This window comes from Dasypus novemcinctus, chromosome 5 (genome assembly GCF_030445035.2).
Source record: "Dasypus novemcinctus isolate mDasNov1 chromosome 5, mDasNov1.1.hap2, whole genome shotgun sequence".
NCBI classification, from domain to species: Eukaryota; Metazoa; Chordata; class Mammalia; order Cingulata; family Dasypodidae; genus Dasypus; species Dasypus novemcinctus.
The window spans coordinates 39,753,907-39,898,085 of NC_080677.1; the positions used below are offsets into that span (position 1 = coordinate 39,753,907).

At 36.0% G+C, this 144,179-nt stretch overlaps 2 protein-coding genes across 6 annotated transcripts in view; both read left to right on the top strand.

Moving 5' to 3' along the window:
• Nucleotides 1-34,890: 34,890 nt before the first annotated feature.
• Nucleotides 34,891-110,463, top strand: TMEM196 (transmembrane protein 196). 5 transcript variants are annotated; one of them, XM_071215125.1, is made up of 6 exons: nucleotides 34,891-36,097; nucleotides 87,370-87,466; nucleotides 99,572-99,628; nucleotides 103,453-103,707; nucleotides 104,863-104,936; nucleotides 107,679-110,463. In XM_071215125.1, exons 1-6 carry the CDS (start codon nucleotides 36,063-36,065, stop codon nucleotides 107,683-107,685), a joined length of 525 nt encoding a protein of 174 aa, XP_071071226.1. In that variant the 5' UTR covers nucleotides 34,891-36,062; the 3' UTR covers nucleotides 107,686-110,463. The 5 variants fall into 5 exon arrangements, with proteins under 5 accessions (XP_071071226.1, XP_058152887.1, XP_058152889.1 ...); XM_058296904.1 differs by lacking the exons at nucleotides 34,891-36,097; nucleotides 87,370-87,466 and adding an exon at nucleotides 49,905-50,976; XM_058296901.1 differs by lacking the exons at nucleotides 34,891-36,097; nucleotides 87,370-87,466 and adding an exon at nucleotides 49,928-50,994.
• A 23,610-nt stretch (nucleotides 110,464-134,073) lies between these two features.
• Nucleotides 134,074-144,179, top strand: part of POLR1F (RNA polymerase I subunit F) — a 17,178-nt gene continuing 7,072 nt past the window's right edge. The window contains exons 1-2 of the mRNA XM_004463939.5: nucleotides 134,074-134,437; nucleotides 139,262-139,403. Coding sequence (XP_004463996.1) covers nucleotides 134,184-134,437; nucleotides 139,262-139,403 — 396 coding nt within the window. The 5' untranslated portion in view covers nucleotides 134,074-134,183. The remainder of the gene's footprint in view (nucleotides 134,438-139,261; nucleotides 139,404-144,179) is intronic.

Below are 144,179 nucleotides of genomic sequence, written 5' to 3' on the forward strand. Positions count from 1 at the left end.
TTGAAATCTTTTGCCCACTTTTAAATTAAATTGTATGTTTTCCCTTTGTTGAGTCTTTTAAGAGTTTTTTTTTTTTAATATTTTGGGTGCAAGTCCTTTATCAGATATATGATTTGCAAATATTTTAGTACCATATTGTAATACAGTTTTGTATATTTGTTCATTTTTCTAACATAAAAGAACAGTGTTTTACTTTCCAGTTTCCAGGTTGATAATAGTTTACAGCAGCCAAGAAAGTAGCAGCAGTGAGATCTCAATGAATGGGTGACAATAACTACATTGTGGAATTATATTTTTCCAAGGATGAGAAACGTAAAATAAGGCCTCAATGGTGGAGTTGCCCAGCTCTTTGTTGGTCTGTTTGAATTTTCTTCGATGTTATGAAGACACCAAGTGCCTAGAGGAGAGGAATTCTAGGTCAAGCAAAGTCAGTTATTGATGTAGGGGAAGGAAATGAGGATACACTGGGCTAGAGGAGGAAAGAGTCCTTGCTGCTAAGTTAGGGTCACAGTCTGTTCAGTTGATCCTGATAGCACATAGAGGAATCATTAGGATGTCATAATTGTTAAGATCATGGTTCAGGTCAGAATTTAAAATTTCATAGAGCTTTAAAGTCCATTTGTAAACCTTAACTAAATTTTAAACTTTTCGTATTCTCAAAAAACAAATGAGATAAGAACAATTCAGGGAGCCTTAAAACTGGTATGAAAAAAAATGTTTTCACAGGACAGATGACCTTCTTCACCATCTCTACTCCCTGCCTCCTCCAGAAAGAGCAATAACTCACCCCACACATATACATACACACACTCAGGGTGATAGGGTAAGTATATAATACAGTTTCAGGGTGTAAGATTCAGCAGTAACCTTGGAGGGGTGAGATTTACACTTCCTATCACTTTAAACTAAGGCAGTAATGTTTCTCCCTCCATTTCCTTAAAGCCTTTACATTTAGATGATCAGAAGTGAAATGGAATGCAAAGTATTTTTGTACACTATCTATTCAGACTTCCCTGTTCCTAAGAAGTTATGAGATGATAATTTCCATATCCTCACTGTCATATGTGAGAAAACAAGACTACCATTTTGGTGGATTGAATTATCTACATCAACAAAGACATGTTCTTCATCTTAATCTGCATTCTTATGGGTGTGAACTCATTTATAAATAGGACCCTCTGAAGATGCTTAACATCTGAAGATGTTAAGGTGTGGACCCATTTATGAATAGGATCTTCTAAGACCCTGTTCAGTTGTGGCTAAATTGAATTAAGGTAGGCTTTAATCCACATGACTAGAGGTCTTCCTTATTAAGAGAGGAAATTCACAGCCAGAGGAGTCAGAAGCCAGAAGTCAGTGGAAACCAGAAATGTAGGCATAAGGAGAAAGAGATAGCCATATGACAGGAAGCAAAGATGCAAGTCAAGGAACCCCAAGGATTTCAGCTAGCCAGCCCTAGATGCTACAGATTTGGGGAAGAAACCATGGCTTTGCTGATGCCTTAATTTGGGACCTCTGGTCTCTGAAATGGTGAATTTATTGATTCTTATTCTTTAAGCCAGCAAATTATATAGTATTTATCATATCAGCCTGTTAAACCAAGACAACCACTGTTAGAACTTTTGGGGAATCTGTAATGCCAGTTAGAAACCCAATAACTCTTATTTATTCCCTATTCCCTGACTTTCTCCTATCAAATGCCTAACAGCTCCATGACACTGGCCATCGTCCTTATTTAGAAACAGGTTTTCTGAACCTACAGCTGAAGCCACCTGGACACTTTCATTTGTGCTTTACATTTCTCTCTCTCTCTCTCTTTTTTTTGGGGGGGATGTTTTCTATTTTATGACAACTAAAAAAAAATGATTTCATGCATCTCTTCTATTCTTCTGATCATGATATATAATTTAATCATTTAAAAATGCAAAACAAACAAAAATAACTTATGAAAAATTATTGCCTTAATTAGAAATTGCTCCAGGGAACTCAACATTATGAAATGTGTCTAGAGAAATTAAAAAATCTGTCCATGTGAACAGCTACACTATCAAAGATTGAATTAGCAACCTAAAATTCTCATTAACATGCACAGGATGCAGCTGAATGAGCCAGATCTTGATGAGACGCATGGCTCCCATGAACTCAACAGTGATAACCACCTCATAGTGTGAATGTTTTGCCCAAGCCTCCAAGTCCAAATGAGAGAATCTTCTACAAACTCTCTTCTGAGATCTAGCTACTATCCCATTTAGGACGACTTCAATTTATAAACCAACTCTTCCTAAGTTAGATGTTAACCAATTTTCTTAGAACAGCAGAACTATAGTGCTGAATAGAAGGAAGGAAATGCAAATATGTGGAGTTCAGAAATGAATTCTCATGCTAACCAAGCAGGTCTCCAATACCCAGGAGAATATCAACCATCTCTACATCTGGATGTCATTAAATTTCATACTGTTGTTTATGCCAATGGAACCAAAGCTGAACTTGGACACTCAAGACGTAGCAGCCACCTGGGACAACATTACTGAAAATGTCAACTTTGAAAACTTAGTTCTCTAAGTTTATATCACTATCCTTTCAAATAAAAAAATAAACAAAAAACTAAGTGCCTGTGGCTACTGCTTAACTGCCAACTCTTTAGTTCTGTAGGAAGAGGTAAGTTTACCAGGAAAACCTTTAATAAATATAAAAGAAAATTTAATTGCTATCTAATTCATTTGATCAAAGTAGGCATGGAAAATTCTAGTTAAATAACATCTCCAATGGGAAGGGCAGAACCATTATCCTGGATGGATATTTTAAGTTACACAACACTTGCCTGAAGGGAAAAAAAGGATGCACCTAAATAAGAACTTACTTTTCAACCTCTCTCCCATAGTTTCTCTAGGATGGTAGTGTGAACCAGGGGAGAAGTAACAGAATCTTGAAGGGCAATGAGGATAGGCTGTTCAAAGAGTTAATTTGACATCAAACTGTTGTAATTTTGAACAGAAACAACTGTGCAGCCACTGTAGAAGACTTTTTGACTATTCCTCAGAACTAAGTATAAAACTACCATTTGACATGGCAATCCCACCACTAGGTATATTCCCAAAAGAACTGAATGGGTCTCAAGCAGATATTTGCACACTGATGTTAATTGCAGCATTATTCACAATTGCCAAAAGATGGAAGAAATCCAAGTGTCCATCAACTGATTAATGGATAAATAAAATGTGGTATATACCTATGATGGAATATCATTCAGCCATAAAAAAGGAATGAAGTCCTGATATATGTGACAAGATGGATGAATCTTGAAGACATGTTGAGAGAAGTAAGCCAGGCACAAACGGACAAATATTGTATGATCTCACTGATTTGAAATAATTAGAATAAGCAAACTCATAGAGTCAGTATCTAGAAAACTGTTTACCAGAGGACAGGGTAAGGTAGGGAATAAGAAGCTAAAGTTTAAAATGTACAGGATTCCTATTTGGAATGATGGAAATGTTTTGACAGTGGATTGCAGTAATGATTGCACTACATTATGAACATTATTAATAGCACTGAAATGTATATTTGAAAGTGATTAAAAGAAGAAGTGTTAGATTGTATATGTTAACAGAATAAAAATTTTTATCAAAAATCCATGGAACTACACTACACAACCAGTGAACTCTAAGTTAAATCATGGGTAGTAGTATAATTATAAAAATGTACTCTTATTAACTGTAACAAATGTTCCACATAAATGCAAGGTGTTAATAATAGGGTGGTATATGGGAATCCTATATTTTATACATGATTATTCTATAAACCCACAGCTTCTATAATTTGGAGAGAAAAAAACACTTAGAAATCTTCATCTGAGAAAGTCTAATGCAGCTGACAAGCAACAAAAGAAAATCCATCTCTTGAATTTGCCATCATTTATACCTTGAACTCATAATTTTATTCACTGTGCGCAGCCTTTGGATTTGGCCCCACAGCATATTATATGTTTACCAAATCATCTTTTAATGCCGTGGTTTATTGAGAACTTGAAAAGCCTGCAAAAGTGTGAACCCCTGGCCCCTAACCTGAGAAATTCAGGTTCATTTGGGTCTCTTGGATGACTCTAAGGCACTTTATGGGGAACCACACACTTTGTCAAGCATCCTATCAATAGATGGAAAATTGTCCCTATTAAAGAAAGCTAAACAAACACTCCAAAGTTTCTGAAGACATTTTCCAAAGAAAAATTGCAGACATGTTTTGGGTGATAACACCAGCATTCTAATAGTGCAAATTCTCCCTGGCTGACAGCCTTCTAAGGTAAAATTCACTTGAATGTATAAATTGGAATAGTCCTAAATTATAAACCATGTTCCTGAATCTAGTACATTGCCTGAAGGTACAAAAAAGGGGAAATAACTCTAATGATTTTGTCAGTTAAGCATTTTCATTAGCTGTTGAAAATTTTTGACACTCGTTATGATAAAACACTGAACATGTTTCTCTGACAGTCTCTAGAATGGCTAGCATGAGATTCTACTGGAGTCTAGAGGGATAAATAAATTTTTGAGAGTTAAATATTCTTGTTTCCCCTTGCCACCTGGGGATGATTTTCTCAACCCTGACTTGTCTTCTTACATAGGCATAAAAGTTGAATGCCTTTGAGTTAACTTAGCGTGAAAATAAAGGGTGGGAGAGCAGAGGTGGGAATGAACGATCACAGTATCTTAACTCTAAACTTGTATTCAGGCATTCCCCTCGATTTCAGGATTAAGAATAATATAGTGTATACTCTAAAATATAAATTAGATTTAGATAAAAGTAAATAAGACGCATAGAACAAACTGAAGCATTCTAAAAGAAATCACTACATTGTCAATATAACACATTCTAAGAATACCAAATAGTGAAATTTAAATTCTAAGAACAACAACTATTTGAAATTTTAAAAATTAAGTGTTACTATAGGCATATTCTGAATAGAATCAGATAATTACATATATTCCTTGGATTTGAGTTATGAATGACTTATAGAGTATTCACCCTACTGCAAGTAGGTAAGTAGGTTTAAAAATATGTTTATAAAATTGAAATTATAAAATTATATGTCTTTGAGTGTCATCTGTTTGATTCCCAAATAAAAATTCCTACCACAAATGTAAATAGGATTACTCAATTATCCATTCATTGGCTTACTGTAATGTCTCACAATCATTCAACTCAGTGTGTCCCAAACCAGCCATTCCTATGCCCCCAAACTCAGTGATCAAGCCATTGGCATAGGCATTATTGTTAATTCTTTCCTTTCATTCACATCAACAATTTCCAAAATCCATCGATTCTAACTTTTATACTTCCTGAACATCCATTTCCCCTTTCCGTTCTTAAAGTTACTCTCCTAGTCCATGCAACCATCCCCTCTACCCAAGATTTCTGCAGTATCCTCCTAAATGAGCTCTCTGCTTCCAGGGTTTTTCTCAAAATTATATCACAAACCCAGCAATCTCTCTAAAATGGAAATCTCATTCTGGCACTCCTGACCTTGAAACACTTTAATCACCTTTGGCTAGAGTCCAAGGCCTCCGGGACCCCAAGATCTTGACCCTACTTACTTCTCTAGCTTTCAGTCTCACCATCTCCTACTTTATTTTCTAGTATCAATCCATGCAGCACTTGTTTTACACTCAAAAGTGACCTGTTCTCTCTTGCCTTGTGAATTTGCATATACATTTCTCTCTCCTTGGAGCCAACAGCCAATGCAAGAAACTTCATTCCTTCATTTAACTACCTTTTTATTTAAAGCTTAGGCATAATTTCTTCTAAAGAAATTCCCTTTCTACATGTTTTAGCAACATGCCTTGCATCCATTGTCTTGTCTCTTCTCACACTCTTGTAACTGCTATAGACTTTGACCTCCAGGAGTACAAGGAACTGTATTCAGGGTGTGCCTTATAATACACCCAAGCACAGTACCACATGTATATAATGTGCTTAAAACAGCATTTTGAGTTGAATAGTTTATTGTGATATATCACTTTACAGGGTTTTTTTTTAGATTTATTTTATTTATTTCTCTTCTGTTCGCCCCGTTGTCTACGCTTTGTGTCCATTCACTGTGTGTTCTTCTGTGTCCACTTGCATTTTTGTCATGCAGGACTAGGAAACTGTTTTGTTTTTTTTTGTAGTTGCATCATTTTGCTGTGTCAGCTCTCCATGTACGTGGCACCACTCCTGGGAAGGCTGCACTTTTTTCACACAGAGTGGCTCTCCTTGCAGGGTGCGCTCCTTGTGTGTGGGGCTCCCCTATGCAGGGAACACACTGTGTGGCACGGCACTCCTTGCACATGGCAGCACTGCATGTGGGCCAGCTCACCACTGGGTCAGGAGGCCCTGGGGATCGAACCCTGGACCCTCCATATGGTAGGTGGGTGCTCTATCAGTTGAGCCACAACTGCTTCCCTCACTTTACAGTTTTAAGAAGCTGTTTCATCTCATATGATAACAGTACACTACCTTATCCACTTAATATGTTAAGAGCAACAAATATAATTTTGTCTGATATGAGACTTGAGATTACTAAATAAAAGCAAATATGTAATACTATTAAATACAAAGTGAGTTCTAGATTGAATATGCTATTTTTATAGTCCTTATAAATTTGCAGATAGACAAATCAAAGGTAAATATGCCCTTCAATTGCATTAGAGGAACAAAGAACCATTAGCCTGCTAAAAACACATAAGAATTATTATTTAAATATATCTGCAACATATTGAAATATCTTATTTATATCAGAAAATGTTTGTGAAAAAGGAAAAGCAGTACTGGAAATCTGAAAAATTGTAAAAAAAAAATGTAAAAGAACTTGCAATTTATAAAATCGTAAGCTATTTTTTACAATACTGAGTGTATTAGTCTGTCAAAGAGGCTCTGATGCAAAGTACCATAAATCTGTTGGCTTTTACACAGGATATTTATTTGGGGTAAAATTTTACAGTTACTCGGTCCTAAAAAGTCCAAATCAAGGTTGCTTTCTCACAAAGTCAGTTGTCCCATGTTGAAGCAAGATGGTGGCTGATCTCTGCCTAGTCTCTCCTTCCTGGGCTTTCTCTCTTTAGGCATAGGGCGTTCTATATCAGTTTCAGCTGTAACCTCTCAGGTGGATGGCTCATCTCTCTTCCCGTGCTCTAGGATCAAAACCGTTCTCTCCTCTTCCGTGTGTCTTCTTAAGTGAGTATTGTTTATATAGGCCTGAGCCATACCTTACTGATGTGGTCAAATCAACACCCTAATCTTAACAGGTAATTTAATCGAAGACATCTCAGGTGAATCTAATACAATTTAATACCACCTAGAGGAATAGATTAGCTTACAAAATGAATCCCTTTTTTGGGATTCATAAATAATCACAAACTGCCACACTGAGAAGGGTGTTATTCCCAATATTCTAAAAGAGGAAACCAAACTGCAGAGAACATAAGGGCATCAGCCAAAGAAATCAAAAGCTTGAAAATTTCTGAACAGCTGTTTACCTCTGGTGATACTTGCAAAGTCAAGATGCTTCTTCAATTTTCTATGACATAAAATTTGCAAACACTCTCCAAACAGACAGAGTCCACATTTATTTCATGTTCTGAGAGAAACAGGTGACCAAAAAGCTCTGGAAATTAAGTTAAAATGGCAATGGATACAGGATATACGATGAAACTTAGACAATTCCTTTCTTTTTAAAATTATCTGTTTATTTTACTGCATCCAGGCAATATGTCAGATATCGTGGGAGTGCAAAAATGAATTAGCTGTGATTCCCCCCCTCTATAAACTCACAGTCTCACAGAAAAGCTAAGAATGTTTAAATGTAATCTAATGAATGTAACAAATGTTATTAGAGTTGTAGAGATGAAGTGTTAGAAGAATTTAGAGCAGGTAGGATTACTTCTGCTTGCAGAAAGTCTTTGTGGGAAACGAGTCACAAGCAGAACTTGGTGTGTGGATGGATACAGACAGTGAAAGATTAGGAGTAAGTTACATTAGGCAAAAGCAACAAGTTGAGCAAAGGAATAGAAATCAAAGTGGGAAAGAGTGGGGTGTAGATAGGAAAGAAAAACAGTTCATTTGAGGTAGAGCATAGAATAGCTGAACAGCAATAGTAGAAAATGTTTGAAAATAAAGTTGGGGGCAGTCTTTAGAAGACCTTGAATAACATGGTAAATGTAGTTCCTTAATTCAGGAAGCACTGACACCAATTTGAGTCGTATAATTAATTTAATTAGAGGTGGAGTGGACATCACCATCCCAGAATCCTCAGGACTGGGGAATAAAATTGTGGACTAGAGTGGACTTACTGGTATTCTACTACAGACTTATGGGATTCTAGCAATGGAAGACATTGTATCAATGATATGGAGACAGTGGCCACTGTAGGTGCTGAAGTCAGGGAAAGGGAAAAAGAGGTGTAATATGGGGGCATTTTCAGGACTTAGAATTGACCTGAATGACATTGCAACAACAGATACAGGCCATTATATATCCTGCCATAACCTACAGAATTGAGTGGGAGAGAGTGTAAGCTGCAATGTAAACTATAATCCATACTCAGTGGTAAAGCTCCAAATGTGTCCATCACTTGCAATGAATGCACCCCACTAATGAAAGAAGTTGTCAATGTGGGGAAGAGTGGGAGGTGTGGGGAGTGGGGCATATGGGAACCCCTTATATTTTTTTATATAACCTTTTGTGTAATCTAAGTATCTTTAAAAAAAATAGAAAATATATTTTAAAAATAAATTAAAATATTTTAAATTAAAAAAGTGTTTATAAGAATATAGCAATCTCAATCTGCAGAAGGGTCTATATTTGGTTGAAAGATGTAGCAGTCCTCTACAGAGGGTCTCTAAACATTAAGGCTTCTCAAGTCCACAGAGGGAAGGGGATGGAATATTTGCTTGGCCTTTGTTCTCATTTTCTATTTCTCTTAGTTTACTAAAAAAGGAATGTATCACCTTCAATATATTTGACATTTCTTCTCCTATAAGAGGAATTTGTTTATATGCCCATGCCAAAATTCCTATCTTTCAAAAAATAAATTTCAACTATTAATAGCATTAAAATAAAATACAGGCATTGTGCTGAACCCAATAAAGCATATCATTTCATTACATCTCATAACAAGCCTTCATTTACAGCATAATTGTGCCAACTTACACATAATGAAACTGAGGATCAGTCAATCACCCTTTCATTGTATTATGGTTATTATAAGTTATGGAGACAAAATGTGAACACAGGCTACTTTGACTCCAAAATAAGTATGTTCTATTCACTGTAGCAGTGATTTAAAATACAGTAAATTCAACCTTTGGTCTTTCTGGCATTAAAAAATCTGTTGATGTTATTAGACTGGATTGCGCCTTCCAGTCAATTCTGTTGTGTTTGCACAATAAGAATAGTAAACAAAATTCCTCTGTTCCTCTTTATTACCTGCATATGACATGATTCTTTCCCACATTTATCAAGATGAATAGTTCCATACCTAGTACTTTGCATGAAATTTGTTGTTTCTAATATTGTTCCTAGAAGAAATAAATATTAAAATACTTAATAATTGGCCATGGCATGGTAGCAACCATATATATATGGTTTACACAAAGTAAAATATGTCTTTTGTGAGTATCCCAATGGAATTGACAAATAGCATTACTCGCCAAACAAATTTCTAATTACTACATCTTTCATCCTTTATGTACTGAATAATCATAACAAATCCTAACTCTTGAATGGTTCATTCAAGGGGTGGTGGAAAGAACTGGGACTTTGGAGAGATCTAGGTTTGATGCTCCCTGTTCATAAGAGTACATCCTCAGGCAATCACTTCTCCTTCAGAGTATATTTTCTTCTAGGGAAAAGGGATCACAACATTTACTCTTCAGAGGCTGAGGCTGACCCAAAGCAGGCTCTGGTCCTTGCTGCTGCCCTTTACTCCCTGTGGCCCCTGCATAGGTTGCTTGCTTTCTTCTGTCCAGCCTCCCTTTCTCTAATGGACCTTTCCAAAGAGAAAATGAACATACCATCAATATAGTTTGTCTTTGTGTTTCTTTTTAAATTAATCCTATTCTAATTCCTTAAGAGTTTCCTGTTCTACCTTTTCTTTCACCTTCACATTAGTTGTTGATTTTCTTCAGGTACCTTTCTAAAAACTGGAGAAAAATCTATCCAAAATGTCTTCAGGGGACAATTAAGACCCTTTTTCTTATAAACTTAAACCTGCTGTGGGATTCCATTTAAAGGCCTTTTTCTTATAATGCCCAGTGCTTAAAGGATGATTCCCCAAAAGATGTGTTCTGTGCTATGGTCATGGCTTGCTTTATACTTATTTATACCCATAAACTTCAGGTGATGTCTCCCAATTCTATCTATGTCTGTAGCAGGAATTCTTCTAGATCCATGCATTTATTTCCCATTATTGGTTGCCTCAGCTTAAATGTCTCAACAGCATTATTTCTCTTGCCCAGGCAAACATGTTTGTCCTCTCCTAGTCAATATTTCCAAAGCTGTATATTTCCTCCTTTCACCAAATCGTGCCCTTAGTATCCACCTATTTACCAAAATCAGAAAGCTAGTAATCACATAAGATTCTTCTCTCTCACCATCCCCACTTCAGGATAAAGACCTTCATTTACCTTTCATTAATTCATTCATTCATGCATGCATTCATGTGTTCAATGAGTATTTACTCAATGGCTATTATGTTCTGGATACCTTGAGTTAAATGGAACAGACCAGACAATTTCTTGCCCTCAAAGGGGAAAAGTGAGAAATCAAGGTGAATGGTTGGAATTTTGGATTCTCTTCTTAACTGAAATGATTTTTGTGAGACTCAAACAAGAAAAATACATAAAAATATTTTGTAGATTGTACAGTCCTCTATTCTGCCTTGTGTTATAGTTATTGTGTGTATGTCTGTCTTTTGTCACCAGGTTGTAAGTGAAGGGAACACATGTTATTCATTTTAGCAGAGTGTCTTTTACGTAGTCCATGATGAATAAATGTTTATTGAATTTAAAATGCGGGATGGAGTGAAGGCTGGGGCAAAAAATAACTGGCTATGATAATATAGTCTCTTCAGACATATACAAAAAATTCTACTTCAGAGCTTAAAAGAAAATTCTAAGTCATTATTTTTCCTGTTGCATTTTCAGCATCTAGGAATGGAGTGAAAAACTGTGTTTCACAGAGACAGAGTCAGGCCAGTGAGCTAAGGTCTGCTTTGTATCTCCATCTTATTTAGGTGGATTGGGAAAGAGTTAAATTACTCCTGCTCAAAACCAAAGCACTTGCCTTATTGGGTCATTTTGAATGCAAACTCTGACCTATAGTGTGTCTTGGCTTTCTTCTTTTGGTTATTAGAGAAACTGTAGATTTATAGAAAAGTCATGTAAAAATACAGAGTTCCCATCTACAACCCCATTATTAACACCTTGCATTAGTGTGGTACTTTTCTTGCAATTGATAAAAGAACATTTTTTAATTGGATTATTAACTATAGTCCATGATTTACTTTAGGGTTCACTGTTTATATTGTGTGTTCTTATGGATTTTTAAAAAATTAATCTAGGAACATATATGTAACCTAAAACTTCCCCTTTTAACCAAATTCAAATATATATTTCAATACTGTTACTATGTTCAAAATATTGAGCTACCATCACTACCATCCGTTACCAAACTTTTGCACCATCCTAATTAGAAACTTTATACAATATAAGCTTTAACTCCCCATTCCCTCCTCATCCCAGGCCCCGGTAGTTTATAATCTAGTTTTTGACTCTATGAATCTGCCTGTTATAATTATTTCATATCATTGAGGTCATGCAAAATTTCTCCTTTTGTGTCTGGCTTGTTTCACTCAAAATGATGCCTTTAAGGTTCATCCATATTGTTGCATGTAACAGAACTCCACTCCTTTTTACCGCTGAATAATATTACACATAGCTCATTTTGTTATCCATTCATCCGTTAATGGACACTTGGGCTGCTTCCAGCTTTTGGCAATTGTGGCAAATGTGGACAATGCCACTATCTGCAATGTGCAAGTATCTGTTCAAGTCCTTGCTTTCAATTCTTTGGGGTATATACCTAGATGGAGGTAGCCAAGTGATATAGTAATTCTATTGACTTTCTGAGAAACCACCAAACTGTCTTCCAAAGCAGCTGCTTCATTATACATTCCCACCAGCAGTGAATGGGTGAGTGTTCCTATTTCTCCACAGCCTCTCCAACACTTGTAATTTTTCCGTTTCCTTAAGAGTAGTAATTGTAGTGGGTATGAAGTGGTATCTCATTGTGGTATTGATTTGCATTTCCCTAATAGCTATACTGTTGAGCATTTTTTCATGTGCTTTCTGGCCATTTGTATATATTCTTCAGAGAAATGTCTATTCATGTTTTACACCTATTTCTTAATTGGATTGTTTGTCTTTTTGTTGTTGAGTTGTAGGATATTGTTTTATAGTCTGGATATATAATTGGATATGTGGTTTCCAAATATTTTTCCCATTGTATAGTTTGTTATTTTATTTTCATGATAAAATCCTTAAATGCATAAAATTTTTAATTTTTATGAAATTCATTTATCTGTTTTTTTGTTCTTATTGCTCATGCTTTCAGGGTAAAGTCTAAGAAAACATTGCCTAACACAAGGTCAAGAAGATGTTTCCCTATATTTTGTTCTAGGAGTTTTATGATCCTGGTTCTTCTATGTAGGTCTTTAATCCATTTTGAGTTAATTTCATATATGGTGTGAGATAGAGATCACCTTCATTCTTTTACAAACATACAGGTTTCCTAGGACCATTTGTTAAAGATACTTTTCTTTCCCAAATGAATGCACGTGGCCTCATTGTCAACAATCAGTTGGCCATAATGTGAGGATTGATTTCTAAACTATCAGTTCATTTCCATCAGTCTATGTGCCTGTGGTTATGCCAGTACCAAACTCTATTGATTACTCTGGCTTTGTAATAAGTTTTAAGATGAGGAAATGTGAGTCCTCCAACTTCCTTCTTCTTTTTCAAAGTGGCTTTGGCTATTTGGGTTCCCTCACCCTTCCATATAAACTTGATGACTGGTTTTTCCATTTCTGCAAAGAATGCTGTTGGAATGTTGATTGATTGCATTGAATCTGTAAATTGCTTTGGGTAGAATTGACATCTTAACAATATTTAGTCTTCCAATCCATGAACATGGAATGTCCTTCCTTTTATGTAGGTCTTCTTTGTTTACTTTTATCATTGTTTTGTAGTTTGCTGTGTATAAGTTTTTTAAATCCTTAGGTTATTCCTAGATATTTGATTTTATATTTGCTATTGTAAATGGATTTTTTTCTTGATTTCTTCTTCAGATTGTTTATTATCAGTGTATAGAAACACTGCTGATTTTTTGGGTATTGATCTACCCCACCGCTTTGCTGAATTCATTTTTTTAGTTCTAGGAGTTTTCTTGTGGATTTTTCAGGATTTTTTTCTTTTATATATATAGAGAGAGGACTATGTCATTTGCACATAGGGAAAGTTTTACTTATTCCTTTCCAGTTTGAATGCCTTTTTTTTTTTCTTGCCTGATTGTTCTGGCTAGAACTTCCAGTTCAATGTTGAATAACCATTATAACAATGGCATTCTTGTCTTATTCCCCATCTTCAAGGGGAAACTTTCAGTCTTTCCCTTTAAGTATAATGCCAGCAGAGTGTTTTTCATAAATGCCTTATATCATGTTGTGGAATTTTCCTTCTAATCCTAGTTGTCTAAATGTTTTTTATCAAGAAAGTGTCCTGGATTTTGCCAAATGCCTTTTCTGCAAAAATTAGAGATGTATGTGTGTTTTTCCCCTTCATTCTGTTAATATTACATTAATGATTTTCTTATGCTGAACAATCCTTGAAAACCTGGAATAAACCCCAAATGACATGTATAGTTCTTTTAAGGTGCTATTAGATTCAGTTTGCTCGTATTTTGTTGAGGATTTTTATATTTATGTTCATAAGAGGTTTTTGTCTGTAATTTTCTTTTCTTGTAGTATCCTTACCCAGACCTGGTATGAGGCTGATGTTGGCCTTATAGAAAGAGTAAGGGAGTGTTCCTTCCTCTTCAATTTTTTGGAAGAGTTGGGCAGGCTTGGTGTTAAATTCTTCTTTTAATATTTGTTAATATTTTCCTCTGATGTAATCTGGTTCTGGGCTTTTCTTTGTTGGGATGTTTTTATTCTTAATTCAATCTCTTTACTAGTTCTTGGTTGATTGAGATCTTCTCTTTCTTCTTGAATCAGTAGTTTATGTATTGCTAGGAATTTGTCCTTTTCATCTAGGTTATCTAATTTGTTGGCATACAGTTGGTTGTTTGTTTTATCATTCTTTATATGTCTGTAAGGTCAGTAATAAAGTCCCTCCTTTGATTTCTGATTTAAGTTATTTGTGCTCTATCTCTCTCTTTTTATTTTTCTTTGTCAATCTAGCTAACGGTTTGTCAATTTTACCCCAGCTTTCTTTTGCTTACTACTTGCAGGGCATCTTGTTTTTCCAACATTTCATTTTCAACGTGCTTATGCCTGTGAATTTAATATAATTCTCTTGTAAACAGTATAAAATTGTATCTTCTTTTGGTTTTATTGAATCACCATTACTTTTTAAACACTATTTTATTTATCTCTGCTCTAATCTTTTTTTTTTTCCTATTTTGTTCCTTCTGCTCACTTTGGATTTAGTTTCCTCTTTTTTCTTCTTTTTCCAGTTTTAAGGTTTAGTCTATGGTTGAGATCTTTCTTCTTTTATAATGTAAGTATTTAAAGCAATAAATTTCCCTTTCAGTACTGTCCTTGCTGCATCCCATAAGTTTTGGTGTTTGTGTTTTCATTTTCATTCACCTCAAGATATTTCCTAATTTCCCTTAATATTTATTCTTTGGCCTAACTGTTGTTTGAGAGTACATTTTGAAATTTCCACATATTTGTGAATTCCATTTCTCCCTCTGTTATTGATTTCGACCTTAATTTCATTGTGGTTAGAGAAAATACATTTTATTATTTCAATATTTTTTAATTTGTTGATACTTGCTCTCTGACCAAACATAGTCTATCCTTGAGAATAAACCATGTGCACTAGAGAAGAATCTGTATTGTTACTATTGGGTGAATTGTTATATGTATGTCTGTTAGATCTATTCATTTTAGAGTATCATTCAAGTCTTCTATTTCCTTTTTGATCTTCTTTCTAAATGCTCTGTCCATTATTGAAAGTGGTACACTAAAGTCTCCTAAATTAATGTAGACCCACTTATTTCTCCCTTCAAATCTGTCAATATTTGCTATATTTTGGAATTCTGCCATTATGTGGATATATATTTATAAATGTTATACGTTCTTGTTGACTTGAACCCTTTATCAGTATATCATGACATCCTTTGTCTCTTGTAACAATTTTTTACTTAAACTCTATTTTTTCTAATATTAGTATAAGTACCCCAGTTCTCTCTTGCTTACTACTTGCATGGCATCTTATTTTTCCAACATTTCACTTTCAACCTGCTTATACCTTTGAATTTAAAATGAGTCTCTTGTAAACAGCATATAATTGGATCATGTTTTTTAATCCATTCTGCCAATATCTAATTTTGATTGGAGATTTTTATCTGTTTACATTAAAATTAACTACTGCTAATGAAGGACTTTCTTCTGTCATTTTGCTATGTAATCCTTGTAAGTCTTATATTTTTTGACCCTCAATTCTTCCATTAATGCCTACTTTCATATTTATTTGTTTTTTTGTGTTGTACCATATTAAGTTCCTTTTTATTTCTTTCTGGATATATTTTTCATATATTTTCTTTGTAGTTACCATGTTAAACTCCTTCAGAGTTCAGCCCTTCTGTGAAGAAGTTCAGTCCAATATGAATGCAAAGAGCAGGGTCCTCCCTGCCTTTTTTGTGCCTGTGCCTTATCCTGGGCTTATGCTTGCTAGTGGCCTTAGGAGTTCACCTGTTTATAGGAATTTAAATGTCCCCTCTACTCCCGAGGAAACAGAACTTCTCCCTCTATCAGGAGCTACACCATAGAAAATAAAGCAGATAAGTCTTCGTGCCAGGTCAATTGTTTATTACACTACTTTCATTGCATCAAGTTTGCTGGGAGTGAGTTGGAGAGTTTTCCAAGTCAGTTTTTCACAGCCAGAAGTTCTGGGGCCCACAAAGGGAGCACTGGCTGCTCGATGCTTCACAGGTGAGGGGATGACAGAGGGGCCACAAGGGTGCCAGTAGCTTTCCTTATGGATCTTTGAAGCTGGGTGTGCTTGAAAATAATGTAATAATGTAGTTCCAATAAATGTAGTTCCCAGTAAATGGATTTCTTAAACTGTTTTCTGTGGTTTTGAGTCTCTGCCACTTTTGCCTGAGGTGGGTTAAAATAATGGCTCCAGTGATCTGAAGGAGGTAAATTCACCAAATGCAATGAATGTCTCATGATGATGGAGGAGGTTGCTGTTATGGGGTGAGGGGGTTGGGGAGTATGTGGGGACCTCATATTTTTTAAATGTAACATTAAAAAAATAAAGACAAAAAAAATTAAACACACACACACACACAAAGCAATGACAAGTGAACAGACCACATATACCCGGATCTTGGTATACTAGGTCTTTGTATCCGATCCTGGCACTGGCAAACTGCACCAGGGCCCAGGGTTGAGTATTCGACTGCTGCCTGCTGCAAGTCTGGGGTTGGGGATGGTAGCCAACTGCAGGGAGAGTGAAATTCACCAATATTTACTGCGATTTACCACTCTCTTCCTTCTGCTCTTCCCTGGATGCTTCATGGCGTTCTGCTTGATGCTGATGTTTCAAAATAGTTGATTCAGACTTTTAATTCAAACTTTCAATGTTTAATTGTTGTTCTGGTATAGGGGCTGAATCCTGGAGATTCCTGTTCTGCCATCGTCCCATAATCCCCTGGCTTTATTCTTAAGTCACCATAATTATGAAGTGGTGGAGAGCAAATCTTTGGACTCTACAGTCACCACAATAACAGTGTCCTGGGAACATGATTCCCTGGACAATGGAAAGAAGCTATTTTGTTATTGATTACAACAGAGTAGGTTTGGAGGGAATATGCCAAAGCATATGTCTTAAGCCTGATTTCAGGGAAGAATGTAATAAAAGAACCACTTCTCCATTGTTTACACCTGATAGGATATATTACTATCATTTTAAAATATAAAATACCAGCATAGACAAAGAGTTAAAATATTGCCAAGGGAAATTATAGTATCTGTGTTCCATTTCAGATCATTACTGATTTTATACTGCTCTCTAACCTGCTTACTGCTTTCTGTACTGTTATAAAAATAGCATGTTCAGTGTGTGCTCCTTCCTAAGGATACTGAGGGAGTTACAATGAGAGTGAAGGGAATAGAATGAATGATGAAATGTTTACCATGCAAATCTCAGCTCGACAAAGAATGCAATATTTCCCCTTCTGACTAATTTAGATTTAATGAGTGCTATTTTTAAAAGTATGCCTCCTTCTCTATTGATTTTGACTATGCTCAAGGGAGTCTGCCACAGACAGAAAACATTTGTATTGATATTTCTAAAATTAACTTACTCACTCATTTGGTGGACTATTTCTGATTCACCCATATCTGCTCTCTTAATGTTAAGTAATACTAGTGTGATTAAATATTTGGTAGACTATTTTTTTTTCTACTATACTCCAGACACTTTTTGATTGCTAATGGGGGAAGGATTAGTGCTCATTCATTTTCTTCCAAAGCCATAAGAATAGCTTAAGAAACATGTGGTTTAAAAGGCAGGTATATTTAGGTTGTAATTAATTGTCACAATTCCTCCCTGTGATAGACTCTTGCCTGTCCAACACCAATACCACTCCCCATTTCTGGTAACAGAATCCTTTGGAAAAACAACTTCTTTTGATTTTTATTCTGTATGATCCTAATGGAACTGACACAATCCCCTCACTCTATTGGTCAATCAGGGTAATAGTGATTGGTTCAGGATAGGCACAGGGTACCACTTGGGATAAAAAGTCCCACCTTGGACTTTCACTATTGGGAAAAGGCATCTCTTTCTCCTGATGTTGCTAAATTACTACAAAATAAGCCTGAATTTCCCAAGGCCATTTCATGAAGAGAGTCAATCTGAGGGAAAAAAGGTAATGCAAAATAACGTAGAACCCAAATATGGAGAGAGAGGCGTTTTCCAGAAGACAGTGGTGATTTCCTTGATCTACCTATGATTGGAGCTTGCAGCATCCCTGGGTGATAGAATGAGCCAAAAAACACTCTTTTTTTCCTTAAGCTAGTTTGGGATTATGTCACTTGCAACTATAAGGAAATTCCAGCTATTTCCTTTCTGTACAACCACCAGCTTCTAAAAGTTTTCTTTTCAGTCATACTAAAAGAGAAAAAGACCTCTTGCCAGAACCAAACTGGATCTGCACTTAATATGCAAGTGACAATTGAACCACAGATTTATTTAGATAGCTGATATCATTTTAGGATACAGTTACTGTTAGGGCCTTCTAGGTGGCAGATGCTCAATTGCTCAGCCTTTCTCTTATTTCTCTTATTTTGCATGTTTTCCAGAAATCTTGCTGGATATTTTCAACTATAATTTCTATTACTTGTATAATGTTCCTTTGGTCTACCACTTTATCACCTTATTGGACTCTGGTCGTTCACTTCTTTTATGCATACCACTCTACTGGGTCACTTCATCATTCTAGAAGCCCTTTTGGGAAGAATTCTTTTTACTATAGGTTTAGTTTGCTCCACATTTGGTTCCCAGGAATAAGTACATTTGACTTGAAATCATTGTTAGAAAAGCTTCTCATTCTCAGTGTGATCTGTCTCTCTCAGGTCAAGCAACCCCTATTCTTATTCTTTTTAAACTTCAGGGGGCACATTCTCCAAGTAATCCCATTAAAATATTACTGAGCTTGAAATGAATGAGAAGCCCTGCCTTTCCTTTTTCATGGAGAGGTTAGAAGCAAAAAGCTTTCCAAATTCTCTCCAAAGAAATTCTCCTGCTCTTTTTTTTAACCTACCTCTCCCCCAGTCTGGAAGTACAGTAATCCTCAATAAATATCAAATCAGTTTACAATATCATAGCATATGCTGGTTTTCAATTTATTAGCATATCCTAAATGATGTGTATGAGTACTTTGTCTCAGTCAGGAAAGGTTATATTATTTTGCAATAACAAGCAACCACAAATTTTAAGGGATAAAAAAAAAAGAGAAATTTGTTTCCCATTCACACATAATCTGCTGGGATTCTGAACAACCAACACTTCAGGGCAACTCTCCTACATGTGATTACTCAGCATTATGCCTCTATCTCATCATTTACTTCTGCAGTGGCTAAGGAAAAAAAAAAAAGTGATATAGAGGTTTGCACTAGCAATTAAATAGCCAAAACCCACTGGCCAGAACTGGTCATGTGGATTCATCCTAAAATAATTTTCTCACGTGCGGTATGTAAAAATTACCTATACAAAGAGAGGTCTTGCCTTTGCCATCAGCTACTGGGAAGTGATCTCTAGGCCCTTGGAATGTCAAGCCTGATAGTTACACTGGAGCATCTAACACTGTGACGTAGGGTGGGGCTAACCACCCCATACAGTCCATTTTCAGTAACACTGTACTGCTTCGTGTGTCATGCAGGTATATACAGTATTACTGAAAATAGACTTAGATTAGTTGTAAAGTCATATTGCAATCTCTAGGCAACCACTAACTATTTTTAAAGGAGAATAATTAACATGCTAAATGTGGAAAGAAAATGGAATCATATAGAGTGTTCAATCAACTTGCTATAACAAGCATGTATAGAATAATCCATCCAATAACAACAGAATACAGATTCTTCTAAGGCACACATGAAGCATTCTCTAACATTCTTGGCCATAAGACACACCTTAAGAAATATGAAAGAATAGAAATAATAAAAAAGTTTATTGTCAGACACAATGGAATGAAACTGTATATCAATAACTAAATGATAGAGAGGAAATTCCAAAATATTTGGAAATTAATACATTTCTGAACAACACATTGAAGTATATAACATGAAAATGCAATTTACCAAAATTTGTTGAATGTAGCAAAAGCATCAAAATTATAGCATTAAATGCATATATTAGAACAAAATGAAACATCCAAAATCATTAATATAAGTTTCCAACTTAGGTATCTAGGGGAAAAGAAGCAACTTAAATCTAAAGCAAGCAGAAGAAAAGAAACAATAAATATTAGAGCAGAAAATGAAACTGAAAACAAGAAAACAATAGAGAATATCAAAGAAATGAAAACCTGGTTCCTTGAAAAGATCAATAAATTGAGAAATCTCTAGCAATGTTAACCAGGAAGAAAAGAGAGAAGACACAAATTGTCAATATCAGAAATGAAATAGGAGTTACCACTGTTGCATCAACTGACAATAAAATAGTAACGAATGATAAGTATGAACAATTTTATGCTCACAGATTTGAAAACATAGAAGAAAATGAACAATTCCTTGACAGATAAAAAAACATCAAAAACCATACAAGAAGAAATAGATAATCTGAATAGGCCTATATCTTTAACATTAAAAATAACTGAATCAACAATTAACAATCTTCCAGCAAACAAAGCACCAGGCCCAGATGTTTTCAATGGTGAAAAACAACAAATTTGGAAGACTCACCCTACTCAACTTCAAGACTTGCTATAAAGGTGCAGTAATCAAGAAAGCATAGAGGCGGCAGAGTTGGCCCAGTGGTTAGGGCGTCGGTCTACCACATGGAAGGTCCCCAGTTCAAACCCCAAGCCTCCCTGACCCGTGTGCAGCTGGCCCATGCGCAGTGCTGATGTGCACAAGGAGTGCCTGCCACACAGGGGTGTCCCCACGTAGGGGAGCCCCATGCGCAAGGAGTGCGCCCCGTAAGGAGAGCCACCCAGCGTGAAAGAAAGTGCAGCCTGCCTAAGAACAGTGCCACCCACACGGAGAGCGACACAACAAGATGACGCAACTAAAAGAAACACAGATTCCTGTGCCGCTGACAACAACAGAAGTGGACAAAGAAGACACAGCAAATAGACACAGAGAATAGACAACTGGGGTGGGGTGGGATGGGGTGGGATGGGGTGGGATGGGGTGAAGGGGAGAGAAATAAATAAATAAAATCTTTAAAAAAAAAAAAGCAAGCATAGAACTGGTGAAAAGAATAGACTCATAGATCAATGGAACTTAAATAGACCCACACAAATATAGTTTACTGATTTTGACAACATAACAAAGGCAATTCAATGGAGAAAAGAGTCCACAAATGATGCTGGAACAATTGGATATCTACATGAAATAAAAGGAGAAAGAGAAAGAATCTAGAGTCTGACTTCACAAAAATTATACCTTCACAAAAATTAACTCTAAGTTGAGCATAGACCTAAATATAAAACTCACAACTATAAAACGTCTAGGACAAAACAAGATAAACTCTGGTTTGGCAATAAATTTTTAGATACAACACCAAAAGCATGATCCAAGAAACAAAATATTAATAAACTGAACTTTATTAAAATTAAATGCTTCTACTCTGCAAACAACAAAAACATGTATCAAGTAAAATGTGTTCCCAATTAGCTAAATTGGATTTTATATTTGGGAATGGGTTGAGGACACAATGGGAAACTGAAGCCATATGCATAAGAAAAGATAGTTTGTTGTTCATAGGTCACAGAGAGGGTGGGTATACTATAAGGGGTCCACAGGAAGCAGAATCAGCTCAGGTGACTAAGCCAGAAGGTGGGGAACACACAAAGCAAGAGGGATCCATGGGCCTGTACCTTTATTGTGGTCCAGGGATGAAAGTAAGTAGACTTCTGCTGGGAGTTAAAGATTGGTTAGGTTTTGTTTTGTTTTTGTTTGTTTCTTTTTTAGCATTTTTTCCCACATAGTTAAAACAAACACATGTGGAAAGGGAAAGGACGTAAGGATGCAAGGACCATGGGAATGGTTATCTTATCATTTGGGCCTAGCTTAGAATTTTGGGGAAAGTATGTGGGAGGTATGGGTGGTGGCCACAGTTATGGGTTTGTGCATTGGGGGAGTTTATGCCCCAGGGCCAAGGCCAAAGTAAGATGGATGCAGAGGCAGCACACACAAAATTTTAATAGACATAGCAAAGATCTAATAACCAAAATATGCAAAGAACACTTAAAAATCAACAATAGGAAAACAAACAACAAAATTTAAAAATTGCCAAGTGATTTGAACAGACAGCTCATCAAAAAGAATATACAGATGGCAAATAAATACATGAAAAGATGCTTAGCATCATTTGCCATAAGGGGATTGCAAATTAAATTAGCAATGAGAAGCTACCTCATACCTAAAGAACTGAAATCCAAAATACTGGCAATACCAGTTGAGGTGAGGAAGCAGAGAATCAAGAACTCTTATTCATTGCTGGTGGGAATGCAAAATGGTACCTATACATTGGAAGACTCTTTCATAAAAAGTTTAACAGTCTTACCATGCAATCCAGCAATAGCACTACTATGTGTTTTCCCAATTGGGCTGAAAACTTTATGTCTACATAACCTTCTGCACACAAGTGTTTATAGCAATTCTATTCATAATCACCTGTATTTGTCAGCCAAAGGGGTACTGATGCAAAGTACCAGAAATCTGTTGGCTTTTATAAAGGGTACTTATATGGGGTAAAAGCTTGCAGTTATAAGGCTCTAAAGAGTCCAACTCAAGGTTGCTTTCTTACCAAAGATAATTGCTAATCTCTGTAATGATTTAGCTTTCCCCTCTCTCAGCTACAGGCTGGCATAGGGCTCATTTCTTTCCAGGTCTTATCAGTTGCTCAGCAGCTCTGCTCTCTTTAGCTGCAAACTACCTGGTGAATGGCTTGTCTCTCCCAGAGGCCCAGGATCCAACGTAACAATACTGTCATCGCCTCTTCCATGTCTTCTTCTGTGTGTCTTCTTAAGCGAGGGTCCGTGTATATCAACCCACCACAGGGGCAGAGATTCAACCCTGAAACATGCCTTACTGACGTGGTTGAATCAAAGCCCTGACCTTTTATCAAGGAAACTTAAATGCTTTGAATTTAATACTGTCAAAAGATATCATACCCAGAGGAACATACCAGTGTACAAACATATTTTTCAGTTTTTGGGGGATTCATAAATTATATCAAACTGCCACATCACCGAAAACTGAAAGCAACCAAAATGCTCTTCAATAGAGGAATGTATAAATAAACATTCAGACGTCTATACAATGGAATATTATACAATGATAAAAAGAAATGGACTGAGATCCAAGATGGTGAAGTAGGGAACAGCAGTCTACAATCCTCCTCCAGAAACTGTGGGAAGCACTATACCTGTTAAATATATGTCCCAGAAAACTTAAATCTTTGTTCTGTTCATGTGCCAGTTGAGCCCTGAATCTCAGCAGAGTTACAGCCAACACCTACTCTCCAACTCATCAGACTTGCCCAGGACAACTAATAAATGGATGAGATGGACAATGCCCATCCCAAAAAACAGAGTGTCTACAACTGAAAGAAAGGCAGTTCCATCTATCTGCTCCCTGGGATCTAAACCCCACTCAATTAGAAGGAGAGAGGGCATCATCATCCCCAAATCTTCTGGAATGAGGAATAAACACACATAAGGAGGGGATGCCAACTATGGGCCAAAGTAGAATTATTGTTATTCTAGTAATGGAAGAACTATTATCATTGATAAAAAGACAGTGGTCACCATAGGTTGTGAGGGGAGGGAGAGGGAAGAATGGTGTAACATGGAACATTTTGGGGAGATGAAATGTTCTGCATGATTTTGCAATGATGGATTCAGGCCATTACACATTTTGTCAAAACCTATAAAATTTTGTGGTACAAAGTGTAAACCATAAAATAAGCTAAAGACCATGACTAGTAGTGATGCTTCCATATTTGCTCACCAGTTGTAACAAATATACCCCTCTAATGAAAGATGTTGTTAATAGGGGAGCTGTGAGAGTGGGATAAGGTGAGGTATTTTGGAATCCCCTATTTTTTTCTGTGTAACTCTTATGTAATCTAAATCTTCTTTTAGAAAAAAGAAATGAATTACTAAGCTATGAAAAGGCATGGATGAAGCTTAAATGCATATTGCTAGTGAAAGAAGCCAGTCTGAAAAGACTTCTGTTCCAATTATGAATACAGGCATTCCAGAAAAGAAAACAATATAGAGACAATAGAGAGGTCAGTAATAGCTAAGGACTCAGACATGGGGAAGGGCCAAATAGGTGAAACATGTTGGTTTTCATGCAGTAAAACTACCCTGTATGACACTGTGATAGTAGAAACATGACATTATGCATTTGTCAAAACCCATAGAACATTATATTATGTTGGTACAAAAGTATTGCTGCTTTGCATTGTTGAAATTTGCCATTTGATATTGGAATACATTCTTAAATGTGGTTATGTTTTACCTCACTTTAACGTGCATTTCTTGCTTTATGGTGTTTTTTTTTTGCTAGTGATTTATTACTTACTATTTATTTTATATATATTTTAGACTATGGAAATTATGTTAGACAAAAAGCAAATTTGAACAATTTTCTTATTTCAGTTCAAAATTGCTTGTAAAGCAGCAGAGACAACTCATAACATCAACAACGCATGTAGCAGCAGGAACTGCTAATGAACATACAGTGCAGTGGTGGTTCAAGAAGTTTAGCAAAGGAGATGAGAGCCTTGAAGATGAGGAGCGTAGTGGCCAGCCATAGGAAGTTGATAATGACTAATTGAAAGCAATCATCAGAGCTGATCCTCTTACAACTACAGGATAAATTGCCAAAGATCTCAACATCAACCATTCTATGGTTGTTCAGCATTTGAAGCAAATTGAAAAGGTGAAAAATCTCAATAAGTAGGTGTCTCATGACCTGACCAAAAACCAAAAATATCATCGTTTTGAAGTGTCCTCTTCTCTTATTTTATGCAACAACAACGAATCATTTCTCAATCAGATTGTGATGTGTGATGAAAAGTGGATTTTATACGAGAACTGGTGATGACCAGCTCAGTGGTCGGACCAAGAAGAAGCTCCAAAGCTCTTCCCAAAGCCAAACTTGCACCAAAAAAATGTCATGGTCACTGTTTGGTGGTCTGCTGCTGGATCCACTATAGCTTTCTGAATCTCGGTGAAACCATTACAGCTGAGAAGTGTGCTCAACAAATAGATGAGATGCACTGAAAACTGCAATGCCTGCAGCCAGCATCGGTAAACAAAAAGGACCCAATTCTTTTCCACGACATTGCCCGACTGCATGTCACATGACTAACGCTCCAAAAGTTGAACAAATTGGACTACAAATTTTTGCCTCATTCGCCATATTCACCTGACCTCCCTCACCAACCAATTACCACTTCTTCAAGCATCTCAACAACTTCTTACAGGGAAAATGCTTCCACAACCAGCAGGATACAGAAAATGCTTTCCAAGAGTTTGTCAAATCCCGAAGCACGAATTTTTATACTACAGGAATAAACAAACATTTCTCATTGGCAAAAATGTGTTGATTGTAGTGGTTCCTATTTTGATTAATAAAGATGTGTTTGAGTCTAGTTATAATGATTTAAAATTCGTGGTCTAAAACAGCAATTCCTTTTGCACCAACCTGACAGTACAGAGAGGGAACCCGAATATATGCAAATTTTTTCTAAAAATCATTTAGAACATTGGGAGATCCCAGAAAGGAATTTAGACTGTGACAGGTGAATCTAACTGTATTTTCAGCACATGAAACAACTTCACTGAACGGATTTGGGAGATTTCTCACCTAAGTAAATTTAGAAATTAGTGGATTTTGTATGACTGCAAAAAGAATTGCACATAAGCACTGCCCTCTTATTGATAACATTGCTTTCTATGAGGGTAATGGTTAACAATTTGAAAGAGTTCTGTACATATATAGTGGAATCAAACAATTAAGTAAATGAATGGAAGATGGTAGGAGCCAAGTTTTTTCACTGTTGTAGTGGGAATTTACTGATAAGCAAAGGAGAAGGCTAGAATCATCCGTGTGGTAATTGATTAGAGTTGGAGACATTAGCATGAACTCATGTTTTGCTTAATAGAGATATTGATGGTTACATATAGATATGCATATGCATATATATATATAAAAATATATATACAGGTTTTATATACACATGTTTTCTATATACACTTACGTATGCCCTTTTTCTGTTCAGTTGAGAGGGTCTAAAAGCAATGAAATTCAAGTAGCAACTATCACACCTAGCACCCAGAACTTGGGTTCTAATTCCATACCCCAATGATGGAGCCAAGGCTCCTTGGAAAAATGCCTGATTTCTAGGACTAGAGCAGGAGCCAACTGAAACATATCCCCATGACCAAAGCTAGAACAACTTGAGCAACACAATAAGTACAATGGTATTAGATTACAACCAAAAGTATAAACTAAATATCCATGCATACATGGTGATATAAACAAATGATGGATAAATAATTAACTAATAAAGAGAAGAGGCAAATATCTTGTGGAAAGGAATTTCAAATAATTACTGTAGCTACCCTGTAATCAAGGAGAGGGAGCATAATTCGCCATCCTTAAATTCGGGCTGTTCATAAAAACTTTCTTCCCCCAAATACGGTATAGAAGAGGCTGGGGGTGGGTCTGGAAAGAGTAAGTTTTCAGAGTAGAAATCTGACAAATACTACCTCAGCCAGATGATGAAAGTCAACATCAACAGTGATAGGTCATATTAACAGTATGTACCCTTAGTGTGATGTGATGTGATGTAAAGGGCATTGAATCTCTGTGGTTTCCTGCCCAAAACACATAATCCCGATATAATCATGAGAAAAACATCACACAAACCCAAATTAACATCTGCAAAATATAAAACAATACCACTTAAAGGCATCAAGACATCAAAAACAAAGAAAGTCTGAGGAAAGGTTAGATCCAAAGGAGGTTAAAGAGACATGATGATGAAACATAATGTGGGGTTCTGAATCATATCCTGGAACAGAAAAAGGACATTAGATAAAAACTAAGGAAATATGAATAAAATAGAGACTTTAGTTAATAACAATTTATTGGACAAAAATGTTTTTCAATGAATTAGAACAAACGTATGTCAATTACAAGATGTCAATAACAGGGTGGTATTTAGGAAAAACACAACTAATGGAAATAATAGAGGGGTATAAGAAGAAAGGAATTTTTCTTTTTGGGGTAATGAAAATGTTCTAAAATTGATTGTGTGGTGAAAAAATGCACAACTCTGATTATAGTGAAAGCCATTGACTGTATACTTTTGATGGATTGCATGGTGTTTGAATAAAATTGTTAAAAAAATAAAACATTAAATAAAAATAAAATAAAATAATGTACTGGTTCATTAAATGTAAGAAACATACCATAGGGATCTAAGGCATTAATAGTAGGGAAACTAGGCTTGGGTTATATGGGGAGTCTCTCTACCACCTTCCCAATTTTTCTGCAAATCTAATAGCAGCTAAAAATTAAAGCCTATTAAAAATAAACAAACAAACAAAAAGTATGATCTCTGGAATCAGACAACCAGGGTTTAAATCTTGACCATACAACTTACTAGCATTGTGTCCTAAGTTCCTTCATATCTCTGAACCTCAGTTTCTCTTATCTTAAAATGGATCCTCACAGAGTTGCTGTGGAGGATTTATTATAGTATTTGTTTAGTGTTTTGAACCTACCTAGCTCATAATAGTTATTCAAAAAATAGCAGAGGTAATGATAGTTATCATAGTTGAAAACTTAAACATTAATAATAATAATAATAATAATAATAATAATAATAAAAGATAGAGAGCCACTAGTAGAACCACTTTGGAAAACTGTTTGGTATTATCTACCAAAACTCAATATTTGCACAACCTATGCCTCAGAAATCCCATTTATATACATATATATATATATATATCCCAAACTGGAAATGCCAAATAATGATCAAAAGTAAAATGGGTAAATAAATTGTGATATAGTCACAATTATTGGAAGAGCATATAATATTAAGAATAAGAATGAAAATCTACAATTACGCATAAAAAGTATGGATGAATTTCACAAATGTAATATTAAGATAAAGTATCCAAATGTAAAGGAGAACATACTACATGTTTCTACTGATATAAAGTACGAAAACAAGTCAAAATCATGTATGTTGTTAGAAGCTGGTGCTCTGGTGACCCTCAGAGGCAGGGGGATAGAGAGAGGGCACATGGAAGCTTTTGAGGCACTTGATCCAGATGCTGGTTATATATAGGTGTTCAGTTTATAAAACTCCATCTAGCTGTAGATAAATGCATGCTTTTCTTTATATACAACATACTTCAAAAACGTCACATTAATAAAAATAGAGAGTCGCTATGGGATCATGTCAAGGACAATGCATTCAGGTAAGCTGTCAGTAACTAGCTTTAAGAGCCTGAGCTACCCAATTTCTGAACCTTAGTTCAGGATCTATAGCATGTGTATTAGTCAGCAAAAGGGGTGCTGATGCAAAATACCAGAAACTGGTTGGTTTTTATAAAAGGTATTTATTTGGGGTAGAAGCTTACAGATACCAGGCCATGAAGCATAAGTTACTTCCCTCACCAAAGTCTGTTGTCATGTGTTAGAGCAAGATGGCTGCCAACGTCTGCCAAGGTTCAGGCTTCCTGGGTTCCTCTGGCTTAGCTCCTCTGTTTTCTCCACAAGGTCAGCTGTAGATTATCAGGCGAACAGCTCTGTCTCTCTCCCTGGGGCTCCAGTTTAAGACTTCAGTAGCAAACCCCAACATCAAAACTCCAACATCAAAAACCCTCAACTCTGTCCTTTGCATTGCCTTTTATCTGTGAGTCCCCACCCCTTGGTATCCTAATGATGTGGCCCAATCAAAGCCCTAATCGTAACTTAATCATGCCGAGGTTCAGACCAGTTTACAAACATAATCTGTTATCTATTTTTGGAGTTCATAACTATGTCAAACTGCTACAGCATGTCACAGGGTTATTGTGAGATTAAATAAAATTAAAGTACGTGAAAGTCTTCAAAGAGCAATCACTGTTAACTACACTTAACTATGTAATGGTTTTCAGACCACTGAAATGTCAGTATCACCAGAGTAGAGAAATAAGTGGTATATTAATCATTTTCAATTGCTTTCACTATTCTTTGTCCAGAGAATGATTTTCTCCAGCCTGATCTCCCAGGGAATCCTGTATTTATGAACTCATGCCACATGGCATCACTGCCAAGTAGATATAAAGTGAAGTAAGGGAAAATAAACTTCACTTCCTCCTGGTGTCAAAGAATGCCAATGCTATTTTGGGCAGTGTGTCATGGTGAGAGGATTATCATCACTTTCAACATGACTGTGTTAAGATTGCACCTGCAAACCTTGTTTTTTGTGTTTTTTTTTTTTTTTAATTTTGGCAGCTCAGGAGCCTCCAGCAGTAGACAAAGTGGAGAGATGCCTAGGAAGTAGCATGAAGATAATCCATGAAGTTCTATACCTGTAAGAAAAAAAGAAAGAAAAAAAGGAGTGGGGTCAAAAAATGCATATGGTGTTGCTTTTTCAATGAGAACAGCTCGTAAATATTGGAAAGGTGCAAATTCTAAAATAAGAGGATAAATTATTATCAAGTATAAGAAGGTATATCTATGAAAAGTGAGAAGACGATTTTTAAAAAAACAATTTAGGTTAAACACCAGAAAAAAAAGTCTCCTGAAAGTAACAACTATTCAACTAGGGAATACCCATTTTAGGGAGGCAGTGAGAGCACCATTTCTTAAGACTGAAATTAAAAGCAGGCTAAGCAGCCAGAGGGTAAGTTGGGAGAAGGATACTTTGCTGATGAGATGATGGCTTGGTTTTCCTTAGGATCCAAAATACTGAAATTGGTATCATTTTAGAATATGCTAAAAGAGATCCCTAATGGCTTTTCTTGTTACCAATTGTTTGTCTCCGAGTGGGCGGGCAAGAAAAAGATCTGTTTTCTGGAAGATGTTAATGTGTCCCTGTAGAGTCATTAAAACTAATGTTATTTTTTTTAAATAACATTTAAAAAGCAGATTTTTCTGCTGTACTCCAGTTGATAAAATAGTGTCTGGCACATTGTGGACACACAATAAATATATTTGTATAAATGAATAAAAGATTGAACTTCGAAGAAATACACCTACATGAGTCTCATATTGAAATATAAGATATAGGAAATATTATGCTATGGAAAATCCAATATTCAGCACCAACTTGAATCTTAGCGCTTGTCAGGATATTTAAGTCCTGTAGGGTAAGTTCAGTTCTTATATAATTGAAAATTAATTCTTTTATCTTTTCCTGTTCTTTAAAGCTCCTTGCAAATCCATTGAGAGCAATACTATATTAGTTTTCCTATATAAAAATGAAATTACAAAAAATTTCAGATTTTACTAATCTCTAACTATCAATCTCTATAAAAATCATTGGCCATACAGTACAATAAACAGAATCACACAAGATAAAACAAGCAGGCTAAAACATTTCTTCTGGGATACTACTTTAGCTTGCAGAGGAAACCTGTTTTTTTGTTTGTTTTTTTTCAGGTTGTTCTTCTGTGTCATTCTGTAAGTGAATGTTACCTAATAAAAGTATGATATTCGGTGTAGCTTTGTGGTTGAGCACCTGCTTCCCATGTATGAGGTCCCAAGTTTAATCCCCAGTGCCTCCTAAAAAATAAATAAATAAAAATAATGAAGCAGATTTCACCATAAAACAATTTATACTTTAGGCAATAATTAAATTATCATGAAAACTCCATTTATTCACTCTCTTGCTCTCCTCTGGCTTATAAATTGTCTGTTACATAGCATTGGTATGAATTTATTCCTGAAACTCTATATTTAGCAAACACTATATTTATCCTGGATTACCAATAAAAGCCATTATTGGGGAGAAGGAGCTTCCCCCGATGCCCCAAGATTTGTAGAATAGGAGCTTAGGAGAAGATACACAATCCAAAAAGTTGGAAGGTGATTTTGTTCTTGGCTCCTTATGGTCCACCCTGAGAAGGTCCTTGTCTATATCAGCCCGTTTCAAATAATGATCCCTCAAGAGTTAAACGGTAAGGCCCTGAGACCTTCCCCTCTCAGCTCAGTCGCTGAGACCTTCTGACATTTCCATGGTTTCTTTACCAGCAACCACACATTACAGTTTCTACCTTCCAGGTCCTGCATAAGCATAAAACCCAGATCTGATCACTCTCCAGACGATTACCCCCATTGCCACTTTAATCTTGTATCACATCTTTCCCATCCTTTTTCAACCCTTCCAAGAGCCCCCCAGTGATTTGCCTCTACCAAGGCAAAGCCTCTTAGCTCTCTACTGGGCAAAGGGAGCCCAACTTGTTCTGAACTGGCTCCATGGTCTTAACTGTCCTTTCCTGAAGTACACTGCTTCCTGAGCTTCCAAGCCTTCTTGTCACATACAGAATATATTAGTAGATATAACACATTGGGGAAAATTGGAGGGAATTTGGGAACTTCTATATCAGACTTGAAATAAAATAAATCATTACATTTCCTTTATATGGTATGATTATTATTAAAAGTCATATAAAATGTGAGAGAGAATATTATATTTCAAATTTGTATAAAACTTCCATATACAATCTAACAAAAATTTTATAGGAAAATAAGTTTTATAAAGTTTTTCCCTGAAATGGATACGTAATTCCTCATCAAAATTTTGTTAGGATGATCTATTGATCTATTCAAAGTCTTAACAAAATGCTATCTCTGGATTCATAGTTGAAAATAATTTAAAATAATTCCTAGAAATCATTTTAAGTTTTAAAAATTCTAACAGCAATTCCTTTTCTGTAACTTACTCAGACATAATTTTGATATTTCTTACGGTAATGTGAATGCTTTTCAAATCGAACTAGATTTTTTTTTTCATATCAAGTGTTTCCCAATACTAATGCTCCCTAATTACAAAACTGTTGTCAGTGGGCTTGCGCGACACTAAACGGACACAATAGCCACAAAAAGGGAGAATTTTCCTATCAAATGTGAAGACAGGCTCAGTGCTACCACCTAAAGCTGCACCCTCCAGGATCCTCCACCTGCCCACCCCTCTTCCAGACTGTCTAGCCTTGAGATGTCTCAGGAACCTGGGATAAGCATTCTTCTACTGGTGCCTTCATTTGTACCTGACTTCTGAAGTAGCTATCCAAAAGACAGAGCACCTCCTTGGCTAAACTCAATACAGCATAACATATTAGCAAATACTGGATGATACTGCTGCTGCCGTCAGAGTCCATTAGTAGATATGCTGGAGGGGATGAAGGAGTGGAGGTGGGTCTTCATTCATCCTACCACCCACTCTACCAACCACCCTGAAGAGTGAGAAGACACAGTTAATGACAATGCAACTGTCCAGTCCAGTAAACCTATAGCTTTTATTTGTCATTGGCTATGTACAGGGCTTGGAAATAAGCACTGCCCCTTAAGTTATCAAGGAAATGCAGAAGCCATTTTATTCCTAGAATTGTGATAATTGAAGATGTAGAATGTGAAATAAAATACCAGTTGCATTCATGTCCCAATAGTCTGAGAAAGTGAACAGGACTTGAGGCGTTTCTTATTTACTCCCAGCTCTTGACTCATGCACAAAGAGGATGTAGTGTAAGTAGAGAAGAAAAACTTCCTTCAGAATTTGTGGAGACATGGTGCTTATTAAACCCCATGTCATATGATCTAATACAGTTATGGCATATAAGTGAGAGAATGAACTGCTTTTCCTTACAGGATTTCCATATTTCTTTATCATTCTCTGAGGGTAGAAGAATTAATTTTGTAAAAACTTAAACATTTCTGATAAAAAATAATTTTAAAGCTTTTGATTTACTACCCTAACTTCTTAAGCATGGCATATATAATTTAATATAGCTTTAATTTCCAAGAATTACCATTATTAACATATTTTAATTAAATTTTAATATAATGATGTCCTCTAGAGGTATTGAGATTCATAGGCATTTTCCACCCACATTAAATGACCTGAGACTACTGTGCTTTTTAGTTCCTGTTTCTGATTGTATGACTTTTTCTGATTAAAAATTAATGCAGATTGTTTTGTTTGCACATTGAAAAGTACAAAACAGTATAAAGAAGAAAACAAAAACCACCTAAAATCTAACTATCTAGAGCACTATTAAATGATTGTGTGTAATTCCTTACATTCTGCTTTATAGTCATACTTTCAAAGAAAATTAGAATCATGATATTTATGTGATTTTAAAGTATAGTTTTGAATTATACTTACAGCTAGACATGATTTTTAAAACATGGTTTCAATGACCATGAATTATTCTGTTGTTTAGATTTATCATGCTTTATTTCATCATTAGCCTTTAATTGGAAAATTAGCCTGATTTTGATTTTTTCCTAAAAATAATACTCATACAAATGTTCTTATTTGTAAATCCTTTAGGTCATTAATGAGTACTTCATTAGAGTAAATTTGCAAACGTTAAATTATTGAGTCAAAGGGTATAGGCATCTTTAATACTCTTGATAAATATTGCTAAATTTCTTTTTGTAAATATTGTGCCAATTTATATTTCCTACAGCATTTATGAGAATAACCACTTTATTTCATTTCTAAAACACTAATACTAATTTTAAAATAAATAATTGCCAATACAATTGCAGTGATACCCAATTGCATTTTTTGTTTACTGCTGAGTCTGAACATTTTTAATATCTTAACTAACCCACTTGCAATTTTTTCTTTGAGTTTAAAAAGTGTCTGTTGTTTACATTGTGAATTTTTCAATCAGTTTATTTTTTTTGTTTGAAATCACTATTTATAAGTGAAGAAGACACTCTTTGTCATAAATATTTACATTCCTTCCAGATTACCATTTGCCTTTTCATTTTGTTTCAGGCATTTCTATATATAATAATTCAAATTTTTAGTAAAATCCTTTCCTTTTCTTCTTTATGCTTTCAACATTACTTCTATAATTAGAAATGCCTTCACTACTCAGAGACCCAGTAAATTCTTTTATATTTTCTCCACTGTTTTCATGTGTTTCATTTATCTTGTTTCAACTCATTTTAATGTAATGTGAAGTAAAGATCTATCTTTTTGGGTTTTTTACCTTTTTACTTTCTTCCACTGATTTCTATTTTATTATTTTGAAGTAATCACATGTTGCAAAAAATTTTTAAAGAACATTTTTCTTTAATTATTTGAGAGTAAATTGTCAAACAATTCCCTATTACCCTTGACTATTTTAATTACTATTTCCAAAAAAACAAAACAAAACTCCTATGTAACTGGGATGTAGCCACCCTAACCAGGAAATTAATTTGGGCGACATTACTACTATCTAATCTACACTCATTCAAGTTTCACCAGTTGACCTGATAAGGACTTTTTTTTTTGGAGGTATGGGACCTTGTACTCAGAAAGCAGGCACGTGACCACTGACTTAGATCTTCCAAATGAGAGTTGGTTTTTGTTTGTTTGTGTTGTTTGTTTTTGTGTTTTTAGGAGATACGGGGGAACGAACCTCGGACCTTGTACATGGGAAACAGGTCTGCTCCTGAAGATTAGCACACACACACACACACAAATTCCAGTATATAAATATGGGTTGCACCCTGCTCATTGTCTGATACCCTGCACCCAGCCCCACTTCTGCACAGATGCCTCCTCAGCTACTTTGAACTATCACCTCACTTAGGCTGTTAGTTCCTTTGCCCTCCCTCCACCGAAGCAGCAATCTAATTGCTGGACTCCATCTGTGGTAAGCTTGATTATGTATCCCACATAGATGTTCTTAATCTTAATTTACATTCCTATGGGCATGTACCATTGTAAATAGGACTGTTTAAAGATATTATTATTTTTATTTTTTAGGCCAGTAAAAAGAATTTATTGAGAAGTGGGGGGAAAGAACAGAGCTTGCTGAGAAATAGAGAAGGACAGAAATATGTACCCAGATTTGATTTGGGCTCTCTAGGGAGAGAGCCGATATTATTTTTACTTAAGGTGTAACTCCACTGAATGAAGTGGGTCTTAATCAAGACTACTGGAGGCCTTATAAAGAACTGGGAAGTCGCTGAAGCTAGAAAGGAGAGGACATTGTGGGTACTGGTGATGATGGAGAGAGAGCAGCACAGGCACACTCTAAAGGTTTTATGACAAAATTGTCCAGGAAAAGAAAGAAAGGGAAAGGAAGAAAAAGGAAAGAAAAGTAGGGAAGGGAAGGGAAGAGGAAAAGAGAAAAAAGAAAAGAGGAAGGAAATCTTCCAATTTTGAGCCAAGTTTATAATTTTAGCCAAGTTTATGATTTTAATTTTGAGCCATCCTTATATGATACATTATCATGTAAAAATACAACTCTTGGCTATTCAGTTTAATCTATTTGTATTCTTAGGATGGTTCTACAATGCTGATATACTATAAGAAAATTATTAAGAATTGTCAATTCATAAGCTTTCTAAACAATAGTGTCTCCTGTTTTAGCCTAGAACTGTGAATGATTAACTTGTCCTTTGTCCTTCGGAATGTTGTAATGCTGCTGTGCAGACAACCCCCTCACCTAGTAACCAAAAAACAAATGTTTCAAAGGAACAAGTTACCAGACGTGGCATTTGCACGTCCTCTTTGGTATCTCCTGTAAAACTAAAAGCTGAAAACCTCATGTTCCTGTTCAGTGTACCATGAATAGAATAGAACAAAGATCCCTTGAGACACATAGCCTCTCTGGTGGAGGGCTGGCCACCTCTGCCTCCCCGCCCCGCATTGGATTCTATTACTTTCTATGAGGTCATTCCTCATGAGCTGCAAGACTCATTGGAGTTCTGAGGTTAAAAGGATGTTTCCCAAACTGCCAGTCGTAGTCTTACCCAGGAGGGGATGCTCTGCCTGGGACCGTTTTTCCAATCAGGAGTCTGATCGTCTGGAAAGGGGTTCCCCAGCCATATGAGAGATCAGATGATGAGTTTTCCCCTGTTTTGGTGAGTGATTGTATATATTTTTGTTCTTTCCTACTTCTTTAATTGATTACTTTCTTTTGTGATTGCTCCATTGTTATAATCATTTGATATAACCTGAAGCTCATTTGATTGAATAAAACTGCCTTTGCATAGCAGTTAGAGTTTCTGCCTCTTCCTTAGCGGAACAAATGCTATAATTATTTTAGTTGTATATTCATTTTTTATATGGCAAGAAAAGTAGATAATCCCCATTTCAAAGACTTTGCTGTTTTTTATTAAATTTTATCCAAGGATTTTTAAATAAAATTTTATTGAAGTATATCATTTATGTATGAACATACATAAACAGTAAGTGTATAGTAAAATTTTTGAATTTATAAAACAAACATGCATATTATCATGAAAGCTTCCCATACATCTCCCTACCACCAACACCTTGCATTGTGGTGAAACATTTGTTACAAACTATGAAAGAGTACTGTCAAAATATTAGTTCCTTTGAGGGCTAAAGAGGCCCATGAGTGCTATGGTCATGGCAGATGGGGTTTACTGCCATGTCAGATGGCCCTTCTTTGGAGCTGGTGTTTATGTGTGATGAATCTGGACTCAGATGGGACCTCTCTTCTTAAGACTTTCATGCTACTGTGCTGGAGTTGTAGTTGGTGTCGGGGTTTAAGATATATTTAGGGGATCTGAATCTCTGGACTGACAATGTGATGGCCAGGCCCTGAGCCTCAACAGACTCCAGCACCTACAATCTGATTTATTGGACTCACCGCACTCAGCTAAGATGGAGTTGAAGAAGGACAACCACCACAACATGGAGCCTAGAGTGCCTGCAACTGAAAGCGAGAGGATTGCATCCAGTATCCATGAGGAATCTGAGCTTCCTCTTGACATAGAGGTGCAATGGACACAACCAATCCAATGTCCACAGAGAAAAGGTGGCATTGGATTGGGAAAAGTGGACATGGTGGCTAATGGGTATGGGGAATGGCAGGAAGAGACAAGATGTGGAGGTGTCTTAGGGACTTGGAGCTGCCCTGGATGGTGCTTCAGGGGCAATCACCAGACATTGTAAATCCTCACAGGGCCCACTGGATGGAATGGGGGAGAGTATGGGCCATGATGTGGACCATTGACCATGAGGTGCAGAGGTGCCCAGAGACGTACTTACCAAATGCAATGGATGTGTCATGATGATGGGAATGAGTGTTGCTGGGGGGGGAGTGGTGGGGTGGGGGTGGTGGGGTTGAAGGGGTCCTCATATATATTTTTTTAATGTAATATTTTTACAAAATCAATTAAAAAAATAAAAAATAAAATAAAATAAAATAAAAATATTACTACTAACTATAACCCGTATCTTACATTTGGCATATTTTCACCAACTCATCCAATTATTAACACTCTATATTAATATTCTATATTTGTTATTTTTCAGGAGAAATATTCTCATATTTGTCCTGTTAACTGCAGTCCATCATCTCTCATTGGATTCCTTGTGTTATACAGTCCTATGCTTTGTACAGTCTATTCAAAGTGTACACCTAGTGGTTCTCACTTTCATCACAGGGTTTTGCTGTCATCTGTCAACTCTGGAACACTTTCATCACTCCAAAAGGAAAAATCCCATATCCACTTATAATCCCCTATTGTTGTCCCATAATATTGAAATAATATCTTCTTGCTATTGCTGCAAAATATTACAATATTGTTAAATATCATCCATAATTACATTAATTGTAATTTTCCCATACATTATCCAATAATTTTTGACTCTTTGTCCATTACATTTACCTAATTCCTGCTGATATATAACAATCACTTTTTATGGAATGTTTGCTAAATGCCAGATATATATGTTTGCAAAATACCTGGTATATATGTTTATCTAATATTCATATCAATTTTATACATTGGGTAATAATATTAGCTTCCTCAATTTATAAATAGGTTACACAAGACTTAGTCATAATCACAACTTATCCAAGCATATAGAAATAACAGGTTAAACACTGCTAGAGAAAGACAATTTTTTTTCATATTTGACCATATTAGCACTCTCTAAATAAAACAGTTGTTTTATGTGATTCTTTTTAGTTATTTAAGAACACAATTGCATACTTCTAAGTGTGTGAATATGTTCATCTTTATTTGTTATGCTCTTGGAAAACAAAATTCTATTATAGTGTATGATACAAAACAATAGTAAACAGGCTCACATTGAGGATTTGTGGGGGATTCTGCATGTATAATGAGTGTAACATGAAATTTTGTGCTAGCACTGGTGACTACTTCAGTGATATCCCAAGAGCCGTTTTAAAAATCACTCTAGTCTTCTAATGAATGCTTAATAAATACAAATTCATAATAAATAAATAACACTGCTTTTTAAAATCATTTATTTATTTATTTACACATTTTAAATTAAAGTTAATAGATCACAAAGAACATTACATTAAAAAACATAAAAACAAAGAAAACATTGAGTTCCCATATACCCCACTCCCCACTCCCCAACCCCATTTTTGTAAATTGTATTTTTTTGAAGATATATACATCAAACAAAAAAATGTTACATTAAAAAATTTAAGAGGTTCCCATATAACCCCCCCCACCTCACTCCCACCCCACCCCTCCCACACCAACAACCTCATCCATCATTGTGGCACACTCATTGCACTCAGTGAACACATTTTGGAGCACTTCTGTACCACATAGATAACACTGCTTTTTATGATACTGGGTGTTCAAATTGTTCCTGATGCTGCTGTCACCCATTTTCCTTATACTTCTAGCTTCTAATGAGATATAAAGGATCCAGGTAAGGAACAAGGTCTCCTTTATTTTCATCACAACTTTGATTTTAACTTAGCAAGACTTTCAATGCCCCACTGGTAAAGACAAAAAAACAATTAAACTAAAAAAACCTCAGAATCCTTCTCACTCTAAACCTCCATTCTTTAATTTGTTTTTCCTTCTGACAGTTAAAGATAAAAATATGTTACCATCTCAATTTTACTTGGCCAGGGAATATCTGAAAAACTGAGCTTGAAATTTTGAGACATGGGTTTGTTTATAACTTAAATGTTAAGTTCTGAAACTTACCGAAGTTGTTTTTAAGGAGATTTACTCCCCTCTTACAATGATTATGAGAGACCTGATAGAGAACAACAAATATTCATGAAACATTAGCTCACACTTCTACCAATTCTCATGGGAATGAATAGCAGAAGAAATTAATAGTATATCTTTACATCTTTACATACTGGATAGAAAACTGGAGACTTGGTCTTGAGTACTTTACTCCTCTTAGATTAAAATATATAGCATGTTCAGGAAAAAAATGAAGAAGGAAATGACGAGTTGGCTACATGTTCATATAGAAAAGGTTTGGATAGCCCTGGTTCTAATAGTACTGACTTGTATAATTTTGATCAAATCACTTCACCTTTTGAAGCCTTGTTTTCCTCAGCCATTAAGTATGATGGTTGGAGAGGATTATTTCTAACTATCTTCTACTATAATCCCATGAATTTGGGGGTTACATACAGTTTGCTTTCAACAAATACCTGAATTTTTTAAAGTGAATAGAATACAAACCACGAAGTCTTGGAAGAATCTGTTTGGAAAGATATTCTAATCTGATTACTGGTATTTTCACCTAAATTTTGAGAGGGGGAAAAGCATGTCCAGATAAAATCGGTTAATCTGAATGACAACTTGCATGACAGAGGCAAACATCAGTGAAAGAGTTGTGTTTTCTGCACTGTTTACCTGAACACCAATTTCTGGCATGAAACTAGCATTCAATAAATAGTAAGTGAATGTGAAAGTGAATGAATAAAGGAAGCAAGAAAAGGAATTATTATAATTAAATAATATATTATAATTAAATAGAAACAGTTGATATAGCTGCAATATACAAAGCCTTGGGAAAAATAACATCATATCTCCCATTTAATTTTTCACCCATTCTCTTTTCCTTTTATTTATTCATAAAATGAGTTTATAGTTTAGTGTTGTATTAAGCATCTAAAGAATAGAGGAAAGTAGCATTGACATAGTGAGACATACATGTGGTTGTCTAGAATATGTAAGATAGACGCCTGGCCAGAAACTTTCACTGCCAGATAGTGAAACTGGAAAGGAATCTTTCAAAGCCAAAATTCTGACAATTACACATCCCCTGTTTGAGAAAAAAATGAAAGGATAAAAACAAAACAGTCTTGTGCCTGTCCAGTAACTGCTTAATGTAAGCATATGTTTTGAGGGAATTACGGAAAGCTGAGATGCGGGGGATATACATGGAGGTAAACCGCTGAGTGGCTGGGATCTGGAAATACAGAGACAGGAAAGCAAGAGGCATAAATGAACAGAGAATTGTTAAACATGCCAAAGACAATAAAAATGACATCTTTAGACATGTTCATAACAGGAAGATCAAGGCCAGAATAGACCCACTGCAGGGGTCTTATGATATAATTCTGGAAGGAATAGCTAATGCATGGGATGACAGAAAGAGTATTCAGAAGTTCTCAATAGGAAAGAATAAAGGGTCAAACCTAACAAGATAAAATTAGATAGTGATATGTGAACAGAACTGCCCTTGGGTTGAAAAAAAAATCAACAGTACAAGTACAAGATTGGGGGGAAAGGCCAGTCCACAGGAGAAAGACTGGGGATTTTATTGATTGAAAACTAGTATAAATCAGTGGTTTAGAATGTGTTCAAAAATGACCACAATCATTATAAGGTACATTTATAGAAATATAGAACTACAGAGATAATGATCCTACACTGTTTGGTCCTTAACAGGACGCACCTGTTGTACTTCATTTTTAAGTGCTTTGATTTTAGAGAGTCAGGGACAAATTAAGACTCATCAATTACTAACAACCTGAGCAGTGAGGGATATGAAATTACTTTTTACAACTGACTTTTCATTTTTGGTAATGTAACCCAATAGCTTGCTCCCATCTATTTATTTCTCTTTGAAGTAAGTATGTGAAAAGGGGCTCAGGTAAGAATACATAATAAAAATGATTATAAAAAATCTTGGCACTCATTATTAAGCATTCAAGAGAGTATCAGAAATCAGAAGAGGTGTGGTGCTGACCCTATCCAGCTGCAAGAATTTGGGCAGAACACTTTATCTCATTGTGCTTTAAAAGTCAGTTGATTCTCTTCAAGGTAAAAAGGGAAGCTATTATTATCCCTGTTGTGTAGATTAGGGTAGTTGGTTGTTAGTACTGTTCAGAACTTCCAGGTTTTTCCTGATTTTTTTTCCTCTTGTTGTTCTATTAGTGATAGAAGGGTGTTAAAATGTCAAAATATAATTGTGGAATTCCTTTTTTTTTCCTCTTAATCCTATGATTTTTGCATCCTCTATTTTGAATTTCTGTTATTAGGACTTTCCATTGTTATGATTATGTATTTGTATAAATTATTTTTGCTTTGAAAAAAAGTACCACTAAACTGAGTGACTTATATAACGACAGTTATTATCTCTCATTTACTGGAGATCAGGAATCTAGGTACAGCTTAAGCGGGTCTGCTGCCTTAATGAATGTGTTGGCTGGGTCTAAAGTCATCTCAGGGTTTGACTGGAATAATATGTTTCCAAGCTCATTCATGTGGTTTTTGGCAGTATTTAGCTCTTCATCAGTTGTTGGACAGAAAGCCTCAATTCCTTGCTGGCTGTTAGTCAGAGGCCACTCTCAAATCCTTGTCTTGTGGACCTTTCCAACAGAGCAGCTTGCATTTTTTAAGCATGTAAGCAGAGAAGGCAATTCTGAGAGACAACCAGCAAAATGTCAGTCTTTTATTAACCTAATCGCAGAGGTGATGTCGTTTCATTTTTCTTTTTCTTTTTTTTTTTTGAGATACTTAGATTATACAAATGTGAAATTAAAAATATAGGGGATTCCCTATGCCCCACTCCCCACAACTCCCACATTTTCCCACATTAACAACATCCTTCATTAGTGAGGTATGTTAATTGCAATTGATGAACACATTTTGAAGCGTTTCCACTAAGCGTGGATTGAAGTTTATGTTATAGTTTACACCCTCTCCCATCCAATTGTATAGATTATGGCAAGATATAATATAGACTAAAGGAGACTTACTGGTATTCTACCATAAGCTTATTGTGATTTTAGCAATGGAAGAAATTATATCATTGATGTGAAGGTAGTGGCCACTGGAAGTTCTGAGGACAGGGAGAGGGAAAAATGTGTAATATGGGGGCATTTTAGGGACTTGGGAATTGTCCTGAATGACATTGCAACAAAAATGCAGGCCATTACATATTCCATCACTTTTGATATATCCTAACAGCAGTAAGTCATAATTAGGTCCAGTGCATACCAAAGGGAAAGTTATTACACAAGGATTTGAATACCAGGAAGTAGGGATCATTGGGAGACATGTTCAGAAGCTGACTACCATAATATTGATCAATTGACTATTTTTCACCTTTTTATTATGTTCCTCTTTATCTCTTGTAATAATTTTATTTTGAAATCTATTTTATCTTTTATAAATATAGCCCTGTTTGCAAGAAATATATTTTTCCTTCCCTTTCTTTTCTATGCATGTCTTGTACACAGCACGTGATTGGGTCTTTCTTCCCCTTTAATTCTCTCTGACAGTGTCTGTCCGTTAGTTGTAATGCTTAGTCCATTAGTGTTTAATACACTTAATGTAATTATTATTATTGTTAGGCATGGGTTTTCCATTATACTTTTTGTATTCCATTTGTCTATTCTGTCTTTTTGTTGTTGTTCCTGTGTTCCTCTTTCCCTGACTTTTATGTTAATTGCTGAATATTTTTTAACAATCCCACTTAAATTTTCCTGTTTACTTCTTAGCTATATTTCTACAGATTAATAATATGTTTTATATCATACTTTTAATTGCTAACTAGGAACTACAACATATCCTTAGCATTCTAAACTTCACTTGTAGTCAATTTTGTACTATTTTGCATAAATATAGAATGCTTGCAAGCATATGGATCCATATTTCCCATCTTTCTATTACTGTTATTATGCATGACATATCTATATATATTATAAACTTCCTAAAATGTGTTATGATTTTTGTTTCAAATACTTACATAGTTTACAAAGAAATTAAGAAAAAAATGCAAAAAAAAGGTTTTTCATAAACCTAGATATTGAAATTTATTGATAAATTATTGATATTTCTTCTTTTCTTGGAATCTTATTTTCCACATGGTATCATTTTACTTAGTCTGAAGAACTTTTAATTTCTTATAGCTCACACCAGTTGGAGAGAAATTTTCCTAGTCTTCTTTAACCTCAAAATGTCTGTATTTTGCATTCATTTGAGAAGGATATTTTAAGTGGATATAGAATTCTGGGTTATTTTGTTTTTCAGCTCTTAAAGTTGTTCAACCATATTCTTGTTTCTATGGTTTCTGATGATAAGACATCAATTCTCATGTATAGTATGTCATTTTCTGTTGTTGCTCTCAAGAGGTGCTCTCTAGCTTTTGTTTTCAACAATTTAACTTATGCTTTGTTGTGTCTTGTTGGGAGCTTCATGCTTCCTCTGCTTGGTGTTCAGTTAGCATCTTCAATTTTCAAATTTATTTCTTTCAACAGATTTGTAAAATTTTTCATTATGTTCTCAAATAATTTTTGTCCAATTTTCTTTCCTCTTCTTCCGGTATCCCAATTACAGTTATATTTGATGATTTGACATCATTTAACAGATGCTAATGACTGTCCATTGAAAAAATGTTTTTCTCTTATTACCTTGGTTAATCTATCTTAAAATTAAGTTAATACCTTCAAATTAACTTATTGTTTCTTCTGCCACGTCCATTCAGTTGTTCAGTCCTTCCAGTAATTGTTTCATTTCTAAAATTATAGTTTTCACTTCTATAGTTTCTGCTTGGGACATTTTTATTATTTTTATTCTCTGCTGGAATTTCCCATTTCTCTAATGAAGTAGGCATTCTTTGTTTTGCTTTATTGAGAATAGTTACATTTACTTCTGTAAATTTCTTGTCTGTTCAAGTTCTAGTATCTGATATTTTTTTATGGTCAAACGATTTTTTTTTTCTCTTGCGAAAATGCCTTATCCCTGGCAATTTGAGATTGTATCCAGATTATTGTGGGAAAATTAAGTTGTGAAGGTTCTGGATTCTTTTCTTTTTCTCCAAAAAGCATTATTTCCTTTGTTTTAGCTGTTAATTTTTGTTCTGGGCTTGGACTATAAACTCTGCTTCTTGCTTGTTAGAACTGGTCTCAGTTCATATCTTTGAGTCTGTTCCACACTTGTGAACTCTAGGGGCCAATAAAACATTGGAGATGCACTCTGTTGTTGTTGTTTTTTTTACTTCTTTGGAGTTCCTTACTTTCAACAGCATTGACAGTTTTCCAGCTCTACTCTTCCGGTTATCCAGGCCAGAAGATAGCAGGTTTCTCCCTACCACAACCAGATACAATATACAGTCTGCACTTAGACCCTGACAAACAACCCAGAAATGGGGACTTACTTGTACCACTCTCAATCTTGCCTTTTTTAAACCATCATGTACCCTTCACCAGAGTCTGCCTGTGTCTGTTTACTAATTCACATCCCTAAGTAGTTGGGTGGTTTTTTTTTGTTTGGGTTTTTGTTTTTGTTTGTTTGTTGTTGTTGTTTTGCTTTTATAGTTATGTTCTAATGGAGGTGTAACCGCAGAAGCTTAATCTGTCCTATCTACAAGAGGAGTTTCATCCTTTTTAGCTGGACCTTCTATAATCAGTGTATAATTTTTGTCTTGCTTGAGTTTTCAGCCTTACCATCACTGCCTTTTAATTAGAGTAGTTGCACCACTTAAATGTATTGCAATTATTGATATTGTTGGACTTAGGTCTACAATATTGCTATTTATTTTCTATTTGTCTCACCAGTTCTTTGATGCTTTTCTCCTCTTTTCTTTCCTTCTTTTAGATCAATATGGTAATAGTTAGCATTACATTTTATCTACATTTTTTGGTTTATTTGCTATGTTTCTTTTTATAATTATTGTTTAATCATGTCTCTAGCTTATTGTATAATATAACTATTTAAATTATCAATTAATTTCAGATCATATTATATCACTGTAAACATAATATTTACAGTATAGCAATATATACTTCTGTTTTGTTCCTCCTATTGAATATACTATTCTTGTTATATATTTTACTCTAAATGTTTTATTTTTTAAAAGATTTATTTATTTTTATTTATTTTTCTCCCCTTTTCCCCCTCCCCCCCATCCCAGTTGTCTGCTCTCTGTGTCCATTCATTGCGTGTTCTTCTGTGTCTGGTTGTATTCTTATCAGTGGCACTGGGAAACTGCATCTCTTTTTTGTTGCGTCATCTTCCTGCGTCAGCTCTCCGTGTGTGTGTGGTGCCACTCCTGCACTTTTTTCACAAGGGGCAGCTCTCCTTACAGAGAGCACTCCTTGTGCGTGGGGCTCCCCTATGAGGGGGACTCCCCTATGAGGGGGACTCCCCTGTGTGGCACGGCACTCCTTGCGTGCATCAGCCCTGCGAGTGGGCCAGCTCGTCACATGAGTCAGGAGGCCCTGGGTTTGAACCCTGGACCTCCCATGAGGTAGGTGGATGCTCTATCAGTCAATCAAATCCACTTCCCTGTAAATATGTTTTAAATCCAAAATATTTTTTTCAAGTCAATTTCCATGTAAATAAATTAAAACTGAGAAAAACTTTTTAAAAATGTTTACCTATATATTTACCTTCCTGATGCTCAGAATTCTTTTGTGTAGAACCAGATTTCCTTTCATTATCTTTTTTTTTAAGATTTATTTTTATCATTTATTTAATCCCTCCCCCACCTTTCCACTTGCTTGCTGTCTGTTCCTGTGTCCAGTCACTGCACATTCTTCTGTGTATGTTTGTCTCCCTTTATTGCAGCATCTTGCTGCTCCAGCTCTCCATGGGCATGGGCATCCCACATGGCAAACAGGAGCCCAAGTGACTGAGCTGCATTCACTCCCCCCTTTTGTTATTTGTTAATTCTGCTTGAATAATATTTCTTTTAACATTTCTTATGGTGAAGTTATTCTGGCAGTACATTCAGTTTTTGTTGATCTAAAAAGTCTGTTTCCCCTTCATTTTTCAAAAGGTGTTTTTTTGCTGGGTATAAAATTCTTAATTAACTTTTTTTATTTGCTTCTTGTTAAATTTCAGTACTTTAAAATTCCATTTACTTTTCGTCTGACTTGAATAATTATGGATGGAAAGTTTGAAAATCTCATCCTTGTTTATCTGTACATAATTTATCCTTTTCCCTCAGAATGCTCTGGTTTTAGTCCTTATCACTGTTTTTCAGCAGTTTAATCATGAGTTCCCTGGATGTGTTTCTCCTTCTTGTAGTTTTATTTATGTTAATCTTATTTGCAGTGTATTGAACTTCTTGTATCCCTGGGTTTGTAGTTTTCACCCAATTTGAAAAATATTTGGCCACTATACTTCAAATATTTCTCCAACATCTTTTCTAGAACTTCAGTTATATGCATGTCTCCTTGCTTTATATTGTCCTACAGGTTGTGAAGGCTCTGTTCGTATTTTTGTATATTCTTATACCTTAATCCATTAAATGACTATAATCAGAAACCCAAGATAATTGCATGGTTAACCTTTCTTATTTCTCTTCTCCCAGGGATCACACTTCTGTGCCGACTATTTTATATTATCTGAAAACTATTGTATATTTTATGTACACTGGGAGAGTAAGTCCAGTCCTAATTACTACATAATGACCTGGAGTGCAAGTGCTCACATTGTTTATTTAAAAGTAGAAATCACTATAAAGTATAGCCTTTCTTACAAATTTAAAGGTAATTTATTACCTAAAGATATTTTAAACATAATGGAAAAATGTACTAAATACAGTACTAAGTACTGCACTTCCTTAATTAATTTTCAAAAGTGCTAAACTTTGCTATTGGATAATAACTTCTAACTATATTATCACTAAAAGGCAAGAAAAGAAAAAAGAAAAGTTCAGGTTAAATAATCTCTGCTTATTAATCTCTAAATAAGAACAAAAACAAATCTCAAAATTTTGTTTCCTAATTTCTTTTTTATCAAAACCATTTCACCAAATCCTAAGTAAGTGTTTAGTTACAATCTTTTTCCAACCTCTGCCAATAGTATTAAAATATTAATTACACTTCTAACACTTCACAACTGTTAAATGCTATGTATTCATTTTGTAACTTTTCTTTTCCTTAATCTTCTAAAGTACATTGTCTATTCAGCCCAGTGTTTAGGGTTAAAATATGAATTTGCTTTATAATAAGTTGAAAACTTCAATTCAGATACCTAATTTAATCATTTAAAATTTATGGCCTTTTCAGTTACTAACCCTACATTAGTGAGGGCACTGACCATTTTGTCAACTCACTTCATTAATATTAAAATATGAGCTAATTGTTTAACAACTCATGTATTTTTCTTTATCTAGTTATAAAATTTTATATTTCTGTAGCTCTAATTTGGGTAAATGGGTATAAGAGTTAGAAATCTTGAACTGTTATTGGTAATACTTGGGACCTTAAGGAGAACAATTAGGAAGGTTTTGTTTTCTGATTAGCTAATCAGTTTAATAAGAATTATTCTGAAGGCTACACACACACTTATTATTTTTAAGTTGAGATTTTTGTACTACTACTTTTATTGAAAATATAGAAGTATTGAGCCATCTATCAACATATCTCATAGTTCTTTTGATGGAGTCACTGGTGTTCAGATTGAAGTTTTCTCCTGATTTATTATTTTATCCTATAATTGTTTTTCTAAGAAGTCATTCTGACCAATATAAGATACCAATTTGTTCTTGAGTCCCATGATAAAGAGGAAATTTTCAATATCTTTGGGTTTCCTTTGGGAGGATCTTTACCTCATTTAAAAGGGCATGCAACATATACTTTGTCTTGCAGAACAGGTGATGTTAAAATCTTTTGAAAATTCTAAAATCATTGATCCCCATGCTTTTAAAAACAACACAGTAATGTCTTCTGTGGAAGAAAATGTGATTTTCTTTCTTCTTCCACTGTCAAAACAAATAATTGATTTTTTTTTATACCTGTGTTTCAGTTTTAGTGTGACTCCTTGGTGGTTACTTTTAGGTAAAGATGAATATAATTTCCTCTATGTGCAGTTGATTTTCAAAAGTTTTGTATTTTTCACCAATGACACTGGATTAATCAAAATTAGTTGATTATATTCAGGCATGTAATTAGGTTTGGGGTATTTAAGTAAGCCCATTTCTAGCCATCAAAACTGGAGATGCAAATTCAACCATCATACATGATTTGCTCATTTCTTTCTTCCTGTGAAATTCATATATTGATAAAACCACTAGTATGTCCTCTATACAAATTAATTTCCCTTCCTATAAGTTACACTCCTTCTTACATGTTTGCATAAGTCAATTTATATAATTGGTTATTATTCCCTTCCTAAGGGGTAAGAAAAATTCGAAAAAGAAAAGGAGTGACTAAAACCAAACTAAAGGTTAAGCAACAGAGAGCCTTCATTATTCGTATATATAAGTTCTACAAGATTTTTTTAAATTTATTTGAGAAATTTTGACAACTGGCTATTTGATGGGCTGGATTTTCAAGAAGTGGAAAATGAATCTACTAATTATCATCCAACATAAATGCCTGAGTTAGTCTCCAAATATCACAATTACTGAAAATTCCTTAAGGCCTAGGAACTTGTAATTACTGTACCATGCTCCTTTTGCTTAAAGGGAAGAGAATTTAAATTAATATATATACATATACATACTATATATACAATATAAATGTCATAAAAAGGAAAATTGTAAGTGTATGGTTGAATGTAAACTCTGAAACAATATCTGACTCAAATTTTAAGAAAAATTAAGCTGGCACTTATGCTATAAGATTATATATCACTCAACTTTTATGATCTCCAGATTAGGGCTTTAAAACAGAAGCCTTTAATCAGAAAGGAGCCTGCAGGGCGCTATCCTGCCTGTGTTCAGAGGTGACGATGTCCTGGTGTTGTGGGACTTGTGTCCCAATTCAACCCTTCTATTTTCCTTGAATCTATCTCCACTGGGCAACCCAGTTTTTTAAACTGATGACCCACACCCCAACACCTCTTCCCACTTCCTAGATCTCCCTGATGGAATACCTTCCAATTTTCCCTGAGGTAAAACCAGGGAACTGAAAAAGGGGCCCAAAGTGCGATTTCCAGGTGACCGGAGTTGCTCATCCCTCAAAGACAGCAACCTCAAACTACCAAAGCCAGGCTTGCCCTCTGCCTTGATCTGGATGAAGGCAGACTGTCATGAGTAGTTGTGCAATGAGCCGCACTTATTATTATTAAATAATAAATATTAGTTTTTAAAATGCCCTTTCCAACGTAGTACTTAAATGCACACATCCCTTGAATTTGAGAATTTGTCCTGCCGGGACTGGCGGCGCGGAGCACCCCTGCGCTCCGAGGCAAGAGCGCGGTGCTGCGGGCTGGCTTGGGGGAGCGCGGCCGGCGGGGTGCCGCGGAAAACTGCCTCTTCTGCCTCGGGTGTGACCGCGGGGAGAGGGCGCGCCTTAGGAGCAGGCTGGGGTCTAGCCCTTCTAGGTAGAGCAGTTCCTTGAGGAAGGTCTCTCGGGGTCCTAATGAGTTTAGGAGCCTGGCCCTTCACTGCCCCCGCGCTCTCCGCATTTCTTTTCTCACGGCCTCATCCCGCACCCCGCGTTGCACGCAGAAGTAAGTTTTACACAAAAAAGAGCCCCGCGTTGACGTAGGCATCGCCTCCCTCCCACCTGGATAGTAGCCCAAAAGGGAGCGATGGAGGCGGTGCGGAGGTAGGGATCGCTGGGCTCCCTGTGCTCAGGGTCCCGGGGCGGGGCCCGTGAAGAGCCAGCCAAGAGTATTGGTTCTCGACCCACCAATACATCAGGCTTTCCCCTCCTCCAGCCTCCTCCTAAATCTCAATGAGGTCACTGCGATGAGAAAGAATCAGATCAAGAGAGAGGGGGAGGAAGAGGACGACGGCGAGGGAGAAGAAACCCAGACGGGAAGAGGCCAGCAGACAAGGTCGCCTTTTCTGGCGACACAGCAACTGCAAGGAGCGTGGTGCTGAATATCATCCGCCCGCCCTGCCTGGGGACCGGAGAGATTGGCAGAAGCACTTTGGGTTACCACGAAAACAAAGGAGAGGAGGCGAGAAGGGGACGGAGGAGACGTTCCGAACAGTTCCTTTTGTATCCCCGGGAAGCAAAACTCACCTCCTCAGCCGGGGAAGAGAAGGGAGCCTGCAAGGGTCTGCGAGGCTGTGCGGGTTGCCCTGCGGAGACCCGGGACGCGGCAGAACTCTGGACAGCGCCTCGGCAGCGCCTGGGCGCGCCTGGGCTGTGCCGGGTTGCTGGCGGGCTTGACAGCCCTGCTGCTGGTGTGGCCTCGCCGCCCTCGGCTCCGGCCCCCGGACCCAGGAAAATCCTCCGATTCCTGCGTGCGCTTGCCGAGCGTGGAACAGCTCTTTTGCCTCTGGCCCGGCCAGGGAAGAGTGTCTCCGGTTCCGGAAATCCAGTCGGTGTGGATAATGCTTCACTGGTGAAGAAAGAAAAGTTTTGGGGGTCTGATAGGGGGTGGAAGGAGGAGGGAGGATCGTGGAAGAAAGAAGGTGGATGGTTGGTTTCCCCATCTGATCTGGAAGGAATGATGACCGAGAAAAGATGTGCACCAGCGGCCAGATTATTGGGAGCCTCTTGGTGCTCTCTGTCCTGGAGATAGGGCTGGGGGTGTCCAGCGTGGCCGTGGGGGCGGTCAGCTTCAGCCTGGCCCTCCGAGAGCACAAGCCGCAGCTCGGAGACTCGTCCCCGGTATGGAGCGGGGTGTGTGTACGTTGAGCCATTTCACTCTCTCTTTACCTCTTTTCGGTGATGGTCAGTGTGCGTGCGTTAGTCACTACCTCCCTCGGGAAGAAAATCATAAACCTCCTCTGGCTTGCATGTACGTTGGTTTTGACAAGCTATGCCTCTTTGAGTTGTCCTTTTATTTATTAGGATTTTTCTTCCTTACCTGGGATTAAGACCAAACTAAGTGGCTTTGTTGAAACTTGGGGTGGGAATGAAAGAGTTCCCACTAGCTGATTCGGCAAAGGGTTACCAAGTCGTGCGGACCCACGGGGTCAGACCTGTCAAGGGCAAAGTTAATCTCTTGTCCCTTTTACAAGGGAAATCAAAACAAGAATGTTACATCATTTTGTGTACCAGGATTAAGGAAGTAAAGAGTTTTGTGTTTATCTCTGGGCAACAGTGCCCAAGGCACACTAAAGGCAATTCGGATATGACAAAAAGAGAAACGTGGTGTGAGTGTGTAAGAAATGTGTAGGTGCCTTTCATCTCTGATATTGGAGTCACAAAAACACTGCTTTTTATTGTTTCTTGCTAGTTTTCTGATACTTCACATCTGGAAACTCTTTTGTAAGTTCTAGACAATAAGTTACACACAACAAATAGTATGGTATATGACATTTTAATTAGAGGATAACGCAGCTTAAAGAGTATCTTCCTACTCAGAGAAAATGTCATAATTTTCTCTAGGTCAGATGGTAGCCACAACAAGCTTCTTGTTTATATACTTACGGTGAATTTTAAGAAAGCCTTAGAGACCCATTTCTTTCATCAAGTATCAATGAAATAACTCAGCATTCCTAGTATGGCCTTAATTGTGAGAAAACCACTTTTCCATCTTCTTCAAGTTATATAGCCACAGTATCCTTCTGAATCTACAGTATACTTCTGTAGCTTAATCCTACTTTTCAAGATAATTTAATAAAATATTTTTCTATGTCACTAATAATCCATAGGTGTAATTAACTACATGGTTTGATTACATGGGCTTTAAGGCACTGAAGGAAAATGATCATTCCAAAGGGATTTCATTAGTAGTAGTAGTATTTCATAAGCAAAAATAAGATTTAAAAACTTTTATTAGACAACTGTCAAAATGAAATCATGTCAACATTTATAGAAAGGGGGAGTAAATGGCATCTGTTGAGCCTCAAATACTCTTGGGCCACTGCCTTTCTGAAATTCAAGAAATTTAGTGAATGAAGTTATGTTGTTTTAAATAATATTAAAGCATCTAGTTTAACTTCAAGAATAAAAACAAGGGTTACATTAACTTAGTATCATGTAAGAAAAATAACTAAAGTATTTTTCTCTCTTCCCAATCTATTTAATATTATCTAGTTGAGTCAACGTATGTGTAAGTACAAAAATTAAAAATTTTTGGTTGGCTCAGTAAAGAGTAGATAAATCAATCATATCTACACAGTTTTTATCATAATAATTATTTTCACTTTTAGCTGATTGTTTAGAATAACCAAAATTCATCTAAGTTCCCTGCAATTAAAGTTGTAAATCATATTGTCTAATACAGTATAATCAAATAATATATCTGACTGAAAGAATGTACTTAAACGCTAGAATCCCTGAAACGGTCACTTTTTAAAACTCAAGTTAAAAATTCAAATTAGTAAAGAAATAAAATATCCATTTAGGATCACTGTGGTTATAAAACTATAGGCTGATTTTTTGGGGGTGGGGCTCATGTCATACAGTCTGAATCTCTTCTTAGTTCTTTCAATGATTAATTCATATAACTAATATTTATAAAGGGCTTTCCATGTGCAAGGCATCGTACTATTTACTACAGAAAATATAAAGAAGAACCATGCTTTACTCAAAAGGCTCTTGCCCATTGGAAAAAGCAAGATGAGTATAGAACTAACTTTATCAGTGGTGAAAAATTAGAGTGTGACCTTAGAGAAACACACAAGCAGATAAAGGGGAGAAAGGTTAGGGTGGTCAATGAAATATTCATGAAAGAAGTGCTATATCCATCTTGATCTTGAAAGTTTATTGACATTTGGCATTAACAACTCAGTGTTACTTAATGGCTTACATTGTGAGGTCTAGAGTCAGACTATCTGGGTACAAATCTCAGATCTATCACTTTCTAGATGGGTGATCAGCAAAGTTTCCTCATTTGTCAAATGGAAATAATGATAACAGTACTTGCTTCATATGGATGCTAGAAGTCTCAAACGATATAATGGTCCTGGTAAAGTGTGTGGCATATAGTAATTACAAAGTAAATATGAATAGCTGATACTGGGTGCACAGAATGACAGTGAAGCATGTGAGAAAGGAGTGCCTTTCAAGAAGAAGGCAGGGAGGTGGGACAGGACAGGTCATGTACCAAGAAGATTAGGCTCTTCTGTTTTCTGGGGCTTAGGTGTGTAACGGGGAGAATAGAGATAGAAAGAGTAGTTGAGGTCAGTTGTGGGAGGACATGTGCCAGTCTAAAGCAAGATATTTTTCTTTATATTTTCATACTAATAACAATAACAATTCTTACTTCCCAAAGACACTCCAGGAAATGCAGAGAGAAGAGAAAGAGAAAATTAATCCCTTTGGTAATTTATGAATTAAAAATCTGTATTATATATTAAAACCAGATGGGATTTTATAATAATTAACATGTCAGGAAAAAACAAGTCTATAATTTGAATGCATTTTGAGTGGTGTCATGAAGTTTTTTGCAACCCATTATTACATAATAATATCACTATAAGATTTCTGAATTGCATGTTAAAGTCAATGGAAATAAAAACTGTTCTATGAAGGTATTATTTCTTATTCATGGAACCTGAAATCATAAGCTTTTTATTTAGGAAAAATGCACTGGGATTTCAGGCAACTCTTTTGGTTATTTGGCCTCAAATATGCAAATAGAGGAAAAAAGATGGCTTAAAAATAAAGTAGAAACAAGATAAAGGCTTAAAAAGACAAGGATGGATGCTTACATAGGTTGTTTCCAGCCACTATTTCATAATTGAGCAAGTGATGGTTCTCATGATTAGTCTAAAAACTATGGCCATTGCAAAGGAAAAATCATTTAACTATAATTTAAGTAAAGAGAAAGTTATAAATACATTTATAACATTTTGGCGCTTGATTCTTTGTTATAGCAGATATATTCACTTACATTGGTGAGAAATATGAAAGCAAAAAAATCACAAGAATTAATAGATAACAAGGAATGAACCCTTGCATAAGTTATTTTGGGAGAGACAGTAACATGAAATATAATTGATGTATAAGGCAAGGAGCTAAAGATAAAGGACTGCCTCTCTAAGGTCTGTGATCTTAGGAAGTTACTTTCCTAAGCCTCCAATATATAATCTGTAAAAGGAATGAACTTGATTTAGCAGTGTATAGACTCATGGGTCCCAGAAAGTCTCAATTTTTGGTTCTAGATAGACTAGGAATCTGGAAATTCAGGTACTGGTGGCTAGAACATACGCTGAATTGCCTTTGAAATGTAACATGCTATAATTCTATTCATCCATATCTTATAATTTTTAAAATTTAACTTATTAAAACAATTTTCTAAGCAAAATTCTACACATGTAAACAAGATAATCTTTTAAAATATTTTTGAATTTCTATATCTAAATCATGGAGCTTGAGTGATTTTGTTGCTTATTTTTCTGCACCATCCTTGTTTTGTATATCATAACTTTAGCTGCTTAATAAATCTGATACTTTGAGTGAGTGAAATTTATAGCATAATCATAACATATATCTGTTCTGTGGACTCCTAATTCACCATGGCAACAACTTGACCAGTTGCAAGATTGTGCTGAAATTCATCTACAATAATTCCGATCCATACCATAGCAACACAGATGGGATACTGTATGTAATGAAAGCTGTGCCAAAGTATTATTTGTAATATTTAATCTATAAAATTTATTTAATCAAAAACAATAAAGTGCAATAAGCACCCTAAAGAGTTACTTCAAATGTACAGAACTTGAAGCTATTTTATCTGTGACCTGATAATATAACATTCATTTTTTCCTAAGGCCAAAACACATCATAATACAAAGGATTCATAACCTTTAGTATAAGATGAAAACAATGGCAGTATCCTCAGAAGAAATTACAAAAGAACATTTATACTATTTTAAATTAATGTTAATTATACAAGTAATTCATAAATAATTTCAAAAAGTAAAAAAAAATAGTCAAAACTGAAGTTCTCTTCCTTAACCACCATTATAAATTGAGTACAAGGTCATGGACATATCTCCAGTAATAAATAATATAGTTTTGGGCATATAGTCTAGTTTTGCATGAAGTTTCTGCATATAATGAAGCACACACATGACTCTCTAGATCCCAAGTAATGAAGCTCTTCCTTATGTAACTCACACTTTCATTTTCAAGTGACACTGGTTTCCTGGGGGAAGTGTAGTTACTATTCACAAAAACTTACCGTGCTACAAAATAGACATAAAAAGATGCCCATTTCTGTTGGTAACTGATAATGGTATGATGAAAGAAAAATGGTAAGTTCTGCTATTAGCATATGAGTTTTAGTCTAGATTTCATCCACACATAACTACAATGTGTTAAAATTTCTCTCTAGAGCCCATGACAAAGAGTGCTTTGGTATTTTAACCTTTATCCAAGAGTGTAACTGGGTCTTTGTCCTAGAAACATTAGGGATTCCTAACTGATGATGTTTGCATCTGTCAGCCACTTGTTGATAGTTGGGTTTGATACAAACATGATATAAATGAAGGAATCAAATTTCTTCACCTGGAAAGCTTTTGCTAAATATGTTCAAGTTGGCTCTCTGGATTGGCTTTTTTATTAGCCATATCTCCTAATATGTACTTCTAATATGCCCAAATAGATGCTCATTTTTTGTATATTCACTTAGCCCCTGACTAACCATCAATGTTACAGTAGATGGGAGGCATGGCTTAGCCATTTAACCTGAAAAAATGTCTATCTCAGCCTCAATAAAATCTAGAATAGGTTTTGGCACACACACACATATTCAGAGGAATGCCTCAAAAATTCTATATGCTCAAATGATGGTTGGACCTGAAATAGCCTCTCATATGTGAAGTATCACATCAGATTTCACTTCACTACTACATTTTCTATATATACATATCTTAATTATTCATTCAATGGATATTTTTATACCTAAATTACCAGAATGAGAGTTGGTTAAAATATTTGATTTAGTTGTCTTAGTTATCTAGTCAAATTACCAGGTGTCTGCTCTGCAGATAGACATTTCAACATACCAGATGGACAAAGCTGGGATAAGTAGGGAATAATATATAAAGGATCTATTCTAGCATACTCTAGGGAAGAGAGTGAGAGAGAAGGAGAGAGGAAAAAAGAGAGAAAGGAAACTGTGATTACTTTCTTCTGTGATAGACAAAGTTTTATGTTTAATGCAAAGTCATCTTTATTTACATCAGTCAAATTGAATGGCAATTGGGTTCATATATCACATTCAGTGTAACTGTAGCACTGGACAAGTTATTTTTCTTTGCTGAGTTGCAGGTTTCCTATTTCTAAAAGGAAAGAAATAACAGTATTGAGTTCATAACTGTTAGTGTTTGCCTTTCCTTTATTGTCCTCATGTTGCTCCTTGGCGGCCAGGATCTAGAAGCAGCCCTCTCTTTGTGATGCAGTACCTTTAATCAACATTAGTTTGGCTCATTCTTATTTGTTTGTTTCACATATAGTATATGTCTGATTAGCTTTTGATTTAATTCAGGTATATAAATTAGCAACTACATACATGTACCATAATATCTACACTAAAGACTCATAAATATTTAGCCCAGAAATGAATGAGGAATAGCTGCAGCCAAAAGACAACTCTCCCTTTGTTTTTCTTTTGGATTGGGAAAAGGACAGTAAAATGCTATCATAAAGATATTAGGTAAATTAGGCAATTAATTAAGCAAGACAAGCCAAATAGTAGAGATAACTACTATTTATGCCATAAAACCAAGTCCTCAAAGAACATATGAGTATATAAATAACTGTCAAAAGTCAAAATAAAAGTACAAATTAATACTTCTAAAAAGAAAATTAACATCTTTCAGACTTGGCTGGTTTTGCAGAGAAATACCCACGTAGCTTTCGAAGCGATGTTTATTACATGTTGTATAATTAACAGCTGAATCAATTAAATATTTAAATTTCAACAATGACTATTATAGCCTTAATTCATTTCCACGAATTTTAGTACCAGTCTTAAGAAGCCAGAGAAGCATTTCTAAATTCCATTAGTTCTTGATCTATGATTAATATTGGGAAAAATTATGTGGTTAAGGCCAGAAGAAAATAATTGTGGTCAAGTAGGTCACGTTAGGATCTATTTATTCTGTGGAAATAGTATTATATAATTTATTGATAGTTAATTATGGTCCAGGTTCTTTCATTGTTAAGAGCATAGTAGTTTACAGGATTTATGTAGGAAAAGGAACTTTGCATAAGGTCAAACTATTATTTAAACAGTTGAACCAATTTTTAAAGCCAGGAGTCTTATTTCAAAGTCTACACTTTTTTCTACTCCATTTATGGAACTTGAGAAAATTTCATGAGAAAGTCATTCATAGATGAATCCTGACCTCATCATTTTCTCCCACCTCTGAATGTATGAGTCAGGCAGGCGGCTAAGTTCCAAACATTCTTATCTATTTCCAGGAGGAGACACTGATTTAGCCAATCAATCATCACGTACACCCCCACATTCTCATAATAGTACAGCCGAAGATGTTGGGCCTAAGTTGTGTCTGCTCTCAAAGCTTAAACCTTAATCCTAAAACGTAAAACTAAATTATCCTTTTCAAATGATTGCTGAGTAATATAAGGACAAGTTAATGAGAAACAAGACAACAAATTTAAACAGAGTTCAAAATGATAGTTATCACGAAGAACCAGTGAGTATATATATACCTTAGATGGATTGTACAAGGCATGGGATTATGTAATACAGAGAACTATGTTGTGTACGATGGACAGTATAGGTATGAGAATGTACTTTCATGAACTGTAACAAATGCACTATATTAATACATGATGTTAACATGTAACAGGGTGGTTAATGGGAAAAGTACATCTAATATAAGCTAAGGACTATAATTAGTAGTAATATTTGGATGTTCTTTTATCTATTGTAATAAATGTTTTACCACAATGCAAGGTGGTTGTGGTAGGGTGGTGTATGGGAATCCTCTAAGATATGCACGATTGTTTTGTAAACTCACAATTTTCTAATAAAAAATGATAGCTATCAGTAAGGGACCCAGATAGTTGAGGTTACCTTTCTCAAGAAGGGGGATCTTAATCTGGGCCTTGAGATTGGCAGATTTCCCTCAGGCAGAGGAGAGAAGAGATTGTGCTAAGTAAAGCCATCAGCATGCATCATCATGGAGGGGCAATGAAATGGACTGTTTGGAGGAGGACTGTTTGAGGAGGCAGTTCTAGTGAGAGCAGAAACGTAAAAACTGGTGAATGAAGGTAACTTAAGCAAGATGGGCCCTGAAAGAATGGTGACACTAGTCTGTTCTTGATTCCCAAGAGGGCTTGTGGAGCTCTGCTGGGTAGAATTTGATGATCATGTGGCCAAGGCAGTTGGACCAGGCATTGTTGCTCAATGTCAGGGCAAAGCGCTAGCCCTATTTTCCCAAGGTGTGTATCATTGGTTGAGGGAAGTCTGAAGACTTGAGGCAAGTGTAAATCTACAATCACAAACCTAAACACAATTTTAAGTGACTGTCCTGTTGACGTGAATTTGTATTTTTGTAAGTTCATTTTATTCAATTATCATCGCAGCTGTCTGGTATATAAAAATGGCTTATTTATTTAATTGGAGGTGTCAACATGACTCAAAAAAAAATGAAAATAGGTTTTAGACTCATTAAAATCTGGGTTCAAATTCAAACTCTAGCATTTTATAGTTATTTAAATTTGGATGATTTGTATTAAGTCACTGAAAAATCAACTAACTCATCCACAAAAAAGCAATGTTACTATTTATTTCATGAAGTTGTTCTAAAAATTAAATGTAATATTTTTTGTAAAAAGCTTCAATAACCTTTCTGGTCCACATATGACTGCACGCTTTTGCCATTTTTCTGGAAAATCTATTTTCAGTGTGTGGTTTCTATTTGCTTATTATAGACATATTTTATTTTTATACATGTGAAGGGGAGCTTATTGTAAATCCATTGATGAAATTGAATTTTGGCTTTGTGTTTGCTAACATTTATGTTATATAACTTTTCTTAGAAAATATGTGTTCTTCCTATCCCATTTTGGATATCACTAGTAGTGCATTTTGATTTAGTGAGCATGTCCCAGGACCAAGGAATATTTTGTTTAGGTCAATGTTGGGAGAAAGAGGTGTAATTTTACCTCTACAAAATAAAGAGGTATGTTTAATTTTCTCATTATTTCCGGTTGGGTTGTTAGAATTCTTAGTTCTTTTCCCTTGTCTCCTGTCACTTGTTTTCCTAGATGGATTACTATGAAGAACTGAAATAATTTTGATAATTATGATGATATTAACAATAAGAGCAATGGTAGTTTATATATATAATATACTGCATTGCCTAAGAATTCCAACTGCCTTCATAATACCATTTATTCGCAGCAGAGGAGTTTCTTCACTTAAGGGACAATAACCTGATAGATTTTATTGATTTTCTTAAGATCAGAAAGTGAAATCATTAACAGGCTTGAAATAAAAAAACCTAAGCCACCTAAAGGAAGGTGTATATGTGTGTGTGTCTGTCTGTCTGTGGGTGTAGGGGAAATCAGTATTTATGAGGGGAAAGTTGTCAATTGTCTGATTGTCACAGATACACAATAGACACTACATTTAGACTGCTAGTGCCCTGATATTTGGGCAAGTTCACAATGCCGTCACCCTCTGTGCATCTGCATCTTATTTCCATAACTGGCTAACTTTCAGAAAGTGCCATGTGCATTGGATGGACACTCATTTATTGTTCTGGCAATTCTTTTGAAGAGCATAATTTCTGTCTTCTAGTCCCCAAGGGTTGCTGGCTATTTTCATCTCTATAAGGACCAGGCACAAATCAGACTAAAAGTTGGCATGCACCCATAGGAGTAGTTTTTATCTTTCTCCCACCAAATTCAACTTCTACATTTAAAACTCTTTTATAATTTTCATGTTATTCAAGTTGTGAGCATTATATTTCAATGTTATGCTAATATATTACTGTACCTAAGCTCATTTTATTTATGTGACATGAAAGAATCCCAAACATAAAAATACAAGCAAAAATCATGCAAATTGGGATAACTTACATTAAAAGTATATTGTTATATACAAACATGCTTATTAAATTGTTATTAAGAAATCTATCATACAGAGGTCTTATATAATGTATATCAAAAGTTTAGGCTACCATAAGAAATAGAGCATTGATACCATTGTCTATATATGTATGTTAGTTATTGATCACCTGCCCCTTTACTTACTTCCAGAGGATATCACTATCTTATATTTTTATATATATTTGAATTTTTAAAATGGATTTATTTATTGTATTTTTAAATGAAAAAAATAATAATTTGAACTCAGGAAATAAACTCTCCTGCTTATCTTATTGCTAACTATGAGATAGTTGTGTTTTTTTTTAAGGACTAACATGAATAATGACCTTATTTAAGATTTAGTTGGACAATTAACACTTAAATTTATTGCAAATCTAAAGTTCCTCCTACCTAAATTCATAAGTTTTGTTATCCTTTTGCTTGCCCATTTTAGAGCAGAAACAGCTCCTAACATCAAAAAGCTTTATTTACTTAGCACACTGAAAATATTCATCAGATTATTTTTTAAAAAAGAAAAATTAACACAGGCGTAACTAGAACAGAACACAATGCATAATGCATTTTTTTTAAAAAAACAAGAAAAATGGAATTAAGTGAACACTGAGAGGGAGACCTGAAGGAATAACATTCTGAGAATGTAGGCTGATTGTTTTGTGTCCTGAAAGATTTGGGCCCTGGGCCAGTGGAAAGTTTCTGGGATGTCTGGTCTTGAATTCATTTAGATTAGCATGCCAATCAGCTACGTGCTATGTCTGAAGGTTTCTTCTGAAATTCATCTGTGTATTATTTGTTTCCTTCATTTGCTTTACAGTGTGTTTGAAAAGGCTTCTCTCACTACCTGCAGTGCATTTGTCACTGTGGCATTTTTCTTTCCAACTCTCCGTTGAGTGCTTGAGTTTAATTTCGCTATTTGCCATGGCTACCTCTTATCCCTCACAGCCTTCTAAGATACCAAGATTGACCAAAGTTAATGGAAGACAGCGTATCACATCAGTGTATCTGTTATACATTTCATTCTCGGTATTTTTTTTTCTGCTCAATTTGTTATATTTGTGAGAGGTCATGACTCTATTAAGCAATTCGACCATTCACCCTTTTGCAGTTGACCTGGTTTTGAAATTTTCTGGAGTAGAAAGAGGACGGTATATTTTTCCTAAATCCTTTACTTCATTTCAGTGTTTTGTTCTAAGGTGGAAACATAAGAGATATTTCTGAGTTTAAGGGAATAAAGAACATAGCATAATTATAACAGCATGGTTTTCCAAACTAAGAATTGAAAGAAAGAAGTAAAGGAAAGTGGGAAAGTGACTTCTTTTAAAGATGGGCACTACACTAAAACATGCAGGAGAACTGGGAGAGGGGGAAAACAGAGACAATTGAGGAGCCCTGTAAACCTAATGAAGGCAGAAAAAATTCTGCAAATTGGGTTATAAGATTGCACAACTTAGCATCTGAGACTTCCAGGTGTTAGGCTTGTAGAGATGGGGCCAAATCAGTATTGAGATCGGTGGCAATGACAGTTGATGGGCCTGAGCTCCAGGTTTACCCTAGGTTGGGAGGAGTCAAGAAGAGGAGACAGTGTGGTATGGATGACAAGCTCTGCTGGAAGTCCAGAGGATCGGGTTCCTCTTCGGATTCTCATGATCCAGATGTTCACTTTCCTCATTTCTTTTTCTACACAATTTAGTCAACAAATATTGATTCCACAGCTATTATGTTTTCTTATCTGTGTTATCCAAAGGATAGAACAGTGAGCAAAACAACCATGGTCCCTAATTTGCTGAAGCTTTATTATTATTATTTTTTAAATATTACATTCAAAATATATGAGGTCCCATTCAACCCCACCGCCCCCACCCCCCACTCCCCCCACAGCAACACTCTCTCCCACCATCACGACACATCCACTGTACCTGGCAAGCACATCTCTGAGCATCACTGCACCCCATAGTCAACGGTCCACATCATAGCTTTATTTATTATCCACATCATAGCTAAAAGGAGTAGAGACATAAAACAAATAATTGCACAAGTCAGCAATTACATATTGCAATATATTTAAAAGGTTTATTATGAAAGACTATGACAAGAGAACTTTATTAAAATGGTAGCAATATTTTGGAAGCAACTGTCTCATGACAGTGAGAACAGGGATCTGACACTCCTAGCTTCCAGCTGAAGAGGTGAAAGAGCACCATGCCAAGCAGACAGAATAGTATGGGTAAAGACCCAGAGATAGAAAATGCTGGTGTGTTTGAGGAACTAAAAGAAGGCCGAGGTGATTGGAGTGTGGCAAGTGAGGAGGAGCAAGAGAGCACTGGGTGAGTAGAAAGGGAGGAAAGGGTAAAAATCACATAAGCCTTTATAGAAAACATGCAACCACATTTTGATTTCCCTTCATTATAATAGGTGCCAATGAAAGCTTTTAAGCCAGAAAGTGATAAGATTGTATTTACATTTAAGGATGTGCATTTCCAGAGTTGCAGCTTTAGAACTATATTAAAGTCAGAAAAGTTAAGGAATGACAAGTCTGTTAGGAGGCTAATAAGATGTATGATACAATGTTTACTTGGATGACAGCAGAGGTGGTAAAATAACAGAAGCAGAGATTTTTTTTGAAATAGAAAATTGACTAGACTTTGTGTTGCATTAGATGCCATTTTAGAGGGAAGTATCAAAGAGGACTGCCAGATTTTGGAACTGGTAGGAAAGAGTCCTCTCTAGATACTTAGAAAAAGAACAACTGTTTATGTGCCTGTGTGCATGTGTGTATGTATGTGTGTGCAAGAGAGATATAGTATCACAAGTCTCTATTTTTTAATTAAGTTAGATCTGGCTGTAAGATATGCAAATGGAGAGATGCTTGGCTATTAGATACGTGAGTCTGGAGTTTAGAAGAAAGAACTGTGCTAGAAATATAACTAAGAGTAGTCCATAAATAGAAGACATTTAAAGCCACATGACTAATTGAGACCACCTAGAGATAGAGTATAGAGTGAGAAGAGACCCAGCACAGAGCCTTTAGTTATTATAATATTCAAAGGCTGGATAGTGGATGAGGGACTAAGACAAAAGAGATTATTGAAAAGTAGTGGCCAGAGAATTATGTTGAAAACTGGGAGAATGTGGTGTCAGAAAAGTTAATAGGAAAATCTGCCTCATAACATGAGGTTTGTAACATGAAGGTTGAAACATGACAGTCATCATTTACCTTAGCAAGAGCTAAAATAAATCAATGGGACTATAAGCCAGGTTGAAGTGAGCTGAAGAGAGATTGGAAAGTAAGAATATGGAAATAACAAGTACAGAAGTGTGGTTATGAAGGGGAAATGGGACTGTGTACAGAGATAAAGCAAAAGATGGAAAAGGGTTTGCAATTAAGGGAGGTTTTTGCTTTTAAGGGTGAATGTGGAAAAAGTTTGCATGCTCATATGAATATTGGAGTAGAAGAAAAGTATGAAGATGGACAGAGAGAAAGTCTTTGAGAAGCTCAATGATGAATAGATCTAGAGCTGAGGTGGGTGGTTTTACACTGATGGATTTCATTTTGGTCTGTTTTATAAAAGGGAGAGAAGAATATGTGTGCAGATGCAGACAGTTTGCCACATTTAATGGTGAATGAGGAGAGGAGTCTCTTAGATGCTTCTGTGCTTTCTATTAGCTCAAAACCTGTCAAAAGCTGAAGGTGAAAAAGGGATAGGAATCTGGTTTGAGGAGCATTAAGAAAGTTGTTAAATATTTTCTCTTCCTACTAGTTGAGAATTAGAATTAAGTCACACAGTATAAGCTGGTTGGAGACTTAGAAACAATTCTTTCCAGCTTCATCATTTTACAGATGAGTAATCTGAAGCCCAGACTACTGGCACACTGGTTGGTTGCAGAACCAGAACAAGAGTCCAAATCCCTTAATTCTTATTCTAACATTCTTTCCATTGGTGCCTCAAAATATAAAGAATCCTGGAAATAAATGCTCAACCAAAAAGAATATGCAACTATCTGGCTACTGCCCCAAACTAAATAGGAAAGATCCCTAATTATTGGCACTGCTAAACTATAAGGAAACTATAATACATATTTTAACAGATTTCAGGGGTTTCCTTCCACTTGGAAATTTCAAGAAACAACTTTCCTCATAAATTTTGGCATGTTTGCTTTTCCAGAGCAACAGGGAAATGAAAACTAATTTTAATAGCTAATATTTTCAAACTCATAAGAGCTATTGATTTATATAGGTAAGTAAATGAAATGTCTTCAGGAAGGCTTTAAAAACAGATTCCAAAGCTCATTTACAAAGCTGGGTACATTCAGAAAGCTTACACAGGAAATGTCCAAGTCCTGCAGCTCTGAATATTTGCAATTTGAACGTTTTCATTTTTTATTCAAATATATACAAGTTAAAATTAATAATCAGATTCAGTACATGATTTGCCTAAAGTGGCTATGAACAAATATGTGTATATATGTTATGCCTTTATCCAACATTGCTTTTAAAAATTGTCCAAAAGAATATAAAATAAAACAAAAACACAAACAAAAAATTCTCTAAATATTTTATAAAGATAAATATCTTAAAAAGGGCCACATTATAAGAGGTACTCTTTTTTCTTATTTTTTCCTTGACTGTGGATAGCAAAATACACTTGTATGTGATAGGGTGAGCTGAGTTTACCAGTGTGAAATTAAATAAAAATATCGTTATGAAAGTTAAGCTATACTCGCAGACTTTAAACTCTAAGAATTTATAACTTAAAGGATTTTCACAAAGGAATACTCGGGTTTGGAGACAGAAGTATAAACGTAACCTATAATTTTGCTAATGTCTGCCCAGTTCTAGCAGTTATCATCAAACCTCTTAGGCCTTCAGACATTCAGAGTAGTCTTTTAGGTGGACATATGAGGAATTTGTGAAACATCAGGTTGAAAGTACCTGAACAAGCCAAGTCATCTGCTGCTGCATTAAAAAGTGCACGTTTGTGAAACATTCGGCAATGGGTCAGCAGGCAATAGGCAGGCAGGAAGCAATTTGCTTCTACAGCATTCAAACAACTGAAAGGAATAAATCTAGGAAAGCTTGTACCTGCTGGTGATAAGATTTTTGGGAGGAAAATTGGTTTTCCTTGACTTGTGGCCATTACTAGAACTAGGCATCATCTAGACTGGCATAGTTGAATACAGCAGCAACTAGCCACATGTAGTTATTAGATACTTTACATGTGGCTGGTCTGAATTAAGTTGTGCTCTAATTATAAAATACACGCTGGATTTCAAAGAATGAGTGTGGTAAAAAAAAAGTAACATAAAACACTTCAAAAATTTTATATAGATAACATGCAGAAACAATATTTTGAATAATTGAGTTAAATATATTACTAAAATTAATTTCACCGTTTTCTCTATTAATTTGGCTACTAGGAATTATACATTTATACATGTAACTTGCATTTGTGGCTTACATTAGGTTGCTGTTGGACAGCTTTTGTGTAGACTCTTTTTATCAAAAGAAATCATTGCTGGCTAGGGAACTCTTTGTGCTTTGTTTTCTTGAGATATAAACTATAGATGGGAAGGACTATAATAAATTGGAGTTATTGGTGAACTGGACAGACTGAACTGAAGGTACAGTGCAGCATTTCCCAAAAGGGGCATCTAAGTCACCTGCTCCTATGACACAGACCATTCAACCTTTACTTTCTTATGATGAAAACAAAATATTTGCGTGATTTTTTTATTGAAAAGATTCCAGCTATCATTAAGGAGCTGGGGGGCATTTTCTCAATTCTCCTACTAACCTGAAATTCATTTATTCACTCATTCATTCATCCATCAACTGTTCATATTCAATGACCTAGTCCTGAGTTAAAGCTAAAAGTTTAAAGATCGAAAAATAAAAATAGCACATGACTAGGAGGGGTTCAAATCTTTAGGAGTGACGGGTATATAATAAAGAATTGCAATAAAATATGATCAGTGTATCTGTGTTGTAATAGACAGGAATGCAATGATTTGCTAGGTTCAGACTGGGGTAGGTAGAGAAGTTGAAGATGACTTCACAAATAAAGTTTATCTTTACACTGGCTCTTGATATTTAAGAAGGGATTCCCACCTGGAGGAAAAAAATAGACTTTTCTCAACACCTGCCACATCCCATCGCCAAGGCTAAGTACTCTCACATGGGTTGTCTCTTCTATGCCAGGACTGTGTGATATTAGCATAAGTATCCTCATTCTCATAAAGGAAATACAGAATATTATTTCATTATAAATGGTATGTTCAGTGTCAGAGCTCTGTGATATATGGCATGATAGATACTAGAGAAATATCTGGCACACGCAGTAGTTACTGAAGAAATATCTGTTAAAAATAAGTGAGAAAAATAGGGCTTAGATTAGTGGTGATAAAGTGTCAAAGGAGGGAGGGGCTCACTAATGCCATCTGACCCAACTCTCTCCTTTTAAAGATGATACCCAGAAAATTCGGTTGACTTGCCTAATAAAAATAAATGGCCAGGGGAGATTGAATGGGAGCCTAGGAGTTCTGTTATGAAATGCAGAACTTTCTACTCAATAGTGCATGGCCGGAGCACACACTATTGGTTAACAACCTCTTAGCCCACGACTCCAGAAAACAATTCATAAGCTACACTCCGGTAAAATCACATCAGGGCCTATTCATAATTTACTGGAAGAGTTCACCTTGTTTATACGAAATTCCTTTCTGTTGTCAATGAGTTAGGGTTGTGATTATAATATTACTGACATTTGTATTTCATAATATCCCCAATTTTGAAATTCTGATGATTTTCCCTCTTTCTTTACTTTCCTAAATGTTTGTTCCTTTAACGGACTTACCAAGGTAGTTCTGGTAAGTCAAAGCCTTGAGATTTACAGGATCCTAGAGCTTCCCAATAAATCAACTGGCAAATAATTATTGGACTGGCTTTGAACAGAGCACTCTGAAGATGGAATTTGAAGCTATATGGTACTCTGGACTCTAGCACCAGTGGCATTACACCTCATGGGAGAAATCTACTTTCTAACAATAACAGATATTGAGAATTTGAATTCTTCAAAGTGCTTTATATGTGTCATTATTTACTCTTAACAGAAATTCTGTGAGGTGCATAGTCTTATTCTTTTTTTTTTAAGATTTATTTATTTATTCCCCCTTCCCTAGCCCCCCCCCCCCCACGTCCTCTGTGTCTATTTGCTGCGTCTTCTTTGTCCACTTCTGTTGTTGTGAGCGGCACAGGAATCTGTGTTTCTTTTTGCTGTGTCATTTTGTTATGTCAGCTCTCCATGTGTGTGGCACCATTCCTGGGCAGGCTGCACTTTCTTTCGCGCTGGGCGGCTCTCCTTACCGGGCGCACTCCTTGCGCGTGGGGCTCCCCTACATGGGGACTCCCCTGCGTAGCATGGCACTCCTTGCACGCATCAGCACTGCACATGGGCCAGCTCCACATGGGTCAAGGAGGCCCAGGGTTTGAACCACGGACCTCCCATGTGGTAGACGGACGCCCTAACCACTGGGCCAAGTCCACCGCCCCTTATTCTTTGAATTAAGGAGGAAACTGTGGCAAGATATTTAAGTTACTTTCTCAAAGTCACAGGGATGAAAAATGGTGGAGCCATGATTCAAACCAAACCACTTTGACTCCACACCTGTCACTCTTAATTATTAAGCTATACTGCCCTCTACTAAATTCAAATACATGTACCTTGAGACAGAATAAATAGCTGCAAAAGGATTCTATGCAAATCCATGGATGCACAAAGGTAGGTGAATAGAGAGATAGGTGACTTCATGGAGGATGTGCCTGACAGAATGAAAGAGAGAGGGCTTGATGGCAGGTGAGGAAGAGCAAGGTTGGTGGAGGCATGAAAAACCCATGGAGATCTCGAGCATGGCAAAGAGAATATTGTTCCAGAGCACAAAAGTTGCAGAAGGAAGAGAGCCTGGAGAGGCAGGCTTAGCCAACTATGAAGAACCAGTGTACTATATTGTGGAATTTGAATGATATACTTTTTAAGAATTAGAAAGACACTAAAAATAATTGAAAGGTTTTGAGGATGGTAGTGACATGAGTCAATTTATTTTAGGGATAGTCACCCAGGCGGAAGTGGGAAGACTTAAAGCAAGGAGCTTCACTGAAATCTTTCTTATTAAAATTAAGCATTAGAATGAAGTTAAAGAAAATTAAAAGGGCTTATGTGAAAAATATTATGGAGGCATACTCAGTGGGACCTAGTGAAAGTCAGGCTTTGAAAACTTAGTGTGGAAAGGATTGGAAACTAAGTCTGATTTTTGTATTGGGGTGGAAATGAATAGAGAGAGTACTTAACAGAGATCAGGAAAATAAAAATGGGAGTATATTTGGGAAACAATAAATAAATTAAGTTTGGATAGGTGTGCTGGTTTGATTCATTCATACATGAAATAGTTATGCTTCTATTCTATATCAGATATTGTACTATTAAATGCGGATACACAAAGAGCAAGATATGGTCCCTATCTAAAAGGTACAGTCTATGGAGGGGAGGCAAATATTAATAAATAATTGCACAAACAAATATTTAACTACAATGCTACAAAGAAAAGGTCAGGGTGCCATAGGACCTTAAAACAAGAACTCAGTCAAGAAAGTCAAGGAGACCTTCCATGAGGAAGTAGCATTTAGGCAGAAAGGTGAATCATGAATAGGAGTTAGCCAATCAAAGTAGAGGAATATTCAGGCAAAGGAAACATCATATGCAAAGGAAATGAACTTGATGAGTTCCAAGAAGTTAAGGGAGGGATCAGTGAAAGCTGAGACTGGATAAATAGGCCGATCATAAAACGATTTAAAGGCCATGTAAATACTTTGAACTTTGTCTTAAGGACAATAGTTTAACAATGGAAGGTTTTAAACAGGGAAGTAACAAGTTCAGAGAAGAATGGATTAGATGACCCCAAGTGTAGATATGGACAGAACGATTTGGAAGTTTTTTCTGTAACCCTAATGAGAAATGATAGTGGTTCAGAATCAAGTGGAAGCAATGGAGAGAAAGAAGCAGATGAATGTCAGATATATTTTGGAGGCAAAATGAACAGTACTCTGTGATTGATTGAATGTGATGCATGAGGGTGTGAAGGAGGTGTCAAGAATGAGTCCCACATGTCAAGGATATGATCAGTGTAGATAGTTGTACTATTTCTAGAAGTAAGAACTGTTGGAGGAGGAAAATATTTTCAGGGAGAAGATAACTGTGATTGGGACTTTCTTAGTGTGAAGTATTATTGTGAGGCAGCTCAGTGTCTCATTCTTCTAGTTGGCATCATTCTTAGTTTCCAGTTTGTGGTCCCCAAAAGTTCCAGTGTCATATTGTCACTATAACTGGAGCAGCAGAAAAGAGAATCTGCTTCCCTGATAGCGCAAACAAAATTTTGAAAATGTCTTCTCTTTTCCTCTGATCAGCATTACTTGTGTCATGTGGTTATCCCTGAAGAAATCACTATTACTAGAGTAATAGAAAATTCTACTTTGTTAAACCTCATTCATAGAACTGGGGGAGATGAGAAACTCATGACTGAAAGGGAAGGTTAGATGGTTTTCTTAGCAGAAAAATGAGGCATAATTGCCAGAACATACGTGAATAAATTCTGGACTGCAAAATAACAGTGACCTACCACCATAAATAGTAACTGATGTCAATGGAAGAGGAGAAGAGAAAAATGTATAGTTTGAAATATTGGAAGGGGATTCTTTGGAAAAGACAGCTGGAATTCTGTGTCGGAGTTCAGGTAAATATTAGTGCTCAATATGTAGTTGTGAGAAGCTTTGGGCAGAGAAGTAATAGTTAAAGCCCCAAAGAGCACACAGAGTGAGAAAAACAGAATAGAAACTTCAGAAATACCAGTTTATAGTTAGGAAAAAGGAATCCAGTAACGGGGGCTGAGAAGTGATGGGCATGAAGTTTAGAGGGCAGTAAGGAGAGCTCAGGGTCCTGGAATCCAAGGGGGGAGAGAGTTTCAATAATAAGAGATGGTCAATCCAATGTCATTAATAACCTTTGAAAGGGCTATTTCAGTAAAATTGTGGGAATATAAACAATATTTTTTTCAACAAACATTTGTTGAGAACTACTGTTTATTAAGCACTGTGACCACTGACCTTATACTTCTACTCCAACATTTTAATAGGAGGCTTCTGTGAGCCAGGGACCATATAAATATTCTGGATGGGAGTAGGGTGATAATGACTGTTATAGACATGAATGAAAAATAATCTCTTCATTAAAGAGCTTGAGGTCTAGTTATATAGATAGCAAGTATATAAATAACTATAAATATATGTCAAAATATAATAAGGTCCATTTAAAAAGCACATGAAGTACTACAAGAATTCAGGGAATAGATGGGATTACATCTGGCCAGAGGGAAATTGAGATTGACCCTGAAAAAGAATAGATAAGAAGAAGTAAACTTTCCAAGTATAGAAGTAAACTGAGTAAAGATGATAAATTAAGAAAGTGTGAGGTTTATTTAAATCCACTCTGACTGTAGGAGATGAGCAGGACATCAGTTGGAAGTCAGGGCGGGACTACCCATCTGGGCTTTGATGCCGGGTCAAAAAGTTTGCAGAGTAATGAAAAAAAACAAGGAGTGAGGTGCTAAAATTCATGCTTAGATAAGCTTAGAATGACACTAGAGACAGAAGGAAGGGGACTTCCCGGAAAGCATGTCAATACTCCAGATAAAGGCTAATGAGGGCCTGAATGAATTAAGAGATTCATTGTGAATATAAAATTAATTGCACACACAAAAAAGCTTGATTTGAAGGGAATGATATGGAAGAGGGAGAGAAAATACAAAAGTGCCTCTAAGTTTAGGCAGAATAATAGTAATGGTGATAGAAATAGGAAAATGAAGCAGGTTTGAGACTCATTTTTTTGAGTTTTTGGAGCTGACAATATCCCAGCTGGGTCTCTTTCATTGACTCCCATGCATCTCGCTGCTCACACTCTGAACTGCAGAGTAATTGTAGGCTGAGCAAAAAATAGACACAGTTTTCAAGAGGTCCAGTCTTCTGTGGTATGCTCTGGTGTCACTGGAGCATGGACCCATTTTGGTTATGACATTTTGCTTTGAAATATCACGTTCAGAGGAATTATTGTTAGCATTTTGGAGACTTCTCTTGCATAAAATAAAAATTAATACATTGAATAATAACTTTCTAGAAGTTAGTCCACTTACAAGATTTTAAGTCTTGCTAATTGAAGCTCAGCATATCAGGGCCAAAGGATGGAGGGAATAATGGGGCCCAAATCCCTGAGTAGGTATTGATGTGATGTGGGGCAACCCTTTCTTTTCCATGGAGGAAAGAACATGAGCATTCTGAGGCAAGCATACACATGATTTTGCCTAAGTCAAGATGCTATGAGGAAAAAAAATTAAAATATGTAATATGTCCTTTATAGTTCTCAGGAATTCAGACCCTGCTCTGAACACCTTCAGAGGCTAAAAAATTATGCAGTTTTAATGATAATTATTAATTCCTCCATTTATTGATGGTTTATTAATATTAGAAAGTATAACACACACATCATAAGCACTATCTCATTAATTCTTTTAATAACACTGTAAGATAGCTATTGGCATACTTGTAGTATATCCATTTTACAGAAGGGGAAGTTGAGATTCAGAGAGCTTAAGTATTAATAGCCACTTTAAGTCCCACTAGTATATGGCCCAGCCTAAATTTAAGCTCATCTCTGTCTGACTCCATTCATTATCTTTATTATTAATTCTTACGCTACACTCCATCTGTTTCCTTTAAGCACTAACTGTAAAAAAACAGTTATGCTTCTGTATCCCAGTTCATAGCGGTTAACACTCATGGATTAACCTTTTTCCCTGGGTGACAATTGTCCTGCAGCATAAATATGGCTCCTTTGGAGCTTCAGAGTACCTAAGAGCCGCATGTGAAAAGCCAGTGCAGATGCCTTTCTCCCACCTGCAAACTCCATCTGCCCTTTGACGCACAACCATCACGCTATTTATCTTGTTAGGGGAAAGAGATAAATCTGTCTTCCAATATTTCTGTTTTCTCTTCGTCTCATGACTTGACAGAAAAACAATGCCAGTCCACTTCCTCTTGGCTCTTCAGGAAAAGACAAAACAAAATAACCATGGAGTCCTTTTCTTCCAATCAGATACTCTCTCTGATTTTATCTCAGGATTCCAGGCAAAACTTTGAATTGCATTACATTTTAAACTTTCCCCTTAACTTGGTCCAAGTATTACAACAAGTATCACAGACACCTTTGGACACAAAACATGTTTCAAGGAAATGAGCTTTGAAGGATTTTCCCCTTTGAAACAAATATTTAAAAATATATAATACATGATTGTTCTTCTTTCAGAAATTCTGAAGCTATGTTTTTCAGTTTTCACTATACAAGTCTCACTTTATCTCCAAGCTGATGATATTTTTACTGAGTTCTGTGAAGTGTAAAACTGCCTGTAATGAAAGGAACCGGGCAATGGATGGTATTTGTTTACAGACTTCTAAATGTTGTAAACCTCCTATATTTTAAAATCTGTTGTCTTATTTGGGAGTAGAAAATGCCCTCTCCCAACATAACTACCACCCAACAGCAGCATTCCACCACTTGAAGATAGATACGTATATGTATAAAGAAGTTCTTCTGAGATAAAATACCTGAGGAAGGTAAATGTTCATTAAGAGCCACACATAATAGTGATTAGGGACTTGAACTTTCTGGAAATTTGCTAGAGAGAAAGCCTCAAGACCTAAAGAAGGTCTATTTCCTGATTTACTTTCCAGGCAATTCCAGTGCTGACACTTAGAGAAAGAGAAACAAAAAACAAAAAACAGAATACTCAGGAGAGAACGATCACGAAAATTGCTGAGGAACCAGGGAAGGTTTGGCCTAGAGAAGAAAAGATAGAAGAAAAGTTTAACGATACACTTGTTTTAAAATATGGACAATGCAATAAAGGTTTCAGACTGAATGAAAAAAAAAATCTTTTGATAATCTGAGTTACTGCCTCTGTCAGTGGAAGAGCTCCATCATAAACTGTACAAATTCTTGTCAAGCACGGAATTCAAGTAATATAGTGATGTTGTACAAGTCATGATTTCTGCTTCACTGAGACTGGAGTTTCCATTGCAGCAAGCTGAGCTTAGTCCCAGTAAGTAAAAGGTACAATGGGTAAGAAAAAGAAAGGGGAGAATAAATGGATAATGAATATGTTCTATCTCACCAAAAACCTTGATCTTCCCTTTCATATAAACCAGAATTCTAGAGGACAATTAGCACTTCTATGGATTATTTTCAATGGTTTCTTACATACATATAGAGCAAGAAGCATCCTCGTATGGATGCTAACTTTTTGCAAGTTAAAGGTTAAGGTTATATTTTAAATGGATTTACTTTGGGAATTCTGTGATTTAACTCAAATAAACCATTCATGTGATGTGAATTTAAGTACAATAGGGGAGATATTTTGGTTGACACTTTTCATATTATAGTTTATCTATTGGTATGCCCTACTCTGCTTTGAAGAAGGGATATCTCTGCTGGCATTCTCCTTCCTCCATCTAATTCATATGCATTAACCCCACAAAATGCCAAATCCATAAGCCAAAGTCCTATATTATGTATCAGTACAAATTTCTAGGAATATTAAATTACATATCCTATTATTTTATACAAGCTTACTGTAGAGAATTGGGATAATACAATATGGACAAATGAAATTAAAATCACTTATATTCCCAACACTCAGTGACAATCACTTTTTTCATTTTGACACACCTTCATTTTCTGTGTTTGAAAACAGTAATATTTGCAATAAAGGCAAAATGTGCATAAAGTTTTACATTCTGCTGCTTTGTTAAACTTAAAATAGTATTACAAACATTTCATCATGTTCTAACATATTCTAAAATATGCATGATTTTAAAGGCTAAATTTTAGTAATTCTTTAGTCCAGTCTTCTGCTTTTAGTCAGTTCCATATAACTATTTAAGGAAGCTAATCATCTAAACCTCCTTAAAAAGATACGCTTTAATTAATTTTTTAGTTGACCACTCCAACTTTCTACCTACCTATAAGTCTAAACAAAATCTATTCTTTATCACAATAAACTAATTTCTTCTTTTCTCTTCATTGGAGAGTTGAGCATCCTTGTCAGTATTCTCTTTTGCACTTGGAAACCAGTGCACACCTCTAAATCTGTAATGCTGAATGAGAGAAATGTTTCTATTGTCATTCTGTATGGTCTATCTCCTAAAGGAAAATCTAAGGACCTTAATTTAGGAGAGGCAGGAGGACATTGCCTAAGTGATATCAAGGACATATGTTGTTATTATTATTAATAATAAAATATATTCATGGGAGATGAGCCAATGGAAATAACTGTATTGCATGAAAAGGTTAATTAATTGAAGGGTAAAATCCTTTTAGAAAGTCATTCCCAGCTAGAGATAAAGTTGTAAATAGGGGGATAAACTTGCAGATCAATTGGTAGCTACTGCCACCAAGTGGTAGGAAAATACTTCTTCAGAGAATAAAATCCAAAGGCCCATAGAGAAAAATGCTACTTCATACCAAATTCACCTGTTAGTCCTGGATATATTTCACCCGATCCCACTGCATCATGACCACTCAAAATGATAGTCATTAAATAGCAAGTTCTTTTTGGTTTCTATTGCCACAGTACAAAAATATCCTCCTATCAAAGACAATATGTGGGGTGTATTTTAATCTCTATTCCAAGAGCTTTCTCTAAAATGGAAAGGAAAACAAAGCTTAACTGCAGCAAAGCCTGAAACAACTGGGAGTAAAATCATGACTAGAAGATCTTAGATGAGTTCAGCCTCTAGACTTAAGAGATGCCGATGTCTGAAACCAGTTCTGTCACTTGTTATGATAAGAAAAATTGTTCTGAGGATCAATTTTCTCAGATGAAATATGGGCATTAAATTAGGTAATGTATGAAAAGGTTTAGTACAGGGCCTGATATTTCACAAATGCTCAATAAATGTTAGCCCATTCTTTTTATTATCATGAATATTATGCTACATTTCCTTCCCCAGTCCTTAAGAGGTATTTCTTATTGTCACTGTGACTATTTTTAATATAATTCAACCCAACCCTAAAGAAATGCATGCTAAGAATCATTTCAAAAACAAACTTTGCCAACCATGATACGGATGTTCTACAGTTTTCTTAGCTCCAAAGAAAGGAGTACAGTCAGAAGATAGGAATAAAGAAATTCTCTAAGTTCTAAATCTACATCTGGCAGCGGTTCCATTTTGCTTCTAGGCAATCAAAGCCCTATTAGTTCCTCTCACTCACACAATGCTATAAAGAGTATGAATTAATTAATGTTCTTGGAACATGGCCTAAAATATAAAATCCGTATGTGGAGAACTATTATAATTGTATGCAAAAGAAACTGTAGAGAGTCATCTATTATTAACCTTAACTAAAGAGAAAGATAAAAATAGAGTGGCTACTTCTTCAGTTACAGTAAACTGTTATCTGGCATTCTCTATAAGTAGGCTCAAATCACAGTGAGACCTTACATTTATATATTGACTAGACTGATTTAGTGCTCACAGCAGTAAGTAGCTCAGGACACTGAAGACCTAAAATGCTTTCTGAATCATCAGATATTGATTACATAATGCCTCATGTGTATGTGACTGTACTTTAATTCTTTGAAAACCGGCCATCTAGCTATGTAGTAACTTACTATCAATCAGAATGGCAGTATATTTTGTAGGATCCCCCATCAACTACTTGCCAGAATTATACCAACACTAACCTGTGTATTCACTCCCCAACGATTTCCTATCAAAGGGATCTCATTTGCATTATGAGGAAGCCTAAGCTATTTGGTGGACAATTCTACTCCTTAACAAAATTTTCCTGGTACTGGTTGAAATCCCCCTTGCTGTAACTCCTGTTCTTTGTTCTTTGTTCTAGAATTTAGATTCAGAAACAATAGACAACATTTTAGACTACCCCCATTTCCCAAACAAGCCAAAGACCAGAATTTTGCTTAGTACAAGCTTCAACCTTTGAACATGCACTTCCTGTGGCACAAAACATACCTGTTCTGTTCAGCAGCCATGTGATCTGATAGACAGGTATTTTTGTGACCTCCGCACTTTAAAATAAGTAAGACAAATTCTCTCAGTTGTTTGATTTTAAAAATCTGGGTAGAAATTAGAATGAAATGCAGAATAATAACCATTCTCATTAAAATAACCACAGAACACTCCAAAGGATGATGTCAAGTGGGAGCAGATGACCACGGAAGTGGCCTCTGGCCCTTTGCCTTCTAAGGTTTGATTTCCTCTCGGGACCCTCAGTTCTGGGCCTTTCAGACAGGATGTGGGATGGCACAGAGCCCGCATAGCCGATGAGCTGTGTCCCGGGAAAAAGACCATCGTCACGTATCTTACAATTTCTTGTTTTTCGTTTGTTTGTTGTAGTTGCCTTGTACCCTTTTATTTTCTAGTAAATTTCCTTTGAAAATATTAACTTAGTTTAGTTGTGTTAAGGAAACAAATAGAAAGGAGTTTGTTTTCTGTTAGGTTTTATCCACAACTGGGCTAGAGCCAGAGCAAGGAGCCTGAGGCTAAGTATTACAGTAACTGCGAAGAAAAAGAGAAAAGAATCCTAGGAGCAAAGCTGAAAGCAAGGTGATAGACAAGTATGTGTAGCAGACAGATTTCCTTCAAAAACTCTAGGGACGTTTTTTGATTTGTCTATAAAAGAATATTTTTGGTAAGGTGTTTCTGATATCTTAGAGCTGATCTGTAAACAAGAATAGGGAACAATAAGCGATGATTTGGAAATCCCAAGCTTCAGTTCTCATTGAACTTCCGCCACTGACTTGCTGTGTGATTTTTTGGCATCTTAATTCCTCTACCCGCAAAATGGAAGAATATTTCTTTAGCTTTCCCAGAAATCCTGGTTGAGAGTACCCAGATATGGTATTTTCTCAACTATGGAAATTCGAGAATTTACCCCAACCGAACACCAGAGAAATGTATCTCTTTGGAGTCCTTTAACAGGAATCAAAATGAAGGGACTGGACAGTGAGCATAAGGGCCCATAAGCTAAGGCATGTGAATCTACCATCTCTAGCCTCTTCTAAATCGTCTTCCAGTAAGGCAAATAACTGTTGTGTGGAAAAATATTGACAGAGTGCAGTGTTTAATAGTTCCTCCAAATTCCATAACCCCAGTGTGTTTTATGCCCCCTCAAATTATTTCTTTTATCCACAATATTATTTCCCTCTGCAACTTTTGTAGGTTTTTCAGTAAAAGCACACCTTAATTACAGGAAATAGAAAATCTGTCAGTTTAATCTTTTTTGCTTCTTTAAAACCCAGCACCTAATGTCTGGCTGTGGTAAGAAAAGAAGTTATTTCTGATTTATCATAGTATCATCTTATAATACTACAAAGATTTACAAGTGTTACTCCTCTATGTACTTGCACTGGCCTAGTAAAGTTGCTAAATAATGAGGAAAGAAATCAATGGAAAACTGGAAAAAGTTTTCAAAATCATTCTACGATGGTCCTTTCTAGGTAAAGAAAACTGAAAGCTGTCATGTTAATGACATATTCAATGAAACTCGAAAGCCATGATTCAGAGACATTCTTTTTTTTTTATTGACTTTGTAATAATATTACATCAAAAATATATTATATATGAGGTCCCATTGAACCCTACCACCCCCACCCCTCCTCTCCACCCCCCCCCCAGCAACACTCCCTCCCATCATCATGACACATCCATTGCATTTGGCAAGTACATCTCTGGGCACCCCCGCACCCCGTGGTCAATAGTCCACACCATGGCCCACACTCTCCCCCATTCCATCCAGTGGGCCCTGTGAGGATTTACAATGTCCGGTGATTGCCCCTGAAGCACCATCCAGGGCAGCTCCATGTCCCAAAGACGCCTCCACCTCTCATCTCTTCCTGCCTTTCCCCATACCCATCAGCCATCATGTCCACTTTTCTCAATCCAATGCCACCTTTTCTATGTGGACATTGGATTGGTTGTGTCCATTGCACCTCTATGTCAAGAGGAGGCTCAGATTCCACATGGATGCTGGATGCAATCCTCCCACTTTCAGTTGTAATCACTCTAGGCTCCATGGTGTGGTGGTTGTCCTTCTTCAACTCCATCTTAGCTGAGTGTGGTGAGCCCAATAAGTCAGATTGTAGGTGCTGGAGTCTGTTGAGGCACAGAGACATTCTTAAAACAACTGAGAGGCTCAGCATCTTCCCTGGGTCCCTTCTTCACTTAAAGTCATAAATCTTCTGCATTGTTATTGCACTTTGATTACAAATATTCCAACCAGAATCTAGTCTTCAAAAACTTCACTCCCCAGATTCATTTCCCAGAATCTGCTAGATTTAACAGCCTGATTCACATTCTTGTAAGATTTTATTTTAGATATTTTGAGACAATGAGAAATTAATATTAAGTTTTTAATCTTATAAGCCCTCCAATGACCCTTTTAAGGTTTGATTTGCAAGTCTCCCTACTCATCTGGTCCATCTGAACTAGATACTGGACAGGCGTAATGCATGTTTTGTATCCTTTAAAAATAAGTTTCAAGTTAAATAAATAAGTCTGTGGAGAGATTGGAAACTTCACCCTCAGGAGACTTGAGGTAAGTTATAAATAAATAGTGCCCTGCAATTCCTTGGCTACCCATGGAATTTGGAAATACCTTTTTCTAGTTTACTTTTTCCAACACCTTAATTTTCACAGTCCAATTATGTATACTGACAGACTCTGGCACAAATATATTCAGGAAGAAAATTATAATTTTAAATGTAATCCAAAATATTCATTATAAGAATTGTAGCAAGCAGAAAATAGCTAAATAATATAAACTATAATGCTGACCACAGTGCAGGAGTAAATTTCTTCCCTATGTTTATTTCACAAGTCTCCAATCAACTGCTCCGGACTGTCTTAAAAGAGAAAGACAGACACAAATAGAAAAGGATATGGACAGAAAAAAATTGGTCAAGAAAATGTCCACGTTTGTTACTGCCCCTTGAAAAGCAATTCTCGCCTCCCCCGGAGGCTCCATGTGGAATACTAATAGCCCTACCTTCAATTCAAGTGTTCTGAGCCCTAGAAATGATTCATCATCATGGAACACAGAGAACAGAAAATGAAAAGCTTGAAAGACTTTAAAAGCCCAGATATGCCACCAGCTCTTTGATGGGGGAAATGTGCATGTCAAAGGTAAACCACATAAAACTCCCCAGGCAAAGGCTGAAAATGCCTGTAATGATATAGAAAAGGCAACATTAACTTCCTTCCCCCATGACTGGTGGAGGTAAGTATGACCAAGACACCCTTACTTCTGCTTTAGTGCTTCTGATGAGTGACATAATACTTTGAGAATGGATAGATAAATGTTCTGTATAACAGCTTAAACACTTTAGGAATGAGAGTTCATTGGAGGCTTCTCTTTTGGACTTCCAACTTAGCTACAGTAAAAAAGAATAACCTTGGTTCATCATATAAGCTTAAGGAGCCTTCCAGGTTTTATATTAAATATCCATTGCTGCTCTTAAGTGATCCACGTACCCTTCAGGACTTCTACTCTCAGGTCCTACATGGGGCTAGGCCAGCTCACTGAAGCCGAAGTAGAGAATTAAACCAGTCCTGTGAGGCTACAGGGAAGGTTCTCAAATTATGGGAGCATAAAAGTTGCCATGGGACTTTTCAAGATACAAAGTCATGGACCCCGGCCCATCAAAATCTGTTTCAGAAGTTTGCCCAAGAATCTATAATTCTAAAAAGTATCTCCAGGGCATTCTGAAAAAAAAGTGGTCTGGACAGCTCACCATTTGAGAAATTCCTGTCAATGCTTTCTAACTCAGGTCATTTGGACTAAACTAGGTCCGGTTGCTAAGATGACCAAAAGCAGATTCTTAAGGACTATCCATGAAGAAAAAAAGGCAGGCAGCATGGGCATCTTTCATGTAATTCTTCAATCCCAAAAGGTTCAGGGAAATCTGTTCCTTCAAACTAGATGGATATATATTTAGATGGGATTATTGTGTGGAACGAATGTTCTTAATGGAGAGATGGGAAGGGAATCCTTTCCTGGGAGCAGTGTTTTGCAAAGGATTTCATGTAGAGTACTTAAGAGTCAGAATAATTATTAATGACATAGCCCTAAGGTTTGATGCAGCTCTTCTTGGGGAACCCATCTTTCCCCAGGATAGTTTACTCTTTTTCCCAGGAAGGAATTCGTAAACATAAGAAGCTGGCTTTAGCCATAACCTTTCCAGGATGTGCCTGAGTTTATAATCAGAAAAAGAGCGGTCCCTGCCTTCCTTCAGAATCTCTGCATTTCGCCCGGCCTGGCTTGCCTGCTATTCAACCTTCAGCTTAAAAGAACCACAAAGTAACAAAGCAATTGACTCCATTAAAACAAAACAACACACACACAGAAAACACAAAAATCAAACAAAAACCACCACAGAGTCTGGTATTTCAATGTCCTGAAGCATCTTATGAAATATTTTTACTCTTTTCAGCTTATTTGATCTTGATAGAATCAAAAGTATTTGGATTTCTTCAAATGGAAATATCTCACTAGGATGCATAGTTGTGTGCACCAAGGATAGGTGGGGGACTGAGCAATAGTTACTCAGAACAATTTACCATAGAAAAGACTAACTGGCCATAGGTGTCAGACGAGAGTGCTGAGACACTCCTCAATTTCTAGTTTCACTATAAGGGATAACGTTATTATGTGCCTGTTTTGAAGCCAATAGAGAAAGTGAGTCAGCAGCTTGAATATATACTTACAGGTAACTTTCCCAAATCATTTCTGTCTTATGCAATTTAAAAAACGGCCTTTTCTAGATTGGGAAATTGCTTCGCACCTCTAAATAAGAATCTTCTGGCAATCATCATTCAGTGTCAAGGTAATATCTTTTTCAGTGACTTTTGTGTAGTCAAGTATACTATGCTGACATGGCAAAAGTATCTGAGGATTGAGAAGGAAATTTTCAAAAGCCACAAAGCTATGACTGACACTGAAAAGGTCAATATCACTCAAATTATTTTCAAATGCTACCATTGAGTAGAGAATTAATCTTATCTAACCAATCATTAGTGTTTCAGAAAAATAGAAGTTAACTGGATTTTATTCATTGAAAAGAAATAGGTGCACCCAGTTATTTGTCTTGGAATTGAATAAATTTGATTATTGTTGCCCCTCTTTTTGCATACTATAAATATATTCATCCATCCATCTACTGATCCATTCATTCAGCTTGAAGTTCCATTACATCATCTTGAAATTTTATTACAACAGCATAGCTTTTTCTGAGGAGCTATGGCAAAACTGGATGATGACTAATAAATGATGTGTTACCCTAATACTGCCAGTAACAGCAAATTAAATAACACATTTAAATTTCTTTTTGTATGAGGTTCAAAACTGCTTCTTTGCTCCATAATTTTTTTCTTGATGATCTAAAATAATTTATTTTTAAAAAGAGGAAGCAAAAGGATTTTTTTCAATCATTATAAATATTGCCATTATTATTGAAACTTCATTTTAGGTCAGAGATTGTTAATTATAACTCCAAACTTATAGCAGCCCTGGTGGCTATTTCCTATCACTAGTTCCATTTTCTCTCTTCTCTCTCCAATTCTCCTATCACCTTCTTTTCAAAGATTCACATTGCATAAGGTGGAAACAACCCAGACATCCATCAACAGATGAATGAATAAACAAACTGCGGTATATATACATTTTGGAATATTATGTAGATGTAAGAATAAATAAAGTTTATTGGCAATTGTGAATAATGCTACTATGAACACTGGTGTGCAAATGTCTGTTCGTGTCACTGCTCAGTTTTTCTGGGTATATACCTAGTAGTGGTATTGCTGGGTCTTATGGCAAATCTATAGTCACCTTCTTTAAGAATTTCCAAACAGTTATCCACAGTTCCTGTATCATTCTACATTCCTATCAAGAGTGAATAAGTGTTCCTCTCTCTCCACATTCTCTCCAGCACTTTTAATTTTCTGTTCTTTTAATAGTGGCCATTCTAATAGGTGTGAAATGATATCTCATTGTAGTTTTGATTTGCTCTTCCCTAATCACTATTGATGCCGAACATTTTTTCATGTATTTTTTTCATCATTTGTATTTCATCTTTGGAAGATGTCTATTCAAGTCTTTTGCCCATATTTGAATTGGGTTATTTATCTTTTTATTGTTGAGTTATAGAATCTCTTTATATATCACGCATATTAAACCTTTATCAGATACGTGATTTCCAAATATTTTCTCCCATTGTGTCAGTTGCCTTTTCACACTTTTAACAGTCATTTGAGGTACAAAAATGTTTAAATTTTTTGTAATAACTTTTTTAAAATTAATTTAATTTAATTTTTAATTATCTTTTTAAAAAGTTAATAGAGAACACAAAACATTACATTAAAAAACATAAGAGGTTCCCATACACCCCACTCCCCACCCCCGCCCCCATCATTTTTATTGTATTTTTTGAAGATACATAAATCACAAAAAAATGTTACATTAAAAACTGTAAAAGGTTCCCATACCCCCCACCCCCCACCCACAAAAATGTTTAATTTTGAGGAGGCTCCATTTATCTATTTTTTCTTTTGTTGCTTGTGCTTTGGGTGTAAGAGCCTAGAAACCACCACGTACCACAAGATCTTGAAGATGTTTCCTTATATTTCCTTCTAATAGTTTTATGGTCCTGGCTTTTTTATTTAGGTATCTGATCCATTTTGAATTGATTCTTGTATAGGGAGTGACATAGGGGTCCTCTTTCATTTTTTGGTTATGGATATCCAGTTCTCCCAGCATCATTTTTTTTAAGAGACTATTTTGTCCTAGTAATGTGAACTTGGTATGTCAAAACCAGTTGGCCATAGAAGCAAGGGTTTATTTCTGGACTCTCAACTATATTCCAGTGATCAATGTGTCTATCTTTATGCCAATACCATGCTGTTTTGACTGCTGTTGCTTTGTCATATGTTTCAAGTCCAGGCAGTGAAAGTCCTCCCACATTGCTCTTCTTTCTTTTTTATAATGCTTTGGCTATTTGGGTGCACTTTCTCTTCCAAATAAATTTAGCAATTGCCTTTTCTATTTCTGTAAAGTAAGCTGTTGGAATTTTGATTGCTATTACATTGAGTCTTTTTTTTTTTTAAAGATTTATTTATTTATTTATTTCTCTCCCCTTTTCCCCCACCCTGGTTGTCTGTTCTCTGTGTCTATTTGCTGCATCTTCTTCTTTGTCCGCTTCTGTTGTTGTCAGCGGCACAGGAATCTGTGTTTCTTTTTGTTGCTTCAGCTCTCCGTGTGTGCGGCACCATTCCTGGGCAGGCTGCACTTCCTTTTGCGCTGGGCGGCTCTCCTTATGGGGCACACTCCTTGCGCGTGGGGCTCCACTATTCAGGGGACACCCCTGCGTGCCACGGCACTCCTTGAGTGAATCAGCACTGCACATGGGCCAGCTCCACATGGGTCAGGAGGCCCTGGGTTTAAACCGCAAACCTCCCGTGTGGTAGACGGATGCCCTATCCACTGGGCCAAGTCCGCCGCCTGCATTGAGTCTTTAAATCAGTTTGGGTTGGATTGACATCTTGATTTAGTCTTCAAATCCATGAACACAGAATGTCTTTCCATTTTTTAAGGTCTTCTTTGATTTCTTTTAGAATTGTTTGTAGTTCTCTGAATGTACGTCCTGTACTCTGTGGGTAAACTGATTCCTAAGTCTTGAGTATTTTTGTTGCTATTATAAACAGAATTTTCTTTCCTGATTTCCTCTTCAGATTTTTCAATACTAATGTAAAGAAGTATTACTGATTTTTACGTGTTGATATTGTATCCTACCACTTTGCTGAAGTTGTTTACAAGCTCAGGTAGCTTTGTTGTGGGCATTTCAAAATTTTCTAAATATAGGATCATCCACGAATGGTGAGAGTTTTCCTTCCTCTTATCCTATTTGGATGTCTGGTTTTTTTCCTTCTCTAATTGCTCTAGCTAGAAATTCTAGCACAATATTGAATAACTGTGGTGACAGTGGGCATCTTTGTCTTGTTCCTGATCTTAGAGGAAAAACTCTCAACCTTTCCCCATTGAGATTTTTACATATGCCCTTTATCATATTGAGGAATTCTCTTCTATTACTCTCTTTTTAAGAGTTTTTATCAAGAAAGTATGTTGAATTTTGTTGAATGCCTTTTCTGCATCTATTGAGATGATCATGTGTTTTTTTTTCCCTTCAATTTGTTAATGTGGTATATTACATTAATTGATTCTATTATGTTGAACCACCCTTGCATACCAGGAATAAATCCCACTTGCTCATGGTGTATAATCCTTTTGATGTGCTGTTGGATTCAATTTGCAAGTATTTTGTTAAGTATTTTTGCATCTATGTTCATTAAAGAGATTGGACTGTAATTTTCTCTTCTTGTGGTATCTTTATCTGGCTGTAGTATTAGGGTTACATTGGCTTCAAAAAATGTGTTGGGTAATGTTCTCTCTTCTTCAATTTTTCAGAAGATTTTAAACAGAATTGGTGTTAATTCTCAAAATACTTGGTAGAATTAACCTATGAAGCCATCTGATCATGGATGTTTCTTTTTGTTGGGAGATTTTTGATGACTGATTCAATCTCTCTAAATATGTTTGGTTTGTTGAGTTTTTGCATTTCTTATAGAGTCAGTGTAGGTTGTTTGTGTGTTTCTAGGAATTTGTCTATTTCATCTAGGTTGTCTAGTTTGTTGGCATACAGTTGCAGATAATATCCTCTTATGATCCTTTTTATTTCTGTAGTGTCAGTCATAACTTCCCACTTTCATTCCTGATCTTATTTTTTTGTATCTTCTTTTTTCTTCTTTGTTAGTCTACCTAAGGGTTTGTCCATTTTATTGATATTCTCAAAGAACCAACTTTTGGTTTCGTTGATTTTCTCTATTCTTTTTTGTTCTCAATTTCATTTTTTTTTTTTTTTTTTTTTTTGCTCTAATCATCACTATTTCTTTCTGTCTGCTTGTTTTGGGAGTGGTTCACTGTTCTTTTCCTAGCTTCTCCAGTTGTTCAGTTAGTGCTTTGATTTTAGCTCTTTCTTCTTTTTTAATATAGGCATTTAAGGCTATAAATCTCCTTCTTGGCAATGCCTTCACTGCATCCCATAACTTTTAATACGCTGTGTTCTTATTTTTATTTGTCTCAATATATTTACTAATTTCACTTCAAATTTCTTCTTTGACCCGGTGATTGTTTAGGAGTGTGTTGTTTAGACTCCCTACATTTGCAAAATTTTTGCCTTTCCCATCTATTATTGATTTCCAATTTCATCCTATTATGATCTGAGAAGGTACTTTGTATAATTTCAATCTTCTTATATTTATGAGACCTGCCTTGTGACCTAGCATGTGTTCTCTCCTAGAGAAAAACCCATGAGCATTTCAGAAGAATGTATATCCTGCTGATTTGGGATGGAATGTTCTGTATATTTCTATTAGGTCTGGCTTGTTCATCCTATTGTTCAGTTTCTGTTTCCTTATTGATCTGTCTAGTTTTTCTATCTAATGATGTGAGTGGTATAGTGAAGTCTCCAACTATTAGTGTCGAGTTGTCTATTTCTCCCTTCAGTTTTGCCAGAGTTTGCTTCATGTATCTAGTTAGGTGCATAAATATTTAGTACAGTTTTTTCTTCCTGGTGGCTTGTTTCTTTTATTAATATATAATGGCCTTCTGTATCTCTTATAAATTTTGCTTTTAAAGTCTGTTTTGTCTGATATCAGTATAGCTACCCCTGCTCTTCTTTGGTTACTGTAAGCATGGAGTATCTCCAGCCTTTCATTTTCAGTCAGTTTTTTTGTTTTTGTTTGCATTTTTAAATGTATTTTTATTTATTTTTAAAAGATACATAGATCACACAAAATGTTACATTAAAAAAATATAGGGGATTCCCATATGCCCCATCCCCCACACCCCTCACTTTTCCCACATCAACAACTTCTTTGATTAGTGTAGTATATTCATTGCAATTGATAAACATATTTTGGAGCACTGCTACACAGCATGAATTACAGTTTACATTGTAGTTTACACTCTCTACCAGTCCATTTGGTAGATTATAGCAGGATATATAATGTCCTGCATCTGTTCCTGCAATGTCATTCAGGACAACTCTAAGTCCCGAAAATGCCCACATATTACACTTCTTTTTCCCTCTTCCTGCCTTCAGCAGCTCCAGTGGCCACTGTCTCTACATCAATATAATTTATTCCATTGCTAGAATCACAATGAGTCTATAGTAGAATACCAGTAAGTCCACTCTAGTCCACATTTTATTCTGCAATTCTGAGGACTCTGGGATGTTGATATTCACTCCACCTCTTAAATGAGAAGGGGTTTTGATCCCACATGGCTGATGGATGGGACTTTCCTGCTTGTAGTTGTAGACTCTCTCGGTTCCTTGGTGTGGTTGTCATCCATCCTCATCTCCTTGTTAGCTGTCCTGGATGAGTCCAATGAACTGGAGAGTAGGTGTTGCAACTCTGCAGAGGTTCAAGACCCAGCTGACACATAGACAACCAGAGATTCAAGTGTCCTGGACATACAGATTCAATAAAAGGGACAGAAGAGGCATATGTAGAGAAGGCACAATCTGAGTCCAACTCTGTCACACTCAGGAGCACAAACTCCAAAGCAGGGCCCACTGGCAAGGCATCAAACCCCAGAGTCATCTGCCATAGAACTTGGGTGTCTCCATATCCCTCAGGATCCCCACTGTTTGGGGTAGTATCTGCTTTGACTGTCTATGAGATCCTGCTGAGATGTGCATAAGCACTATCCTTCTGATGACCTCCTGATTAATTTTGAAGTCTCTTAACCATATAAACTCATTTGTCTTTACCATTTCCCCTTTTTATTCAAGGTCTTTTTCCAGTTGCATCATCAGCCAGTGCTTGGTAGTAATCCCTTGGTGCCAGGGAGGCTCATCCCCAGGAGTTGTGTCCCATGCTGGGGGGAAGGTAATGCATTTATATGTCAAGTTTGACTCAGAGAATTTTCAGTCAGTTTTTATACCTGGATCTAAGGTGAGTCTCTTGTAGGTAGCATATGGATGGTTCATGTTTTTTTTTTTTTTATCCATTCTGTCAGCCTATATCTTTTGATGGGGAGTTTAATCCATTTGCATTCAATGATATTACTGTAAATGCATTATTTTCTTCCATCATTTTATTCTTTGATTTTCGTATGTCATATCTTATTGTCATCTGTTTTTTTACTCTTTTGATTATCCTTTCACTATTCTTGCCTTCTACATTCTCCTCCAAACCTCTCTCTCCTGTATTTTTCTTTCAGGCTATAAGACTCCCATTAATACTTCCTGCAAAGGCAACTCTTTGTTACACAGTCTCTTAGTTTCTGTTTATTTCTGAATATTTTAATCTCACTTCCATGTTTGAAGAAAATTTTGCTGAAGAAAGCACTCTCAACTGACATTTTTCCCCTTTCAGTATCCTAATTATACCATACCACTGTCTTCTCATCTCCATGGTTTCTGATGGGAAATCCACAACAACTCTTACTGGACATCCCTAGCATGTGATGGTTTGCTTCTCCCTTGCTACTCTCAGAATTTTTTTTTTCTTGTTGATGTTTGACATTCTGTACAGTGTGTGTCTTGGAGTAGTTTATTCAGATTTATTCGGATTGAGGTACACTATGCTTCTTGGACATGTGAATTCATTTCTTTCATGAGAGTTGGGAAATTTTCAGCCATTATTTCTTCAAATACTTTTTCTGCCACTTTTTTCTTCTCTTCTCCCCCATGACATGTATGTTGCTGTACTTCATGTTATCATTCAACAACCTGAGACCATGCTCAATTCTTTCCATTCTTTCTCTGTACTTCTCTTTCTTCAATTTTAGCTCTTCTGTGTTCTGTATTTACTCTTTCTTCTATCATTTTGAGTCTGCTCTTGTATGCATCTAATATGTTTTTGATCTCACCTATTGTGTATTTCATTCCCATGAGCTCTGGTATCTTTCTTTAAAGGTTTTAAAATTTTTTCTTTGTGTTCACTCAGTGTTGTCTTGATTTCCTTTATCTCTTTAGCCATATTGTCTTTCAACTCCTTAATTTGAATTTGGACATTTATATGAATCTCAGTTGTCTCAAATCTTGTCTCATCTGGGGTTTTGATATATTCCTGTATTTGTGCCATTTGTTCCATTTTCTTAGTGTGGCTTGTAAATTTTTAATGATGTCTAAACATCTGATTATGATGGTGAATTTATTCTGATACTCAATTTATCTCTGTTTCATGGTTAGTGGCAGGAGGCTATATGTTACTGCCATTCTTTGATTCTTGGTTCAACCTGTTCTAGGTCTTTAGGATTGTCCCCATTAGTTGCTCAGATCTGAGCCATGGACCCAGTAAGGGATTGCAGACTCACTTCCAAGTGCCTAAGGGAAAGGGACTATAAAGGCCCAGGAAATACTTTTTTAATTAGTTTTAATTTCCTCACATGCACTTCCTTGGTCCACCAGCAGATGGCAATATTCAGCAGCCCTCTCATTTCAGTGTTCTGAGTGTGTTCACTGTAACACCAACAGCAACAACATGGCAGAGGATCCTTCCTGAAGACTAAGAACCTAGTAATTCAAACTTTCTCAGAGGCTATTCTTCCGCCTTTACTAGCATCCCCTCCCTTTTCTGGGTGCGGAATAATTCCATTTCCCTCTGCATCCTCAATAACTGGTCCAGTCAGTAGGAAGGGTGATTGAGAGGGTTGGATCTGTTTAGTCCCATGGAGGCTTCCAGGGCAAATAATGGTACAGCACCATCCAGCCTGGAAGGGCTTATGGAACACAGTAGATGATATTTGTTGACCAAAAGCTGAATCAGCCTTAGGCAGCATCCCTCTCTCTCCCATTTCCTGGGCAGGTGGATCCCTGCAGCTCACTCTGTCTATAGCCACTTGCCTAAGGCTGGAGAATTCAAAATTGTCTGCTCATAGGTTGGGAGAAGGGTACCAGTAGCTGCAGCTGCAGCTTCTACTCACAATCATGCCATGGAGTTTTTTTTTTCTCCTGTGCCCTTCTCTCTTCTGGGTAGTGTCCAGCCTTCCCCTGCTGTCCTAGCCCCTAGAACAATTTTTTTTCCAGGCTGATTCTGCCTGTCTTTTAGCTATTTTTCTGGGAGAGAAGAGAGTCCTATGTCTTTCTAATCTGTCATCTTAACAGAAATCCTCACTCCCTAATTTCTTTTCTTCATTGACTTGCCCATCATGGAGCAAAATTCTATTTTTTAAGCCACTGTTTTTTAGGGAGTTGAAAGACTATCAAAATTCTTTGAAAAATAAAAGATTTATTTCTGCTACTATTATGAATGTATAGGGCTATGAAACCCTAAATAAAGATTAAAATATGCTGGTCATTGAAGATGAAGCGGCATCTACTTTAATATGTGGTGGTTTGTGATTCATTATATTTGACTGAAAATAAAAACACACTCAGCTTTTAACTTCAGCTCTCCACGATAGACTTCATTTATTCAAAGGCAGGACTGGAGTCCAAACTTTTAAACCACTTTGTGGCACTTTCAGAGTGGACTCTCAATTAAATACAACTCAACATACAAAACCAACCATGTACATAGGCAAATAAGATGATGAACTCAGTGTTATGATTTAAGATGCACTAGCAGAGGCTTTTATTTTGTTTTGTTTTGTTTTTATTATTTTTATAGACGCTTTAGACTACATAAAATGTTACATCAAAAATATAGGGACTTCCCATATACTTCGCCCCCTCTCCCTCTGCTGCTTTTCTCCATTAATAACATCTTTCATTATTATGGTGCATTTGTTCCAATTGATATATTGCTACTAACCATGGTATATAGTTTACATTATGGTTTATACTTTGCACAGAACAATTTTATGGGTTTTGACAAAATGTATAATGGTCTGTATCCATGTCATGCAGAACAATTCCAATGTTACAAAAATGCTCAATGTTACACCTGTTCATCCCTCTTCTTCCCCCCAGATCTCTGGTGACCACTCTCTTTGTATCAATGTAACTAGTTCTTCCATTACTATAATAATAATAAATCTACTTTAGTCCATAGTTGCAGTCTCACCTGTACTTGTTCGTTCCTTAGTCTTGAGGATCTGGGAATGAAGATGCCCACGCTGTTTCCACTTGAGAGTCTGGGATTAGAAGGGATGGATTTGAAGGGGTTATTTTTTCCTAATACCTAGATAATAATTTTGCCTTGAGAAAAGAAGAGGTTTCTTATTTAAATTTTTAAATAGATAACTCTGTACATGGGTCAAAAATAAATAAAACCAAACAAATTCTGTAAAAAGTCTGCCTCTTCATCGAGTTGTCATAACTCCTTCAACCCATGTAACCAATGCTGTTTGTTTCTTACATGTTCTTCCAATTACTTTATACATGTATGAGCAAATTTATTTGTAGATTATTATATATTCTTTTCTTTCTTTGCAGAATTTAGTATATTACACACATGATTCTGTGCCTTGCTTTTTTCCACTAACTATATATGCTGGAGAAATTTTCATATCAATGTAGAGAGAATTTTCTCATATTTTTAATAACTAGAGTGATTTCCTTTGAATTACCCAATTCTCTACCAGCCAATATTTAGGATTTTTCCTCTTGTGCTAATTTTAACAATGCTAAAATAAATAATTTGCACACTTTCAGGGAAACGGACTTTGGCCCAGTGGTTAGGGCGTCCGTCTACCATATGGGAGGTCCGCGGTTCAAACCCCGGGCCTCCTTGACCCGTGTGGAGCTGGCCATGCGCAGCGCTGATGTGCGCAAGGAGTGCCGTGCCAGGCAAGGGTGTCCCCCGCGTGGGGGAGCCCCACGCGCAAGGAGTGTGCCCGTGAGGAAAGCCACCCAGTGTGAAAAGAAAGTGCAGCCTGCCCAGGAATGGCCCCGCCCACACTTCCCGTGCCGCTGACGACAACAGAAGCGGACAAAGAAACAAGACGCAGCAAACAGACACCAAGAACAGACACCGGTTGGGGGGGGGGGGGGGGAATTAAATAAATAAATCTTTAAAAATTATTATTTGCACACTTTCAGATGAATCTTTTAGATAATTTTTCAAATGTGGGTCTGCTGAAGCAAATACATACATGCAGATGTACACACATATGTAATTTTGGTAACTGTTGCCAAATTCCTCTTAGTAGAGATTGTATCAATTTGTCTTCCCACAATCAATGTATGAGTGTCTAATTCACCATATCCTTACCAATATCATCAAACTTTTCAAGCCTAAGGAATTTTGCCAATTGTGTAGGTGAAAAAAAAGTTTCTGAGTTGGTTTGAATTGCATTTCTCTTATTAATGAATGAGATTGAGCAAAGATATTCATGTTTGGAGTAATTTATATTTTCGAGATTTATCTTTTCATTTTCTTTGCCTATTTTCGTATCAGATAGTTAGACTTTTCCATGTCATTTCCTAATCATTTTACTTAAGACAATTAGCCTTTTGTTTGAAAGTTGCAAATATTTCCCCAAGTTTGTCACTTGAACTTGCTTATACTAATTTCCTGTGATTCAGGAAATGTTTTGATTTTCTTGCCTTCAGTTTTTACATAAGTTATTCTTTTATTTCATGGATTTTGAGTCAAATTTAAAAGTCATTGCCACTCCAAAGTGATAAGGAATTTTCTCATTTTTTCTAGTATTTCTATGGTTTTATTTTTTTATTTAAATCTTTAATCCATTAGAATATTACCCTGTTGTATGATGTAATGTGTAAATCTACTTTCATTGTGTGTTTCCAGATACCTACACAGATGTTTGACAAATGCTGTTTGTTGAATAGTCACTTTTTGTAACTTCTTAGAGATCCCACTTTCTTATATATTGAATTTCATATGCATTTTGTTTTATTTCTAGAATTTATAATTATATTCTGCAGTTCAATTTTTCTATTCATGTGCAAATACTATTCTGCTTTAATTTTTGAGGTTTTATGTTTTGATACCTGGTATTAGCATCCTACCTCATTGCTCATCTTTTCCAGAGTTTTACTGACTAGGATTAAACATTTATTCTTACATATTAATTTTAGGATCACATTTTTAGTTAATAAAAGAATAAATCTTTCGTTTTCTTAAAAATTATTTTAAATTGAAAAATCAAATTGGGAAATATTAGAATACTTTTTATGTTAATTCTTCCTATCCAAGATTATGTTATATTTTTCCATTTGTACAAATTCATATTCAGATATGTTTTTAAGTTTACTTCTTATTGATTTACACTACTATTATGAAATTTGTTTTTAGAAATTGAAATTTTATCCTTTTTTCCATTGAGAATGAGCTTTCTTTCATTACAATTTCCAATAGGATGTTATGTGTATACATGATAATTATTTCTATATGTTAAAGTGTGCCTTGCTTCCTTACTAAATATCCTTATTTTGTGGTAGATATTTTAGTTGGTTCTCTTGGGAATTTCATGTATCAATCATATTGTTACAAGCCATGCTAGTTTCACCTCCTTACCAATTTTAATACTTTTAATTTTTTCTCCTTTCTAATTGGATGTTAAAAATTAGAATGAAACTGGCTAGTAATTTCACTGTAATGTTCACAAAAACTGGTGATAATGGGCATCCTTGCCATTTTCATGACATCATATCAAGAATATATATTATCAACATGACATCACTTTTGCGGTTGGCCTTGATCACCTGGATGAGATAGTATTTGTCACGTTTCTCTACTATAAAGTTTCTCTTTTCTCTATATTTCCATACTGTACTCTTTGACAGGAAGTCACTCTATGTGGCTCACATTTCAGGAGTGGGCAGTTACATTCCACCTTCTGGAGTGTGGAATATCCCCATAAATTATTTGGAATTCTATAACATGGGATCCTTGTCTCTTCTCTCTATTTATTTATTTATGTATTCAATCATTTATTTATATTAGTATGGACTCAAATATTTATTTGTACATTTTTTGGGTTAAAATCCAATGCAACTTTATATTTTGTTGCTCAGGTAGTTCTAAGTTTGCCCATTGGAAGATATTTTAGTTGGCTCCTGAGTCCCTCTGACAAATATTAATCAATGTAACTTGTTTAGAGTCTTTGCGGGTTGTTTTGTTTTGTTTTGCCACTGTTGTTTGAGCACTATTGACTTTTTGGCCTACGCCGTCAGGGATTGGCCATTTCACCAAGCAGCTCTCGTTTCTTTTATTGGAGATTGGTATTAGAAACCAAGATCTGAGGGCTTCATGTGCTCATTGCTATTGGGTTTTTGTTGTTCCTAGGCCCTCTCAGATGATTGAGCAAGAGAATATAGGTGTGTATACAATTCCATGTAAATACACATATCTATAAAAATTCCTTTATGTAATCTTCTGTATCACCTATATCAATCAGTTCATACTGTGAAATAATGTTCTGGATCCTGTATTAGGTTCTTATTTTTTCTCTCACATTTCTGGAGGCTAGAAGTCTCATATGGGTCCACATTCCTTCTGGAGAGTGCAGAGAAAAATCAATTTCCTCGTCCTTTCCAGTTTTTAAAGGCCACCTATGTCCTTTGGCTCCTGGCCCACTTCCTCCATCCTCTAAACCTGCAGTGTAGCGTCTTCTCTCTGTCCCTCTGCTTCCATCATCATGTGGCCTGCTGTCTCTTTTGATCTTCTTGCCTCCTTCTTATAAGAGCTCTTGTAATGATATTTAGTGCCCACCCAGAGGGTTAAGGTCCTTAATTTAATCATCTGCAAATACCCCTTTTTCCACATAAGGTAACATACACAGAATCTAAGGATTGGGATATGGATATCTTTGGGGACCTCTTATTAAGACTACCACAATGCCTTTGCCCCAAATGAGCAATGTCTGAATGACAGTTTGGCTGGCTGTACAAATAAGGCTCAAAAGTTCTATTTTGTTCTTCAGAATTTTGTAAGAGTGTTACCTTAATATCTTAATATATTCTGTTAATGTGAAGATTTGAGTCAAAGAATTTAATTTAGTTCCTGCTATGGTTAACTGATGCATCATCAGTCTTCAGATTCCTCTAAGGATGGGCTGCCTTTACCTTGTGCTCAGCATAGGAGTTGAGGTGCTAGAGATAATTTTTTTCTTTATCTTAGTGTTCCACTCTCACTTTCTGTCCTCCCTGCTCACCCCTGCCACAGATAAGATTTTCTCCCTCGCTCTTTCCTTCCCCTGAACCATAGATTTCTGTGGTGTGCGCTTCAATTAGAGAAGCCCTGGGAGCCTGGCCTCAGGGAAGGGTTTTCCAGGCATTCTCTGGCAGACAAACTCTGCTTCGTGTCTATGGTTGGTCTTGAGTGAGAGGTCCCTGCTTCTCCCCACATTGCTGCTGATCACCATTTAGTATGACCATAGAATACTAGGCCCATAATGATTTCCTATCCCTATCATGGGATACAGAAAATATTTCTACTTTCTTGCAGTTAGAGGAACAATCTGGATTTTCTTATGCCCTGGATATGATAAGCGTTGCTTCCCCTTTACCAATGGTTTAAGGCTTTTGCTTCAGAGTAAGGTCCGAGGAAGAAACAAGGCTTTGTGCCTCCCAGCACACATACACACAACCACTAATGACAACCAGAGTCTCTTCCTCCAATGCTCTGCCACAAGTGTGACATTTCGTATATTCCAGTCTCACCTTTGAGTGGTTTGTCTGTCTTTAGATTAAGGTTATTCTGTTGCCTGGCAACCTCATAGCAGCTGATTTCCTCCTTGGAGCCCGGTGAAAAGAAGAGATTCCTGCCTTTTCCACAGAAGCTTGAGGATTTGTTTTGAATGAGAGAATGATAAGGGGCAGTGTTTTTATGACATCCCCCCTCCCCGCCATGAGTTCTAGTACTCCATTTGCTTGCTTGCTTCATGAAGGGGTTCTCTTTACGGTCCTCTCTATCCCCAAATCTTTCCCACAGATGCTGAGTGGATGCCCATGGGGAAGGATGTGCTAGTGAATGCAAACTCTCTTCATGTATGAGGCCCATATAGCTGTTTTAAGGTGACATGGTAGCACCTATTCATCACTGGGTAGTTTTTCTACAATTTTATCTGCGTTATTCTCACCCATATGTAAGGCAATCAGTGTCTCTTTTGCACATGCCCTGCCACAGGTGAGATACTTCATGTATCCTGTCTCTCCTTGGAGGAGCTTGACCCTCTTTGAAGTTCCTTGGTTGCCCTGCAACCTCAGTTTTCTGATGGCCTCTAGATGGGCTGTAGTTTACCAGCCTTTTCTTATTGTTGGGGTGGGAGTGACATCTTTGCAGTTTTTTGTGTCTGGACAAAAGTGGACATCTCCATAGTTGTTTCATAGGGAAAATTCACTCATAATGTTGAATACTGTTTCCATAATATTTCCATTTCATCCTACAATAGGTTCATAACTTTAGATATTTACTGAATTTAATTTAAATTGGAATCAAAGGGATCTACTTGGAGAACTAACTACTATTTTATTATGTGGTGTAGCACGTGAAGTCCTATTATTACATCACTACATTTATATTGCTTTGTACTAAGAGCAAAGCAAAAAACCCTCTCTGGATTTAAATAGCCCATTTTCTAATAAATAAAATTATATTTTCTTATATAAAATTATACCTCAGGCCATGTCCATAGGTTTTGAAACTAACCATCTCCTTAACTTGTTTCAGCTAATTTGTTGTGTGTTTGTTTTCTAACTTGTTTCATAATTTCAATAATGTCGGTGAGTGCTTTGCATACTAGATAAAGTTATATTGAGCCAAATGTATTTTGAAATATTATAGAAAAGTCCCTTACTAAATAAGGTACACTTAATTTTAGACTGTAAGACAATTGGCTAATTTTCTAATTATTTTAATTTCAACCAAAATTAACAACAGAAAGGACAAAGAAAGCAGTTACAGGTGAGCAGTTATTCATTGAATATTCTGGTAGGATATGCATGTAAAAACACTCAGTAAGCTACCACCTAAAATCCATTTGAAGAACAAGTCCATGACACTATAGAAACAAGTTAAGTAGTACCGTTAATGAAGTCTGTGAATTACATGCCTGATATATTACCTTGATGTATGACTTTAACCACGTATCTGAACCTGTCTGGATCTCCAGTTCCCTACATGTAAAATTAGAGGGCTGAATCAAACCATCGTTCAAACTCTCTATGACTTGGAATAAGTAAAGATAGCCAAAGAGGTAAATGATCAATTTATTACTTCTTTGGACCTTTATTTCTCTTCTCTATAAATAGTGATGGTCAAACTTCAGTCAGGATCTCTTAGATCCTCCTCAGAAATTCCTGAGTTTATATACTTCCCTTTTTTTTTTTTTTTGTCTTATTTTTCTTGGACTACAGGTTTTCTCTAAAGGATGAGTATTTTTTTGATGTTCTAACAGAAGTAACTACTGGAGAATATTTACATTCCTGGCCAGAGAGAGAATGGAAACTATAGTTTGGTTCCCCTTATAATCTACCCTCCCGTCAGCCCTGAATTCCAGTTTTGTAGCTCCATCCCAGTAAAGTGGTGCAAAAGGAACTAACAATTTCATTGCCACTCATGTTCCAACCAAGCAGTAGGGTAAAGAAAACTCTATTTAAATAGCTTCTGAGGTCCCCTTGGTTTACTCTAATAATGCTTGTGTTTGTAGCTCTCAAAAGAGATCCAAGGAGCACAGAGCTACCTGCTCTCAAATTATTCCAAAAATGAGTTCAAGGTAAACGAACATTCAGACCGGATAATGGGTTACTTAATGAAGGAAGTTTGAGGAGGAGGACATTCTTATGCTTTGATATGAAGCTTGGGAGCACTGTGAGGTACAGAATTGATCCAAGCTGTGGAACTGCTAGGCAGAGCCTTGAAAGATGTGAAATGGGATCAATAAGAAAGTCAATAGAAGGACAAGACAATTAGATCTGAGATAGAAAAGGTGATGAGAAATGGCCACTGAGCAATAGCTTTCTATGCCTTCTGAAATTATGCAAATATTTAAGTTTCAAAAAGTTCTAAGCATCTACTTTCTCATTGTTTTATGACTATAAAAATATTTTGCTAGATCTCTTTATGTGGTATATTAACCCTTTGTCTATCATATATATTCTGAATATAACCTCAATTTAATTTTTATCTGTGAGAGTTATGATATTTTTGACATTTAAAATTTTTAATTTTCAGTATTAATATTTATACTGGTCTAAGGCTGATACTAGGTTTAAAAAATTCTTTCCACTCCTCTAAAATTACATGAATATTTAACTTCATTATCTTCTAATATATTTATGAATTTTTAGACATCTAAGTATTCAAACTCCCATACTGATTTTAGTGTGTGATGTGAGGGAAGGTTAAAAATTGTCCTAATTCCATTTATTGAAGAAATGATTCCGATCTTCCACCACTAAGCTGAAAGAGTGTCTGTATTATATACTAAATTCTTTAGGACCTTGTGTTCCTTAATCTAACTTTCTTGCTAAACAATTGCCTGCCTTATAATCATTTTTTCCCTTATAGGGAAAGTCACCTTGCAACATCTTCTCTTATTTCTTATCAAATATTCTCAGTGCTTCACACATGTTTATTACTTGACATAATATTTTGATGTGTATTTTTTAAAATGTATGCAGTGTCAGTCATCTACAACCATTTATATTGTTAGTTCTGACTTGAGAGAGCAACTTTCTTCCGTGATCAAATGGAAACAAGATTAGTTACATTGACTTTTCTTTGCATATCTGAAATCCCCTTGTGGCCTTATTACTTATTAATGACTTCATTATTTCATTTATATGGTTTACCTCACATCAGACGTATATGTAAATTTGCATTCAAATGGCCCTAAATGTTTCTCTCCAAATTAAAGTTTCCCATTTTATGATAACCAAATAGACTAATAGATTGTCTTTGGTAGATGACTCAATGTAGTGGCTTTTGCAAAGCGATTATGCTACCAAAGTATTTCTATTTACAAGAAATAACATGCCATTAATAATTTCATCCCTTTTGTGTCTCTCTGATAGACTGAAAAGGGAGTCATTCTACTTGATACAGTTTCATTCTTTCCAAAACCATCTCCCTGTCTGACACCTTACCTTTTCATTTATGCTATGTTTCCTACCTGTAGGATACTATATTGAGTTCTGGTTGCTTAGTACAAATGAAGGTATCATACCACTTTTCTCCCAGAGAAGAAAGAAAGGGCTAAGAAAACAGTGAAAGGGAATGGGAAGAATGAAACTCTAAATTCATTTACTTCATAATTTTTCCTGGTGCTAAAACTGATTCTAGCTTTGCTTATTTCCTCCAAGACCTATATTAATCTTGCAAAAAAATACATTTTCATTTTTATTCCTTACTATTCTAGAATGAGCTATTTTTATACTGTTTACATTTTATTGAACCCCATATAATAGATCGTAAGTATTGTATTTTAAATGAATAGTGTTCCACCATTACTTTTATAAGAATGGAAATGTGACATGTAACATTCAAGACTGTTTCTATATATATGAGATAATATTAAGTAGAGGTAACAATATTTACAGTAGTAAATGTAGATCAATTTTTAAAATAACAGAAAAAAAGCAAAACAAGAATAAAATTCTTCAGACTATAGTTATTATTTTGTGTCATCCTAAATCCAGGGATTCATGTTTGTGAGCTGACATTTTGCAACTTTCATTCTCATTTGGTTATTTCTTTTTTTCCCTTTTTTTTAGTGAAGTATATAATTCATACATGAACACACATAAACAATAAGTGTATACTAAAGATTGTGAATTACAAAATAAACATATATAACATCATACCGTGGTCTCATACATTACCCTTCCACCAACACATTTCATTGTTGTGAAACATTTAGTTACAAACTAGGCAAGAGCATCATCAAAATATTACTATCAACTATAGAATGAGGTATTTTTGATGGAACATGAGTACCAAAATAAGTAATAACATGGCAGAAAGAACACAAAACTCTCAGGCTTCCTGGAGCAAATGTCATGAGTGAATTATAAGATAAAAATGAGGGGCTCTTGCGATGTTTGAATATGAAGTAATTGCTTTTCTTTTCCCTTGCAGTTTCTTCTTTGTGGCATTTGTGGAATATTGTGTGCCAAAAAAAAATCTGGACTTGTCGTAAGTTTTTGCCTTGCTTGTACTTATCATTGATGTATGTGAAATGTAAGTGCTCAAAAACAGAAGTGCTGACCAGCCAGTTTTCATAGGCTGAATGCTACTCGTTTAGGATAAAAAGAAGACTGACAAATAAATCCTGGCTTTCTTATTTTCAAAGAAACCCATCAAGATTATTAGAGACTGTGACAAAAAGAAAAGTTTGATATACTCTTTAAATAGCATGAACATGCAACCCTTAAACACTGCTGCAAATGCCAGTCTCCAGTTTTGCAGTTTATAGACTTCCAGTCATAGGAACTCTTCAGTGAGCTGAGAAGGACAGCTTGAGTTCTTGGGACATTTAACTGGGTCCAAGAATTATTGTTCTTTGACTGTAAAACTAATTTTGCAAGTAGCTGTGTCATTACGGTCATAGTCAATTCTCCAAGTTTTACATTTAATTTAATCTTTTTGGCTACGAATGTACTTCCTAAGCATTTGCAGACGTTTTATGGTGCTCTGTGGGGCTCAGGGAGTATGGGGCATGCTCCCAGTTAAATAGGACATTGGCTGGAGAGAAGTCCCTGCCTGGGGAAGTGTGGATTCCCCACTGCCTTCATGGCATTTTGTGAGAGTTTGGAACGAAAGAAAAGGCACCGTTTATTTTATTGAATACTACAGGAAAGATAATAGCTTTTTGTGTGAACTGTCAATATTAATAGCACATGTGGAGCCTAGGAAATGGTCTTTGAACCTAAGAAGAGTTTTCTCAGGGGAGGCCAGCTAACTGAGGAGGACAGAGAATGGGCAGTATCGCAGTTAGTTTGAACTCCTTTTGCTAATCACACTGTTCTCTGTAAGAATATCTATTGCAACCAAAAGAATAAAAACCCCATTCCTTTTTTTTTTCTTTACAATTTGTAAAATTACATGATGGGAATAAAGAACCTCTTTAAAAAAGATTTCTTTTAAATTTATGTAAGGTTTTAAATTTGCATTTATGATTTGACCATCACCTTTAATTGTGGCCCTCATTCTTTCTGCATCCCTTTTCTACCAAGACTCTACATGGCTATTGTAGTAATGACTTCTCAGGACTTGAATTACAAAAAGTAGGCAAGTGAAAAATCTTTAAAAAGGCTCTAGTGCTTTTTTTGTCTTGTCAAGTCTCTCATAAGTTATTAAAGAAAAGAAAATCCTAAGATCTGAACTTCTTAGAAACTACCAAGCATTTTATCTTCCTGTACTATCTGGGGTTCCCACAGTGGCATTTAGATATCAAGAGTTTTCTACCCTCGAATCAAATTGTGTGAAAATTTCTTCAGTCCTAATGCACCTGAAGTCTAGAATCCCCAACCCAGTGGAATTTCTTGAAAGCAGTATATGGTAAAAATTCTAACATTTGAATTCCTAGGTGAGAATGTTCTGTTTACACAGGTTAATGAAATGCCATGCCTTTCAAAAATCAATGAGAATGACATCAAGATAGACATGCTTTTTACTCTGATAGTGAATTAAATTTACATTTACTTTCTAAATTTAAAGTAATTCATTAAGGAAGCGGCTGTGGCTCATTTACTGTATGGGAGGCCCTGGGTTCGTATCCAGGGGCCTCCTTGTGAAGGCAAGCTGGCCTGAGAGCCCCTGAGAGCTGACAGCCCCTGCGCAGCGGAGAGTTGACTGCCCGTGGGCCACGGAAAGCTTTCACAGTAAGATGACCAAGCAAAGGGAAACAAGCAGATACAGAAAAAACGTGCAGCAAATGGACAGAGAAGAGACAGCAAAGAATGGAACAAGCCGCAAGGGGGGAGAATAAATAAATAAATAAATCTTTTTTTTAAAAAAGAATAATGCATTATTTGAAGACTAGAATGTAATCTTACCATGCTTCCTGAGAAAGAGTAAGCACGGAAATAGATTCCCAAAGAACTTCACGCCATCTGAATATACTTTCAAATGAAATACAACCAGTAGAAATTGGGAGCTATAACTTCCCTCTTTGTTGAGTCACTCAGTTATTTGGTAATTGATTTTGAATATTACATTTAATTACGTATAAAAAGAATTTACTCATCTACCACTGGATTTTCAGCCCTGGTAATAAGTACTGTGAGAGACAGGCACAGTAAAGAATGTTGGGTGTGGAGGGGGCTCAGGAGATTAGGTGTCTCCCTCCCCATTGGGAGGTCCCAGGTTCGGTTCCCAGTGCTTCCTAAAAAGAGAAGACCAGCACACAACGAACAGACACAGCACATGCAAACAATGAGGGGGTGGGAAGGAATAATTAAGTAAAATAAATCTTTAAAAAAAGAATGCTAAGCAAAATGAACTACTGTAGCTCTTTCTGCCCATCATGCTGTTCTATCCATTTGTGCCCATTTCCTCTGCTGAGAACTGTATGAACTTAGCTGAGATAGTATCCCTTCAAGGAAGCCTTCTCTGAAACCCCTGATTCAGCTAAGTACCCCTCCTCCCTACTCCTAAGGCACCCATTCATCCTTTTCTGAACATTTACATTGAAATTTTGGATATTCTCTCTCACAAGACTGTAGTATACTCAAGGGGAGTAACTGACTCAGGGCAACTGGCTCAGGGCCTAACAGTGCTCAATAACAAAAAAGGAATTTAAGTCTGGGATGGCTTTCTGAGGAAGATAGAACTTGATAAAGGCCTTCCATCTAGAAGAATGAAGAAGCAAAAGTATTTCCAGAAAAGGGAAAACAGCACTGAGGTGGGAATTAACATCCTTTACTAATGGATAAAATAGGTACCTGGAGAAGAGTCTGTGTTCCATAGAAGCATAGAAATAAGGTTATATAATTAAATTAGTCTCACACTATAAAGTACATGAAAATCCATAGAAGAACATAGACTAAAGCAAAAATAAAATTCTTAAAGATTATTAGAATACTCAGTTAAATTTGTTATAAATTCACAGAACATTTACCTACAAAGAAGGCATTCTACTAGGTTTTATAGGGGATACAGTGATATTTAAGTGGAATAAAGTCCCCTGGCTCTCTTAATAGAAACCCAAATCAAATCAATAGTAGGATCAAAAGCAAAGCTATGTCCTGTATTTCTACAAAACAATCATAAAGTATTTGTGGAACAGCTCCTGTGTGTTCTTCTTTGAGGTTTCATGGAGTAAAAAAAGACTGTAAGACACCATGCCAGTTCATAAGGAGTCACTATACTACCTTAAGGGGAAATAGATTCACATACAATGAAACACTGAGTGGATGAGAAAAAGGATTTAACTAAATTCTCTAAGCTCAAATAGCTAGTGAGATGCAAAAGATTAAAATTAGGTGGTACTAATGACAATTCAAAGAAAAAATATTTTTATATTTTGGGGGTATTGACATAACAAATTTGGATTTGGAGTCCAAAAATCTGAGCTCAGTCCCTAAATGTGTTATCTACTCATAATCCATTTCATGATTCAATTCTCCAAAAGACATAATATTATCACTCTCAGAGGTTTCCTGAGAGGGTAAATTGAGATGTCAGTCAGAGTTTCTAGCATAGTAGCACATAGTCAACATTAAATAAATATTATTTAAATCCAAATCTACATAGAAGACAGATTTTCTTATTTCATTTTTCATAAGATATGCACTTGGTGTGTATATAACGAGCTATCAACTTTGAACACTATGTTCTACTTCCTCCCCAGTGAGTCAGATTGAGTAGGAATATGACTGAAAGGGTAGCTCCAGTCCTCCACGAAACACCAAAAGGGCCATCTCTTTTTTAGGTCAGCCAGCCTTGGCATGCAGCTTTTCTCTTCCAGTCAGTTTTGCCTCCTCAGCTTTAACACTATCTTTCTTTCTCCTTAACAGATGATCCTCTTTTCAGCCTGCTGTATCTGTGGACTCATTGGGGGCATCCTGAATTTTCAGTTCCTTCGGGCTGTCACAAAGAAGACCTCTTCCCTCTATCCTCTGCATCTTGCCTCCATGTCTCTCGCGTGCATTGGGATTGGGGGCTGCACCCTCTCTTCGTGGCTCACTTGTCGACTAGCCAGCTATGAGCAGAGGAGGATGTTCTCAGAAAGGGAGCATTCGCTGCACCACTCTCATGAAATGGCTGAGAAAGTGAGTTTTGTACCTTTCCCTCTCACTGCTATCATGGGATAAAGACTGCAGTCTACTCCAGGTGAAACAACTTGCAGCTTTAGATGAAAATCTGAGGAATCAGATTTTATGTTTGACCCAATTGGATTAAGCATAGGATATCTGATTATTTTTTTCCCTCTTCATTTCATGGCACACCTATTTTCAACATAATTTTGTAGCATCTCTGTCTATTCAAAAGTATAGTTCCTAAAATAGCTTTCACACAATACTGAATGCCTTATAAATATGGATTTTTATGCATTATACTGAGGAAAACACATCAACTGAATACACGCTTGACTCAATAATGCCGGTTTTAGAAATCAAATGTATTCCCTTTTCGTAGCTCACCCTCTGTGCTTGTAAGTGGAGCCATTTGATTATGTAAATTAGATCTTCAAGCATAAAGGGATCTTTTAATAAGGCAACAGAAAGCCTTGCCTATCAGTGCAGATATTAAAATCCACATAAAGCTTCATTTAACTCTCATCTAAACTTCATGCAGATTTGGGTAGCCTTGCCTGTATTTTTAACAATACTCCTTGCATTACTATTCCATGAAACCCATTCAAACAGGAAGTTACACTAATTGCATAAAAGAACAGAAATGGTTTAGTGAGCAGTCTGTGTTTCCACTATTTTGTCCATACTTATTAATTCACTTCCTGTGACTCGATCTTTTAAGGAAAAATATAAAATATCTATAAATGAATCTCCCTAAGATAATCACCACATCATATTGTACCTTCTATGAAAATAAATTACATAACCACAGAGTAGAGGAACAAGTAGCAATAATTACTGTACGTTACCTTACAATATACTTTTGGAGTACAACATTTATTCTGTAGCTTTGGTGTGTTTTTCATTTCTTGTACAATCTATACATTCAACTAAGAAGACTAGATATCTTTAAATTGTTCCAAATAATTTTAGACAGATTTACTTCAAAAAGGAACTCAGAGTACAAATAGCAGAACTATTTTAATTTTAATAAATGGGATTGGTAAAAATAGATGATTGTTATATATTTGGATAGTGGATCTTACATGCTCTATTTTTTACTAGTATGATTTAGCCTATTGTGTATATGTTTGTGCAATATTTATTGTATAATTGTTATATTTATATTAGAGATTGAGGGCTATTGAAATAACCGACTTGCCCAGCTGCCCGGTGGTGCCCCCGACACCAGAGTTACCTACAAGGTACGCTGATTTCTAGGGAGTTACCATGTTGTAATGTACTGCCGGAAGCGCTGCCTTTTCTAGGAAGCCATGATGACAGCAGATCAGTCTGGACTGATGCTGGGATGTAGTTCCTCAAAGTATTGCTTTCATAAAAGAGCTACTTTGATGACCTGACATAACCCTACATGGTAGAGTCTTGCAGCCTGAAAGCTGGTTGGATATTTAAAATATTCAGCCTGTCTATAAGCATCCAAACATATTTCTGCTTGGATGATTCATGACTCCTCTATTCTCTGCTACATCATGATTCTGATTCAATATCATCATTCACAGACCAGAGTTTTGTTTTTGAATAACAGAAGTGTCTGAATAAAGACAAACGGTGTATCTCCTTCCTGCCAAAATTGCATGAGCAAAGCCAAAGTTTGACACTAATACAGTAAAATTCTACATGAAAAGTTTCTTCTTGTAAAATTATTAGATGTGATATATTTCAAGTTTATTTCCCACATTTTGGAGTGCTGAAAATAAAGTTACCATCCTTGGTTTGGTTAAACAACATAATTGGAAATACAGAAAGTCACTAGGTACTATGGTCCTTTTGCAAAAAGGACCATTTGTAATTAGCCACCCTTGGCCCTGCCTAAATTTATAGCACAAACTTTTTAATTGGACATGCCTATTTGCAAGTAAGTTGAAGAGACCCATTCATTTTAAAACTAATTTTCACTGTGATTTTATTGTGTCAGGGTCAGGGTCAAATTATTTAAGAAAATTGTTTTCTTTTTTATGATTTTTAAAAAATAGTTTTACTCCTGCAATGAAATATGAAAATATAAGATTAGTGTTTTTTGTTTATTCTTTATTTTGGTTTTTATGATACACTTTGAAAGTAAAGTCACTTTATAAAGAGAAGAAAAGGGACCTAGGATTCTTAATTCTATAAATCCATTAGGCAACTGTGCTTTCTCATAGTAGGAAGAGTAGAACAAGATTCATGAGTAATTTTCTTAAAGATCATTTTGAGAAGATGAAAATATATCATCTCCCTAGTTCAGATTACTATTTACCTTACCACCCACGGTAAACTCTTTAATGAAGTCTCAAATCAGGTTTCTTAACTATAAACTTAACTCTAGCCCAGTAACCCCAACATATTTCCAGACATACTTTCACTCTGTATATCTCTAGCAGAGCCAGATTTTCAATAGACTGAAATTTCACCAGACCACAGAGGCAGCAGCTGGCTCCAAACAATCTTCTCTACTTGCTATCAGAACCTTTGCCCTTAGGAGGGTTGAGTTTTTAAGTGGTTTTCAGGTAATTCCTTAGCACCTTACTAAGGGAGATATATTAATTATTGATACTCCAGTATAAAACATACCCTAGGACCTGGAAGGGGCCAGAGCACTTAGCATGGAGAGAAAGGTCTCGTTGTAAGAGGAGAAAAGGTCTCCATTGCACATTGCATCCTTTCACAGAATTTTCTTGGAAGAAACTACTCCATCTCCTAAAAGGCAGCAAAGTTTTCAGAAGCAAAGTTCAAAAACTGGACAAATTCCTACCTTCAAGTTCCATCTGAACCTACTCTTTCTAAGCAGCTTTGCAAACCACCCAACACAAAAGCAAGCATCCTTGTTATATCTCCTCTCCTCATTTGAATATTCAAAGAGAAGACAATAGAAATGAGGCATGGATACCTTTTAATTTTTTAAATAAGTGTTTGGAAGTATTGCTAAAGTTTACAAAAGCAGATACATTACTTTTTAATTTTTAATTCACCCAAACAGAAACTAGATAGAAATTGATAGGCATGAGATAATTGAGGAAATAATTTTCCATTTGAATTTTCTTTACTGTTATTTTGCAAATAGGCATGTTCAAGAAAGTAGTCCATCTATTTTCAGAAATTATACCTAAATATTATTTGTAATATGGCATACAAACCATTAAAAATGTGAATGGACCTCATGTCTCATTCCATTTTATTATGTAGGGAAGAGTTTAATCTTCAATAAAACATATGAATCCAAATCATCTAAAATTATCTCAAATTAATACAAATTAATATGTATTCTAAAATTTCAAATGGAGCTTCTTTATGTTAGTCCTTCCTTTACATCTGTATTTTCACTTCCTTCCCACATAGTTTTATTAGCTTCTTAGTATTTAGTCCCTTGAAAAAACATTTTAACCAATTTTACTGATTGTTTTACTGTATGAGTGACAGTGTCATGAAAAACTATCTTTCCCATGGTGATTTATTAATGATCCATAATTACAAATAACCAGTGATCCACTTGTGGACCTTTTGCAATCCTTAGCACAAAGACCATGCAATTTTCTATAGCATAAAGGGAAGCCCTACAAACTGTAGGCACTTTGTTGACATATTCAGCAGAGGAGCCTCTGCATTGGAAAAATGTGGGCATTTAACCATCTTCTTTCTAGGTGAGGTCCAAAATAGTGTTGAGAATCGAAAGGGGAAACTCAGGGGATAAGTAGAGATTGCTCTCTTTTAAGCAGACTGGCAATGTATTTGTGGGTAGAAGACTTCCGTCTATCTTCAGCATTTTCATTGCTCCAAGATGCCATGAAATTTCATTTCCTCAAATGCAACAATAATATCAATCCTTGTCCTTCCCCAAAACTCAGCAAGTTTTTCAATGGCTTCAAATTTCTGTTTTGCAAATCCATTCAGCAAATCAGTGTCCTATTCTGAAGGAGAATTTTAATTAATTCATATTATTTTCCTAACAGGAAGTGACAGACAACATGAGCAATGGAGGACCACAACTGATATTTAATGGAAGAATATAATAAGTGTTTTTAAAAAGGGAACATATTTTAAGATATTCACAAGGCAATGAGATAACAAAGGACCAGGAGATAAAATTAAAACACTTCTTTCATTTGCTATTATCTTTCCTGAACATCTGTGAAAATTACTCTTCCTCAATTTTTCCTCATTTACTTCTTCAGCTCTTTTTAGTGGATGACAAACTTTCCAGACGTGTTCTAGAACAGCAACTTTAATTGACTTTCTAGACTGTTCTAAGAAGTTTTTTTTTTGAAAAATAAAAGAGGAATAAAAAAAACAAGATTCATAGTCTACGCAAACAACTATTTGACTAGCATGAGAAGTAGATTTGCAATGATTTATATATCACATGAGTAACTGAAAAGTACAAGTATAAAAAAAAACACAATTACTTATTGGTATCTTTGAAAGACAGCTGGTTTCAAGAATGCCATAATTCAAAACCTCAACAATGCCTTGTTGTAAAAACATTGTAATTATTTTCGATTTGTGAATGAACTATATTTCATAATTTATTTGTAAATAAAAAAACCTAACGCATAAAAAAGAGATTTTTTTAGAAAGAGAATACTAATCTGTATGATATTTTTGCATTTTTGCACAAGAGTGAAAAGTTGTCATTGAATACCCCTGAAGAAAAATAAACGTGTTTTGGTCATTTGGCCAGATGATCTGCATGTTCATGAATGAGCCTAAGAATAAAATATGTGTGTTTGTATGTGTGTATGTGTATATACTGTAAATATAGAAAACATATATGGCATATATTTATAACATACATGAATGTAAATAGGTAGTAGAAAAGAAATTGTGATGCTGTGGGGTTATAACCAACATTTTATTTCCACAAAGATGACAAGGCAAGTGTCCAAGGCTTTTCTATGTCCATGGAATCACATATTTAATTTCTACTAAATTTATCCATTCTTCTTTTTAATATGTCTGTTGTTTGAAAATATCATTATGGTTGGTATTTATCAAGTTGAGTGATCTGAATCACAAGTTGAGAATCAAGAAAGATTATTTAATTATTTGACTATTTTACTATGATTATGCTATTCATGTGATAGCTATTAGTAATTTGATTTATGGACATAATTTAGATTTTTAGATCACATACTTCCACATTAATAAATATAGAAATGATGATTAATGCTTATTCATAATACTCATATTTCAGACATTTTATAGCCTCATTAAATTGTACAAAAGGACAGACGATATACCTCCAAAAGAAGTTGCAATTAGCTTTACTATAACGTAATTTAGGTGGTTTGGTGTTTTATTTTATTTTGTGTTTTTTTTCCACAATTCGCAAGGGATAATATGGACAGACCACTTGCAAAAGAGCATATACCCAAAGAATCTGAAAGAGTTCTCTGTAGGAGGATAAAACAAAATAAACTTACATCTTTAGAGCTAAATCCAATCCTTCTCTTCCATATGGAATGTTAAAATAGCAAGTTATGAAAATATATAGGGAAGAAAACAACATGGTCTTTGACATCACTTATGAGAATATTTCTCTGGCAACAGGTTAAGAAATCTATTTAACTATATAACTTTCACTGTTTTGTATACTTTTATTTTTTCCCCAAAGTTAATGAAATTTCAAGTCATTTTTATGTTACTTATTGAATCGTAGGTAAATTACAACCTTTGGTATCCATTATAAGAACATATAATTTAGAAAGAAACTATGGATTTTAATTATACTAACAAAATAAGAATTTCAGTTAATGGAAATATGAAGATCTTTTCATTTTAGAGTAACATAATCACTTATCCTATATAAGCCAGCTAGTAAAAAGCTCTGGCTACATCTATTCAGCAGAAATAACTGGACAATGATTGTGTGATGTAGTTTTTGAAGTCTCCCAACTCATTTGGATAACCTCTTTACCAAGTCGCTTAGAGAAGTTGTCCATAAATGCAGCCTCAAATAGTGTGAATCAGTATCACCATTCATTTGGTGCCACAAGCAAGCAAGATCTTTGCCACTGAAAATGTAAACTGTATAATGAAATTTTATGTGTACGTGGTTCTAATGAATTTATGCAAAGATGTAGTTTTGTACTGAAAGAATAGTTACCAACTCTAATTTTCAGTGGCATTTATTTGTAGACATGTTTGTATAATAAAGACTTAAAATACATCAATAAGATGTTTTAATGCTTTTGATATAACTTGTGAAATCAGACATCAAAGGACAAAAAGTAGGCATATCATTACTTTGAGATAGAATTAAGAAGAGAAGAAATCATCACAATTATCCAAATAGTCTACAGTATATGTTTAATCAAGTACAGTTATACCTTTAAATATAATTACTTCATTCCAATGTTTTCAGGACTCAGTCAGAGTGATTTATTTGGGATGTGTACTCGTGCTTTTGAAATAAGTGGCAAAAGTTGGGAAGATATTGTTCATGTGCTTGAAAAAGTTTAATTTTCACAATACATTGAATTGTAAGCTAGAATTTTTTAATAACTACATTACAATTTTAGTATGTTCCTACCCTTGGGGAAAAGCAATGTGATAATTAGAAAAAATGTGTGAAACTGGTGTAGTATTGTTTTGTAAGGTCTAGATACAAAAAGGTGGGTATTATAGTCATAAAGGAATAAAAGTGGACTCTGCTTAGACATGTAAAAATATGTATGTTTTAGAAATAGAACTTCTAAATGATATGTCTATGTAATAAAATGGTGTATTTTGAAACTACATATGGCATTGGTTTCCTTTCCACTATGATAATAAAAGTTTCTCCCAAAGTTAGAAGAATAAATCTGTTTTGAGATTGGCAGGAAAGGGTGCTGTGAATGGGGATGAGGAGACAGTCACAGCTGTAGGGTGTGGGATTAAGAAAGGGCAATTTATTAAGATAGGAAAGACTAGAGTGTATCCAAATGTAGAAATGAAGTGGTTGAACATACAGGACAAAATAAACATAAAGAAATGAGGTCCTGAGGAGGCAAAATATAGATCATAGAAGGCAGAATTAGCTATAGTAGGGCTGAGATTGAAGATCTCATAAATGAAACCACAATATTTAGAGAACTCAACTTGTTGAATTGGGCTTCTCAAAATGGTTGCTCCTAGCATTTGAGGTGAGCAGCTTCTCATGGTGCAGATTGTCCTACACATTTCAGGTCATAAAGCATCTCTGGTCCCCACCCACTAAATGGAGGAGCATGGCCCAGACATTGTAATATGTGAAAACGACTGGCAAGTTGGCATTCATCTCTTTGGTAAGACTCTATTGCCCACAAAATGGGAGCCACTGAGGGAAACTCTTGAACATGATCAGAGAAGGCAGTGTTAAAGTTGCCCACAAATGTAGACTGAATTACTCAGAAACAGAAATCCCATAAACCATAAACACCATCCCCCATTCCAAGGTCTACTTGTGCTGTCTACTATGGCAGTCACTATCCACGTGAGACCGTTTAACTTTAATTAAAATAAAGTCAAATATTCAGTGTCTCAGTCAAACTATCCACATTCCATGTGCTCAGTAGCCACATATAGAGAGCAAAAATGGAATATTCCTGTCGTCTCATAAAGTTCTATCAGATAGCACTGGTAAAAGCACCTAGGGGGAAACTACCTACTAACCCACAGGACTAACACAGGTTCTTCCACAGTCAACCAATTATCATTATAATAATAAATGGTGAAAAAGTTAAAGAGTGAAAATAGTTGGTAAATACTTCATGGAATTTGTAAGTTGACTGACCTCTTAAATCCATGACCTGAGCAAAACTAGCAAAAGGACATTATAGGCAAACCCTAATAAAGTTGAGCAAAGATCAAAAGTCATTATACTCCGTTACTTTAGTGCTTTTGTATTAAATGAAAAAATTGTGGTTACAGAAAGTTTCTACTAAATGACTAAAAATTTTATGTTTGAAAGGTAAGAAATCTTGTGTTAGTCAAATTTTTAAAATATATTTTGATTAGAAAATTTGTGAACGTACAAAATAGTCATGCACGTGTGTAGAATTCCCAAACAACAGTCCTCCACCAACATACCACACTATTGTGGAATATTTGTTACAGATTATGAGATAATAGCATTAGAATAGTACCATTAACTATGTTTCATAGTGTTTTCATTTGGCATATTTTTTCCATACCTCCCTATAATTAACACAGTACATCTTTGGCACTGATGCAACAATATTACAGTATTGCTGTTAACTATAGTCCAGAGGTTACATTACTTGTTTTTTTTCCCATGCTTCTTCACATTCCCACCACCCAGCAATAGTGATATATATATCTGCTCTAGTTCAAAGTAGGATATTCTTGCACTTTCACTGTTAGACACAATTTTCATCCACCTCTGGGTTTATTGCTCTTCAGTCCATAGATTATTCTCTTTTTCTTTCAAGTAACATTTACATCCCTAGACTACCCTTTTAGCCAGAATCCCATTTATAAACCAGCTGCATTAGTTCTATTTACTATAATGTATTACCAGCAACTCTACCCATTGCCACCACTTTACAATCAAGTTAAAACTTCTACATGCATTAAACATCAGTACTCCTCCTCATCCCTCCTTACTCCAGGTTTTAACTCCATGCGTTTATTTTTTGTATTTAGTTCATATTCGTGAGACCATGCAATATTTTTCCTTCTGTGTCTGGCTTCTTTCACTTAGCATAATGTCTTCAAGGTTCATCCATGTTATCATATGTGTCCCAATTTCATTTCTTCTTACTGCAGCATAATATTCCATCATATGTATATACCACATTTTGTTCATCCTGCTGATGGAGACTTGGGTTGTTTCCATCTTTTGGCAATTGTGACTAACACTGCTAGGAACATCAGTGTGCTAATGTTTATTCATATCACAGATTTCAGTTTTTCTGGATATATTCCTGACAGAGGAATTGCTGGATCATATGGCAGTTGTATATTTAGCTTCCTGAAAAAATGTCAAACTGTCTTCCACAGAGGCTGCACCATTTTATATTCGCATCAACAATTAAGGAATGTTCCTATTTTTCCACATCCTCTGCAGCACTTACTGTTTTCTGGTTTTTTAATAATGGCCATTCTATGTGGTGTGAAATGATATCTTATTGTCATTTTGGTTTGCATTTCCCTAAGAGCTAGGAATATTGAGCTTTTTTTTCCATGTGCTTTTTGGCCATTTGTATTTCCTCTTAGAGAAATGTCAATTTAAGACTTGTCCATTTTTAAAGTGGATTACTTGCTCTTTTATTGTTGAGTTAAATGATCTCTTTATATAGAGTGGAAATCAACCCTTATCAGATATGTTTCCAAATATTTTCTCCCATTGAGTGGGCTGCATTTTCACCTTCTTGATGAGGTCCTTTGAATTGCAGAAGTGTTTAAAAGTTTGAGGAGGTCCCATTTATCCATGTTTTCTTTATTGCTCATGCTTTCAGGGTAAGGTTTAATAATCCACTACCTATCACCAGGTTTTGAAGATGTTTCCCCACATTTTCTTCTATGAGATTTATGTACTAGCTTTTTTCCTTTCCTTCTTTCTTTTGGATATAGATATCCAGTTCTTCCAGCACTATTTGTTGAATAGACTGTTCTGCCCCAACTGGGTGGGTTTGCCTGCCTTGTCAAAAATCACTTGACCATAGATGTGACAGTCTGTTTCTGACCCATCAATCCCATCCCAATGGTCTATCATTATGCCAGTGCAATGCTGTTTTTACCACTCTAGCTAGGTAATATGCTTTAAAGTCAAGAAGTGAGAGTTACCCAACTTCATGCTTCCATTTTAAGATGTTTCTGGCTATTTGAGGCCACTTACTCTCCCAAATAAATATGACAATTTTGTTTTCCATTCCTTTTAAAAGTGCTGGTGAAAATTTTATGAGGATTGCATTGAATCGGTGTATCAATTTGGATAGAATTAATATCTTAACGATATTTAGTATTCCAATCCATGAGCACAGGATGTTCCTCCATCCATTCAGGTCTTTTAAAAATTTCTTTTAACAATGCTTTGTAGCTTTCTGAATACAAGCATTTTACATTTTGGTTAAATTTATTCCTAAATATTTTGTTGTTTTAGTTGGTATTGAAAATGGAATTTTTTTCCCCTGACTTCCTCCTCAGATTGTGTATTACTAATATACAGAAACACTATTGATTTTTCATATTAATATTGTATCTTGCCACTGACAAAATACTTTATTAGCTCTAGCAGCTTTGTTGTAGATGTTTCAGGCCTTTCTAGGTATAAGATCCTATCATCTTCAAATGGTGAAGGTTTTACTTCTTCCTTTCTGATTTGGATGCCTTTTATTTTATTTTTTTTCTTTCCTGATAGAGCTAGCTAGAATGTCTGGCACCATACTGAACAACAGTGATGACAGTGGGGATCTTTGTCTTGTTCCTGTTGTCAGTGGAAAAGCTTTCATTCTTTCACCATTGAGTACAATGTTAGCTATCGGTTTTCATAAATGGCCTTTATCATGTTAAGAAAGTTTCCTTCAATTCCTATATTTTGTAGTATTTTTATCAAGAAAGAATGCTGTATTTTGTAAAATGCATTTTCTCATCAATCAATAGGGTCATGTGATTTTTTTTTTTCTTCTTTGATTTATTAGTGTAGTGTATTACACCGATTGACTTAATTGTGTTGGACCATTCTTGCATGCTTAGTATAAAACCCCTTGGTCATAGTGAATAATCCTTTCAATGTATTGTTGGATTTGAATAGCAAGTATTATATTTTATTGAGGATTTTTGCATCCATATTTATTAGGAATATAGGTCTGTAATCTTCTTTTTTCATAATACCTTTAACTGACTTTGGTATTAGGGCGATACTGGCTTTTATAGCATGCTTTTGGTAGTGTTCCTTTTTGTTCAGTTTCTTGGAAGTGTTTTAGGAAGATTAGTATTAAATCTTCTTTGAATGCTTGGTAGAACTCACCTGTGAAACCATCTGGTTCTAGGCATTTCATTTTGGGGTGTTTTTGAATGACTGTTTCAATCTCTTTGCTTGTGATTGGTTTGTTGAGGTCTTCTATTTCTTCCAGGGTCAGTGTAGTTTGTTTGTATGTTCCTAGGAACTTTTCCATTTCATCTACATTGTCTAGTTTCTTGGTGTACAGTTGTTTATAGTATCCTCATATTATCTCTTTTATTTCTGTGGGGCGAGGTAGAAATGTCCCCATTTACAGTTTTTATTTTATTTGTTTTTATCTTCTTGTTTTCTTCGTCAGTCTAGCTAAGGGTCTGTCAATTTTGTCAATCTTCTCAAAGAACCAACTTTTGGTTTTGCTAATTCTCTTTATTGTTTTTGTTCTCAATTTCATTTATTTCTGCTCTGATTCCTTCTACTTGCTTTGGGAATATTTTGCTATTCTTTTTCTAGTTCCTACAGCTGTGTAGTTAGGTCACTGATTTTAGCTCTTTCTTCTTTTTTAATGTAAGCATTGAGGACTATAAATTTCCCTTTCTGCACTGCCTTCAACACATCCCATAGGTTCTGATATTTTGTATTCTCAATCACATTTATCTTGAGATATTTCTCGATTTCTCTCACAATTTCTTCTTTGACCCACTGATTATTTAAGAGTCGTTTAATATCCATATATTTGTGAATGTTCCCTTTTTTCTGCCTGTTGTTGATTTCCAATTTTATTCCATTATGATTCAAGAAAGTGCTCTGTATGATTTGATCTTGTTGAATATATTGAGATCTTTTGTGACCCAACATATGGTCTATCCTGGAGAAAGATCCATGAGTCTTTGAGAAGAACGTATACCCTGCTGTTTGGGGATGCAATGCTCTGTAAGTGTCTATTAGGTTTAGTCCATTTATCATATTATTCAAACTGTTTCTTTTTTGGTCCTCTGCCCTGATGTTCCATGTAGTGCTGAGAGCATATATTGAAGTCTCCAACTATTACTGTAGTGACATCTATTTCTCCCTTCAAAGTCACTGAACAAACTAGTCTGTGTGGGCTGAAAGCACCTCCAGTTGCCCAAAGAGATCAATGAAGGTATCCCTAGCTTCCTTCCTGACAGTCTAGACTAGGGCAGCAATCCAATCTGGGTGGAAAGAGGCCAAACCTTTTCATCACTATGATTTTCAATCAGCCCTACTTCCCGTCATTCCAGTGATGGAGTTAAAGTGCTAGCTACTGGCTTCTTTTTGACTTGGACAAGTTCAAACCTCAGCTGCTATTTGGATCATACTTTAGCCAACCAAATTTATTAACCAGTAGCTGAAGTCAGTGCCTGATCACTCTTCTGCCCCCATTTTTGGGAAATGGAGATTCCAACTCGAGTCACAGAATGGCTCCTGAGGTGACTTGTACCACCACTGGAAAATGGACACCAGCCTCCATGTCAAGGATTACTCTGCTCATGAATCTTCACAGCAGATGGACAGTCTCCTCCTTCCATTCTTTCAAGGATATTGAAGTATGCTCTTCTGGTCTCCTGGGTTCCCCAGACATGTGCTTTAGATAACTCTGGGTGCTTACCAACTGCCCTGTAGAATGAGCTGACTCTTGGAGCTCTTTACTCTGCTCCCATCTTGCCCTTCCACCTCTGCAACCCCAATTTTTTAAGAAATTTACTCTATGTATTCCCATGTATCAATGTATAATCCTGCATTTCTTGTGTTTGGGAAGATGAGAACATCTTTCCCTCTGCTTTATTTACTGACTTAAGTTTAAAACGTCCTGTTGAGAAACCTCACTTGTAAAACTACCTTTTCAAAAATTATTCGAAACACATTTCAGAAAGTTATAGGGTATATCATAAGTACCCTTTGAACACTGTTTCCAAATAAAGTTTCAGAACTTGGAATCCCTTCACTCTTTTCTTCTTTAAATCATTTTTCTAGAAACATATTAAATATTTCTTACTCAAAGTATATGATAACCAAGAAATTAAATTATTCCAAATTCACTAATCAGAAGTAGTCATTTTCTCATAGCAAAGGAATACAAGTCAGAAATTGTTGGAAAGGTGGATGCCCAGAAAAATTATTCAGAAGTATTACTTTTTTACTTCTTTTACTATGAAAACTATTTATTGTATAGACTGATTTCAAGGAATGCATTAAAAAAACACTCTCAAAGATATACTTTTAAAAGTTAACCTATAGATCTAAAAACTTTTATTTCAATTGTTAACAGTTAAGTACTATCTAAATCAATTAATTACAGTGAAAAGAAAGCCCTTCATTTTAGGCAGATAGCCCTCAGTTAGTTAAACATACTGGACAAACAGGAACCATTTACTTTCCCTTGCATTAACTAGGGACTACTGATTTCATTGTGGTTTTTTTTCCCTTTATTAATACTCAGAGGTTCCACTTTTGCTGCTCAATACATTATCAGTCCTTCCCCAAAGCCACTATGTATTCCATTACTGATAATTTCTTAGGAGACTGAGATTTAGCCAAATTAGAATTTGGCTGAGGCATCATGGTAAGGGCTAAAATCTTATCAAAATCTCATGGTCTTTAATTAAACATAAGGAATCACATGACTGCTCCTTCTTATTAACCAACCAGGATTTTGGTCTCAGCCTACTCACTAAAACAGACATTCTCAACATCATTCTACAACATTCCTGAGGGAGGACTAACAGAAATCCCCTGGGCCCTTCAAAGTCACTGCACAGGAAAGAAAAACTTCAGAGTTCTTTGAGTGGCTCTGTGAGCCAACAATGGGAAACTCTCCCTCATATCAGCCAAAGACCAACGACTAGAATAATGCCTGACTTTATCCATAGAAAAGTGTTCCAGTGGCCCTGTTTAGATAGATCTCTAGATATCCTGCCCAGGGTCCACTGTCCTCCTTCCTTTCAACAACTCTTTTGCGATCCAGACCTCTCTGTCTTTCCTGTTTTCTGAGTATATGAGTACTCTTATATCAAGCTCTGATCAAACAACCAAGCAATAAATCAATAAATGTTCCACAACTTCTATAATAAGAATTGTTGGAGAAGATGCCAAGCTTCCTATGAACAATATGGTGAGCAGTGGTAATGTTAGCCTGTTCTTACCTACCAGTAGAAAGGATGTTGGTGCAGCAGTGGAAAGATAACCATTTATCATGTTTCCACATGCTATCACTCATTTAATTCTTAGTACAGCCCTATAAGCTAGATATTACACAATGTTTACCCTTAGAAAGCCTGAGAAATCTTGCCCAAAGTTAGTGATTAGTAGTTGACAAATGCATTTGAAAATAGACTCTGCTTATTGCAACATGTTTCCTTCTAGCCTTTGTGTGAAGCAATGTTCCACCTGTTACTATGGGCCACAATTTGTTTAAAAAAATAGCTGGGAATGGTGAAGACAAACACTGACTTTGAATATGGGCTCAACCACTTAATCATTATGTGACCTGGAACTAGGTATTTAAATTTTATGAGCTGCAGTTTCCTTATCACTCAAACTTGATAATACACATTTTTAAATTATTTTAAGGATTCAAATAATAAATGTTAATTGTCATATACATAGAAAGTACTCAATTAGCAGTATTACAATATACATTACCTAAGAATGTATTTATATATTATATTAACATCATTTATTTAACAGGAAATAAGGAAAAAGTAGGTGGAGACCAGTATTTCATCTGAAAGTTGAGATCATTTGTCACTGTACCTCTGAAGCTGGAGGTCATTCAACTAAGTCATACAACAGATACACATTGAGGTCTATAAGACAAACCACAACTCTAACAAATATGAACTACCCACCCTTTATTTTTCTGTTCCTTCTGATCCCAGATTCAAAATTCTGGTACTGTGATCCTGCCTTGATTTCAGAGTCTGGCCCCTGCAATTGAACCTGAGATTTTGTCTCTCTAGTTGTCCAGCTTTGACAGCCACCCCACTCACTTCACTCTAGGCAGTTGGGGTTAATTTAATACAATTCCCTACTCCTGAATCAGCCAGTGAAATTCAGTTTTAGTCACTGTGCCAGCAAGCAACTAATGACACAGTGACTTCTACAATGTTGGTCATCTGGCCAACAAGCCTGTACTCAAGTAGGAAATGGGAATCCAAAGGAAGACCTTGAATAACAAAAGAAAATTTGAGCTCCCTTTACTTGGAATGTAAAGAGGTCTGAACAGGCAAGGATATGTGAGAAACCCAGGCAAGATCATTTCACCCCCTTGGGCTTAGAGATAATGGGATTGAACCAGTAAGACATAGAAAAACTAATTTTATCTTGAATAAAATAGGTCCTTATATGTCAGATATGTTTATTCCTCATAGTCTTTGTTTCATTTTTTACTTTTCCTCTTTCAAACCTGTAGTTTAAGCTATTCAAATGTGCCTAGGGACATCAGAAAAAGAGGTTTTATTCAAGCTGGAGCTAATTTGTCACTAGCAACCTAAAACCAGTATGGTACAAACCGAAGGAAGTACAAGAAACATCAAAGGAAAGTGAAACTCAGAAGGATAGAGTTGGTTTCATTTAGTTATTGGTCCTCCCTATCCAGAAATCCCCCTTTCAGTGTGAAGCTTGGAGTTATAGGTTTTTATTTTAATAATGAAAGTGGCCTTTACTTAGTGCCTTCCTCTGTAATGTTCCACAGAACACATTATCACATTCTTTTGCTGCTGGGAGGGAATTTCAGTTTGCTCTAAGTGCCTCTGGGTAAAGATAAATGCATTACTGCAATAATTCCAATAAAGAGAAGAGTTAAAAGCATCCTGTGGCCACAAAGGGAAGTCTGCAATATAATATGCTAATATGCATTTTTTTTACAACTCTGTGTTTTATCTTTTAATATTTATTCTAGTAACATTATATGATCTAAATTTTCTCCTTGTAATCCCACTCATATTTAATTCAGTGCTGATAAATATACTCACATTTTTGTACTACCATTCATTTCCAACAAGTTTTAACCAGTCCAAATATAAATTTCTGCACAAATTTAGAATTAACTCCCTATTCCTTACCCCCAAGCCAGCCCTGGTAACCTGTATTCTAGATTCTAACCCTATGAGTGTCCTGATTCTAATTATTTCATTATCAGTGAGATCAGACAGTATTTGTCCTTTTGTGTCTATCTTATTTCACTCAACATAATGTCTTTAAGGTTCATCCATGTTGTGGTATAAACCAGAAGTTAATTCCTTTTAAATACTTAACAATAGTTCATTGCATGTATATGATACATTTGGTTTATCTATTCATTGGTTGATTGACACTTGGGTGGATGCCATCTTTTGGCAATTGTGAATAATGCTCTCATGAACAACAGCATGCAAACACCTGCTCTAGTTCCTGCTTTCAAAACTTGGGATATATACCTAAAAGAGGGATTGTGTGGTCATACAGTAATTATTTCTCAGGAACTGGCAAACCGTCTTCTATGGCAGTTTGCACAATTTTCATTTCCCACCAGCAATGTATGAGAGTTCCTATTTCTCCTCATCCTCTTCAACACTTCTAATTTTCTGGGTTTTGTGTATTTTTTTTTAATAGTAGCCATACTAGTGGGTGTGAAATACTATATCATTGTGGTTTTGATTTGCATTTCCCTAAGAGAAAATGATGTTGAGCATCTTTCATGTGCTTTTTAGTCATTTGTGTATCCTTTTAGGAGAAATGTCTATTCAGGTCTTTTGCCCATTTTTAATTGGGCTGTTTGTCTTTTATTGTTGAGTTATAGGATTTCTTTATATATTCTGTATATTAAAATCTTATCAGATATGTGGTTTTCAAATATATTCTACCATTGAGTAGGTTGTCTTTTCACTTTCATAATGAAGTTCTTTCATACACAAAAGTTTTTCATTATTAAATCTATTTTTTTCTTTTGTTGTCTGCACTTTGGGTGTAACGTCTAAGAAACCATTGCCTAACACAAGGACCTGAAGATGCTTCCCTACATTTTCTTCTAGGAGTTTTCTAGTTCTGGTTCTTTTATTTAGGATTTGTGATCCATATTAAGTTTGTTTTTGTATATGGTGTTAGAGATGGGTCCTTCTTCGTTCTTTTGCATATGGATATCAAGTTCTCCCAGCATCATTTATTGAAGAGACTGTTCTTTCCCAGCTTTGCCAAAAATCAATTGGCCACATATGTGAGGATCTATTTTGAACTATCAGTTTGATTCCATTGGTCTATATGTCTATCCTTGTGCTACTACCATGTTGTTTTGACCATGGTTTCTTTGTAATAAGCTTTAAAGTCAGGAAATATGAGTCCTTCAATTTTGTTCTTTTTCAAGAGGTTTTTGGCTAGTTTGGGCCCCTTTCCCTTCCAAATAAATTTGATAATTGGCATTTCCATTTCTTCAAAGTAAACTGTTGGAATTTTTATGGGAATTATGTTGAATCTGTAAATCAATTTGGATAGAATTGACATCTTAATATTTAGTTTTCCATGGGCATGGAATGTCCTTCCATTTGTTGAGATCTTCTTTGACTTCTTTTAGCAAAGTGTTGTAGTTTTCTGTGTGTAAGTCCTTTACATCCTTGGTTAAATTTATTCCTAGATTCCTTGATTCTTTTAGATGCTATTATAAGTGGAATTGTTTTCTTGATTTCCTTCTCAGATTGCCCAGTACTTGTGTATAGAAACACTACAGATTTTTCCATGTTGATCTTGTACCCTGCCACTTTGCTGAATACTTATTAGCTCTAGTAGCTTTGTTGTAGATTTTGGGGGACTTTCTATTTATAGGATCATTCCACCTGCAAGTAGTTGAAGTTTTACTTCTTCTTTCCAACATGGATGCCTTTTATTTCTTTTTCTTGCCTAACTGCTCTGGCTAGAACTTCCTTTAGAATGTTGAATAACAGTAGTGACAGTAGGCATCCTTGTCTTGTTCCAGATATTAGAAGGAAATCTTTCCATTTTTCACCATTGAGTATGATGTTAGCTACAGGTTTTTCATATATGAACTTAATCTTGTTGAGGAAGCTTACCTCTCTATATTTTGAATATATAGGGAATTCTCATATTGCCCATCCCTTACCCCCTCACTTTTTCCCCTATTAACATAATCTTTCATTAATGTGGTACATTTATTACAATTTATAAACAAATATTGAAGCATTTCTGCTAACCATACTCTATCATTTACATTATGGTTTAAACTTTTCTCCCTTTTTTTGAAAGACAATTTTACTGGATAAAGAGTTTTGGGCTGGCAGTTTTCCCCTTTCAGTACCTTAAATATTTCATACCATTGACTTCTTGCCTCCATGGTTTCTGATGAGAAATCAACACTTAGACTTGTTAAGGATTCCTTATATGTGGTGAATAAATCTTTTCTCTTGCTTCTTTCAGAATTCTCTATCTTTGGCATTTGACATTATGTTTAGTATGTGTTTTGGTGTACATCTACTAGAGTTTATTCTGTTTGGAGTAGGGTGCACTTCTTGGAAATATACATTAGATTTGGGGAATTTTCAGCCATTAGTTCCTCAAATATTATTTCTGCTCATTTTCCCTTTTGTTGTCTTTCTGGGGCACCTATGGTGCATATGCTGTACACTTCATGCTGTCACTCAAATATCTGTGACCCTGCTCATTTTAAACGTTCTTTTCTCTATCTGTACTTCTGACCATATGATTTCAATTGTCTTGTCTTCTAACTCACTGATTCTTTCTTCAGCCTGTTCAAATCTGCTGTTGATTACCTAGTGAATTATTAATCCCATTATTGTGCCTTTCTTCCCATAATTTCTGTTATTTCTCTTTAAACTTTCAAATTCTTTTCTATGCTCACATCTTATCTTCTTGACATCCTTTAGTTCTATATCCACATTTCCCTTTACCTCCTTGAATTGATGTAGGAGATTTGTTTGAATTTCTTTGATAAGGTATTCCAAACTTGGTGTCTCTTCTGAAATTTTAATTTGTTCCCTAGATTGAGCTATTGTTTCCTGTTTCTTAGTTTGGCTTGTAGTTTTTGCTGATGTCAGAGCATCTGATTATTTTGATATGTTAACTCTAAAGATCAATTTCTCCCTCTTCTCTAGAGTTTTATTGTTGATTGGCATTATGTTAATCCTCTCCTTTGATGTTTGGTCCAATTTTTTCTGTGCCTTTAGAGTAGTCCATGTTTAACTGTTCAGGTTTCCTCAGCCTTTTAAAAAAATTATTAATTAATTAATTTATTTTAAAGAAACTTTAGATTACATAAATGTCACATTAAAAAAGCATAGGGGGCTCCAATATGCCCCACTGCCCACCCCTTCCCAATTTTCCTAACATTAACAACATCCTTCATTAGTGTGGTACATTCAATACAATTGATGAACACATTTTGGAGCATTGCCACTAAGCATGGATCAAAGTTTACATTGTAGTTTACCTTCTCTCCCACACAATATTGTAGGTTATGGCATGACCTGTACCTGTCATTGCAATGTCATTCAGGACAATTCCAACTCCTTAAAATGTCCTCATATTACACCTGTTTTTCCCTCTCCCTTCACTCAGAACCTCCAGTGGCAACTGTTGCCACATCAGTGATATAAGTTCTTCAATTGCCAGAATCATGGTAAGTTTATAGTAGAACACTGGTAAGTCTACTTTAGACTATAGTTCATTTCCCAATCCTGAGGATTCTGGGATGGTGATGCCCATTCCATCTGTAACTGAGCAGGTGCTTCGATCCCATTGGGCAGCTGGATGGCACTGTATTTCAGCTTTTCATCTGATTCTTGCTCTGGATAATGCAAGAAAATTTTTAATATTGCAATTTTTTTGCAAATGTTTCACCTTCAAGAGAAAGCTTCCTTCCTCTAAGACTTCTCTGGAAATCTTGGTCTATTCTGTTCATTTTTTTTTGCATAATTTTCTCCCCAGTATCTATGATTTGTTTACATTTTCTCCCTCATTCAGTGCTCCCTTTTCCTTATACTTGTCAGTTCCGGGACTCATCCTGTCTTACAGCAGCTCAGTCACCTCACCCTTTATTTTTTGTGTGTGAGCTTTTAATGCTCCCCAGTTCCTTCCCCATTATTGTATCCTGCTCAAGGACCCAGATGCAGTGAATCCAGAAAGGTCCGTTTTGTGTTGGGGTGGTCCAGCAAATACAGCCCAGATTGAATGTGTACACCTCTTGCCAATACTCCTGCTGCAGATTCTCCCCTTTATCCCAGGGGTCCTTTTGTATGCAGCACTCCTCAGCAGCTTGTGTTCTAACCTGGTTCTCAGTGGACTTGGGCCTCTAGGCCTGGATATCATGGGGTTTGAACTTATGATTGAGAGTGATTCTATAGTCTGCATCTGCAGCAAGAGGGACCCAGGCTCTGCTCTCTCTGCATGACTCCCAATCTGTGCAGGACCAAGTGGGCAGGAGGGGTCCAGATTGGAGAGGCTGAGAAAAATCTACTAATCTTGGAGATTATTTTTCTTTTTCTTTGATTCATCATTTGTGGAGTCTTTCTCCAGCCTCTGTCATCTTCCAGAATTCCAAAAATGTAAGATTTGTTCTTTTACTAGTTGATTACGAGGGGAGAAATCTCCAGAATATGTCTTACTTCATCACGTTGAGGATTTCACTCACTAATGTGCATTTCTTTTGACTACTTGAGAGTAAATGTACATCAAAATGCATCATATCTAAATTTCATTTTATCCATTTTCCACTCTCAAAGTTTCCACATCACATTCTTTGGAGATATTTAATGTCAGGGATTTTGTGACTTTACACCCACACAAATTCTGCAGCTAGCAGGTGGTTTATTAAACTACAGCTCTCAAAGTGATGTCCAAAAAAAGGTTTCCTCTTTTTGTTCTGCAATGAGCTAAGAACAGATGGAAGTAAATGATAATTTCCAAAAGCCTTCTTACAAACAGCATGGTTAATTTTATTAGCCAAATTCCTCAGTTTTGAAAGTCTTAAAATTCGGATGTTGAAACTTGGGTGCAATGAGGTCAAACTGGAGAGGAAATAAGGCCTTAGTAGAAAAAATGACTCGAGTTTTATAAAGAGACTGTAAATTATATAAAGGACCTCATAGGCCAAGAAAGTAGCCCCACCTCCTTCTGATATCCTTCCTTACCCTTCACAACTACATCTGGACACACACACATTCACATCAAATTAATTTTATTATTTAAGTTAGGTTTTTTTAGCTAGCATTCTCAGGTATGTGGTAATGAAAAAATGTGTCTATGTTTCTATTTGAAAGTTCTGGTTTAAACATTGTATATATATAAATTAGAAGAAAATTCACAACACACATGCATTTTAAAGTAATATTCAGAACATTTAAACTATGGCCAGAATATAAAATCCAAGTCTAAGGATCATGTTTCAACATTATTATATCGGCCACCATTAAAGTGAGGAAGAGACACGTAATTACATACAGAATGTCATGATAAAATGATCACTTATGGTTTTTGCTCTTGTCATTAACTTTATAAGCACCTAATATGAATTACAATTAATCCATTTATTGAAATCATGTAAAAACTATATTTAGCATTATGGATAAGAAGAAAAGTTTGCCTCTAATAGACTGAATTTGTGTATTTGTGCATTACAAGTGGTGTACAGCATTTAATAAATACTGCCTCTTAATAGGAACTGGGACTTTAGGTATTCTTTTAAAAAATTCTGAATTCATTAATTTTTAAAAATTAACAAATATCCATTTAGCTGAGGCAGATTAATATTTAGGATAAAATTGCCACATAGATATAAAATTTTCAAATATCTACTCTTATCTGAAAATGAAAACATGACCTAAGTGATTTGCTCATTAAAAATGCTTGTGCTTTTTTATTGCAGTGAAGGAGGAACTGTATGAAGGCTTGACTATGAAAACATTTTTTTCCTTCCCAATGATGATTCTACAGTCCTTGGAATAACCATGTTTTTTACTTAGTATTATTTCTATACTTACTTACATACTTACTAAGTATTTTTACTTAGTATTATTTCATTTGTAAAATTACAATCACAAAAAAATTATTTTCTGTACAAATTAAGGGAAAAAATATAAAATGAAATCTTCATTCTTTATAAAAATGTGTGAAAATAAAGTAATGGGAGTCTACCTTTCTGAGTCTATATAAACTGTGTACTTTTTCATGTTCATTATACAGCATACTTGACTGTGTTTTAACACTAACTCAAATGAAACAATCAGCTGCCTTGTTAATTATCACTGCATTTTCATCAATTAAACCTGAATAAAAATAATCAATTAAGAGTCTCTCCTATACTTCATATCTCCTCAAAGTCAGTGGTTCTCAAACTTCAGAGGGCACTATAATCAACTGGACAACTTATTAAAACAGATTACTTTGCTCATTAGAGTCCTAATTCAGTAAACCAGGATTGGGTCATGAGAATTTGCATTTTCAGCAAATTCCTAGTTGTTGCTTATGCTGCTGATCCAGGGAATACTACCAAAAGAAGCATAACCTTATTAAAGGAGTTAGACCTTATTGAGTTATTTCATTTCTATGTCTTTCTAGCAATAGCTATAGCTTGGAAATTTTCAAATGTATTTATTCAATAAAATATATTACAATGTACTCTTATTTTCTCTGCTTCATAGTCTGTGGGCCTTCTATGTGCACAGCATATATCAATTTGTGCTAACAATCTAATAAGAGAATAGGAGTTGCTTTCAGAGTCAAAAATTGATCCCTAAGGCCTTTTCTAAATGATTGTCGCTAAAAACAGTCAATAAGCAGTTGCTTAGAGTGGACTAAAACTAAACTTTAAAAATGCAAAGCTCATGTCTGCCATCTTGTGCTATATTTGTGAATTGCAAGTGCCCTTCCTCAGCCAATAGTTTTTACACAGCTTTTTTATTGGTTTGCTTTTTTGTTTCATTTCCAAAATCTATTAGGCAAATTAAATTGCATAGACTTTTCCCTAAAAGCACTGTATTTCATAATTTATTAAATTTCTAAAAGAAAACTGTTTTCCAAACTAACCATATCTATTTCAAACTAATTTGTGTTCAAGCTATTTAAATTTTTCACATTGACAAATAAAATGACAAATTTGTACCTCAGTATACACAACTCACATCTAGAATGAATTTTATAAATTAAATCTGTTACAGGATAATATATAGTAATCTTTGTTTTAAGCTGAATCAAATATCCTCACACATGGTTCACTTACAAAGGCAGTACACTGAGGAGATGAAAGTCAGCATGCTAACAACACATAACCAAAAAGCAAAGCATTCCCTGAGAAGTAAGGCCAGCAAATACCCCAGTTTTTATTCATACCCTTATCCAAGTCTTCCTCTAAAATCCAGGGCTCCATCTCATTATCAAGTTCAGCTTCACAATCTTAATCAGGTTGAATTAAACATATTATATCTGAGGCATCAGTCATGGACTCAAAAAAAAAAAAAGATAAACTGAGCACTAATATACACCAGACACCAGTTACTGGACTTAGTATTTTACTGTCATTATCTTATTTAATTGCCATAGCTTTGTTATATCACCATATCTCTAAATTATAGATGATGTTTAAATTTAAAGAGACCAAGCAAGTTGACTGGGTCACAATGTCAGGATTTGCACACAGATTATGTAACTTTATTACCTGGCTCCTGAAAAATCATGCCAGATTGCTTGGATTATTTCCTATAAGACTACCCACACTCACACTTGAGCTAAAACTGATCACTCTTTGATAGTTTCGTAAGCATGTTAAAATGGTTCAATTTACCAGATTGGTCTGACTCCCCTTTAACATTTTCTAGGCAGAGGCTAGATCAAATAAACTACTTCATTATCTTATTGTTACAATTTCTTCTATTATCAGCTTTGGCCATGTGTATAGAACAAGGGAGGAATTTTAGTGATGAGTTGTGAAATATGCCATGCCTGGGTTAGGTTCATTGAAAGAACAATACCTGTATAACCTTGGGATAATCATACATTTACTTGCTCAAGAAGTATGCATTAGACACAAGACATACAGATGTTAAGACAAATAGGACAGCCCCCATCATAAAGCCAACATTAAAAAAAAACCAAAAAACTACAATCTACTTTCCTCACCTGTAAATATACATAATAATTGTATTGAACTCATAAAGATTCTGTGTTAGTGACACAAGGTAATTTTTTTGATGCACTTAACTCAATGCCTGCAGATGTGTAATAAAGGTAAAATATAATAGTCATGATAGTGGTGGTCATTGAGATGTTGATGAAATCATAACATACTCTACCAATTTGATAAAATGAGCCAAATAAGAGTGATGAAACCCTTCCTGTCAGTACCATTATTGTTCTTTATCCAGAGTAGGAATATTTAGGAATTCCCCAAATCATCTTACACCCATTAGACTGGCAGATATTTAAAAAACAGAGGACTGCAAGTGCTGGAGAGGATGTGGAGGAATGGCAACCCTTATCCTCTGCTGGTGGGAATGCAGAATGGTGCAACATTTTTGGAGGACAGTTTGGCAGTTCCTCAGGAAGCTAACTACAGGACTGCCATATGATCCAGTAATCCTGCTTCTGGGTATACCCAGAAGAACTGCAAGCAGGGACTCAAACAGATACATGCACACCAATGTTCATAGCAGCATTATTCACTATTGCCAAAAGTTGTAAACAACCCAAATGTCCATCATCAGATGAAAGGACAAGCAAACTCTGGTACATACACACAATAGAATATTCCTCAGCTGTAAGAAGGAATGCAGTATTAACACACGGGATAACATGGAGGAACCCTGAAGACCTAATGTTGAGGGAAGCAAGCCAGGCATTGAAGGACAAATATTACATGACCTCCTTGATGTGAATTAAGCAAATTGATCAGACACAGAGCTAGAGTCTGGAAGATATTTTTATTGGAGACAGAAAGCGAGTGGAGGATTGTGAGCCAATGCCCACAGGGGCAAAATCTATGATAAGGTGGAAGGGTGTAGTTGCGCAGAGGATGGCATGATGTAGTGCAGTGATGCTAATGGATTGGGCGGTGCTGCTCTGTGATGGAGGGAGAGGGGGTTGGACTATCCATGGGACTGGGGGAAGGGTAGAGGGAGGGAGCAGATGAAATCTGGGGATTTGCAGGTATGTGGTTGAAACTGCAACATTATAATGTTCTTTTGGCAAATATGGCAGGTGGGGTTACTGGTTCAAGGTGTTGGATGTAGGGGGCATGCGGGATAAGGCACACCGGGGCAGGCTTCTAGGGAGTGTGTGCATGTTCATTCTGTCATAGTGCATTACATCAGTGAGTGGAGACCAACACAATGAAGGGGAAGGTGTTGGACTCCCATCCTGGGGAGTCCTGCTGTGATCTCAAAGAGAGGGGCGGGAGTCTCTCAAGAGCACAGGCAGCGCCTAGTAGGGGAGGACAGGCCAGTTTGTCAAGCCCTCAATGCTGTTGCAAGTAACTATGAATCTAGTTCTTCAAGGAGTGAAGCTTGGTGGTTGCTGAGGGTCCTGAGGGGAGGAGGAGGGAGGAATAGAATAGATGGAACATGCAGCATTTTGGGGGCAATGGAATTGGTCTACATGATCTTGCAATGATGGATACAAGCCATGTTAAATTTCTTCAAAATTTGTAACAATGTATGGTCCAAAATATAAACCATAATGGAAATCATTGACCATGGTTAGTAACAATGCTTCAATATTTGTATATCAATTGTAATAAATGTACCATCTACCTGTAAAATGTTATTAATGTGGGAAAGGGGGAAAGGGGGAGGATGTTGGGTATATGGGAATCCCCTATATTCTGTAAACTAAAACTTCTTTGAAGATAAAAATGAAAAAAAAAATGCGGGAATAAATGGAAGAAAATGTCATTGTATGTACCAGACTACAGATAACAGGTCTTACAGTGATACCAAAATTTTTTTAAAATTTTATTTATTTTTGAATTTTTTTTTATTTATTTATTTAATTCCCCTCCCCTACCCCGGTTGTCTGTTTTCTGTGTCTTTTTGCTGCGTCTTGTTTCTTTGTCCGCTTCTGTTGTCGTCAGCGGCACGGGAAGTGTGGGCGGCGCCATTCCTCGTCAGGCTGCTCCCTCCTCCGCGCTGGGCGGCTCTCCTTATGGGTGCACTCCTTGCACATGGGGCTCCCCCACGCGGGGGACACCCCTGGGTGGCTCGGCACTCCTTGCGCGCATCAGCACTGCGCATGGGCCAGCTCCACACGGGTCAAGGAGGCCCAGGACTTGAACCGCGGACCTCCCATGTGGTAGACGGACGCCCTAACCACTGGGCCAAAGTCCGTTTCCCTTGAATTTTTATTATTTCAAAAAATTTTTTAAGTTTTTGCATTTTATTTGGGGGTAACTTTTTTACTCCAGCAAAAACCAACTGACACACTGGTCTTTTTACTTGGAATGCACTTTTTATGAAAGTCTTTTGCACAAATGGTAATCCATTGTTCAAAACTCCTGTCTGATTCCCTTTCTTCATTAGGACCACCCGAACAATTTCAATGTGAATAAAATGAAGGAAAGAACATACGTAAGGTCACATGGCTAGGAAATGGCAAAACCAGACAGATGACTTTAGCCCCCATGCTATTCATTTTGCACTATTATACGGTCTAAAAATAGAGGATTTCCTCCAACAACCAAAATCTTCAACCAAAGGGCATCTTTCACTCATTAAGTTTCTGATTGCTATTTTAGTATAAAACAATGCACAATCATTGCAATAATTCATGAAAACACACACAGGTAAAAGAAGAGTAAAATCCACCCACAAGAGACAAGTAATATTAGTACATGGTACTTATACGTCCAGATTCTTTTCTAAGCAAATGTGTTCATATTTCCTATAAAACGAGAACATCCTGTACATATTACCATGTGATGACCATAATTTATTTCCGTCAACAACCATTCATAGCACTTTTTCATTGTTCCAGGATTCAATGAGAGTATTAGAAATGCGTCACTATAATAACGTGTTCTGGAGTATATATTGGAGGGAAAGGCCAATGGTAAAAGAATATAGATAATTTCAGGACAACTTCTCTCCTTCTGGTGCCAGTGGTTATGCAGTCAGGGTCACTTCTCACCTTCTCTCTCCTCCGTGTAGAACAGTGATCTTCTCAGCACATATTTGCCTTTTGCTTAACAGCACTCTTTATGAGACAGAGATAACTGCTGCCTGACTTTCTGTGAGACTTTGATCAAAATTTTGAGAAGGATAAATTGACTCAGTCCAACTGTAGATCCCTGACCTATATATGTTTCGTGTATATTTATGGAGTGCAAGACAGGGGGAGGGGTTCTCATGATACAACTCTTTCCTTCTACCCTAGATGATAATTGGTACTGGCTAATTTGATAAAGTGGCTCCATAATACTGAACATTCACCTGTAGGTTGAATTATCTTTTCACTCTTTCTTGCCGTGAGAGTATAGATGATGGCTAACAATCAAGCCAGATTTTTTTTAATAGGAAGCAATTTCCAAAAACCAAGCAAGGAAACAAACTTCTAAATTGCTTATGGATACATGAAAGGTTACAAATCACCTCCACGGCACACTGCATTTAATACCTGTGGGAAATCATTGCTGGGTATTTGATTTCAAACAGTTTTTTTCTTTGGCTGGAATGTCTTGATGCCTAGCTTATTTTTAACTAAATTGCTTTTGTACAAATTGTATTCAACTCACCTGGAGCCAGTCTGAATCCTTCTAACTGCACAGAATAATCACCTGTAGAGTACCTGCTTCACATGTATTAATACAAGATTCCACTTTCAATCCCTGGAACCACCTAAAAAAAAGAAAAAATACATACAATTAAAAACATTCATGCCTGTGCCCCACCCTAAGAGGTTTTGATTTAATTGATTTAATTTTTGATTAAATAAAAAAATTGGTTTACTTTAATTTATGGTGTTTAAAAATTGGAAGATATTTTAAACCATCTCTATGTGCTAATGTTTAGCTATAGCTGAAAACCGCTGCAGGAAGGAGTCTTGCACAGGGTAGTATAGATCTTTGAAACAAAATCAAGGTAAAGACTATTAGGGTTCCCATTTATAGAATTAAATGTCTGTCATTAGGCTGTGGGGGAAGTTTCATCCCATTATCACCTCATGCAGAATTTGAAGTCAATTAATAATTCTGAAGAAAATGCTTCTTCTTAATTTGAACTCCAAACCTATCTCTTAGACAGGGCAAGTATTATGATCCCTATTTTAAAAGCGAAGAAATAAGTTTAGAGAGGTTAGAAGCTGTCTTGGTTTGCCAGGACTGCTGTGACAAAGCACCACAGTCTAGTTGGCTGAAAAACAGTATTTTATTGTCTCACAGTTTTGGGGACTAAAAGTCCAAAATCAAGGTGTCAGCAAGATCCTGCTTCCTTTGAAGTCTGCAGGGTTCCGGCCCTGACTTGCTAGCAACTATAGCACAGTCTCTGCCTCTGTCACATGTCCATCTTCTCTCTATGTCCTACTGAAAGTATCCAAATTTCCTCTGTTTATAAGGACACCATCATATTATATTAGAGCCCATCTTAATGCAGTCTGGTCTCATCTTAACTAATAACATCTTCAAAGATCCTCATTTATACTTAAGTTCACAGGGACAGGACTGGGGATAAGGAAGTAAACGTGTGGGTGACACACAATTTAATCTATAACTTTTTGCAGTATCTAGGTGAGGAGGCTGAATTATGTACTACCCCAGAAAAAACAAGTTCCTGATCTTAATCTGTTCATGTGGTGTGAACCCATTAAATTGGCCAAGTGAATCAGGACGGGTCTTAATCCCAATTACTGGAGGCCTTATCAAGTAGGCCACATGGAGAAAACCACCTGAGAGGAGTAGAAGCTAGAGGGCAACAGAACTCAGAAGAAAAAGAAGGTGATTCCATTGTCACGTGATGGAAAAGCCAAGGACTCGAGGACTGCCAGCAGCCAGCCCAATAAACCACGGCCTTTAGGGAATTTGCATTGCCTTTCTGAGGCCTCAATTCTGAACTTCTCCTTGCCTCAAAACCATGAGCAAATAAATTCCTGTTTTTTAAGTCAACCCACTTCATGTTTTTGTGATCACAGCCAGGAAACTTGGATACTAGGTGTGGAGGTGGGGGTAGAGAAGAGGGGTTTTAGTATCTGTAAAACTCATTACCATACTCCTTTCTTGGTACTTTTCCCGTGTAACTCACATTATGTTTATGTTTAGTTCCCATTTCCTCACACAGGCTATGAGCTCTTTATTATCTGTTATGGCATTCATTCATTCATTCATTCAATTCATTCATTTGTGATTCATTCATTTGGTATGTCTTTTTTTGAATCATCAGGGAAATATAGTGGTGAACAAAACAGATATTGCAGTCCCTGTCTTAGTGAGCTTGGAGTCTAGCAAAAGTATAGGCAAGCAAAAGGGCAGTTACCATAAAATACAAGTGCCTGACAATGGTCACATACATAGATGAGAAAATATTTAAATCCTACTGGGGCAAGGGACAGAGGTGTTGGTAGTATCTTTGCAGAGAAAGAATATAAACTCTAAGCTAAAAATTAGTAGAATCTATATATATAAAAGAAACTACCATATTTCAGCGAAGGAAATGTCTGAAGAACTCAAAAAAAGAGAGCATGTTTGAGACTACGTGCTTGAGAATGAAAGAGGGAGGCTGACACTTGGGAGGAAGGAGCAAATCATAAAAAGGCCTTATAATTTATGAGCCATATTGAGGAGTTTGGAGTCATCCTGGGGAAAATGGGGTGCCCATGGAGGGCTTTAAAACAGGGCTTATGATGACCATTTGTGTTTCAAAGATCTTGAAGCTCCAAAGACTATTAAGCGAGATTTCCATAGGTAGGCGAAGAGAAAGACCTGTCCTGTAATTTTGGAAGCGGTGATGGACCCAAGTGTCTGATGAGAGAGATGTTTTGAATTGGGGCCCCAACGGCCTGGGGTCTGATTGGATGCTTGGGTCCCAAGGATGACAACTGAGTTTAAGCAACTAGCAAGGTGCTGCGATTCCCCGAATTTGCATATACATAATTAAGAGAGAAGCCGGATTGGAGAGAGAATGGTAGGTTCACTTTCTTATGTGCTGCATTTGAGGCATTTGAGCTGCTTTTTAGGGATTGAGTTTTCCGCATAAAATATACTCTGTATTTGTCGACTTCTTGTGCCGTCCAAAAAACCCTACTAAACCAAATTACTACTGGAAATATTCAAAGCGGGAACCCGCGTTAGGGCTATAAGCTAATTCAAAAAAGACTGGCGAAAACACAGGTACGCTCGCGCTTTGAAAGAACTTGGTTGACCTTCGCGCATGCTCAGCAATCACCGCAGGCTCCTCGTTTACCAGTCCTCTAGATCTGCAAACGCGGTTGCCCCCTGCTGGTCATATATGTAATACGCCGCTCAACGAGGGGAAATTCGTCGGGGCGGGGTAGCTGTCGATGACATCAAAAAGGGGCGTCGGGAGAGACGCCTAAGCCTGCGTCAGTGGCGCGCACCGTGGGAAGCTTGACTAACCGCATGGCTGCTGGTTGCTCAGAGGCGCCGCCGCCAAAGGTGGCCTCTGAGGGGCCTCTCGTGGCACCAGCCGGCGTCCTGCCTTGCTTAGAGTTGCCCACCTACAATGCCGCTTGCGCCCTGGTGAGTAGCCGCTACTCCTGCTTGCTCGCCGGGCCTCACCGGAGGCACATCGCCTTATCGCCGCGCTACCTCAACAGGAAACGCACTGGCATCCGAGAACAGCTCGACGCAGAGCTTCTGCGCTATTCCGAGAGGTACCAGTCTCCTTCTTTACCTTTTCTTTCTTGGGGCAACGCCACAAATTAGCCTCGTGCCCCTTCTCTTGGGCGCAGGGTGAGGACAGCGAGTGGATGTTCTGATGGCGTGGGCAGATTAGCACAGTCGGGGCGAATGGGATACCCTTGAATGTCTCGCAACTAAGCTCCCGGGGCACCGGTAAAACTTTGCCAATCACGCTAGCTTGACTTGTGTAGGTGGGAGGAGGGGAGAAGCTTGTTCCAAAACCGTGGTGTAGGGTTAAGAGTAGACCAGAGGCCTGGAGCCTCGGTGGGCCCAGTTCTCTTTGACTGTGAACGCATCCTTTAGCCCCCTCCCGGATAATGTTTCCTCATTTGACAAATGAAAATTTGGAATGCAGCCCCTCTGTAGATTCTGTAAGTCTATATATAAAAAAAAAATTGTCCGTGAAGCATGAGTACATATGTTTAATTGTAAAACATGAAGGGCGGTTTTTGTTGTTTGGACCTGATTGGTGATAAAAGAAATACCATTAGTTCTTGGTTTATAAGAGCAGGCGGTTTGTTCAGCCTGTTTGATCTGCCCTACCTGTTGCTCCTGGAAGTGAGAAAAAAAAACAAAGCAAAACAAACAACCCTCCGATGCATTTAAATTTAGGTCTTCTAAAGTTACTTGAAAATTCAGTAAGATTTTACAAGTGTGGGAAAAGATGTACCTTATTAAAGTCACTTTATACCAAAATAGAAGTCCTAAAACTAGGGTTGAATGGATTCCCTAAGAACTTAGGCTTTCTCTTCAGGAATTTCATGAACCCCTGGAATTGCAGCATTTCCCTATGTCAGATTCCTTGGGGAAAGTATCCAGAACTTTCACCACTTTCTCAGGAGATCCTGAGCTCCACTCAGCTTCCTAAAACATATACATCAGTCATACCCAGCTTCCTACATGCACCAAAAAACATTTGTTTGTCTGTATTTTATATCAGGGTTTGAGATACAAAAACAAACATGATCTTTGTTTCAAGGAGCTTTAAGATCTAGTGGAGAGGTATAAATGTAAGTCAATTAAGTGCAGTGAAGTATTAAAATTTGACAGCAATCTATATTAAGGTATAGCAAGGGAAAGTGATGAATTGGATCTTGGGAACTTTGAGAATGATTTGATAAAAGTAGGAGTTCTTAGACATGGTAGCATTACAGGTAGAGTAGCAACAAATGGGTAGAGATGTGAGAAAGTATGCTATGTTCATGATTCTGTAATTGTTATATAACTGGAATAGTTTCATGGCGGAAAGGCAGTGAGGTGCCATTGGAGAAGAGAGCAGGGGAACAAAGACACTGCCATAAACGCTTAGTGAGATTATTGAGAAGACAGGGCTCAGTGGGAATGGCCACTTTGCTCTACCTTTCCTGCCTTTGCCACTTTTTTGTTCTTTTTAATGTCCTTAAGCAGGGTTACCGCTTTTTCCTTTCAATACCCTCTATCTCTGAAATTTAGTACATTCCTGAAAGAATTGTACGTACCAATGGTCCTTGGGACATAAACAAGTTTGCAGTTTTAGGAACATCACTTTGGTAGAATGAAATCATGGTTTAAGGAGGTTGAGACAGTAGACACAGAGACCAATTAAGACGTGGCTGTAACCATCAAAGAAAAAAGTGATGATGGGATAGATTTGAGAGCTACAATCTGAAAAATAGGTAACTAGTATATTTTATTACTTTCCATAACCAATTAATGCTGCCACTTAGCCTGTTAGGAGAAAGTCACCCATAGTTGCTCCAATAGGTGATTGGCTACACCAGAGGAGGGAGGGACTGATTGAATTATAATTTATATAGCTGAATTATGCAATATGCACATGTGGAAGAAGCTACACTCTGAACAGATCTGGATGCACCCATCCCCCTTACTTCTGGGGTGAGCCAAAGATGTAGGTATATTATGTGCAAATCAGATGCAGATCATCTGAGTCAACACATCAGATGTCCAGAGATTGTGGCTTTGTACCACACTTTGAACTATACATTGTAATGAAAGGACACATTGAGCATATTGTGAATTGTAATGTAATATCGATCAACCATTTATAATATGTTGTTACTTATGTTTTCAAACTTATGACCACCCTGTAAAATCGGTATGGCTTGCTTCCCCTTGTTCGGGACTGAGAAAAAGGGAGGAACTGAAGATGGTTCTCGTAAGTCCTCTCAACAGCATACCCTATTTGACAGATACCTACCTCTTTTCCACAGAGCCAGGATGCTTTTTAAAGGCATACCATTTTTACTTGGCTTAGAGAAAATCATTTTCTAAAATGACGTTATAACTTTTAAGTTGTGCCTTCATGTCATTCAGAAAAAAACTTACCTCTCTTCCATATGATAGCTCTTGAATTATTTGAAGGTGGCAAATATGTACCTTCTCAGTAGTTCAGAGACATCTTAAACTTCTACTCTACTCTAAAATCCCTTAAACTTGATCTGACTGTTTCGTAAACATGCCAGGTGGCAGAACCACCTACCCTAAATACTTAGGATGGATTCCAAAAAATAAAAGTAAACAAGGAAAAGATATATGTGATGGAGTGTCTCTTTCGATTTCTGATGACTTCTTGTAAGTTACACGTTGTGAGTTGCTTTCCCAACAGTATGATGTATTACACAAAGACTTTTGTGCTTAGTCTCTATTGTCATATTCCCTAGTCAGTAGTTCTCAACCTTATCTGGCCCAATAGCTCTTTTTTATAAGAAGTATTTTGCAATACTACCTGTAGTATCCTGAAATATTGTCTTTTTTATGCAGAAAATAAATTCAAAAACATATAATCTACCTATATTATATCAAGAAAATCTATATAGTATTGTAATATAGTGTATTAAAATGTATTTTAATGTGGTCATGTTGGTAAAGCATGACTACCTGGGAAGACTAAAGTGGTTGGATGCCTACTACCTACACCTATACCTAAGAGTTATAAATTTGGATTGATACTGGCATTTTGAATTGATAACTCAGATAAAACATTTAGTATCCCTTTGATGAAATACTTTTCTAAAATAGTCACTAAGTCTTGGTAAAGTTCCAAGTAAAACAATCTTTGAAGTTGCATGTTAGCTTCATTCCTAGTAATTTTCATGCATATTAAAATCATTCAAAGCTTTTCTTTGTGTTTTAGATTTTTTTTTTAAGAGTTAGATTCTTTGTCAGCTATTTATAAAAAGGATTGTCTGCTCATTCAAAGTCACATGTGGTGTGAAGGACATTTCTTCATTGTATAGGATTGTCCTGTACATGGCAGGACATTTCCCATCCCTGGTCTTTGATAATAATTATGACAACCGTGAATAGTACCACACATTCTGAAATGCATCCTCAGGCACAGTAATACATCCCCCTCTGGAAGATGACTCTGATAGTTGAGAAGGAAGGCTTTGATCAGTAGAAACAAGAAAAGCCACAGAACCATATGTTTTTACCTATTCTCTAAGTAGACTGTATCTGCCTGATATTTCATCTTTGCATGGGAAAAGGAAATTTTTCTTAAAACAAAATTCTGGTTTATTTTGTTTAGTGGTAATTTCTGAAATTTCTAACTGGGAAATACCTGTGGAATGTCGTATTTTATTAAAGACTTTTTGAAGGCTTAATTTTTGTTTTTCTGTCTAGTACTTTTTTACCTGCTCTCTAACTTTGTGTTTTCTGTGTACCTTACATTGTCTTAGTGATGGTATGGTTCCTGCTTAGAAAAGCCACAGGCAAAAATTAACAACTCAAAAGAGTGTTTCCTGAGTAAGTCACTAAATTGATGATTTTCCTAACTTGGGTTGTTATTAAAGTTCCTCTTCTGTGGCTCCTGGCTGTTATACAAAAACGACAGCTATTACGGATAAAATCATTCTCTTATTCTCTATGAATCATTCTAGAAATTTGAGTTCAACAAAAATATTGTCTGCCTTCAAGGGCCTTTGAGGTTTGTGTGGAATCTAAACATATATATACACACACACACATACAGGTAGGTTCAATAAAATGAAATTATTAAGAGCAGTGAACCAAGTTCCGCTTGAGGTCCTGTAGGAGCAGAGAGGAGAAGGGATTTCAGCCTTGCCTGAAGGAACGATTATTGGAAGAGGTAGTGAATAAGGTAGTGATGTTGAAAGGTGTGCTTTCCTAGTAGTTAAAGTTTCTTAAGAACTTGAAAATTATATTTTACAAAAATGGTTAGCCCCTAATTTTGGCTGCCAAACTTTTACAATAATCTAAAGTAAGTGTCACAGTCAGTTCTCAATAAATGATGCAGTTGAATTTCATTGTTTCCATCTACTAGCAACAATTATGGTTTAGGGGTTTTTCTCTCTTAAATCCTTGGCTTCAGTTTTAACCCTAATGCTCTCCATACTAAATGCCTTCAAGTTCTAAGTACAGAAAATCAGTAATGAAGAATACTACCAAAATTTCCTCTAATTCAGTCATACTTGGAAAAGTATGCAAATATTTTCCTTGGCAAATCCCATCATTTTTCTCATTCTAGCATGGCTAGAACTCAAATGGATAGCATAGAGGGACAAAAAGTCAGTTATTGGCATTGCATAATTAGACATTTTGATAATCTTGAATGATCATTTTTAATTTAGACATTATATTGGAACCCTTTGGTGAAATTAGACTACTAAATTTGTTATAGACTATTTAGATGCTCTTGTATTTTTGGCCTGGATGATTATATTTAGGTAATGTATGCTTTTTGAACTCTTAGGTTATGTAATTGGTATTATAAAGGCCTACTTTAAAGAAGATTTAAAAAATATCATTTTCTTGTCTTTTTTTTTTTTTAACAGCCTTTTAGGTGTCCCCATTGCATATGACAACATCAAAGTAGTGGGTGAACTGGGAGATATTTATGATGATCAAGGACACATTCATCTTAACATTGAAGCAGATTTTGTTATTTTCTGCCCTGAACCAGGGCAAAAGCTTATGGTAGGTCTATCATTTTTTCTTCTAGCTTTCTTTGTATAATATAATATAATTTAGAAAGTTTAATAAAACTCAATTCTCAAAAAACTCACATATGTGTACAGAATATGCCTTATCTAGTTTATTCTTGACATAGCATCAGAATGATGTTTAGGGGAAAATAATTTTTTTAAATTGTCATTTTAAAAAATTTTCCAGTTATATACAAATGCATTTTCTTTGTGAAGAATTCAAACAGTAGAGCAGTATGTGAAATAGGTATTTCCAAATTCTTATGGCCATCGGGCCAGGCAGGTAATGAAAATGCATAAAAGACTGGGGGAGTGGATGAACAGGGCAGCCAACCTTCACCACAGGAATGAAGGTCCTTTGTGGAAGGGCTTCCTCTTTTTTAAGAGAACCTAGAAATGACAAAATTGGTATGAAAAAGCTTGAACTATATCTTTTTATCCTCCTAACTACTTGCTGTCTTCTAACAAAAGTTCTGTGTATATATAGTCATATATGTGTGTATATATGTTCTTTAAAAAACTTTAAAGTGCTGTTAGTTTGTAATAGGTAAGAACCACTAACTTACCTGTGATGCTGTTATAAAAATTTGTCAATCTTACAATGACTAAATTTATAAGCACTTATAATTTATTTTCTAGTATTAGTTTTACTGATACAAACAGTATCCTTGATCTGCTGAGCTGGGATCCTGCAACTGGATTCCATTAAAGTTGGCAATAAACTTGCACTTAAATTCCCAAACTTAACTGCCTCTTGTTTTGGGTAAATTATTTTCTTAAATGTAAACAGGTGCATGGAAATAACATTCTAATTGTATAGAAAGTATAAAAAGAAAAGTAGAATTTTCCTTTGTGCTCTATTCCCTACAACAAGATACAATTCTCAAATAACTTTTGAGCAGTTTGTTCCATTTTTATTTAAATTTTAATTAGGTATATTTATATACAATAAAATGCATAGATCATGTGTGCTGTTAATGAGTTTTGATGTGTATAACCATACAACCAAGAAGATATAGAATGTATCTGCTGCCTCAGAATGCACCCTTATACTCCTTTCCAGTCATCTCTACCCCAGATACAATCACTGTTCTGATTTCTTTTATCAGAGATTAGTTTTGCCTGTTCTGTAATTCTATATAGTGGGATTTTTCAGAATGCACTCTTTTAAAATCTCCCTTCTTTCATTCAACATGTTTTTGAGTTTCATCCAGTTCTGTTGCATGTATTGGTAGTTTGTCCTCTTTATTGTGGATAGCATTCAGTTATATGAATATACCACAATTTGGCTATCCATCTTCCTGTTGATACACATTTGAGTTATTTCCAGTCTGGAGCTATTATGAATAAAGCTGTTATGAACATGGGTTTTCGTTTCTTCTGGGTAAATAACAAAAAGAGGAACTGCTTGGTTACAGGGTAGATGTATATTTAACTTTATGAAAAACTACCATGAGACATCAGACTTATTTCTCACTTAACACTTTAATGGTGGGCATATAGTAGTATCTCATTATGGTTCTAATTTGCATGTCCCTGATTAACTCTTTTTCATGTGTTCCATTAAATAGGCCTGTTCGAGTCCTTGGCCATTTTTAAATAGGTTTTTAAAATTTTTATTATTGAGTTATATTCTTTTTATTTTGATTCATATCTTTCCAGATAAACGTATTACAAATATTTTTTTCTCTCTGTGATTTATCTATTAATTTTTTAAAGCTGTGTCTTCTGAAAAACAGACACTTAATTTTGATGAGGTCCAATGTATACTTTTATGTTTATTGCTTTCTGAATCCTATCTAAGAAACGTACCTATCACCAGGTTATAAAGGGATTCTTCTGTAAGTTTCTAGAAGATGTATAGTTTTAACTTTTTCTACTTAAATCTGTAATAAATTTTGAATAATTTTTTTTGTATATGGTGGGAGGTAGGAGTTGAGATCCATTTTTTTCTCCATATTGCTATCCAGTCATTCCAGCCCCATATATTGAAAAGATTTTCCTTTCCCCATAGAATGTTAGCAAAGGCATTTGTTGAAAATCAGTTGACTTTCTAAGGATGAGTCTCTTTTCGTTCTGTTGGTCTATTTGTGTTTTATACCAATTTACAATTATGCTGTAGCTTTATAGTGAGTTTTGAAATCAAGTAGTCTTAGTCCTCCAATATATTTTTTACAAGATAGCTTTCGCCATTTTAGATATTTTTTGTTTCTATATAAATCTTAGAATTAGCTTGCCAATTAGGTTGCCAAAAATGCTAGCTGAAGGTTTGCTTGGGATTATTTTGAATATATAGATCAGTTTGGGAAGAATTTCTATTAACATATTTCACCTTGCAGTCTTTGAGCATTTCTACAGTTTTCATTTATTTCTTTTAGCAATGTTTTGTAATTTTATTTTAGAATTCTTGCACATATTTTGTTGTTACTTAGTACCACTAAGTACTTTAATGATGTTGTAGATGGTGTATATTGCTTAATTTTCCAATTATCAATTTCTAGAATATAGAAATACAGTATACTTTTATATATTAACTTTATAGCCTATAACCTCACTAAATTCATTTTTTTCCTTTGTTGATTCCTTAGGATTTCTTATGTACACAATCATAGTACATTAATAACAAATAAATAATTACACTGTGTGTCTTCCTTTCCAATTTGTATGTACCTTTTGCCACTTGTTTCTTCTTTTTTTCGTCCTCTAATGGGATTGCTGGGACCTCAATGTAAAGTTGAGTAGAAAAGGTATAAACAAACATTAGAAAACAATTTTGCCAAGTTCTCTGCTACTTTATAATGAGAATCATCTTTCCTCAAGGTTTCATTAATGGCAGTCATCATTTCCTTCTGTGGCCTCAACCAGAAGCATCTTTAAGGTCCATATTTCTACCAACATTCTGCTCATGATGAATTATGTATACTCTATGGTGATAGAAACTTTCTCTATAGCTCTTACTTATTTCTTCGACCTTGCCAGAAATGCCTTTAATATTTATATCTCTACTGATGGTCTCGTCAAAGAAATCTAGGCTTCTTCTACCCAGCATCTCAAAAATCTTCCAGCCTCTACCCATTATCCAATTCCAAAGCTGCTCCCACGTTTTAAGTATCTGTTTAGCACTCCATTTTCTGGTACCCAAAACTGTCTCATTTTATCAGACTATTATGACAAATACCATGCAATGGGTTTTGCCTTAACAACAGCAATTTATTGACTCATGGTTTTGAGGATAGAAGAAATCCAAAATCAAGATATTGGCAAGGCTGACTTTCTCCTAGATCTTAGTGTTCTGGTCCTGGCTGCCAGTAGTCCTTGGGATTCCCTGGCTTGTGTCTCTGCCTCCCATCACATGGCAGTGTCTTCTCCTTTCCTCTGCTCTTCCAATATTCACTGACTTCCACCTCCTGGCTCTTCCCCATGCCTCTCTCTGACTTCTAGCTTCTGGTTTCTTTTTATAAGGCCTGCTGTATTATGGATTCAAATCTATTCTGATATAGTTGGCCACATCTTAACTCAAAAATCTCCAAAACTTCTTTTTTACAATGGGTTCACACCCTAGAGTAGAGTATAAATGAAGAGTAAAAACATGCTTTTTGGGCTCTTAATTCAACCCAGTAACCTGCCTCTCAACATCAGAGTCTCAGACCTACATTGTTGTCATGGTTGCTAACTCTCACCTAACCTCTACCTTCCAAATTACACAAGTGTCACTTGTAAGGGAGACTGAGAAAAGAAGTCTTGCTTTCTAGTTCTAGTAGTTAGAAGAAGAATAGAAGCGAGTTGTTAGCCAGTCTGCACTTTCTACCTCATTAGCCATGGTGAGTTAATACTCAGAGATGGGACGCCCTGGGAGTTTTGAGCAGAGGAATGACATGATATGGCTTCAGTTTAACAGTGTGACAGCAGGGATAAATAGACCATTGAGACTGCAGTAAAGCAGAAGCAGGGAGACCAGTTAGGAGCCTTTTGTAAAATTCATGGGAGAGGTTTTGAGTGAATTAAATCAGACTAGTGACACTGAAAGGGTGTGCAGAATTCTGGATGTATTTTGAAATTAGAGCCAACAGTATTTGCTGATAGATTAAATGTAAAATATGGTGAAATACTGAAATTAAGGGTGACTCTGAGGTTTTGGCCTTTAGCAATTTGAATTTACTGGGATGGGAAGGCAAAAAAATTTTTAGACATTTCATAGACAATAATATAGATTGAAGAAGGAGGAGGCTCAAGAGCTCTGGGCAGTCCAGCATGAAGAAGTTGTGGAGACACATTGAGAATGAGCAACCATAGGCAGGAAGAGAACAGTGACTGTCTAGGAAGCCACATGGAGAAAATGTTTCAGGAATTAGTGTCTGATCTATTGATTGGTCAAATAAGATGAGTACTGAGAATTGACCATTGGGTTTAACAGCTTGGTGATCTTTGGTGACCTTGACAGGAGCTCTTAAAATGGCAGCTACTTATAACATGTATGCTGGTGTAATACTTAGAACTTATTTCTTTGGCTTCATTCTGGTAGCAAACACCATCTCTGTGTTCTCTGGGGGGAGTGGGTGGTAAGGCGAGAGAAGAGACAATTGAAATGCAGACAATTCTTCAAACCTTGCCCTTGATTTCTATTCCTCTCCCCATTCCCTCTGTATATACCTGCTGCCTACCTCTACTTAAGCTTTCTTTTATGGGTTTAGGGCTTAAGCTGTGATTTCCTCTGCTGTAGTTTCCAGCTCGTAGTGAATTTAATCAAGTCTCTGCTAATGTGTTGTCC

Bases quoted from the DNA above. Each gene is read 5' to 3' on its own strand.
- TMEM196 (XM_058296901.1), top strand. From the start codon at position 50,830: ATGTGCACCAGCGGCCAGATTATTGGGAGCCTCTTGGTGCTCTCTGTC. The intron at 99,629-103,452 runs GTAAGTTTTTGC...TCTCCTTAACAG, and splicing joins AAAAAAAATCTGGACTTGTC to ATGATCCTCTTTTCAGCCTG. The intron at 103,708-104,862 runs GTGAGTTTTGTA...TATTTATATTAG, and splicing joins CTCATGAAATGGCTGAGAAA to AGATTGAGGGCTATTGAAAT.